Genomic DNA, 144,179 nt, shown 5'->3' with positions numbered 1-144,179 from the left:
AAAGGGCAGGGTTTTTCACAGACTCCCAGCAAGCCTGGCGTCAGTCGCTCCAGGGTTCATAGAGCAAGTATTTGTGGGTGATTGGGTCATTGAACCACTCAGAGGCCGAAGTGTAGGATACAGAGGCACATATAAATGCACATAAATGTACAAACCACACTCATTCTCTTCCTCATTGAACAGAGTAAAGTGAAAGTATTTCAGATTTTTTTTATTAAAATATTTTGGGACCTGTTGGAGGTCTTTTACTGGGAAGTCGAATTTATCACATAAAAATAAACTGTAAGACTGTAAAATACAGTGTAACTAAAAAAAAAAAACAATAAGAAACTTTAGACTGACACTAAATTCGGACCAATGGTCATGGCAGGGTAATCTCAAAAGGGAAACCTTACTGTGGCAACTTTTTCCTGCAACACAAAAGCATAACTTTCAGAATGTTTGCACCTCATTTCGGAGGATTCTGTCATAGGCTCGGCAATCTATGTTATTATCCAAAATGTGTTTAATCGCAATATGGGTAATTATTTTCATAAATAGATTTGTTTGGCTACATTGTACTATTATATAGATATTTTAGATCCCCTAACCTCATACCCAACCCTAAACCTAAACCCTTCTCAGCAATTTAAAATTAAAAGTCATATAAATCAACATAACTTGTAATAATTTGTACGAGATGGCGAAATCAGAATATACCTCATGACTTCACTCATTTGAAAAAGAATTAATTTTAGACCAATCAATCAACAAACATAATTTCAAATAAATACAGTACTGTCAGGGCTATAGCTAGGGAATTCTGCCCCTAATAGAATATTGATTTGGGCTCCCACCACCCACAACCCATACCCTATACCCCATGAAGAGTGCTATATAATCTACATACACTGGGGGCCAAAAGTTTATAATAATGAGCATATTTTGCTTTTATGGAAAGAAATTGGTACTTTTATTCACCAAAGTGGCATTCAACTGATCACAATATATAGTCAGGACATTAATAACATGAAAAATTACTATCACAATTAACTACTTTAAAGACTTCTCATAAACAAATCCTCCATGTGAAGCAATGACAGCTTTGCAGATACTTGGCATTCTAACTGTCAGTTTGTCCAGATTCTCAGGTGACATTTCACCCCACACTTCCTGTAGCACTTGTCATAGATGTGTCTGTCACTTCTGACGCACCTTACAGTCTAGCTGATCCCACAAAAGCTCAATGGGGTTAAGATCCACAACACTCTTTTCCAATTATCTGTTTTCCAATGTCTGTTTCTTTGCCAACTCTAACCTCTTCTCTTGTTTTTCTGTTTCATTTTCTTTGCAATTCTTCCCATAAGGCCTGCACCCCTGAGTCTTCTCTTTACTGTTGTACGTGAAACTGGTGTTGAGTGGGTAGAATTCAATTAAGCTGTCAGCTGAGGACATGTGAGGTGTCTATTTCTCTGTAGCCTTACACATCTCTTTCTGTCCTTGTTAGAGCCAGTTGTCCTATGCCTTTGAAGACTGTAGTGTACACCTTTGTATGAAATCTTCAGTTTTTTGGTCATTTCAAGCATTGTATAGACTTCATTCAAAACAATGATTGACTGATGAGTTTCTAGACAAAGCTGTTTATATTTTTGCAATTTTTTACCTACTAATGACCTTAAGACATGCAAGTCTATTGCATACTGTGGCACCTCAAAAACAAACACAAAGACAATGTTAAGCTTCATTTAATAAACCAAATAGCTTTCAACTGTGTTTTATATAATGACAAGTGATTTTCTAGTACCAAATTAGCAATTTAGCATGATTACTCAAGGATAAGGTGTTGGTGTAATGGCTGCTGGAAATGGGTCCTGTCTAGATTTGATCAAAATTGCCTTTTTTCAAATAGTGATGGTGCTGTTTTTTACATCAGTAATGTCCTGACTATACTTTGTGATCAGATGAATGCCACTTTGGTGAATTAAAGTACCAATTTCCTTCAGCAAAATCTGTACATTATTCCAAACTTGTTGACACCAGTATATATATATATATATATATATATATATATATATATATATATATATATATATATATATATATATATATAAGACTTTAATTCACCATTACACGCTGGTGGAATGACCTTCTGAACTCAACCCGAGCAGCTGATTCTCTAACTATCTTCAAGAAACATCTAAAGACGCATCTCTTTCGTGAGCACTTGAACCAATCGTATTAATGCATTATCTTCTTTCTTCATTAAAATATATATCACTCCATTCTGTACCACTGTCTCTCACCTTCCTCCCTACTTGCACTTATCTGAGCAATTTGAAACTTTGTAATGCAGCACACCTCATGTAATTGCTTCCTTATGATGAATCGCTTTTGCTTTATTCCTCATTTGTAAGTCGCTTTGAATAAAAGTGTCTAATAAATCAATAAATGTAAAATGTAAAATAGACTCCTACACAATGACTGCCATTTTCCAAGGGAATCAAAAAGGCTTGTGAAAGGAAAGCCACCTTCACCTTATTGACCATGTAAAAAGTAAGGGCCTAGTGCTTGTGACAGTCACCTTATGGTATTCTTGCAGTTGTATCCAATGGATTACAACATCAGAATTGCAGCCTTGTGAAAAAAACACCACTGGACACTCATTGTAAGTGGCACAGGACATCCTAAAATCAACTAGGTTATTGTACTAGGTCAACTAGGTTATTTATCACATTTGTTGTATTCTCAAGGCAATTTATCCAAAGGAGAGGACATGCATCTACATAGATCCATTCAGGGCCAAGTCGGAGGCAATACTGTAATGCAGAAATGTAACCCAGTGAGTACAGGTATTATCTGAATTTTATATGCATGAGTTCAAAACAATTAACTATTATGAATGCGATTAATAGAGCCTTCATGAGACAGTAAATAGTGATGCCACAGTATCAGCAGCTATTCTTATGTACTGGCAGCTGCTGGGTGCTGCAGAAAAGGTGTCCTGCTCCTGTGAAAATTAATCAGATGGCCAAACGATCAGAGCCCATCCAGCTTTACATCCCAACTCTGCACTCAATTTGTCTTGATAGACTGGGGTCCATCTGTTGTCTTGCTGCTCATTCTTTTCCACTTGTTTCTGGTACTTCTGATACTTTCTAATGTGCGTATTTCTCAGACTCCAGTCATTTCCATTACTTTATTTAACTTTGTGTCAGATTTCGCAATGCAGAATTGGGATAGTATAACCAAAATTGTTCTCAGAACAGCGTTGATGTTGAAAATGCTGATTGGTGCTGCTCACTGGTTGGGGCCAGTTTGTTAGGTCGCTCAGCTATTTTTCATCCTGAGGAAATGTACTGTGAATTAATGCAGTATAATTTACCATATTTTGAACACCTGTCTCTGCAAAGTTTTGCTAAATGCGGTTTATTATTATGTAATGTAGGACCTTTGATTCATTATTTAATAAAAGTGAATTTTAGGCATACAAGCTGTGTCTATATGATCATTTAATCATTGTGTAGGGGCCTATAGCTTAACTACTGGAGATTTTGTGGGCCCACCCTGGGCTGTGGATTGTCACCACCTTTCACCTCTGAATCAAATTTTACCTAGCCTCCAATCAAACAATTTATTTTAAAGGGGAATGTCTGTTTGGGAAACAAATGTGGTTACTCATTCCATATTTATTTATGCAATGTAAATGACTGATGTATGTCAATAACCGGGCTTATGCTACCATTGCCGAAATTCCAAACCCCAATGTTCATGGTTAGGTTTAGGTTGTAAGAAAAGTTGTAAGAACGTTCGTTTAAACCCCCAATCTTTCTCTTTCTAATGTAGCACACAATAGTGATTTCCCTATTAAAATCATGGTCATGTTTAAGGTTTGGGTAAAAGGTTAGACTTTATGGTTAGCTTTAGGTTTGTGATAGGATTTAAAGTTAGTAAATAATGTTTAGTTTGTTTATTTTTCTCTGTGGGAGTAATATAAATTTTGAGGATACGTTTTTGATGAGCCAACTCATATGATTTCTTATGATCTCTATTATTACGACTTGCCCAAGACTGGGTTGGACAAATTTACAGTCATAATACTTGTTGTTACATTACACTTTTTTAACTTGAGGACCAACTAAGGTTAATGTTTTGGTGGTATAGGCAAAAAGTTGCTAGTGTGATATTTCGCTATGAAAGTGTGTTTCTCATGGACATCTCAATATGGGCTCATTATTAAACAGAATTCATGCACTTCCTCTACCAAACCAAATTCATACTGAAATAATGAAAAGGCAGAAGCAAACAGCCAGTCAGAAAGTATAACAATCCTAAAAGTACTGATCTCACAAAGTATGTTGATCTTAGACAGAGAATAGTCAAAGTGCGGGAGAATAACTATCTGCACACATATTCTGAAGCTCTAAATAGAACAAACCCATTAGTGTTTTCACACTGGACATTTCCACACTGGGGTTTTCGAATGTAGACTTGACAAACACAGAAAGGAGATTCTTCCTGTGGAGTGCAGAGGTGAAGACATGCACGATTACAGAGGTGAAGAGGGCCATTGTGGGAGGAGACTCACAGGTGACCATTGCTGACAGACATTCTGTCACAACATCGTGATCTGTGTCCAGGAGAGAAGGTATATTTTTTTCAATTTGGAGTGCAATTGCTTAGCACCATATACTCTAATTCACTAAGGATATTGTGTAGCTTTTATTAATGATAGTCTGTGTTATGTTCAATCACATTATTTAAAATATAAGTAGTGTAGATTAAGACCAATATTGTTAACCCTGGTGTTCTCAAATGTGACTGTTTAAATTATGTATTGTTAAAAAAGTATGTGCAGTATATATGAATTGTGGATGTCTGTGTCTGAGGGTGCTCTGAGCAAAAATTAATTGTAATGGAAGTGGGATGGAATAGGCCCCAGATATCAGCTCAAAGAGAGAGCCATTTGTTCATTGATGGTTAAGTGACTGGCCAGGTAACTCAAGCTCCCACCTCACCCTCCCCTTCCCTCACTCAGTGTAACGGGCACTGATAAAACCTTGGATGTTCCCTCAAACATTTCAGGAAATGAAAGTTTGAAACGTGATCCGGCTGCGCCAACATCTCCTGAGACAAAAGAGGCTCACAAAACTGGCGGATACTGTTCACCTAACAGATGATGGAGGAAAGAGTGAGATGATGGAGTGAGAGGAAAGAGAGAGGAGAAGGATACCAGAGAGGTAAATTAGGGAGAGGGTGACAAAGTGGAGAAGAAAAAACGTCAACCATGCATATAAATCCTTTAATGTAAAAAAAAACAACAACTCACATATTTTAGCAGTCACACATCGCAAAACCAAGCACTCTCTCTCTCTCTCTCTCTCTCTCTCTCTCTCTCTCTCTCTCTCTCTCTCTCTCTCTCTCTCTCTCTCTCTCTGTGGTTTCTGTCAGCTCACAGCTTTTCTGTTGGAATGTTTAGTGCTGTTTGTTATTGCTCATTGCAGAGCTGGTAATGCTTCACTGAAGCCAACACGTTCTCATTCCCCAAGCGTCCTATTTTGATGCTTGGGCAGAAGCCGTCCACGTCTGCATGATGTCCTCTCACTGACGTGGTGAGAAACCCCATTCTCAATGAGAATTTTTTTTTTGTCAGTTATCACATTTTGAATATTATTTTGTATGCTTAACTTTAATGTTTTATAATACTTATAAATATATTAGTTTGATATTACATTATACTATCATATACAATATTTTAGATCCCCTAACCCAACCCCATTTCTAAACATAACCAATAATCAACAATATAAAACATGAAAGAGACACTTTGTTATACATAATTTTATATACGTTACACTATTTATAGATATTTTTTAGCACCCAACCACATATTTATGCCTAAACCTAACCAGTTCTCAACAATAGAGAAGACGTAACTGGCAGATAAAGTACAGTCATGATAATACAAATTTTAAAATGCACTATAATAATATTCCAAACCATTCGATGGCATTCACAGCAATTCCATTGGTGGAGTGACCTATTAATGTGTAGCATATTCACTGCCTGAGTAAAAATCCTTAAAAATATTTTTATGATGTATGTCGATATAACTTTGTAAATACGACATTTAATGACTTTTAAACCATAACTGAGGTAAAGACTGTGAAATTAAAGATGTGTCATTGTTTGTGTTTTTCAGTTAGCCTAGACTTCAATGACATGTTGTCACCATAACATGATAGGTTTTTGGCATCTCAAGCATTACATATGGTTACCCCTTAGGGAAGGGAATAAAAATTGAAGTAGAATGAAGCCCACATTGAAGGCTGATGTCAATTTGTGGAATTATTAATTCATTTTTGCGCTTGATAAAACAAAGTTTTCGGAGATTGCTGCAACCACAATTTAGTTGTAATTTCAGAGGCTTATGTATAAATCTCACGTTTATTTATTTATTAATTTTTTTCTTATTAGAATCAATTGTTTGAAAGTACTAATCAAGCTTTACAAAAATGAAAATGGTAATAACAATGAACACATCAGCTATAACTGTGTGACAAACAGATAGTTTAAGGTTGCTACAAGTATTATGTAGTAGTACTTAATTTCCATTATACATTAGAGTTGTGTGGGGGTGGGGTCGATGAAGCGCAATATGCTGTCACATCACAATCGAGTTGAATTGTGGCATATGGAGCTGCCTGTAGCATGCATCAGTGTAGGCTCGCTCCCTCTGTTAAAATCGAGTGGTTGTGGGCCTGTCACTAGAAAATTCCCCCGCTCACTGAACGAAGTGGAACGGACTTCCAAAATGGCGACGGGGATTCCTCCAAGGGGAAGAGCTTAGGGGAGTTAGCGAGTGGATGTTAAAAGTGAAATGGAACGCAGCCCAGCATGTCTCGTTTAAAAAAATGTATACAACCGAACTTGAGGCCATTGTAATTGGTCACAAGACACGCGAGAGCCAATTGCATTTCTGTTTGACGTCTCTAACGTCAAACTCGTGCCATTACATTTGAGGCTGCAAATTTTGAATGTATTATATTGGATGCAGGGTGACCATTATCGATGTCTAAAAACATACTTTTAGGTTTGTTCTTCACATAAAATTATTGTAAGACTCAGAATAAACCCGGTAGTGTTGGGTTCGAGTCCACCTTTTTCGAGTTCGAGTAAGTCAGAGTCTTTAAACTACCAAGTCAGAGTCCAAAAGGGGCCAAGTCAGACTCAAGACAGAGTCCATAACAGGCAGAGTCTGAGTTGAGTCTGTTCAAGAATCTGAATTCAAATTGTAACCGTAAACTCAGCATCAATATTTTAAGCTTATTTTAACCTGCACAACCAAGAAAAACTATTTGTCAATATAAAATGTAAAAAACAAATGATTAGTATCTTACTGAACAAATTTCAAAGTGGTTTAGGAATGAAAGCATATGCTTTAGGTGTATGAAGACAAAACTGTCGTTCAACACTGCGTTTTGTTGACATTTCTTGCTTTTTCCCTCCACTCAAACATAGACTAAAGAAAGTGGAAGTCATTACAACCAGAGTTATTATTATTTTGAATATTAATTTAGTTTTTATTTCTACTTCATTTTCAATTTGTCCATTCAATTTAGTTTATTTTTTATCTAAAATGATGGGTGAAATTAATTTAATGTAATTAATGAAATACATGTCATTAATACATTTAATAAATGGTAATATTAAAACATTTAATAATGCCCATAAAATTAAATACACAACATAATATAAAAACAGAAACGCTACACTTAAAAATATATTTATATACTACAGTACTACACTTCACATGTTTCAGTCCTCCTGCTGTGTCCAGGTGTAGCCTACTTCCCTGAAGTCAAGATAAAATTTTGGACAAACTCGACCTTGGGCTGATGTGTTGTTCTTTTCACATTATATTTAGGGTTGATAATAGGTGAGTAGAGACTTTTTTGCCATTCAAACGCATGTGCCAGCTTTACAGGTAAACCACAGAGCTTGCACTACAAATATGTGACGGATTGAGTTGTACAATGTTATGTAGTAACTTTTATTTGGTCTCGATATAGTGAACATTTTCAGTTAGAAATTACTTTGCATATAAGCTTGAATCTGATAAAACACGTGTTCTATTTAATTATTTGCAGAGTTGGGGAACGTAATTTTTGAAGTGTACATACTTTATTGATATTTCTGGATGAGAGTTGCAGAGCACGTCTGGTGAATGAAGTGTGTGGGGACCACAGACAAGGAGAGGGAAAAGTTGAAGATGTCCATAAAACACTAGCCAGTTGGTTCACGCACGCCCTATTGACGCGGCCCGGAATGCTGTCTGGACCCGTGGCTTTATGGATATTCACCTGTTGGAAGGTTCGGGTTACATCCGCTACAGAGACGGAGAGTGAACTAACCTCTGTAGCCTCAGCTGCGAGAGCTCTCTCCACGAGGACTGTGTTATTTCCCTCGAAACGAGCATAAAAAGTATTAAGCTCATCCGGGAGAGAGGCAGTAGTGTTCACTGCAGAGTTTTTATTCCCTTTGAAGTCTGTGATGATATTAATTCCCTTGCCACATGTTTCTAGAGTCAGTGTTGAACTTCCTTCAATCTTGTCCCTGTACTGGTGTTTGGCTGCTCTGATAGTTTTGCAGAGGGCATGACTGGTTTGTTTATGCTCCTGCATTAAGTGCTGCATGAACATCGCTATTAATCCACAGTTAGATCTGTATTATTTTGCTCAGCACTACATCATCTATGCACTTCTTGATGATACACATTACAGTTTCAGTGTAGACCTCTATGTCATCATCAGAGGAGGACCGGAACATCTCCCAGTCCACGTGATCAAAACAGTCCTGCAACATAGAATCTGACTGGTCCAACCAGCACTGGATCGTTCTGAGGGTGGGTGCTTCCTGTTTCAGTTTCTGCATGTAAGCGGGCAGAAGGAGAACAGAAGAGTGGTCTGATTTGCCAAATGGTGGGCAGGGGAGGGATTTGTAGCCAGGGAGAGTTGCAATGGTCCAAAACCCAGTCCCACTCGTGTGTTGCAACTGATGTGTTGGAAGTATTTCAGTGCGAATGACTTGAAGTTGGCTTTGCCAAAGCCCCCGGTCACAATGAATGCGGCCTCAGGGTGCGCGGTTTCCTGCTCACTTATACTCCCATACAGTTCTTTGAGTGCCCAGTCTGTGTCTGTTTGTGGGGGGATGTACACAGCTGTGATAATGAACTGTGAATTCCCTCGGTAGCCAGAATGGTCGACACAGAAGCATGAGAAATTCCAGTTCAGGAGAGCAGAAAGACTTGATAGAATGTACGTTCCTCTGATCACACCAGGATTTGTTGATCATAAAACATACACCACCTACTCTGCTTTTACCTGAGAGGTATTTCACTCTGTCCACTCAGTGTACTGAGAACCCCACGGGTTTGATGGCTGAGTCTGGAATCTCCACAGACATCCAAGTTTCTGTAAGGAAGATAATGCAGCAGTCCCTCGTCTCTCTTTTGAAAATCTGCTCTCTCAGGGGGTCGATTTGCGCGACGTCTTAGTCTGAGAACACCGACTCTCCTTGCCCTTTTCCGGCTACATTTCCGCAGCCTAGACAAAGGGCTCCGCTATTGTGTTTGAAAACAGCAGGTCGATATTGAGGAATGCAAAGTCCGGTTTTCGGTGTGCTATTGAAGAACCAATGTCCAAAGGTGTTTGTCTATTGTAGACAATAAGGCAGATGACATCCAAGACGAAAAACACAAGAATTGCAGACAAAACAAACAAAATTGCAATACTGGGTCAGAGCTCGCAGCGTAGCAGCCATACTTGGCTCCATCTTGAAGCATCTCCAAGTACCAGAGGGGACAGTGGGTGTTCCCCACTGAGGCAAATAGATCTATTTCTGCATTGCGGAACATTTACCAAATCCTCAATACAGTTTGAGGATGATGCCTCTTCTTACCCGGTATCACCCCTTGGCTCAGGGAGATGAGATAATGCTCACTCCATAGGAGGTAACGCATCATTCTCAACAGTGACGGTAAATAAATTCCGCCTTGGCGGTTTAAATCTGTCAAAACTGTCATGTTGTCTGAGTGAACCAGGATATGACAGTTCACTGTTTCTGACTGAAAAGCCTTTAAAGCTAGAAATACAGCCTATAGCCCTAGGCAGTTGATGTTCCACGCTTTCTTCGTCCCTGTCAAGGGGTCAGAAGTTGGGTGTCCATCGTACACCATCAGCAGCATTCTCGTAAAGGTACCATCTGCATAAATCTCAATGCTTTTTGAAACAGATTCAGTGGAAGTGTTCTCCCCAGTTTGAACTGAGATAGACACTGTAAAATGGCCTAAATGTGCTCGCTCATGAGGTGCGCCCGCTCGTAGAGTCAAGGCGGACTCCCAAAAAGGACATTTGTTGGATGGGAGAGAGCTGGCTCTTCACCCAGTACACATTAAGACCCAAGCTGTTAAGATGCTGAAGCAGTAAGTCTCTGTGCTGGCATAACAGAGCAGCTGAATTCGCCAGTAACAGCCAATCGTTGAGATTGTTCACGTCACGCAAGCCGCTCAGTCTCAGAGGGGCACGAACCGCATCGATGTGCTTTGTGAATGTGCGAGGAGCCAGAGACAGTCGGGAGGGTAGGACATTGAATTGAAATGCTGTTCCCTCAAACCCAAATCTCAAAAAACATCTGTGATGTTGTACAATTTGGATATGAAAGTATACATCCTTCAAATCTATCGACGCAAACCAATCATGAGGGAAGACATGCGATAAGATCTGTTTCTGAGTAATCATTTTAAACGGGCACTTTGTGAGTTTGCAATATAAATGGCTCAGATCGGCTGAAGCCTGAAAATTACATGGGCTTGACAATTTGGCACAATTTCTATCGAGCTTTTCATGAGGAGATTGTGTATTTCGGCTCTTAACACTGGCGCGTCTTCGGACGAATCCGTGGAAGACGGTTCAACGCCATGGAAGTAGCATGAAAATTGGATCATATAACCATGATCGATCATTTTAATTAGATCATTTTTGTACCCATTCTGAAATACCATTTAGGGCTTGCCATGCATCTGCGTAACGGGACAGAGGACAATTTGTTTTGTTTACCATATGATATAGGTAAGCCTCTGCAGGCATAGCAGTACCGTAAGCAACCGAGGCAGATCATGTACCAAGGCAAATGAGGGCCTGTCCAGGAACCTGTGGCTGCATGCCCATTGCAAACGGTGCCCCAGCCCAACATGGAGGCATCTGTCATGATGATGACTCGCCTGGAGACCTGCTCTAGGGGGACCCCTGCCCATAGAAAAGCCAGGTCTGTCCAAGGGCTGAACAAGTGGCAGCATATCGGCGTGATACAATGTGATGTGTGCTGCGGCACCATGCCCATCTCGGGACTCAAGTCTGAAGCCAGTGCTGAAGCAGTCTCATATGCATCAACCCAAGGGGCTTGACCGCCGCCGAGGATGCCATTTGCCCTAGAAGCCTCTGAAAATGTTTCAGTGGGACTGTTGTTCTCCCCTGAATAACATAAGGCAATTCAGCACCGACTGAGCGCATTTGTTTCTGAGATGAGCGGTCATAGCAATCGATTCCAACTCCATCCCGAGAAAAGAGCTTCTCTGCATGGGGCGAGCTTGTTCGGCAGCCCGGGAAAATATGGCCGTCAGTTTGGCGCCAGCCTCAGACTGGGTGGCCACATCCGAATGCGGCAGCCCAGCCGAGTCCTCCACATCGGACTGAAGCAGCCTGCTCTCTGACGCTGCTATCAATATCTCATCCTCCTCCTGAACCCCGAATGAGAGACCGGGCCGCCAGGCTCATCCCGGAAGTCAACCGGGGAACACGAGCGTGCTGGGGAATGGGAGGTCCATGGGGATTCACCCAGCGGAGTTACTTCCATTGAAAAATTCAGATTTTTTTTGTATTGGTTTCACACGTGCTCAATGTCCACTTATGCCTTCTTCACCAGAATTTTGCCATGCAAAGTTTACTGTGACCATGCTATAAGATTACAATTTTACTCCACTGATGGTTAGGTTTAGGTTTGAGGTTTGAGTTACGGTTAATAAAATATGCATTCCTCTTCACTGTATTGCATTCTTTACAGCTAAAAACAAATCACTTACATGCTGAGTGACTCCAGTCAGATTTCCTAAGTAACCAATTTGCTCGGTTGCTAGGGTGGGTAGAGTCACGATGGGCTAACCTTCTCGTGGTCACCATAATGTGGTTCTCGTGAGTTGTGCATGGATGCCACGGAGAATAGAGTGAGCCTCCACACGCGCTACGTCTCCACGGTAATGCACTCAACAAGCCACAGATGCATGGATTGACAGTCTCAGACATGGAGGAAACTGAGATCTGTCCTCTGCCACCCAGATTGAGGCGAGTCATTACACCACCTTGAGGAATCAGGCATGCCAAATCGGGGAGAAAAGGGGACAAAACAAATGTGCCCTTGCATTCAAAAACACTTCCCACTTCGGCCTCTGGGGGCAGTGCTTCGAAATTTGGAAAACATAGACCGAGTTTAGCTCAAGAAAGTCAACCTATTTTTTCAAAATTCACTGTGAGATCAGTCTGCTTGACACCTGGTCAGAACGGAAATTATTAGAAACTTTACGAGGATGCTGCTGCAGGTAAACAAGTTCAACTCAGTCCGCCTAGTCAGATTTTTATTTATCAGTGTATGAAAGGGAAACTTTGTCAGAGAAAGACATTTGTAATGGCATATTTATGAATAAAATGACATCCAGATTAGACTAATAAAAGTATAATAACTTCCACTCTTTGCACAGCTGAATTTGATCTGGCTGTCATCAAACCTCAACAAGCATGAAATGTAAGTAAGAGAGTGTCTGTGTAATATTTACGAGTGTCTCACACATTTCCTGGATTGTCTTTGAGCATGTAGAAATGGTTACAAAACTTGTGATTCTTTTTGAAGGATTCATAATTATTTGTATGCCTCAAAATTTGTACCTTTACATTTCAGATGCTTTCAGTACATAAATATTGTACGTTTAGCTGTCTATATATACTATCACTAAAGTGTGATAGTATGCATGTAGGTAGTTATATTATTTTGCATATATTTTGTATGATTTGTTTAAATTATTGCCAGCAGGCTGAGTCACTGACAGGTTTCCTCAGCTGAGGCTTTAGTTCCTCCCAATGTTTCCCATTATCTACTTCAACCTCTTATTTGATTGAATTTATGGTGGCTATTTCAGTATGATGTCAGAAGGGTGTGACAAAGCCCTAACATCCTTGTGAGTGTTCTTCATTCAGATCTCCACGGAAGTGGCTGCTTTAGCTGCTTTAGCCTCATTAACACCTGGTCTTATCTATAGGCCCGCCAGGGTTGTGTGTGGGACAGGGATAACAGAGTATAGGGATTCAACAGCTCAATCTGTATCCGGCGGTCCACAACCAGAATAACTAGGGTGCATAAGGATTTAACACACCCTTACTAGGGTCTGAATCACATTGCATGCTAAGCTTCAAATTTTGGAGGCAGGAAGACATTCAAATTAAATGTAATAGAGTATCATTTCATACTTTACAGAGACCAAAAAGAAAGTTTATTATTTTAACTAAAGCAGAGAAAATTTTATATCGAAACCTGTATTATTAGTCCTCACCACAATGCTAATTTGATCACAAACCCTAATTGTAGTTATTTTATTCAACTCACTTCATTTTTGAATATATTGAAAGTTAGAAAACAATATGGTATAGAAGAGATCTATTAAAATAAGTATTTTGATCTTTGATAAACCCAGAACAATGTACAGATCAGTGGGACCTCAGGCTTCTTTCATTTAACTTTCTGTTTTAAAAGAATGTTTTCTTGTCTAGGATGAATCTGAAGGCTTTCCGGGTACACCAGGACTTGTTATGGTTTACAGAGTGTCCTCAGAGATCTACAAGGAGCAGGAATTAACCATGGTGACAGCTGCAGAAACCAGAGACCAACGTTATTTATAAAACCTCTCCTGTAATATTTAAAATCCCTCCTCAGACAAGTGTACTTATTTATTGGTAGCATTAATCTCAAGAGGAATTTATTAATTTTTCTCGGAAACAAAAATCCATCTAATAGAGCAACTGTTGTGGGGTCAACTTTGTTTTCAGGACTTAGTCACTGAATCATTCATGTGTTGCCATACTAACAAAGAAACGCAAAAGCTATACACCATCTGGACTGCAGGCCCAAGGTAAGTCTCTATGGAAATAGGCAAGCGTTTGTCCTGGGTCATCAGTCTAAAAAGGACCAGAGTCATCTTACAGCTTTTCATTAAGTTTAAAGGGTCCCTGTGTATGTACATGCATTATTGTTTGCATGGGCGTCATATCATTTGACAACGTACATGTGAGTTGGCAGTGTTAATGTGTGTGAATGTGTTGTCTACATACGTCATTATAGTGAGAGAGAAAAAAAGCAGTTACATGTCAAACAGACTGAATTATCTATTCTCATTCGTGTATTCGTTTTTTAAATCATTGGTAGACCGCCATCTTTTGGTCATTACTGAGCATTACAAGATTGGGACCTTGTCAGAGTTGGAACATTCTATATATAATCAAAGAGACATGAATTAAGACAGTTTCAATAAATATAAAATCATGTAGTTTCTTAATTATTGTGATTGAGCAATAGTTTAAATATGTGAAAATGAAATAAGTGTAACCTTAGGAAAGAACCAGACTAATGAACGTTTGAGAAGAAACCGTGTTGTATTTAGTTATGTTTGCTGCCCTCTAGAGGACAGAGTGTACAACTCCAAGAACTTGCAAAACGAGGACCGCTTGCAGATGTAATCGTGAGAAGTGATGTTGGCTCTTCATCAGATTGTTAATCTCTGTTGTGTTGTTGTAAAACATTTAAATAATTTCAAGAGAATTAAAATGAGTGTAGAAAAAAAAAATCTCCTAATAGGCCTACATAATAATTTGATTAAAAAGACAAAATAATCTGGGATATTATGATTAAGAAATATGCTACTGTGTCAGAACATTCTAGTTAGAAAAAATAATCATTATATTTTGGTTTAATAAAGAGTATATATCTTGTAGCCAAAACTTAAATTCATAGATGTAGGGTAAAACAGGGAACGGAATGAAGGCACATCCTAAGGATTTGTTTTTTCATTATTATTTTAATGGTCACAAAGTGTAAAAAAATAAAAAAATACATACATATATATATATATATATATATATATATATATATATATATATATATATATATATATATATATATATATATATATGCTGATGTAGGACCATATCGCACCCTTGCTCGTGTGATATTGCTTAAATGTATATATATATATTTACACACAAAATATGTTGCTCTATCAAGTTTCTATATATATATATATATATATATATATATATATATATATATATATATATATATATATATATATATATATATATATATATATATATATATATATATATATATATATATCGAGCGAGAGAGAGAGAGAACATATTTTGTTTTAGAAGAAATAATAACTGAAGGTTTTTTTTGATTAAAATTAATTAATAATAATAAAATAAATAAGTTTGAGACACTTGGGGTAAAAGGCCAAAATAGTGATATTGTTAAATATAGGGACAATAGCTGTAGTGCATATTTTTTTCAGTTTAGGTAAATACTTTTGAGACAGCAAGATGCTTTTTTGATTAATAAATTAAAATAACATTCAAAATAACCACCTCAGAAAAGGGTTAACCATTTTCTGTTTATGCCAATCATATTTGACATTTTATAACATCGCAAGGATTCTTTAAACAAATGAATCTCCACTTTGTACATTTTTCATAACAAACCTATTCGACCCACTTAATAAAAACAATGCGTTTTATAGTGTCCCGGCAATAGCTAAGTATTTTGTCAAAAAATACATGTGATAATTTCAGAGATTCCCAGCTACAGACATTTGCAAAATTGTGAAATTGTGAAATACTGTATTAATCAAATTACCTTTATATTATATTTAGCGACGTTGGGGCTGAACCCCCAAAACTTGGATACCACCCTCCAAAATCAAATATAGCTCTTTTCGAAACGTAGTCACAACGCTTTGAGCGAACAACAGAAAATGCACGTTTTAACAGGCACTGGCCATGGTGCTGAAACACTGCAAGACTGCACACGAACTACTACAGTGGGAAAGCGATAGATATTTACAAGATAGCCTTATAAAGGAAATAATAAAGGAATTTTTTTTTTCTTTTTCCAGTAAACGCTACTTTTAAAGCTGAAGTGTGTTACTTTTACTTTGTTAAAATGACTTTCTCCTATTTCATCTTAATATGCAGAAACAGCTATAAGTGATCCGTTGATTTCCTCGATATAGAACAATGACTCTGTGGCGCTATAAACGTTTTTATCAGGCTGCTCTTATTGTTAATAAGACTAAATAACGACAATCTTATTATAGAGTGTTTTCTGCGAGCGATTATCTTTACCTATCAGATTCAGGCAAGTTGTCACATTGATATTAGAGCAAATTGTCTCGTTTTTATGTTGTAATTTTATATAGTTCAATAAAGACAAATGCATGTGTATTTTTGTATGTCACCTTTAGGTTGCTTTGTGTTTGAAAATCGTTTTACTGTCTAAATTTGGCTGAAAAGCCATAAGACTGCTAATACAATTTGAATGCAGAGATGTTGTGAAAGATGCCTTATACTGATAACAGCAGAGGGCGCTCAAATCTAACAAAGCCAAACATCATGAATTGTAAACATGGAATTTGCCCTTCTTAAAACGGATGGTAATGTATTTTTTCCACATTCGTAGGATAAAGCAAGCTTTAAATTTACAACATCAGCCCGAAAACGTATATATTTAGGACAATTATTGTATAGAGAATGTGGCATTGTTTTTCCTCAATAATACACTTGAGGGCACTTGAACTTCATCACGGTTCTCCAGTAAACATTTTAGGTTTCTTTTGTGCTACACCGAGAATGTGAGAAACGAGATTTCAATAATAGCAATATAAGAGCAGCAAACACGCCTAACAAACACAATGAGCCTGAATTCATTCAGCGCAAGAATATAAAGCAATATTTATTGTACTCTGGCTGAATCTATCATTTCTGTCAAAGAGGACGAAGAAGAACATCAAATGAAAATAGTTATATATAAAGAGTGTGACGCAATCTTTTAGAAATGTTGGTACATTTACCTGACAGAATTGTGCCTACTGTGCCATGTATTGGTTCATCAGTTAGGGTTGATCGTGTGTTTTGCCTCCCTGATTGAAGTATTTGATCCAGGCTTTTGGAGAAAGATCAGTAGGCTAATACAGTATTGTTGAGGCATTAATGAGATCAAATCTTATACAGTTTTACTTATTTTACTCATTTGGCATGATACACTGGGGATGTTTGTTTATCTCGCACAGTGTTATTAAGCCATTTCAGTATAGCTGCAGTTGACAGTTTATTGTTTAGGGTCTTTCAAAGGCCTCTAACGATCATTTTCGTTAGACTATTGCTTTTTTTTTTAAATTATATGATGTTGCGACACTCTCACGGTGAAATCGTCAGGATTCGTAGGACTTTTCTAAATTTGGGTAATTCTTATGATATCATGCGACTGCACTCGTTTGAATCCCTACGACTTTCACCACAGCCAATGATGTCGCTGGACATCGTTTCTATTTAATATGCGACAGTTACTTGCTTCTGTCACACACAAAAGCTTCCTATCATGTTCACACACTCTACTTACTGATCGGTTAAGTTTAGATAAGGGGTGAAGTCATACAAGTTTAACATCGTGCGAGACCATACGAAATAGCCAACATGTACGACTTTTCATGAAATCGGGTTGGATAAGATAAGATATGCCTTTGCTGTTACTAGCCTAATTTCACCAGCCATATATGCTATCAAATATGTGCCCTGACCTTGAGTAGGCTACCACAACTTTGCATTGTGGCATGTTCACAAAAGTCCTATGACAATTGTGAGGCACTGAGAGGTTCTGATTAGCAGGCAACTCATTAGGAGCCTTAAATACCTCATTTTGGTTTCAGTAGCCTAACTGACAAGTTTCTGTTTAATTTTAAAATTGGCTTCCATTTTTATTTTTTGTAAACGAAAAATACATTTATTTGTAGGCCTACATGTTTAGGCTACCTTTTATCGATGTTGTTATCTGCTTCTAATATCAGAAAAATGCTACTATAATGGCAGGCCTATTGGCATGCATTATTAGGCTACAGTGTTTTTTCAATATTATAATAAACATGCTTTGAACAAATAGCTGGAGTAGGTTGGGGAACGAGCTCCCCTCTTAACCCCAACTGAGCTTTGAAGAGCTCGCTATTGTTGCAGTTGTTTTGAGAACGGGTCATTACCGCTGATTAGCGCTGAGGAGTTTGACAACCATATTGACTGTCACAAACACTCTTTTCACCTAACCTTTCCGTTTTTTGTCCTTTTCTGGTCTGCTCTCTCACTATGCCCCATATATAACAATTAGTTAACCTAGTGTTGTGAGATGTGTCTTTAAAGTGTTCAGTTCGGGACAGCTCAGTGTGTGTGTGACCGAGAGTGCGCGAGTGCGCTTATCGAAGGCGCGCGCGCGCCCCTGTTTTGTTGTTCCCCGCGAAGCAGCGGATGGTGTGTGTGAGAGTGATACAGTGATCCGTGCAAGTAGCTAGCTATGTGCAGTGTATTTCAGTGCAGTCAGTCTAATAAAGCACCTAAACTCTTCTGCAAGACGGTCTCGTTGTCCTTTTATGTGCCGGCCCTGGAGAAGACGAATCTCCCCTGTGTCTCCCAACCACGAGACAGAAGCAGGAAAGGTTAACACTAGCATTATTAACAGACTTTAGGCTACAACTTGTTCTTCGCTCTCTTAACAGGGGTGTCATTAAAAGGATGAAAAAAGGAACAAAAAATAAATATATTGCAACAGTAGAGTGACACAGACGTTGCAACCAGATGAGTGTGTACAGCTAGCCTATAATTAGCATACTGCTAATAGTTGGCCTAGTAATAATAACATCAACAAACAACAAAGCCACGCAAAAAAATATTCTTAGCCTACTACAGACATAATTATGTCTACATTTTAAAACGCCTTTATGTATTTTATGAGTGAGAGTTATGTGCTTTTAGAGGCTTTCTATCTCTCTCTCTCAAGCTTCGATTTGAAAGCAAGGCGCTTTACGGCCTCTCGTTGACCTTCTCCTGTCAGAAAGCATTACGGAACGGCAAAGCCAATCACACGGGGCGGTTAACGCGTCTGGACACGCAGTAAGATATCAGGTTAAACACACCACTATAGCTTACATTTACCGATTACTGACTGTGCATGAACCTCGCATCATTATGACCAGGAATACAGAGGCAAAAGTTCACGTGGTTTTGCAGCCTAAATGAAGGGTGGCAGAAATAATGCATTCACGCATGGTAGGCCTAATGCTTATACACAAGCTAACTAAATAGGCTAGGGTAAATCTGGTGCATCCTAAAATAGCCTTTAAGATTACAAAATCAATTTGACAAAAAAATTATAATAAGTAGCTTAACAGTAGCCTAACCACTGCAACGATAACAGAACACGAATTTGAAAGATATCGGTAATTGATGAGAAGTAGCCTGTAGGGTTACTTTGATCACCAAACATTTTATTAGCGGTAAGTCGTTCATTAAACATCATAAAACATCTTCACTACCGACGCACATGCTGTAAAATCGACCGTTTTACACCAAAATTGGCAGATTTGAAATGACCAAGCAAATGAAAATCAGATTCTATAAGAGCAACAATTTAATGCATAAACACATTAGAAATCCTGGGAGGTAAAATTGTTCACCAAGTCTTTTTCAAAATGAATAAAGAGTGGGCATGGAGCACCTATTTGTTTGAGGCACCCGATTTTGCTTACAAAAGTAGTTTCAATACAGATAGGATTTGTTCTAATGTCATTGTTTTTGCCCCATTTTGCTCTGGAGGGAAAAAACGACTTGAATACATTTTCAAGATAAAGCATTCCGTGAATCCCAAGATTCCGGGCTGCTGTGACAGCCTTGAAAAAACGGCCTCTGATAAGTTAAGGCAGGCACTGATGTGCTTGTTTATCTTGATGATTGTCTGTCTCGATTTCCTTCGTAATGTGTTCATTTTCTCATAGTCTTCCCATATAGCCAGTGGGGCTGTTCGTGGTGCGATGTTAGATGTCACATTCACTGTCACTTGAAGTGATGGAGATAGCCGATGCAGCGGCTTTGCTCGACAGACTTGCTTCAGGGCTCGACGCGTTCCCCAGTCGGTCTACAGCACCATCCTCCCCAGTTAAGGACCGAACCGAGCCATTTGACAACACCTGCTGTTGTAACCTTAAAGAAAAAAAAATTTGTTGAAAATCAAGGGGTTTCTATTAAAACTATTTGATAGGCTTCAAAAATGAAATCGGTCGTCCACAAATGTAGCCTAAATGTTTTTATTTTTATTTGTTTATATAAACAAATATTTGTATTTGTTTATTTATTTGTTATATATATATATATATATATATATATATATATATATATATATATATATATATATATATATAATACAAATAAAAGAACCATATATATATATATATATATATATATATATATATATATATATATATATATATATGGTTCTTTTTATTTGTATTATATATATATATATATATATATATATATAATACAAATAAAAAGAACCATATATATATATATATATATATATATATATATATATATATATATATATATATATATATATATACACATATAATACAAATAAAAAATAACCATACGAATCAAATTTAAGCACATGATGACACTAGTTCCCAGTTCCTGGTTTAACCTACTACTAACGGAATGCCCCGGAAGAACACAAAATTGGAGCGCATCTGTAGCTACTGCCAAATAGCCTTATTGTCTGTGTTGTGCTGGCTATGCGTTAAATTAACACACTGGCTAAATTAACACACCGATTCCTGGTTTATTGAAAACATAAAACACACTTTATAATAAAACACTCTTTATCCAAGTATAGTCTTATTTAAAAATAGCCTTTCGAACAGTTTTAAATTGGTGTCATATTAAACTGTTTTTGCTTTTGAATTTAAATTTGCAAACGGTCTGAACAAAATTTTGGTGAATTATTAGCTGTTAAAAAACAGCCCCTTTTGCGTCAGTCCAACGAACAGCTTGCAAAACAAAAATAAATAGTAGCTAACCTACCGATAGAATTTCTCTCAATCAGGGTCAAACCGGTCAAAGCAAGAAATAGTAATTCTCGGTCTAAAATGACAATATTCATCGTTTCATCTTGTTGGTTGTTATTTCGCACATCGAAAAGGAATTTTGTTGTCCAGTGATGCGGACTAGGCCCAAACCATATTACACACACAAAAAAGCGGCGATTTATTTTCATTAAATGCGTGACGACATCTTTTTTGCTCTCTTATTTGTTTATTTATTTATTCCGAAATAAAAATAAAATAATATTAATAATAGATTTTCTATATCCTGGCAAATACCGACTTTAATCAGATATTTATTTAGTATTTTTTTGGAACACCTCGCTCAGGTTATAGCCTATAAGAAACCCCCGTCACATTGATGGCGGGGTCAGTTTAAATGCATTTTTTTAGATAGCCTATGCGTATAAACCGTTTGTATTTTTTCGTTTAAATACGATTTACTAGTTAACTTGACCTGGACGAATAACATTGACAAAATATTTGTTAATAGCATGCTTTAACCTATAGCATTTCCATTATTGTGTGTAGATTGTCCTACATTATCGACTAAGCCTATCATAGTCTATCGCCAAATTCTAATGTATAGCCTAATTTGAGTTTTTCCGATGTAGACTACTGCAGCTGGGATATGAAACATTTGCCCAATACTCCCCATGGTTGCAATCTGGAAAACACACCTGTTTTTAGCGGCCGCCGCTCTGTCCCTTTGTCTTCGATTTTTAAACCAATTCCCCACTTGAGTGGGAGTGAGTCCCGTAGCTTGTGCAAGCTCTCTCTTTTTACTTGGGTTCGGATATGGGTCCTGAAGATACCATTCTCGTAGTAAATGTCGGGTCCTTTCTTTAAAGCAGTGTGTCTTTTGTTCTCCATCCCAAATAGTTTCAGGCAGAGGGAACTTCTTTCGCACCCGGTATTTGTCCACTGGTCCTAGCGGGCGGCCTCGGAGCTTCTCTGCCTCCTGGTAGTGTGACTCCAGCCAAAGTGCTTGCAATTTGGAGTGGGACTCTTTGGTGAACTTGTGGTTCTCAAGAATGTGGTAAAGCTCCCGGAAATTCCCAGTGTGGAAGGCTACGATGGCCCGAGCCCGCAGCACAGACTCATTTCGGTTAAGCACCTCGCAGGCAGCGGGTGCGACGGGCAGCGACCAAAGGAAGCGGCCGAGACGCTCGATGTCTCCGCTCTCTTCCAGAGTCTCGCATACCCCCGCTACCTGCTGGGGACTAAAATTCAAGATTGGCAACTGAAACATGAAGGCTTCTGTTTCCCTTTCGGAGTCCTCTCTGCCTCTAGCACAGCGTCGTGCTTTATTAGGCTATCTCCCAGTCGAATCCAGACAAAAAGGCAATTCCAGATTCAGCTGATCGACGTTAAACGATGCAGAGAAATAAGAGTTGTCGCTGCAGCTAACCGCAGCTGCCTCGGTTGGAGGACACGAGATTGTGGCACAAGAATGAAGATATATTTCGAGGAGGGAAAAGACGTGCTGCCCGCTTCTGATTTTCTATTGGACTTGGCAGATTGGTTGTGTAGTTTCCACGGACGCCTGTCAATCACTGTCAATTGTGCCAATCACGCGGAATGGAGCACGAGTAGATTTCAGCACCTCCCAGACCTCGACAGCGCCTTTTAGAAACATGAGCGACCTCTGCTTTTACTGGAGCCCAACGAGTTAATTACGCTCAATTGCGTGTATGGGTCTGCACATTTGTCACTTACAGTTTTGTACATTTCTTGGATATGGGTAAAAATCTTCTTCTTAAGGCCCCCCTAAAATTTTTGATTTCAGTTGTCACTGGCAGCGTTTTAATAGTCGATTAGCTATTTTGTCATTGAAAATACGTGCGCAGGTACGTTTCCACAGAGCACTGCAAAGACAAAGGAATGGACTAAAACGTCAAATGACATTTCGTGTGTTCTGTGGATTTTCAGGGAACAAGTCAATGGTCAGCCCTGTAGACTTTCTCATGAAAAATAACGGCCAGTGACAGAAAAAAACTAAACAAATTAAGCAATAGTCGTTCAGTTACGTATTTAATGATATAAGCTCGTAGACATCTGACAGCTTAACGCAACAGTCATTGGACTAACAAATGTAATACAGTGCTGTTTAGAGTCTTTAATGGAAAGCCATTTCTCCTCAACAGCTGCACGTGGATATGATTCTGCTGATCTTTGGTTACCAGTAGGCTAAATACTCCATTAACAGCTTACATAAGCAGTTATAATCGACCATTTCAAATGTTATCCTTGACAACATATGCCTTTGCAATGCTTTTATTTTTGGCCACCATTTTTTATTATATAGGCCATAGTCTTTAAAGCTAAAGTGTTCTTATATCATCCATATTTTCAGTTCATTTGGGAGTTGATCAGTAGGCTATTTGCCGAGGGGTATCAATGGACAAACGTGTCACCCATGCAGTTTGTGGAGATGTGATAGAAAACGGTGGTGCTCTTAGTATCAACCACAGCTCGTTCTGTGATCCGACTTGGACTGTAAAGTAGAAGCCGGATGGATATCGCAGATGGTTTGAAGTGTCGGCTCAGATTATTTCACGGCTGACTACAGTGGTAAAGTTCATTCTGACGGAAAGCCCCAGATATTATTTTCACAGACCCACACAATTAATTTAAAGAAAACAATCTGGCCCTTTTTGCATTATGTATGAGCTGCACGTACAGTAGCTCCGATGGAGAACCGGGACTTTTCCCCGGTGCCGCGATAATATGAAGGGGGCCACTGGGGGCCACGGGAGACCCCCACCACCAGCGTGCTATGAACTGGAACTGAGAATGCCTGCAGTACGAGCATATGAAACACAAAAAACGTTGTTTTCGTGGCCTAACATGTTTCAGGCTTCAAACATTTAAAGGTTCGTTAATATTTCATATTATATCTTGTAGTTTGAAATAGCTTAACAATTGTGTTTGAGTCGCTGTGAGGAACGAGAATGACAACACCGCATGGCCTATAAGATGTGAAAAGAACAATTAGGCCTACAATAATTTATAATTTATGAAAACAAGAGCTATGTATTTTGATTGATCATATTTCTTATTAAGCAAAATGAACAACCTGTAAATTGTTGTCAAACGAATGACAAGCCACATTCATATGGAAAATCTCAAAAACGGCTTATAATTTCAAATATTAACTGCACCATTCCGGTCAATAGATGGAAAAATATAATATATTAGAATGTTGACATGCAATCATATGGCTGCATACATTCAGATGTAACAGAGTGAATACGCAGAGTGAAGCAAGATTGCTGGTCATTGGTAGCCTGCTTGAGGTTTGCATAAAGATGAACACAATCCCAAAAATATTTAAAGGAATATTCCGGGTTCAATACAAATTAAGCTCAGTCGACAGCATTTGTGGCATAATATTGATCACCACAAAACTTTACTTCGGCTACTCCGTCCTTTTCATTAAAAAAACAAAAATCGAGGTTACAGGAAGACACTTACAATAGAAGTGAACGGGGACAATAGAAGTGAATGGGGCCCAGTTTTGGAGGGTTGAAAGGTGGAAATGTGAAGCTCATCAATTTTATAAAATCACTTACGTTAATTCTGTTAAAACTAATGTATTATTTGAGGTATGAAGTTGTTTAAATAGTCATTTTTACAGTCATTTTAGGGTTTTAGGGTTTGTTGACATTACATTGTCATGGCAATGAAGCTGTAAAATTGGATATAACTTCAAACAGAAAAGGTTAGTAAGTGATATAATAACACTAAAATCATGTAAACATGCATATTGTTTACGTCTTGTGCTACACTATTAAAACAGTGAGTATTTTACTGTTTATGGTTTGGCCCCATTCACTTCCATTGTAAGTGCCTCACTGGAACACACATTTTGGATTTTTTATTTTTGTTTTAAAAAGGAGGGCGAAGTAATCAACATTATGCCACAAATGCTGTCAATTAAGCTTAACTTCACCCAGAATATTCCTTTAAATGTACATCTGCATTATTAAGCTATTTGTTTTTGGAAATGTAATTTATATGTAGAGGTTTTTTTGCTATTACATTTTTTACATGTTTAAGATTATTATTAAGATTGCAGTTGTAAATATGATTAAAAAAATTCAAAACCTTGATTATGATTCATAACAAAAGGTGACAATTATAATTATCATGGTTGTTGCTTTTTTTCTTTTTTTGAAAAAAATAAAGGTCTATGATTTGGTTTAAGAAGCAAGAGCATTTCCAAGAGAGTAAAAGCCATTTGCTGTGAAATCCAGATTCCCACGCTGCGGGGTCACAGCTTTCCCCTGAGCAAAAAAAAAAAAAGAGTGAGAGAGAGAAGGAGAGTGAGAGAGCAGGAATAGTGGGTGAGGGGCCATTAGTTGTCCCAGATTCCTCTGGATGAGCTGTGCAGTCTACACAGTAAATGTGAGAGCAGAGCACACTCATTCCTCTCCTATCATTCTCTCTCTCTCTCTCTCTCTCTCTCTCTCTCTCTCTCTCTCTCTCTCTCTCTCTCTCTCAATGTCTGTCCTTGTTCCCCTCTTTTTGTTTCTCTCTGTCTTAATCCATCCTAAATATGCTTTTCACTATCACTCTTTCATAGCCGATATGCCACCCTGCCTTTTTATGCCCCCAGGGATAGTGTCACAGTATCATGCTCTTGATGTTGAAATGGCCCAATATCCCTTCCTGGCTTTGTCTGTCTGTCAACATGTTGGATCATTAACCATTAGTCTGTGAATATTGAAATATCTATAAGTGAACAGATTGAGCAAACATAGGCCTAATTTCATCAGGGCACCACAGAATTTGCAGATGCCAAGCTACAATCTCAAAGAGGACAGAGAGCTATTGCTATGGTTGGATTATATTGTAATTAAGGTATCATGCCAACAGTCATATTAACAACCCCTTTGGTGGTCTAAATATGCAATGGTTAAGCCTTAAATGGGCATATAGAGTGACAGGGATCCCAGGATCATTTGAACAGTTGACGATAATGTAGTAGATAAATCTGTTGCTCTGGTTGGTGCCATCTAGTATTATAAGATCTGACTTCTGTCATAATCTGCGGATATACAGTAACAGAGAACATCCACAGGCCAGTAGACATACATTTATTATTCACTCAAATACACATATACAAACATTCATGGTCATCTTGCACACAATCCATTATATCTTTCTTGTTAATTCTTACAAACCTCTCATCACATCTTGAGTTCTCACAGAGTCACAGCAACAGATTTGATCAGTGTTCTGAATGAGTTCAAGACAAGTTAAGTTTAATTTTGTTGTCATGTGAACGCATGTGATCATCAGTATAATGACTGATTGGGGATCTGTAGGCTCCCAATCAGTCATTATACTGATGATCCCTCAGTATTTGCTTCATGAGAAAAGCAATATACTGATTTTTCAATAATATTACCCAACCTCGACCTAACCATTTGCTCCGCTTATTTGAATAGATCGAGTAAGTTAGTTTAACTCAATTAATTTAGGTTTTCGCTATACAAAGTATTTGAGTAGAGCCTACATTATAATTCCATATTAACAAAACGAATTAATTGTGTGGAACCAATGTCCACAGTTGAATGAAGTTAAACCAACAGATGTCTTTTTTTCATCAGTGCACAAATACTGTCGATTGAGCTTAACTTGTATGGATAGTACATAGAGACTTGCATCTAATATATATTTTTTCACCCCTTTTTCTTCCAATTTGGCATGCCCAATTCCCAATGTGCTTTATGTTCTCATGGTCGCATAGTGATTCACCTCAATCCGGGTGGTGGAGGACGAATACCAGCTGCCTCCGCGTCTGAGACCGTCAACCCGCTCATCTTATTACATGGCTTGTTGAGCGTGTTTCCACGGAGACATAGAGTGTGTGGAGGCTTCACACCATCCACCACACCATCCCCACCGAGAACGAACCACATTATTTTGACCACGAGGAGGTTACCCCATGTGACTCTACCCTCTATGCAACCGGGTCAATTTGGTTGCTTAGGAGACCTGGCTGGAGTCACTCAGCACAGACTTGCATCTATAATCTTAAAACAATATATGATTATCACAGAAAGTGAAACTATTCTAAAGTTTAGATTTTTTTGTCATAGTACAGTAAATATCCCTGCACAAAATGTAGAGTGGAGATTATGTTGCCTCCATTCATTCAAGCAGCACTAGACAATGCTACAGCAATCTTAGAATCATGTATTCCATTCATCTTTCTACATGAACACACGTAATCTTTAGATGCTTGCACAAACACACACACACACATTCATGTGCATCCCCAAGGTGACAGTGAGTGCACTTTCAGTCTTATGAGAAACAGGCAGCACTAGGAGGAGCCCAGAGGGTGGGGCTAAGGTGGTTAAGAAAGAATAAAGGCCCCAGCAATCTAAATGTGATGACACATTTACACAATCATGTTTAATGTTATGATACAAGAGACCCTCTGGCTAATCGGCTTATTGGGAACAAATGTAAATCGGCTCAAAATGCATGGTTGTAAATATGACTTGTTTAGCTGGAAGGTAAAGCCATCTTTCTGTGAGGCAGAGATATTGTGTTTCTTTTGTAAAGGTTCTGAAGAAGTGATGATTGGATGAATCAAGGCCAGAATAGTCTTTCACAGGAGGCTGACTTGCTTCTCTGTTTGTGACATTACCTGTTTTTCTTTTCCTCTATCACCTTCTCTCCCTTTCTATTTCTTGCTCTCATTGTGATGATTCATCTGAAAAGCTTGTTTTTATTATTTCTAGGTGTGCTTGGTTTGCATTGTTCAGAGGAGATACCTGTAGCGAACACACACACACAAGATGAGACAGTCACAATGTCGGATGAAACTGCTTTATTAATAGAAAGTAGGCAAAAGTACATAACAGGGTAAATCCAGAGGGAGAATCGTCGAGGGAAGCGTAGGGTCAAAAGCCGGGGAATCAAAGTATCGTAAGGGGCAAATCCGGGAGAGAGTGGTAAACGAGAGCGGGAGGTCGAAGCCGGGAAAACAGTTAACAATTAGGGCGAAGAACTAGACGGGACTAGCGGGATCAAAGACAGGGGAACAAGGGGAGCTGGCAAGCTAAGGGGTAAACAAGAGGAGGGCAGAACTAGACGAGACTAGCGGGGGGCAAAGATACGGGAAACTAAACACAATAACCAACACCCGTGAAACGGATGTGCTGTGGTATTTATAGGGGAAGGTGCAGGTGTAAACAATGAAAGGTGATGAGACGAGTGCAGGTGAAACTAATGTGCAGGAGGATTGGAAGCGCGTGAGAAACTCGAGGAAGGGAGATAACCTACGAGCATGTGAGCGAGTAGGAGCAAAGTGGGCGTGAGGGCTTGAGCGAGCAAAAAGAGCGTGAAAAGCTCGAGGGGGCGGAGCGAGGGAGTGAGTGTGTGTGCGACGAAGCGGGGATGGGGCAGAGGAGCGGGGTTCATGACAGTACTCCCCCCTCTGAATAGGACGGCTCCTGACGGCCGCGGGAGGCGGTGCAGGATGATCGGGGGACAGACAAAGGGAAGTGAGACAGTCCATGGGCAGTTCAAGGTAAGGTCAGGGGGAACATAGTGGACAGGCGTGTGGTCGGGAGATCTAGGGGGCAGCCATAGGGCAGAGACTGGGTCAGGGGGTCTGGAAGGCGACTGGAGGACAGGGACTGGGTCCGGGGGTCTGGAAGGTGACCACCGGACAGGAACAGGGTCAGGAGGCCAGGGAAGAGGCCACAGGACAGGGAGAGTGTCAGGGGGCCACCGGACAGGGTCAGGGGGCCAGGGAAGAGCCGTGAAAGGCGGAGCCGTGGAGGACTTGGGAGACGGAGCCTTGGAAGACGGAGCCGTGAGAGACTCGGCAGGCGGGGTACTGAGAGGCTGAGGAGGCGGCGCCATGGGGAGCCCAAGAGACAGGGCAGAGGGAGGTGGTGCTGCAGGAGGCTCTAGAGGCGGAGGCCTGGAAGGCTCTGGAGGTGGAGCCCAAGGAGGCTTTAGGGGTGAAGGCCTGGAAGGCTGAGGAGGTGGAGCCGATGACGGTGGCGCCGTGGGAGGCTCTAGCGAAGTAGGCCTGGAAGGCTCTGGAGGTGGAGCCAAGGGAGGTGGCGCCGTGGGAGGTCCCCGAGGCGACGACCTGGCAGGCTCTGTAGTCTCGGGGGGTAGAGCCGTAGGAGGCTCGAGAGGCGGAGCCCTAGGAAGCTCTGGAGTCTTTGGGATCAGAGCCGTGAGAGGCTCGGGATGTGGAGCCGTGGGAGGCTCTGGAGGGGGAGCCGTATGAGGCCCGAGAGGCGGAGCCGTAGAAAGCTCTGGAGTCTTTGCGAGCAGAGCCGTGAGAGGCTCGGGAGGTGGAGCCGTGGGAGGCTCTGGAGGGGGAGCCGTAGGAGGCTCTAGAGGCAGAGTCCTGGAAGGCTCGAGAGGCTTGGGGGACAGAGCCCTGAGAGGCTCGAGAGGAGGAGGAGCCCTAAGAGACTCGAGAGACGAAGCCGTGAGAGGCTTGAGGGGTGGAGCCATGAAAGGCTCGAGGGGAGGAGGAGCCTTGAGAAGCTCGAGGGGAGGAGGAGCCCTGAGAGGCTCGAGGGGAGGAGGAGCCCTGAGAGGCTCGAGAGGGGAAGCCCTGAGAGGCTCAAGAGGGGAAGCCCTGAGAGGCTTGAGAGGGGAGGAGCCCTGAGAGACTCGAGAGGCGAAGCCGTGAGAGGCTTGAGGGGTGGAGCCATGAAAGACTCGTGAGGAGAAGCCCTAGGAGGCTTGAGAGGTGGAGCCATGAAAGACTCGAGGGACGGAGCCCTGAGAGGCTCGAGGGGAGGAGGAGCCCTGAGAGGCTCGAGGGGAGGAGGAGCCCTGAGAGGCTCAAGAGGGGAAGCCCTGAGAGGCTTGAGAGGGGGAGGAGCCCTGAGAGACTCGAGAGACAAAGCCGTGAGAGGCTTGAGGGGTGGAGCCATGAAAGACTCGTGAGGAAAAGCCCTGGGAGGCTTGAGGGGTGGAGCCATGAAAGACTCGTGAGGAGAAGCCCTGGGAGGCTTGAGAGGCGGAGCCCGGGGGGGCTCAAGAGGAGGAGCCCGCGAGGGCTCTGAGGGGCGAGCAGAGGCTGGCAGAGCCGTGGAAGACTCTGGGGTGGAGCAGAACCCGGCAGAGCCGTGGAAGACTCTGGGGGCAGAGCAGAACCCGGCAGAGCCGTGGAAGACTCTGGGGGTGGAGCAGAACCCGGCAGAGCCGTGGAAGACTCTGAGGGAACCTCTGCGGTCTTGAGCACAAGACGAGACTGGGGAGAAGGGGCCCTCTTCCTTCTCTTACATCTTCGGCCAACAGGGGACGTGGCCATGGGGACGGTCGAGGCTACAGGCGCTGGCTCTGGGGCGGTCGAGGCTACAGGCGCTGGCTCGCTGACCTTGACGGGCATGGGCGCTGGCTCGTTGGCCATGGCGGGCATGGGCGCTGGCTCGTTGGCCATGGCGGGCATGGGCACTGGCTCGTGGGCCGTGGCAGGCATGGGCGTTGACTCGCTGGCCGTGCCAGGCTTCGGGACTGGGGCCGTGTCAGGCTTCAAGACGGGGGCCGTGTCTGGCTTCAAGACGGGGGCCGTGTCTGGCTTCAAGACGGGGGCCATGGTAGGCTTCAAGACGGGGGCCGTGGTAGGCTTCAAGACGGGGGCCGTGGTATGGAACGCTGGTTCAGTGTCTGCCTCCCCTACAGTAAACGAGGAACCAGCGTACAGTAGGGCGAGGTCAATAAACTGAGCCAGGTTAAGGGAGCAGCGACCACCAGGCATGAATGATGAGGCTGGCTCACTCAGTCCATGTTGAAAAATGGTTTTCAGAGCCACCTCATTAAAATTCACCTGGTTGGCCAGGGCACAAAAATCCACAACATAAACCTCCAAGGGTTGACTCCCCTGACGCAACCCCACGAGTTGGGCCGCTGGCTCCATAATGTCGAGGGCGGGGTTATGAGTTACACAACCACTGCCTCGCATAAAAAACCCTTGGTCAGCGTCCGAAGAGCCATAAAACCTCTCCGGGGGTGGAGAGTGCACGGCGCTCTGAAATGCACCAGAGGCATAAACGGGCTCAGGGGCAGACACAGGTGAAATAGGATGAAACAAATCAGAAATAGCGCATACCTGCTGCCCCTGGGCCGTGAGCGTGTGGTCATCTCTGCACACTGTAGCTCCTCGCGCCGAATGTGACGTGCTTCTCCGCTCTAGTGAGCTGCGCGAATCCTTAGCGCGGGGCATTGTGACTGTCAACGGTGAGGTTGGTTATTCTGTAGCGAACACACACACACAAGATGAGACAGTCACAATGTCGGATGAAACTGCTTTATTAATAGAAAGCAGGCAAAAGTACATAACAGGGTAAATCCAGAGGGAGAATCGTCGAGGGAAGCGTAGGGTCAAAAGCCGGGGAATCAAAGTATCGTAAGGGGCAAATCCGGGAGAGAGTGGTAAACGAGAGCGGGAGGTCGAAGCCGGGAAAACAGTTAACAATTAGGGCGAAGAACTAGACGGGACTAGCGGGATCAAAGACAGGGGAACAAGGGGAGCTGGCAAGCTAAGGGGTAAACAAGAGGAGGGCAGAACTAGACGAGACTAGCGGGGGGCAAAGATACAGGAAACTAAACACAATAACCAACACCCGTGAAACGGATGTGCAGTGGTATTTATAGGGGAAGGTGCAGGTGTAAACAATGAAAGGTGATGAGATGAGTGCAGGTGAAACTAATGTGCAGGAGGATTGGAAGCGCGTGAGAAACTCGAGGAAGGGAGATAACCTACGAGCATGTGAGTGAGTAGGAGCAAAGTGGGCGTGAGGGCTCGAGCGAGCAAAAAGAGCATGAAAAGCTCGAGGGGGCGGAGCGAGGGAGTGAGGTCGAGGGAGTGAGTGTGTGTGCGATGAAGCGGGGATGGGGCAGAGGAGCGGGGTTCGTGACAATACCGTAGTTGTCACATTCCATGGCAAATAAAAGATGAAAAGCACTAGGAGTGTGTGTTAGTTGCTTGTTGCCATGTTTGCATGACCCTGTGCTTTACTTCATTTCTTTAATTGTAGTGTATGGTCCAGAGCACCTCTACATGTGTACATCACATATTTTCAACCACATGTTGAGTAAAGAGTCATGTTGATGACGGAACATATTGGCAGACAAAATCTCACCTATTACATACCAGCAAATCTATTCACATTGCTCACAGATCAGCAATTAATTGAGGGTCTTATTGTAAAAGTCTAATACACTCAAGCTGTACAAAGCTGCCCTCAAGATTAATGACACGCTCGTTTGACCTTGAGCCTAGGACATTTACAGACCTTTGATATTCACATCCACCCAGACAGCTCAGTGTCATCCAGACTCCGCAAGCAGCCTGCTGATCCAACTGGATTCTTGGGCTGAGTCTGAGAAGTGTTCAACAAAGTAGATCATGTAATATTTTGAACTCCTAACGTGCATGTTCTGAATAGAGCAAAGAAAGCCGTGTTTACTGATCTGGGACTGTGCATGATGTGACTAGTAAATGCCAAGACAGATAGGATTAGGGGTTTCAGCAGCCCATGAGGATTCAATGAAATACATATTTATACCAAGATCAATGGAAACATGCAAAAAAAAAACAATTGGAGAATATTTCAGTTCTGTAGGTCCATACAACGTAAGTAAATGGTGACCAGAACTTTCAAGCTCCAAATATCACATAAAGGCAACATAAAAGTAATCCATTTGACAAATCTTTGTTTGTGTTCAATAGAAAAAGGAAAGTCATACACATCTGGGATGTCATGAAAGTGAGAAAAGATTTTCATTTTTGGGTGAGCTACTGTATACCTTAAATGCCAACTTGATTCTTAGTAAACAGTGTAAAATTTGACTTGTGATTGGAGGAGCTTTTGATTGTCAGAACATAATTTTTTACACTAAAATATTTGCCACAGAAATATTTAATATGGAATATTGTAAATGAACAGTAATGTAGCACTGCTATTAACAGAACACCACCATTTCCAAGTATAGGTCAGGTTTTAAGGGCCTAAGCCAGTCAGATTTAAGTAGTCCATTTTAGGAGGAAATGACTTGTCTACACCAAATTTAGAACTCAACATAACACTTTAAACCAACTGAGGTGAAGTTTTTTCACACTACATTGACAAGGGATGCATGGCATTGTGTAATAAATGTAAATCAATGCAGTGTATTATCTTTAAATTGCATTAGCTTAAAAAAAATCTACACAATACTGTGGATATTAGATCCTCCGAAGCTATCACTTTAGACTAGAGAATTGTCCTGTTATAGTCTCAGCTCACATCTCTACCCACACAGTGATCTAGTGTGCATGTTTAATAAAAAAAGAAAGTGCTGTCACCAAGGTGCCATGTGTGGATATGAAGCTCCTGAATAATGAAGAGGGCCAATGGCACCCATGAAAGTTTCATGATGCCCAGGGAGCATCGAGAGCACCTCGTAGGGTGTCAGCTTGTCAGACAGAGAGCATAACTGAAATTTCATTTCTGCCTAAGTGAGCAACTCTTTCTCTCTGTGCCCCCACAGAATTACACACACAAATGCGCGCGCATGCACGCACGCGCGCACACACACACACACACACACACACACACACACACAAACACACGTGTTGTGTTTCCATGTTTTATGGGGACTTTCCATAGACATAATGTTTTTTATACTGTACAAACTTTATATTCTATCCCCTAAACCTAACCCTACCCCTAAACCTAACCCTCACAGAAAACTTTCTGCATTTTTACATTTTCAAAAAACATAATTTAGTATGATTTATAAGCTGTTTTCCTCATGGGGACCGACAAAATGTCCCCACAAGGTCAAAAATTTCGGGTTTTACTATCCTTATGGGGACATTTGGTCCCCACAAAGTGATAAATACACGCTCACACACACACACACACCCACACACACACACACCAGATGCACATACACAAATACACTACCTGTTTTCAAATTAGAAATGTGCTTGGTTGAATCTTTTTCTGCATTACAATACTTTATTTAATATAAATGAGATAGGTGAGTATAATGTATGAGTTTGGAAACATATACTAGATAAAGTCTATATATAGGAAGGTTTTAGCTTTTATTAGATCATTCAAGTGTTAAACGTTCAAATCAATTAAATGACACTGTTTGACATAACAGTGTTACAGCAGATCTGGACATCCCCTCAACCCTGACACTGAGTGAAATGTCTCCCTCTGAAAGTATGCCAAGCCTGGATACACACCGGATCTATTAGCCCTGTTTATGTTGACCTAAACGTATAAAAAGAGAACTGTATTGAAACGTACTGTATATAATCAACACAAACCTTCCTCTAAAAATAATTGAGTTGTCCCTGCATGGTTGGCAACATTTCATGCATGACTTCCACATCAAGAATACAGACAACAGCATGTTAAACAATATTGACCTTATACCTATAAGTCCACTTGTCAGGTTGTTTTAACTTTGTTTTACTTACATGAGTAATCCACAGCTGATCCGCAAAATCCGTACTGTATACCCAGGTGTTTTAGGAGTAAGACATGTAATCTTAAATCTCTCATGGAAATACCAAATGTAAAGTAACCGTGTTTATACAAATGTTTGAAGTCTCAGGCTACTCTGAGCCAAAGAGAAAAATCCTGGTGTCCAAGTATGTGAAAGCCATAGGCCCTGAAAACTCATTGCTATAGATAAAGGGAATAACCACATCACAAAGGTGTTAAATGTGCAAGTGTATGACAATTGCAGAGCACTCTAGATGTAGCTATCATGATGTGACCCAGAAAATGGAGAAACAGAAATTACGCTCAACATAAACAAACAGTATATGTAACCCACTCCAAAAAATAAAACTCAATATGCATTTCACTTGTATGACACATTTCCATCAAATTTAAATGAGTAACTTTAAATGGTGTTCATTTTATGAATTATTTTATTAAAATTAACGAGTATGAACTTTTAAAAAGCTTTAGAATTAACTGAACTATTTTTTTTTTTATTTAGCAAAGTTAAGCGTATTTAAATAAATCTAATTTAAACCATTTGTTTAAATCTTACTAAGTGCATACATATTTTCCAACATCTCTGGGATCTGCGGAGGCAAAGGGTTTCAAATGTAACTTTACTTTCACATGTTACATGCTAAATCTATAATACCAACAAATCAAAATCCCCACCTCATTGCAAAAGTTGACCAAGTGTTTAATCATTTGTATGAGTGACTGGCTTCCCTTCCATTAACACTGCAAAGGCTGACCTCATGTGTGACACATGTCCAGGCGGCCTTGAGTAATGCCATCTTAGTACTGCTGAGCCTCTTATGAACTCATAAAGTTCAAGCCAATGGGGAGATGGGAATCAGAAAGGTACCCACTAATCCAAACCAGCTAAAATGACCATTTGAAAATGTGGTTAAACCCCTTGACATGGTCATTCCCTTTAAACAACTCCATGTATAATGAGATACCAATGTTGCCATTGGAGCATCATACTCACACACCACACACACACACAAACATATGCTGTTACACACATACATATAAATATACATTTTTTCATTCACTTAAATACAACTGTCTGGAATCAAACTGTAACAAAGAGGAGACAATAAAAGTTTTTTTTTTTTTTTTTTTTTTGTCATTAACAATTTTATTGATTCCAAATTCAAACTAAAACAAACAGCACATGAATACACGGAATCAACTGTAATTCAAATTCAAAAAGGAATGCAAAAAATAAACACTAAAAAAATACAAAAATCTCTCATCGTTTAGTCACCCTGATGCCATCCTGGATGTGTATGACTTTCTTATTCAGAACACAAGTTAAGATTTTTAGAAGAATATTTCATCTCTTTTGGCCTATACGATGCAAATGAATGGGTGCCAAAATTTTGAAGCAACAAAAATCACATAAATCAACATAAAAGTATCCTAATCCATGTGACTCCAGTAGTTTAATCCATGTTGTCAGAAGAGATATGATAGGTTGGGTGAGAAATGTCAATATTTAAGTCAATTTTTACAATAAATTCTCCTCCCTGCTCAGTCAATCTCAGGTTAACTTTCACTTTCTTCTTCTTGTGTTTTTGGTGATTCACATTCTTCATGCATATCGCCATCTACTAGGCAGAAAGAAGAATTTCTAGCAAAAATAGACTTAAATATTGATCTTTGTCTCACTAAACACCTATCATGTCACTTCTTATGTCATGGATTAAAACACTGGAGTCTCATGGATTAAAACACTGGAGTCTTATGGATTACTTTTGTGCTGCCTTTATGTGCTTTTTGGAGCGTTGAGTTTGTGACATTCACTTTAGACCAAACCGACTGCATTTACATTAATGCCTCAACAAGATGGGCATTAGCAGAATTATACAGTAAAGTGTATTTGATCATTTAGCGCTCTCGGAGCACATGCGTATGTAAAGCGTACAAACATTAGCCGCTTGTAAATCAAACAGCACACAGCTACAGATGTCAGGAAATAAAAAAATCAATCTTTAATATTTCATCTAGATCAACCAACCATTGGTTGTCTTGCAATCTCGATCGATGTAATGAACACCCCTGGTCTAGATGTAGAACATAGGCTAAGTATAGAAAGCATTGAAAAATATTCAAAAGTTTATCATCGTTATCGAGGACTTATTTATTTATTTATTTTTCAGATAAACATCCAGATGTTTTATCGCCCAACCCTGTTGATAACGTTACCTTAATCTCTCATATCAACCCAATAATCTCAGTGATAGAAAGCTCATTTACAGGCTACATTATAGGCACACAGAATCTAGTAAGCAGAAATATGAAATTGACCTTGATATGTTTCTTCAAATTAGAGGCAGGATTAATGCTGATATCTGGCTTGAGCAAGTTAAACTCACATGACACAGTCAAGCAATTGGCCTTTTTCACTGCAAAACGCCCTTTCAGGTGCAGCCGAGATGTTCAGGTGTTGAACTGTGCTTGAGGCATCTTCCACATCCATAACAATTGTCGCCAGATCTACTGCTGCCATTCAAGTTTTTTATGTGTGATTTGATTTGATGGGAGTCACGAGACTCTCCCTCGCCAATCATGTTGATAGATAAAAATAAAATCAGGACAGGGAAGTAGTGAACACAGACGGTGGGAAAATAGTGCATTAGAAGTTAATATATTTATACATATATACATATAAACATAATACAGTTATAATTAAAATGTAATAGCACTTAAAATGTACTCAAGTAAAAAAATGTACTCAAAAAATATAAAATTCCTGGGAAAAAGTACTTACATTAACGTGAGTATTTGTAATTCATTACTTTAATGTCTGCCGCTTTAGGGGGCTGCGCATTACACCCAGAGGTTGTACAGTGTAGATGGTGCAATGGTAAGTATCTGATGAATTGAGATCTGGGAATCCCTAAACACTGTATTATATTTTCAAAGTATCTCAACACTATCTTCATACAGGTCACCCAGCAAAGAAACACCCTTTTCAAGGGGACTTGTTAACCAAATACTTGTGGCAATGTTCAGGTAAATGTCCAAATTGAACATGCAGAAAACTTTTGTCCACACTAAATGTATGTGCGAGATAACTGGATGTGTTTTTACTTCTCTAGGCAGCTTGGTAGAAAGACTTTGCAATGGCAAGACAGGGGCAAGGACCTCCTGATCAATAAAGTCACTCTGTTGACTCTTTTAAAAAAGATCTGAAGACTTGTTTATTTAAGAAGGCTTTTGGTTGATGGGTTTTAACTAGTGTCACTTTGATTTTACATATGTATTGTATATATTTTTATATTGTTTATATAAGATTTTGCTTTTACCTTTCTCGTGTACAGCACTTTGTGATTTTATCTGTGAAAAGCGCTTTAGAAATAAACTTTACTTACTTACTTACTAAAGAGCCAGGGAGGGGCTCTCTCAGGTTGAAGCGACCTATGTGCCAATGTCTGAGACCAAAAGCATAATAGTAAAACAAAATCTTGAGGAGACCTAACCCACCTTTGTCAATTGGCCTATGTAACTTACTGGAACGCAACTGAGGGCGTTTACCATTCCAAATAAAGGACTTAGCTGTACTATCAAATTATATCAAATAAAAGGGTAATGTCAATGAGGAGAGACTGTACAATTATTTTCAATAACATTAAACAAAATGTAGTGAAGCCCACCTGTCCATATCACTTGAAAACCTTTTTATTAAAGGGTCAAATTGAACAATGAAATAATTAACTAATTCACTCAAATTTGCTGGAAATAAAATGCCCAAATACTTAATGCCCTGTATGGACCACTGGAAGGTGCCCGGTTGAAAAGCTGTTACAGGGCAGTACGCTGTCAGAGCCAAAGCTTTGGATTTAGAACTATTCACACTGTATCTTGATAACTTAGAAAAGGAATTAATAATTCTACAGAGGCAAGGCATAGAGTAGGTCTGGAGATTAATAATAAAATATCATCTGTGTAAAGCAAAGGCTTTTGCGCCACACCTCCCACCACCACCCCTGCAAAATCGCGGCTGCTAATTGTTCCAGGGCAAGACAGAACAATAAGGGGGAAAGAGGGAAACCCTGCCAGGTGTCCCTATACAGAATAAATCATCTGAAATTAATCCATTAGTTTGAACTGCCGCTACCGGGTGTCTGTAAAGTAACTTAATCCACCCAATAAAAGTATAACCCGTACATTTCCAACATCTTAAAAAGATAATCCCATTCTACCATATCAAATGTCTTTTTAGCATCAAGTAAGATGGCAGCGACCGGAGTCTGATCATTCGCCACTGACCACATGATACTGATGAAACACCAAATGTATCAGAAGAGCTACGGCCCTGAATAAACCTCACCTGATCTATATGTATAAGAGATGTCATAACTTTACTTAATTGGTTAGCCAACATTTTTTACAATATTTTAACATCTAGCTGGATCAGGAAATTGGACGTTAACTCTTGCACTCACTTGGATCTTTGTCCTTTTTAAGACTCTGGCCTTGTGTCATGGTTGGTGGAGGCTTACCATTCTTTAATGATTCTGTATAAACTTCTAGCAAAAGTCAAACTAGTTCTGTAATATAAGATCAAAAAAAATTCTGCAGCAAAGCCATCTGGCCCTGGAGCCTTGCCTGAAGGAAGGGCATAATTACCTCGCCAAGCTCCTCCAAGGTTATCTCAGAATCAAGAGAATTGTATTGCTTAGTTGTCAGGAAGTTCTAATGTTTCCACAAAGTTTCTAATATCCTCATCAGTAGACGAAGACATGGAACTATAGAGATCAAGATAGAATTCTTACAAGCATTATTAATATCATTGGCTGAGTTAAATATGTCACCACCAGCAGATTTCACTGAGTGAATGGTAGAAAAAGACTCTCTGTTTTATATATTTAGCCAGAGGTTTTTCTGCCTTGTCCCCTGACTCAAAGTATGGGCGAGTCCGTGGGGATTCACCCAGCGGAAATGCTCCCATTAATGCCCCGAAATCGCCTCCAGCACTATCCGCCGCAGCCTTGTGCATGTAAGCAGAAGGACCAGGACGGGGAGCGACTAGAGTGGCTTTCTCTCTATAAAAGAAAGAAACCTGTGATCGCAACGTTGCCATTGCGAGAACATGAGCCCCCCACAAACGTTGTCTCAGCGTGTCTACGGCCAGTACACGTGAGACAGAGATCATGGCCATCAGAGGATGAAAGACACCGAACACAACCAGGAACTGCACATAGACGAAAAGGCATCTTTAAAAAGATGCTCACCATCAGTTCTTACTCTTTTAGAGAAAATATACTCTTTTATTTCTCTCAAGTGTGGCTGCTGAAGTGCCCAGGGTCGTTCTTTGCACTTATCTGTGCGAGAAAGGGAGAACCCTCTGTAATGCACTGTATATCCAACAGCCATTTTTACACTTTTGCTTTCAGTGGTGAATGGAACGCTAATGGATTTCTCTACACTGCTCGGCTCTGAAGAACAAATCTGAACGAGTGGTTGCAAACTATCTCCTTTTATACCTGTATGTCCGGGGAAGTGGCACGCAAATTCCACTCAACAATTTATTTTCTCAAATATCAGAGGTATTTGGGGCTCCCAATTTCAACCCCTAGTGTCACTACATTGACACAACATCAAGTGAGTGACAGATAGGGAACAAACTCTATCCCAAAAAAAAAAAAAAAAAAAAATTCCTTGAAGAGTCAAATGAATGTTCAGTGAGCCGGCCCACTTGGCTGCAACATGAGTGCAACAAATGACCTAATCACTCCAACGTCTTGCAAGAAATACTCTAGTCGCTAGGAGAAACCAGCACAAAAAGAAAAAAAAAGGTGCTCAGTTTCCTCGAACAGTCAAGTGGATGTTCAGTGAGTCAGTCCACTCGACAACGTGAGTACCACAAGTTAACTTACTCCATTGATTTTACGAAGGACATCGCATCAATTCTCAATTTGACGGGGAATATCAGTACAAAAGCGACTTTACGTTGATGTAAAAGTTTCTTGCATTCCCTGAATCTATCATATTTTTCTATTGTCAAAATCGCAAAGTCTAGGAACAACAAAATGTTGTGGTTTTTCCAAGAAAGACTTCCTTTACTCATTGCCTCGCATAAGACAAGATCTTTATCTGATGATCTCAGAAATTTGTCCAGAATTGATTGGGGCCTGCCTCCCTCTGCAGCTCACCGAGAAGAAACCCTGTGAGGTTGCTCAATTTCCAGCTTATGGCCTGTTATGTCAAGCAGATTCAGAAAGATCCCATCCAGGAATTTCACCATATCCTGACCCTCTTTGGGCTCAGGAATTCTGAAAATATGGATGTTATTCCACTGGCTACGGTTCTCTATGTCCTCCAACTTCTCACAGACATGCTCCAAATCCACCTTGGTCACTAGCGGATTAGCAGATAATTCCCTCTCCAATGACTCCAGATAATCTATCCATTTCTCGACATCCCCCACTCTTGTAACCACCTCAGAGATTTTCGTCTCCATGGCAGTGATCGATCAACGTATAACAACAAGATAATCCAAGTCAGCAACGACCTTTGTCAGCATTGCCGACATGTTCAACATCTCAAACCACACCTTCCTCATCTCTCAGACCAAACCGAATCCCTGACTCGGGGACTTCTCAGGGGTGTCATCTTGAGCACATAAGTGTCTTTTAATGCCCCCAGAGCCCAATGATTTTGAATTTATTTGACATATTGTCTGAACAGTTATAGAACAGTATATCGAATCTCACCGGTTTATGTCATTAAAAGGGTTCAAACTAGCAAAGTGTGCAGAGCTCGCCGTTCATGCGATCCTCGCATGGTGTCACGTGACTCACATAAAAGTAATCATTAGATAAAAAACATATCTATCTTGTTCTTAGGTCATGTAATTGGCTAATGGATTGCATCCAGAAAATGAACCCTGCCATTTCTTCATTGTCAATGGGATACAATCACTTCACCAGAACAGGGGAACTGGAGCATTAGAGACAGAACTACAGAATGTGGACATGGGAAACATGGCTTAAGAAGGATTGTAGGGAGGGAGTTAGGACTTTGCTTGCTAATATGATCAGTGCTTCTTAAGTAGATGCATCAGTGGCTCGAGGCATAAGCCCATAAATAGGGCATTATTGCCTAATCACTTTTGCAGATACCTGAGTAAGGAGACTAAAAGCATGTCACCCACAACCCTCAAGATCATGGGAGGCATCAGAAGTTTTGATTGTTTTGGGTGTTTTCTCCTAAAACAGTTGCATCTCGATAGGACATAGTTAGCCTTGTACAGTATTAACATGTATGTTAGGCTTAAAAAATGGTGAGTGACTAACCATCACTGGCAGACCCAACATGCAACAAGTTTTTATTCTGCAATGAGAGAGGGGTGAGTTAAGGAGCAACAATGTAAACAAATGCCTTTGAAGTTAAAGATTTGGAGGCAAAAAATATCTTCAAAATGAATTCTTCTGCTTTTTTATTTATAACATAGTTCTTAAAAGAATAGTTCACCCAAAAGTTAATCAATGTTTAAGTCCTTTTTAACATAAATCTATGGGGGAAAATAGGAATTAAGTATTGATCTGTTTCTCAGCCACACTTATCATATTGCTTCTGAAGATATTAATTTAACCACTTGAGTCTTATGGATTACTTTTATGCTGCCTTTATATGAATTTCGGAGCTTTATAGTTCTGGTCACCATTCACTTCAGAGCTGAAATGCTCTTCTAAAAATCCTCTTTTGTGTTTTGCAGATGAAAGAAAGTCATTCACATCTGGCATGAGGGTGAGTAAATTATGAGATAACTTTCCTTTTATGTGAACGATCCATTTAATATTTTATTATAGTTCTAGTAATTAATATTATTTCATAAATTATGAGCTGATGTTGAATTATTTCTGGGTAAGATTAAATAAAATCAAAATCTTAAGAAAATGGTATTAATGAATGACATATTTGACATAATCAGATGAGAGATGTTTTAAATGGTTAGGGAAAATGACCTCCTAAAGAAAGAAAAAAAAGCCCCTTAAAATAAAAGTTCATTTCTGACACTGGCTGAGTCGGACTTTTACTGGTTGTGATCATGTTCTCTTAGATATATATACCTACAATGTACGTATATCTAGGAGTTTGTAATGCACTTTTAATTGGGATAGCTTGTCTAATTATTTGCAGCAGAGTTAGTCAGAGACTCACAATGTGGCTGGCATTCCATCTAAGGCCATTTTGTTTATTATTTATGTTTGTTTGCATGTTTATAGTTTTAGTTTGTTGGATTGTGGAAAGTAATACAACACTGTGTGTAAGCATACTTGGCAATAAAGCTCATTCTGATTCAGATTCAGATTCAGATTCTGGTATTGTTTAGATTCACTTCACATTATTCTGCATGCAATTCTTATTTTATTGCAACAAACTATACCTCATTAGAAAGTCATAATCTCTAGATTTGATATTTCACCACTGTTTTAAGATATACATTTTACAGTCAGAGTAATTCCTTAAGTTATATAAGGAGTACACATTTGACATGCAATATCAAAATGAGAGTTACGGACATAAACATGTATTAAAGACACACACACGTCCATTCAGAAGGGTCCTTTTTGAGACCCTAGGATCACCTCTGGGTTTTCAAAATCAATGTAGTTCTCCCTATGGCCAGTCCGCCCCTGGCAGTAAGGGTTAAAGGTTTTTCAGTGTTTTTAGATGAAAGCTTTGGCTTAGGTAATGTTGTTGCTATTGAATTCATGGTAATTAATTTTCAATCATTTTATGATCATTTTATGTTGATTTTATGGTCATTAATATCCATAATGCTACTATTGTTTAATGCACTGAAAGTTAACTTAATGTCACAGTGTTCTGAATTATAAACTTTGGCCATGCACTGTCATTGCTTTTAGATTTAACGTTTATTTCAATCATGTAATGTTTAATGCACTTTTTAAAAATGTTGTTACATCCTGTCCCTGTCTAGTGTTGGGGAGGAGTAACAAAAAAGTTAAAAGTGGAGAGATCAGAAGATCTACAGTCTCCAGCCCCAGCACTACAAGACCATAATCCAACATTTAGATTAACTGATTTATTATAACAATTTGGGAGTAATAGGAAAAGTCTTCAGGAGAGGGCTAGGCCAAAATAACAAACAAAAAGAGTCTTCTCTTGAGGGGGAACTAAATTACCTGTAAAAGAAAAGAACAAAACCAATAACAGAAAATTTCCCTAACTCCCTGTCCAATAACATGAGACAGAAATCTATTACACAAACAAAACTGGCACACAAAACTGACAAAGTAAAGCAAAAAGTCAATGAGGCACACTGCACAACATTAACGGCACACAGCAAATGATAATCCATGTGGTACACAGCAACACCATTCACCACATAATGGCACAGCAGCAACGAGAAAGGAAACACTACTTTGGAGGCAAATCTCTCTTGGTCTTTCTCCTTAAGTATGAGGTCTGTTGGGCCTTTAACCTGTCACCCTCCTCCCACTGGCAGGTAAAAGGTAAGGCTTCCGATATGGCAATGAGAAACAGGAGGCAGTCATCTGTACCTGTTAGAGGAGACAACATACACCAAAGCAGTGGCAAACAACACACAGACAAAACATCCACAGATGTAATATAAAATAAAACTAAAATACGCCCTGGGACATGCAATGCCATAAGGAGCTCTTTTTGTTAGTAATAAAGAATGGAAAACATTTTCTTCCTCTTTGTACTTTTATGTTAAAATGATTATCCTACTCAAATGCATGTGACATAAAATAAAATAGAACTAGGTTGAAAGAAATCCAAAAGTAATCCTAAAGTAATAATATTAGATCAATGAGATTAGGTTACTGATTGCATTTATTGTTCAAAAGTAATCTGCCCAGCACTGTATCTAGCATACATATACAGCATTTATGTATTTATTTTTTGTTTGCTTGTTATTTATGTATTTATTTTAAAATAATTTATTAATTTGTTGTTTGTAGAATATTAGGTCATTCTAACATTCTTAGCTCTTTTTTTGTTGTTGGAAGTTTGAAGTACCAAGGAGGTCAAGGATGTCAATGTTCTATAAGATTTAACATTAGAAGCTTTACAATGAAAGATAATTATTATGCATGTTTTAAAATGCCTCTAATAGTGATAGGTAACGTGGTAGAGATTGTAAGGGCATGGCAAGGACAGATGTCACAGAAGCCTACATCATATCAGGTCACTTATAGGCACTGGTCCAGTCTTGTGTTGCTGACTGGCACGTCAAGGTTGATTTAGCTGGTCAGATGCTTGCTGTCATCAGACTGGGTGTAAAAGCTTAGAGTCCCTCTGGAGCCTGTCTTAACATGGATGTGTAACATTAAGTGAAGCCTGTGGGAAGCACTGCTGTCTACAGTACATATAGAGGCTTGAAGACAGTGATATGTGAGACCTGAGGGTGCAAAGAAATCATTCTGACCTCTGTGATCATCCATGCCCTGCATTCTGAATCAGTAATCCCTCAGTCTTTATTACACTTTATGCTACAGTATTGTCTCAAAATGATGTCTGATTTATGCACTGGGTGGACTGGGGAGAATCAATGCTCTGTGCACTGGTACTGAGATCTCAAACAATGCCAGTCTTAAGATTCTAAAGATGCCATGAGCTCAGAGACGGCTCCAGACTAAGGACTGTGATGTCATACAACTTGAGACAACAGAAGCCATTTTTATTCAGGGGAAGAAGAGATGACTGATAATCATATGTCAAAAATCACGTACAGCCAAATGCAGCAGAAAACTAAAGTGGGTACTCCAAGCATTTGACCTTTAATCAGAACTCAACACATTTGCAGTCAGAGCATGCAAATAAATAGAATTCATGATTGCAACTCATGTAGAGAATTTACAGAGCTTCGAACTCTGGTTTAACCTGACAGTATTAAACATTGGTATTGCAATAAAAATAAATAAATACAAGTTAAAGGGATATTCTGGGATCAATACAAGTTAAGCTCAATTGACAGCATTTGTGGCATCATGTCGATTATCACAAAAAAAGATTTCAACTCATCCCTTTTTATAATAAAAAAGGGGGCAAAAATATGGGTTCCAGTGAGGCACTTTACAATGGAAGTGAATGGGGCCAATCCATAAACATTAAAATACTCACTGTTTTAGAAGTATAGCCACAAGACGTAAACAAAATGCATGTTAACATGATTTTAGTGTTATTAAATCGCTCACTAACCTTTTCTGTGTGTTATATCCAATTTTACAACCTTATTGTCATGACGGCGTAACACCGTAAACATTAAAACCCTAAAATGACTGTAAAAATGATGATTTACAGCTCAAATAATACACAAGTTTTAACAGAAGAATTAATGTAGGTGCTTTTATAAAATTATATGCTTCACGTTTCTGCCTTTAAACCCTCTAAAATTTACCCCATTCACTTCTATTGTAAGTGCCTCACTGTAACCTCCAATTTTGCTTTTTTTTATAGAAATCATGCAACAAATAGCTGTTGATTGAGCTTATCTTGTATCGAACCAGGTTAAAAAAACCCGAATAACAAAGGCTAACAATTCTATAAAGGTTATAATGACTATGAAGCAAACAACTAGGGGACATTTTCACATGAGACAAGACAAATACAGAATGAGAAAGATGATAGTTGGAGAACTGTGTAGTTACTTCCAGTATTTGGTGCTGTAGTGTGCCAAAATATAGTGTTCTATTAGTTAGCTTTATAGACAGAGTTTTTGGTCAAAATCTTACTAAGAATTGGGCGCAGAATAGCGCACAGAGGGTTAAAGAAAATGTGTCCCTCTCTGGGAACTCTTTATTTGAGAGTAAGTGGCATAGTATTAGGACAGGATATGCAGAGAAGAAAAAACAACATTCTGACTATCTGGGAGCAGAACGGAGAATTGAACAGTGCATAAAGGAAAAGAAAAAGACAGACACACAGTGGTTGTTAGTCACCTAGCAACAAGTCTTCCATCAACACCCCCCTCATTCCCTAAGCCTCTCTTCCAAAGTCTCCCCACTGTGCTCCTTAATTCAGCAAATGTGCTACGGATGTACTCCACCTCCTCCCCAGCCCCCCTGTTTCCCCTTACCCTGACAAAGTACGTTCCGAGTTGCACTGAAGAACACGAGCCTCCACCTCACACACAACCACTCAGCCACCCCATTGACCGCTGAGGCCTTTCTCCCAGTGCACAAAGGGCCAAAGCACAAAGCCCTGAAAAGAGGGGCAGGCCCAACAGGGAAAACATTTGCTTCTAATTGTGATTGACTGCATAATTAAAATGATGTTCTTTTTTGTAGCGGAGGTGCACTAGATGCTGAGGAGGGGCAGAAAGATTCATGTTAAAGGCTGCACTTTGTCACCAAGTAATGAGGAGAAAGCATTCCTGCTGGGTAGAGTGGGCAAATATTGAGACTGTGCATGGAACAACTCAGAGCGCCTCTTCAAGTGTTTGCACAATGAGAACAGAAATGCGTTGGGTCTAACACATGTGCACACTATTAGACCCGTATTTAAGTAGGCAGTTGTATAGAAATATGAGCACACACATAGGCAATTCTGAATTGAAACATAAACACACACAGACATCAACAATATCAGCTCTGCAACATTTTCAAGATCTTTACACAGGAATACAACTGAAAGTGTAAATATGAATACAGAATGTGTAGTTTGTGTGTGTTGTTAGCAAGGCAAATACAAGACCATCAGAAAGCCAAACTGCAATTCAAACTTCCACACGGGCAAATTGGAGGGCAATTGTCATAATAAGTCCCACCCGGGGTGCCACAATAGAGACATTCAAACACCCCCCAAAGGTCAACTTGTTTTCACTGCTTTTGAATGTCAGAATCACCTTGGTGACCATTCTCCCCTCACCTCGATCCGTGGGTTGTCTGTGCTGTCTCTTCCCTTTGTCTCGTACCTCAGGGTTATACAATGCAAAAAGAAACAGATACGAGGGTGCCAGACGTGTAGGAAACAAATAGGGAAATACACTGAAATTGCACAGAATTAAACAGATGTTTGTTGAGTTCCTAAGTTTCCATCATTGTCATTTAAAAATTAAAAATCAGGTTGTTGTGAATACATATCACTTGCTAAGGGTGGCCTTAGGCAGAAAGAAAATGCACAGGAAACCTAAATTGCTATGGCTGTACCACCATAGACAATGGGGGACCACCACTGGGGGACACCTACTCAAAATATACTTCAAATTAGTGGTTAACACCTATGCGGTTTTCCATGACTGATTCACAAACGGTTACATTTGCTTTGAACCGTGTAAAGTACCAATAGTTCTTCTAACACTACGCTTAACCATAAAAGCGCTTCATCATTTTAACCCTGTATTAGTAAGCGTTCAATTAATTTTCATAAAATAGATATTTGAGTAAATTCTCATGTATTGTTGTGTATTGTATTGAATGGCATATTAAAATTGAAAGCAATATTAAAGGAATATTCCAGGTTCAATGCAAGTTAAGCTCAATCGACAGCATTTGTGGCATTATATTGATTACCACCAAAATTAATTTTGTATCATACCTCCTTTTCTTTAAGAAAAAATGAAGGTTACTGTGAGGAACTTACAATGGAAGTGAATGGAGCCAATTTTTTTGGAGGGTTTAAAGGCAGAAATGTGAAGCTTATAATTTTATAAAAGCACTTAAATTAATTCTTCTGTTCAAACATGTGTATTATTTGAGCTGCAAAGTTGCAATCATAATTTTTACAGTCTTTTTTAGGGATTTATTGTTTATTGTAAAATTGGCCAAAGCTTTACACAGAAAAGGTTAGTAAGCAATTTTATCTCACTAAAATCATGCTAACATGCATATTGTTTACATTTTGTAGCTTTACTTTTGAAACAGTGAGTATTTTAGCATTTACGGGTTCACTTCCATTGTAAGTGCCTCACTGTTACCCACATTTTTGCTTTTTGTTAAAGAAAACGAGTGACGAGTCGAAATACATTTTTGTAGTTGTCAACATTATGCCACAAATACTGTGGACTGAGCGTAAGTAATCTATATTTCTTTAATAACCCATGACATTTCTCTTTCAAAACATGTTTTGAGTGCAGCCCTGTCACATTCAAAATGTTTTAGGGTTGAAAGTTAGAGTTGAAAGGTTGAAGCAAAAATATCTAAAAAGCAAAAATGCCATAGCAAACAAATATAATCAACATGATCACATGTGAAGTTGGCATGATGTTTCCGATAGTTTCAGTACCCTAGGATCGGTGACAGAATGCCGACGCGCTGACATGCAGCATTCTTATCAGACATGTTTGCAGTGGTTTCAATATGTTTACATTTCCATCTGGCACCTGTGGCAATTGGCAGCACATTACATCAGCAGTGTGGGAGACTCATGTTCAAAGTCAGGCTGTAACCACGTTTGAGTTATCAATGACGAGGTTTCACTTTCCCCCCCCAACATTACTTTTTTACTCCACTAATGGTTAAGGTAAGGTTTGGGTTGGGGGATAAAATCTACTAATATATACTTTTCAAGTCAATATTATTGTGCTTTTTACAAAGAACAATATTTTTGACAAGGTCAACATAAGTGTAATCATAACTAAATACTGATTTTAATTAACTTTAAATATAATGTCAGAAAGATCAAACCATTACTTTTTAAAGGGGGAAATGTCAAAGGGTTGCATAGAAAATAAGGGGCAAAAACAAATCCTGCAATGTCAAATCACCCAAGAAAGTACTGAGTAATAATGGATAACTACATGTACTTAATATGGGTTAAGATTAGGGTTAGTAATTACTATAGTTGTTGTAATTATATAATATGTAAATGTAGAACAGTACTGTAAAATGCTACCCAAGATTTTTGTAATTTAAATAAGAGCAACAACAAAAAAAAGGGTATTCTATATAACCTTTTGAAATATATTAGTGATGAATAGGGGTATGCATAAATGATTTGTTTGCTATTATTATTTTGAACTATGCATTAAACAGAGGTAAATATATCATCTAAATTAATCTTAATTATGAGAACTAAGTCATGTCACACAAATGGCACTGATTGTTTTTGATATAAGCTATTTTAGTGCTGATAGCTTATTTTTTTAGATAAAAAAAGCAATTGTTTATATTATTATATTAAGAGAATATGAGAATATCAACACCATAATACATTGGATAAGAAAATAATGCATTTTTTTACTTTGGAGCTGTTGCTTTAAATTATCTGTCTTGAAATAAGGAGCTTGAGTCTGAGTTTAAATGTGCTTTCCAATCCAGGATACAACTTTTATGTTTCAGGCCCTTATATCTCCTATAACCTTCTCATAATCCAAGGCAAATTCAAACAAGAAATGCCCAGTCACAAGGCACACTCATCATAGTAATAATGGTTTGAAAAAAGGTCATGAGCACTGGCTGTCATCTCAGAGCTCCTCGATGTGTCTCTCAGCTCCAGAGACTTTTAACTGACGCCAATTAAAGAGATTACATCTCAGTTTAAAAGGAGAGCTGAAGTCCTCCATGCTGGTGATCTTATCTGACAAGGTTACCAGATGCCAGGCAAGGAGGGCATGACCTCCAAGGCTTTCAAGTGGCCTCTTAAGAGTGGTGTTTTCACCACTCCAAACGTCAGTGCCCACAAGCTTCTGTTTGAATTACTTCTTAGACACTGAAAATTTTGCATGTGTGAATTTTGCTCATGGTGACAGTCGGTAAAATATGCATTTTTTTTTTTTATTCTGTCACATGAAACCAGCCTCAAAATACGTTTTAGGTTTGTGCTGGTAAACACTGTAAAAGAGGCTTTGAAATGAAGAAATTACACAATCCTGTAATTTACAATGCTGAGGCCAACTTCCATCAAAATGTTTTTTTATGAATAGTGCTTGATATGAATGGAAGTAAAGAATTCTTGTAAAAAGAAAATGGACTATGTGATCACATCTAAGCATTATATCAGCATAAAGCATCACTAGGATTTTAAAAAAGGTGACAAATTGAGTGCAACCATTCTTGCAGACCACAAACACAAAATATGGGTATAAAAAGCCTTAAAAGACCCTTATATTTGTGCTAAATTACAAATCTTAAAGTGAATTATCTCATAGTGTATTTGTTATATTCTGTTCTTTGTGACCATATTATCTGACAATTGTGTCGCGCAACTTTTTATTACAGAAAAATAATTATGCAGTTTGTATATGTACTTATTTTGTTCCACCCTCCTATACAAGCAATTAAGTGTTATGAAGTGCTCTTGATTGTTGCACCTTTATTCTCAGCTAGTGATCTCTGTAGCTCCTTAAGAGTGATTCTTGGCCTCCCTGTACATGTGGCACCTCTCAGAAGACCTCTTGAGAGAGTCCTTTTTTAGGCAGTGTCTAAATGGTATGATGGAGCTTCCGCTTCCTTATAACTGAACCATCATCGCTAAACTGGTACAGGCAAACTATTTGTGTATTTATTTTTCATATATTTTGGGTATTTTTTGTACACTTTTTAAATATTTATCCCATTGCATTTCATTCAAACTGTAGTTAAAATGTAAGGATACTAGAGTATACTGTTTTGCATCTTTAAAATGCTTTTAGTCTTCAACTTCCATCCTTCTGTGTTCACAACCTTATTAATGATCCCTTAACTGTGGAAAAACATTTACAAGGCCAAGCATTTATTTTGTCTGTCAAAACTGTAAAGCCTAACAGTATGTGCGCTTCAGTATATGTCATATATGTATTTTGAACAGTGTTCATGTTCAGAGAAATCACTGCTGTAAAGTATTATTAAAGGCTTTTTAAAAAAACACAATTCTGGAGCATTTTGTCACAAATTGATTTCATTGCATTTCTATCCAATTAAATTTAAATTAGCTGAATCCATTTGAGTTGGGACTGCATGAATACTTTTTGTAGCATTGATGAAACTGGGAAGGGAATTTCCATTTCTCAACATTCTTTGCATGGGACTGGATAGGGTGAACAAATATTGAAATAAAGGCTTATTTTATGCATTTTGAGCAAAATGAGAATTGGAGGAGATTTTGTAATGTACTGTTGTCTGTTGGAGTTTTGTGGGTTACCATTGTGGTAAAGAATTGTGCTTAGGTTGAGGATGGACTTTCACTTTCAAGTGATGTTTGATTTGAAAGCTAGTGGCTAACCCCTTTTTATAATGTGTTAACGGCAAGAGTTTTGTGAAAAGAATGCCATCCACCACCATGATTTGAAATAGGAAGTCAGAAAGTTCCTATAATCAGTAACTGGGGGTGGATACAATGGTCAGTGGAAAAGCCTGTAGAAATAGCAAAGATGACCCTTCGTCTGTATTGTCCTATATGAGAATGCAGAGGACACAGTGTATGCTGTTGATTTGTTTGTGTGTTTTGAGACAGCTTGATTCTTTGTGTATCTGCTTCCTGCCCTTCACTGAAGAGTTGCCCTTCACTGAACTTACCAGCTGGAGAAGTCAACCCCCACAACTCTCTTTCCTAATCATAAAGTAAAGACTTTTTCTGCTGTATCTCCGGAAGCATCATGATGCCCAGTGCATAGTAGAAGCAGGTGCAGAGGAGGTTTGTTTGTATGTGTGTGTGTGTGTGTGTGTGTGTGTATGTGTGAGCGTGTATTTATCACTTTGTGGGGACCAAATGTCCCCATAAGGATAGTAAAACCCGAAATTTTTGACCTTGTGGGGACATTTTGTCGGTCCCCATGAGGAAAACAGCTTATAAATCATACTAAATTATATTTTTTGAAAAGGTAAAAATGCAGAAAGTTTTCTGTGAGGGTTAGGTTTAGGGGTAGAGTTAGGTTTAGGGGATAGAATATAAAGTTTGTACAGTATAAAAACCATTATGTCTATGGAAAGTCCCCATAAAACATGGAAACACAACATGTGTGTGTGTGTGTGTGTGTGTGTGTGTGTGTGTATGTGTTTGTGTGGAGAACAGGTGCAGAGAAACCTGGGGGTATTGATATCTTCATAAAAATAGGTTGACATCATTCTCTGCTATGTGTGATTTGTGCAGGGTTGAAAAATAGTTTTGATGGTAAAGAATTTCGTAATTAAAATGGTGAAAGTATCTGAGAATTATTTATTTTCCTGTAAGGAATCAAAGGAAGGCATAAGATGACTAAAACAGTCCTATTACAAAAACCAACTCTGCCGTGCTGGAAAAAATGAGCAACCGACAATAGTTGTTTTGCGTCAAACAGAATCGAGTCGCACACAACGGTTCCATTCAGATTGTTGAAATGGAAAACAAAGCCAAAAGAAAAGAAAACGTTTCATTCATACTTTTCAGTGACATAAAGAATGATTATCATTAGGTTTATTAATGCTTTTGAACCTCATGTTACTGATTTGCGGTGGCCACTTGCTTATTACTCACACCATTATGGGATTGGGCATTTCCCAAGGATATTAAGATCAATATTACGCTTACTTCATATGACTTGAACAATATTAGGCTATTTGTGGATTAACAAAACACAGCAAGGTCAGTGCACTCTTTTGCTTCCGATTTTTTCTCACACACCAAACCTGGCCTAGAATTTTGTTTACAATATGTAGCCTAGAATCATTTGGATTAGCCTAATTGTAAAAATGTCATTTTAGTTTAGGTCTTAGTTTGCAAATGTATTATAAGACTAGAAAAATAAAATAAATGTAGGCCTACTTAAAAAAAAAATAATAATAATATAAATCTTAATTTAATATAGCCTAGGCCTACTTACGAAAAAATTAATAAAATAATTTAGCGAAAAGTATACACTCTTGATGTTCGGACCTTTTTAAAACATTGATGGCACACTAGCATTTAACAGTAAAAAAAAAAAAAAAAAACGCATTTAAAGTTGATTTATTAAAAACATAAAGTCCAGTTCAACATTGCATTTATTAGAGTTCATTAGTTTTGATTAAAAACGGAAATAGGCCTAACAAATATTTTACATTATATGAATATTGTTTATTTATTTTTTTATTTGTTTAGCCAATTCCATCAATGTTGCTTAATTTCTTCCAACCTCTGAATAGCTAAAATATTTCGAATACTCTAGCTATTCAAAGGAAGAAAGAAAGAAAGACCGAACGAATACTATTTCTACACATAGGCGGTAGTCAAGGTGAGGACACAATTACCGTCTTTACATTCTATCTCCCAACAATCATTGTCTATTAAATAAGATCGTGGCAATTTTGTTAATGTATACATTCAAGATCATTGAGTTAGAATCATAATTGAGGACCAGGCAAACATTTGAGTTCCTTCCAGCATATATTTCTGAAAAATCAAAGGTTAACTGTTGCTCGCCTTGTCTCAGTTCACATTACTCACATTGTTGCACAAAAATGAAAGAAATCGCATCACGTTAATTTAATTTAGCTGCTTTTTTTAATCATCAATGAAAGGTGATTAAAAAAAATAGGTTATGCCAATTTTTTGACGTTTTACCTTTCTTATAATGAATCTCATTAATGCCTTTACTAATCATTTTCAGAACAGCAGTGCTATGCCACAAATACAGCAAGAATCTGTCCAATCAGCCGGTCACTAGTCCTCCCATTGTGGATTGAAATGGAACATGGCTTTGCTTTCAAATACTATATGTTTTTTAGAATAACATTGAATGGGAACATGCTCTTGAACAGCTGGGTCCCCTTTTCTGTTAGTGTATGTGTGTATATTTGTGGCTGGGTGGGTGAATGAGTGAATGTGTTTATATATAAAGACTATGTATGTGTGTGTTTTATGATGATTTTTTTTTAGGTTGTAAAACAAGGGTATTATGCTATAAATATGGTATATTAGGACATTTCTTGTGTCCCCATAATTCAAATCACTTAAAAACATATTAATTTATGTTTTATTGAAAATGTAAAAATGCAGAAAGTGTTTTATGAGGGTTAGGTTTAGGGTTTATAGTTTATAGTTTATAGTTTGTACAGTATAAAAATAATTATGTCTATGGAGAGTCCTCATAAGGATAGCCGCACCAGCACTTGTGTGTGTGCGTGTGTGTGTGTGTTTGAGATTTGAGCTAAAGAAACACAATTTATGATACCACTGATATCTGATATATGCCGGATTATGGGACGGATTATGACTGGCCCTGGGGCCATTTATCTCCAAGGGCCCCCATCTACCCAAAACTTTTGGGTTATGCCCAAAAGTTGTGGAGCGGCAGGGTGTTCGTTGTTCATGGCCAAAAGTGTTTTCGAGCAGGGGGGTTCACCAAACTATATTGCACAACTTTAAATTCCAGGGCCCCCGGGCAGTCAAGGGCCCCCTGGGAGTCAAGGGCCCTGGGCACTGGCCCCATTGGCCTGGTTAGAGGGACTTTGGGTATGCGTTTTCAGAAAAGTGATTGTTACCCAGTATAGTAATTTTTTTGATTGGGGTCAAACTTACCCTGGCTAATTGCAACATTTGTTGCTCATCTGCAGCACTTTATTGTGCTCAATAAATCAGCCTTTAACCCCTCTGTAACTTGTCAGTCACAGAGTGCATAAAGCGGGCCCATGCGGGCAGAGCAGACAATGCCAGCCCAGCCCCAGATGGACCGCAGCTGTGGTTCAGTGGAGCGTGGGCAAACTGCCCTCGTCAGCTGCCTGCATTGCAGCTCTGCAGCATGTCACGCAAGCCGCTCTCTCTCTCTCTCTCTCTTACATGAGGAGGGCTCTTAATGACATTCTGGTGACTCGGGGGTTGGAGCAAGCTTATTTGCCTCTATAGGGTCTTCCGTCATCTTCAGATAGCAAGAAAGTGGTGATGAGCAGCAAGCACAAACCTCAAGCGTTTGAATAATTTTTCCACTGACACAGTGAGCACTGATGATCATTGAAAACATTTAATCACTTAATCTATTCAATTAATACATTACTTTTACACACTACACATAGTATATACATATTATTATACTATTACTATTATATGTAAATTTAATGTAAAGCCAGAGGAGGATGCGCCCCTGAGTTTTTTCCCTCCACTAACAAAACATCCTTGCCTCAGTCACCTTTTGCTTGCTCAGACATTAGTGCATGATTTTCTGTAAAGCTGCTTTCAAAGTAAGTATATTTTGAAAAGCACAAAAAAAAAAAAAATGTGTTGCCCTGTCAGGATATCCTTTGAATTTGGAATATTTAATCTAATAGAAGAGACAAATAATTGAAGTTGCTTAAATTACTTCATTAAATTAAATATTTGTTTAAATGACTGAATGTCACGTGACTATCAGTCTTTCAGGGGTGAGTTGAGTCATTATATATATATATATATATATATATATATATATATATATATATATATATATATATATATATATATATATATATATATATATATATTTCTTCAAATGTCCTAACATCTTTAACCCTCTGATATATAATGTCTACTACAGTGAACATTTTTCAATTCATGGTTTGATGTTACATCCAAAGTACTATGGGGTTTGGCCCTTTGACCCTAACTCACAATTCTATACTCAAATCAGTTCAGTATTATTTGTATAGTTCTTTTTACAATACATATTGTTCCAAAGCAGCTTCAAAGAAAACATAAAACAGAAAAAATTGCATTACAAACCCCTCAAAGGACAAATCAATGGTACCAGTGGCAAGGAAAAACTCAATAATAATAATTAAAACAGCTTAATGGAAAATGTATAATATATTCTGTCAAAAGATGGACAAATATGTGCTTTTGATTTTTTTTTTTCCTTTTGTGATAAAATAATTTACGAGTTCCCATGTCGACCTAGTTCTTGAAGTGGAAATGCTAAACAGATTTTTATAGAAATAGTTCACCTAAAAATGAAAATTCTCTCATCATTTACTCACCCTCATGCCACTGCATGTGGACGACTTTCTTCTGCTGAACACACACAAAAAAGATTTTTAGAAGAATATCTCAGCTCTGTAGGTCCATACAATGCAAATGAATGGTGGACAGAACTTTGAAGTTCCAAAAAGCATAAAAAAGGCATAAAATGAGTCCATAATAGGCCTACTCCAGTGGTTAAATGTACGTCTTCAGAAGTGATATGATAGTTCAATAGTCCTTACTATAAATCGCCACTTTTACTTTCACTTTCTTCTCCACCTACTGGCCAGGGATGAGAATCGTTAGTAAAAAAAGGACTTAAATATTGATCTTTTTCTCACCACTGGAGTCGTATGGATTACATTTATGGAGCCTTTATGTGCATTTTGGACCTTCAAAACTCCAGTTCTGTTGTTTGGACCTAAAGATCTAGAGTGGTGGTGGTGTAGTGGCTAAAGCACAGGGCTGTTAATCAGAAGGTCACAGGTTCTAACCCCACAGCCACCACCATTGTGTCCTTGAGCAAGGCACTTAACTCCAGGTTGTTCCGGGGGGATTGTCCCTGTAATAATTGTAAGTCGCTTTGGATAAAAGCGTCTGCCAAATGCAAAAATGTAAATGTAAAGATCTGAGATATTCTTCTAAAAATCTTTGTTTGTGTTCAGCAGAAGAAATAAATAAACATCTGGGATGGCTTGAGGGTGAGTAAATGATGAGAGAATTATTGTTTTGAGAGAACTATTCCTTTAAAGTGGAAACAATGTGCTAAACTTCATTCAGCCACATGAAAGATGGTCCATCATCCGGAACAGAAGTTGCTGCTAGCCTACAGTCAAATTCTAAAGAGAGGTATCATGAGTGGAGGAAACCAAATTAAATATAAATGATCAAAGCGAAGCCACAGTGCTAGACTGAAAGAACTCAAAATCTACGGTAACTCAGATAACCACTCTGTACAATTGTGCTGGGAAGAATAGCATCTCAGAATGCTTTTGGTGGCACATGGGTGACCTACACAATATTAAGCAGGTGGTTTTAATGTTGTGGCTGATCGGAGTAGAAATAAGCAAGCAATACATGAAAATGGATGTACTGTCTACCGTACATAAATGCTATTCTTAGTGGTGAAAACTTGCAATGCAAGTCAACTGGTCAGCACTGAATAAAAGGTCATATTTGGGTAAAGCCATACAATGTTCATGTAGTAAGAGTTTTTGACCTTGGATTTGACCTTGATGGCATTTGCCCTGAGGGCAGGGTGCCTGTTCACTGTGAATCAATAGGCAGTGGACACAAGCACATAAATGCACATATATACACAGGCAATACACACTGCAACATACACACACAACAAGCATACCCAATTATCCTGTCCTCCATTAAAAAATTATATAATGTATCCCAAGACTGGAAGTAAACTGCAAGAGAGAGCGCTGACATCAGATCCCTAAGCCTCAGGGTGGAGTAGGCTAACTGCTGCACTGCGTTAGTCACACATAATGGGCTCAGTGAGATAAACAGAGCATGATGACATGGGCTAAATAACACAGGCAGCCCCAGCTAGGCCAAAACTCTGCTAATTCGGCTGGTTTTAAAGAGTGTAGTGCAGGGGAGGATCACATCACCCCATCCAGTTAAGACTTCTCTGAGCAGCAGTCTAAATGCTTGAAAATACAAGTAATTGGCTTTGATTTACGTGAAAAGGAAATAAAGATGTACTTGATTTCATCTGATGCAAAATTCTTGGAAATGAATGCCTGATATCTTAAAGGAATAGGTCATCTGGCAAAAGACACACGATGGCACCGAAATTGCAAAGCATGCCAGTGAACACGTTTCTAAGCACCCTAATGTGCACTAACAAAAAATATTTTTGTGGTGCAGTAAATATAGCATAGCAGTACTTTCTACATTGAGTAAGTTCAAATATGAACTTGAAAAAAGTTAATTCTACATTCAAACATAATGAGTAAATTTTGTCCTCATTAAAATAGTTTAACTCCTAAAGATGTTAATTGAAATCTTGCAATATATGTAGAAAATCATGCCCACGCACATTAAAATGAAGACTCCAGTCATATCAGTAACATTATAAAAGATGCTTTATTCTACATGGAGTGGGTCCGCACATGGGGGCTGCCATGTTAGAATCACATGACAAGCCGAATATTACTCATTAATCACAGTAACCATCCTATTTTTTGACACTTTCACTGACTGATTAAAGTAATCATGGCTGACTGTGAAAACTACATTTCTACAATGGCATTTGAAACTAAAAACTATTGATATTCAAGCCGCTAGCCAGGTATCAGCATGACACAAAGACACAAGTTACTGACACAAGTTCAAAATTAACTACTACCATACTACTCTTACAATTCATGCCACAGACAAATATGGCAAAATTAGAGTAGTATGGGTAGTATGCGATTCCAAAGTTAGCTTGAGTGCACATTCAACTTTTCGAAGCTAGTGTTCCCAGCATGCACTGGGCTTCAATAAAGAATGAGCTTGCATGGTTTCACTGTTTGAAAGTTTATTTACATTGTTTGTATGAGCATTACAGCTTATGAAAGACAGTTGAAAGAACAGTTTGAATTAACAACAACAGTGTCCAAGTAAACGCCAATTATAACGCATTAGCCTCTCTCACCCACTCACTTTAACAGCCGTTCAGCGTAATGAGAATTGTGGCCTAATCTAATTTGTGTCTCTCCCTCTCAATCCCGATATTACCTCCAGGCGGGGAAAAACAGCCATGTAAAATGTTGATTTATTTTTGTGTGTGTATTTGTGCATTACGTAAATGGAACATACTTTCACTGAGGTTGTAGTGTACAGGTGAACCGTGTAAATCGAAGAATATAAGAAGGCAAATAATAGTTTAACGTACTTGGGTCAGCTTTATAGCCAGGGACAAAGAATGGGTAGTCCAAGGATGGAAGAATCTCTGGCGCCCTCTAGTCACAGTATTTAATGGTGCATTAGCAATTTCGCCCTAGCAATATGTACAACACTCATACTAAACATTTAAGAATCACAGTTTTTTTTCTTTTTTTCTTCCATGAATAAACTTATACATCATATACAGACATGAATAAATATATATATTTTTTAAATATAGAAGGTATTCAAACAAAACTAGATTCCTATGCTGCAACTAATAAACAACCTCTCCATGAGCAAATAAATAAAGGGCAATGCAGTAATAAAACATCAAGGCCCGCTGACATACTTCAAGGCCACCACATGTGTTTGTGTGCGATTGTTTTCTCTGTTACATGTGCTCTCTTGCTCTCTCTCTCCCACTCTATGCTCTCCAGGGCAATGCCAAGTTGAACTAACCGCCTGCACTTGGTCGCCATATGGCTGCATAGGAGCTGAGAACTTCAGATAGCACTGCGTATTATGCATGAGCAGTCAGTGATGCTGCTAATGCTGTAATTAAACAGACACGGCCGGGTCAGCTGACCCGCATGGTTGGTACTCCTGATGATCCAATCCTCATTAGTGATACTGAAAACAAAAGGGTCCACAGAAAACCGCACTACACATATATTAACCCAGGGGCCCTATTTACATCTTCTAGACAACAGGAGTAAGGTCATCTGGGGCTGGGCATCTTCCAATGCAACTTAAAAATGAGTTAAACAGTTGCATTGTTTTTCTCGGTTCAGTGAAAGTATTAGTTTAGATTGCCAGTTGGTTCTGGGTTGATAAAACATGAAACACCAGGCAGAGGTGAAAGATCTGTTTCAAACAATATAACAGGTAAAATTGTGCATATGCTTCTGAGGATAGCTGGCATGGGAAAAAGGTTTGTGAACATTGATAAAAAAAAATATCAAGATAACAGCAAACACTATAGCTAAAAAATAAATAAATACATTTAAATAGATAGATAGATAACAGTAAAAGCAGGACATTCTGCATTCTGCATTTTCTGTTAATATATTGTGAATTTTTGAGAACACCACATACAGTGTGAAAGTATTACATTTTTATTTCAATTAAAGCACAATTGTATTCTATATTTTTATTCTATATTGTATTTATTACATTTTTCTAATTTGAATGGCATCTGCATTACACAATAAACAGTTAAATTATCAAATAATGTGACCAATTCATTAGCATACAAATGATACGGTTTCCTGAGAATGACCCATATACAGTTGTGTGGGTATTATTTACATATTGAGTATTGTGCATTGCCTTGAAAAGAATAATTAAAAGATGACCAACCAGTTAAAGCTCCAAAATCACATAAAGACAGCATAAAATAATCAATAAGACACCAGAGGTTAATTCCATATCTTCAGAATTGATAAGTGTGGGTGAGAAACAGATCAATATTGAAGTCCTTTTTTACTAGAAATCTCCACTTTCACTTTTTTCGTATTTTGTTTTTGGCGATTTTCAATCTTTGTGCATATCAAATATATGGGCACAGAGGAGAATTTATAAATAGTAAAAAAAACTTAAATATTGATCTGTTTCTCACCTACAGAGCTGAAATATTTTTCAGAAAAAAAGTGATACACATCTGGGATGGCTTGAGAGTGAGTAAATGATGAGATCCTTTTTATTTTTGCGTGAACTATCCCTTTAAGTAAAATATGATATTATTTTTTGATCCAAGCACAAGATCCATCACTCCTAAATGGTCCACAGCTGACTGACTGATACTTGTTCCTAAGTGTCAGGCTCTAAAATACAGTCTCATTACATGTCTGTTCCCTCTGGGATCGAAACAAAAAAAAAAAAAAAAAAAAAAAAAGAGTATGTAGACTGTATATACTACACTGACAGCCAAATCAGGGCCAAAGCCTGGCAAAACAATCTTTGGTCTGCAATTGAGGCCATGCCAAATACTGTTGATTACTGCAGTTTAGGCGGTGCACCTGCAGTTCATTAATTTTAAACTCTCTCTCTCTCTCTCTCTCTATCACTCACTCACTCACTCACTCACTCACTCTCACACACACACACACACACACACACACACACACACACGATTGTGTTTACATACAATATTGCCAAAGCATTAATACATAAAACAGATACACTCTTCTCTCACACACACAATCACAAACTCTCTCTCACTCTCTCTCTCACACATGCATACACTCACTCTCTCTCTCTCTCTCACACACACACACACACCCACCCACCCACACACACTCTCTCTCTCTCTCTCTCACACACACACACATACGCTCTAAATGGTTCCTCTACTTTTCCACATATACTTGTACAAGCTAGTATACAGTACAGAGCTTTATTCCAGCTACTGTTAGTGGCTTGAAGTGTATTTTAAAATGTGTAAAATTGTATGTTTTGCAATGGTGTGCTCAACGTGTGATATGAACAGAAGTACAGGAAATAATTCTGGTAATTTTTAGGCTTTAAAAAATATATATTATACACCACAAATTTTATTTTAACAACAGTTCAGAACATACAAATAGTAGAAAAATTAAACAGATTTACATGTTGATCATTAATATATATATATTTAATAATAAAAATAAGTCAAATCATAAAATTGTCTATATGAATAGATCTAGTTCTTACTGTGTAATGTTTTAACTAAAAGATGTATCCAGTCATAAGCCTCAAACGGGGGTGTCACCACTGGCGCACATTCAAAGCAAAGTAGTTTCTATTTTATGCTCTCTGTGCCATGGTCCCCTTCTTTGATCCTCAAAGCAAAGGGTCAGCAAACAGATGCGGTGTGATTCCTATGACGTTCTGAACTGACCAACACTCAATACTCCTGCAGAATTAATAGCAATAACAGCAAAGAGCCAGCCAACATTTCCAGCTCAGTTACTGATCAATATGAATATAACTGAGAACATATAAACATTTGTTAGAGTGCAAGTAAATAATGACAGATTATTATTATAAAAAAAAAAAATTGTGAACTATCCCTTTAGAGAAACTTACCTTACAGATGAGAATTGAAGGATATAAACTGTTCAGTAGTCTAACCTTGATATGTCCACATTTTTATATGTGGAAATATCATATATTTAACATTTCTTTGAATATTCACACAGCACAAAGCCATTGAAGACCTATTCATAATGAGTGAAATTGTATAGAAAGGGCATCAGCAAGACTGAGACAGGCATGACTATTATGATGTTCTGTCTAGAGACAAATATGACTACGTTAAACGCATAAAAGAGAGAAGGGTGAAAAATGTAAATGATTTTGCCAGTAACAATGTACAGTATTGCATTAAGTAACAACAGCTGCTCAAGGTTTCAGCCTGAATAGGCAGGTCTAAATGTATAGAGTCATTAATTTAGTATTCAGTTACGGGTTATAAATTACTGAATAAATTGGTCTCTGGAAGGTCAGACAACAAGAGCATTGCCAGAAGTTCATCTGCGCTTTCTTTTCTTGCCCACTTTTGCCTTTATCTTAACACAAACAGTGCTGAATGTAGATTGTTTGTTCTATCCAAGGACAACAGAGGACATTCAAGCGGTTTAATCCTCTCCTTAATTTTCTCTTCCTTGCAAACAGAGGGTAAAATTATCCCATTACAGAAAACTGAGAATAATTAATACACACTGATAATAGACTGAATGAGATATTCAGAAGAATGCTAGCAATGAAGATAAGTTAATTAATTTTGTCACAAATCATGTCATCTTCCTTTTATCAATGCATGTTTCAATTTTCTGTTTCAGACTGTAGTTTGGAGTATTGGACCCTCTGCGGAACAGAAATATCTAAAATGTCTTCTTGCCAAAATAATGCTTGACCTCTCGAGCAGTGAGCATGAATTATTTACTTTTATGGTTGTAAAGAGGTGTTCTCATTAGGTTGGGCAAGGGAAAATGGGATAATATTTTAAAATGTATGTAATAAAGCTGCAATTGAAGGGGAGGTGAATGAATCAGAATAACAAAAGCTTTGTTAATTGCAAATCCCAGTTATACATAATCAGCCTTTAAAAAGAGCATCAAATTCCCTTTGAAGATTCATTGATCGTGACCTTTTTAGTAAGTGACTGACTCACAGTGAGGCCATGCTCAGTTTGTATTATCCCACAGTTGATTGGAAAAGACAGCAAGAGGTAAGAATACAGTACATTGGAATACCCGTCATTACTTTGATCAATCTGTTCTATCAGTGCCCCTAATTTGATGATTCTGATCAAAGGGAAGGTGAAATTGGCCATGAATGAACAATTTGAACATGTACAGGTACAGACTATTCAGAGTGGTATTTGTAAAAATAAACGTTGTTTTTAAACAGCTTTCCAAATACGCCCCCATCGGTCATTGATCTAACAAACAGCCCCACCCAAAACTAATGCCATTGGTCATGTCAATGTTGTTGTGTCGGGCTGGACGGGACTTTAATTTTCAAAGTGTCACAGACACACAGTGTTTACAGTTTATGAGAAAATTAATCTACGAATGGCTTACTTATAGTTGTCCCTGCATATTAAGCTGGGATAAGACAAAGTCATTTCACACTGAAAAAGCTACACACTTCAGATTAAAAAAAAATGTTCCAGGTTCAATTCAAGTTAAGCTCAATCGATAACATTTGTGGCATAATATTGATTACCACAAATTAATTTGGACTTGCCCCTCCTTTTCTTTAAAAAAAGCAAATGTCTATAGTAATTATATAGTAGTGGTATATAACAAGAAAATAAAGGGACATTTAGGATACAACACAATCGTAATTAATATCTCTCTCTCCCTCTCATATATATATATATATATATATATATATATATATATATATATATATATATATATCACACACACACACACAACGATCAGACAACATTAAAACCACCTCCCTAATATTGTGTAGGTCCCCCTCGTTCTGCCAAAATGGCACCAACCTGCATAATATTATTATCACCACAATTGAAAAGAGCGGTTATCTGAGTCCCAGGAGATCAGCAGTAACAGAAATACTCAAACCAGCCCATCTGGCATCAACAATCATGCCACGGTCCAAATCACTGAGATCACATTTTGTTTCCCCATTCTGATGGTTGATATGAACATTAACTTTAGCTCCTGACCCGTATCTGCATAATTTTATGCACTGAAGCCACACGATTGGCTGATTAGATAATCACATGGATGATGATTTGGCACCAGATTAGCAAGTTTGATTATTTCTGTAACTGCTGATCTCCAGGGATTTCCACACAAAACAGTCCCTAGAATTTACTCAGAATGGTGCCAAAAATAAAAAACATCCAGTGAGCAGCAGTTCTGTGAATGGAAATGCCTTATTGATGAGAGAGGTCAACAGAGAATGGCCAGACAGGTTTTAACTGACTAAGTCTACGGTAACTCAGATAACCACTCTGTACAATTCTGATGAGAAGAATAGAATGCAGGTTGGCACCGTTTTGGTGGCACTAGGGGGCCTACACAATATTACCGGTAGGCAGGTGGTTTTAATGTTGTGGCTGATCGGTATATATATATATGTAAGAGAGAGATTTTAATTACGATTTTGTGTTCCATCCTAAATATCCCTTTTTTCCCTCAAATGTCCTATTATTTATCACTACTATTTGCTTTAAGTTTCATCATTTACTTCAACACATGTATTTTCTACACTGCCCATTTTAGTAGTTCAAGAACTGTATAGGTTTGACAACACCGTAACTCTTAACCTTCAAGCTAATAAAGCTCTGTTGACTCAGAGTGAAGAGCAGAAATATATATGCTAATATATAATAAGAGAAAATATTTACATTCAATGGCATGAGTGTGAGTAAATGAGAATTTTCATTTTTGGCTGAACTCTCCCTTAAACAGACAGTAGTTTATTTATCAACAGCAGTGCTCAATCCACTACACTTAAAATGGAGACTTTCCTTAAGCAGTCTCTTATATAGAAATACATTTAAATAAACTATGACAGGAGAGACAGAGACATACTGAATGGTTTAATAATGGTGGGCAATGAGTTACTGCTTAATCATGGAAGGTAGACTTTAATGGTTGTCCCCTGTGATTCACACTGCCTTGAATAAAGGATATTTTTCGATCAGATTTCGTTGGTCTTTGAATATATGGATGATTTTTTTAAATACTGATTTTGACTGAGTGACAGACTATTGTGAGAATGGCAATACCCATTTCTACAGTCTTCATTTAAAGCAATATTTAAGACAAATTCACAGAAAAGCTGGTTACTATGATTTAATTTTCCCTGGAGCAAATCATAAATTAAATGGACAAATATCCAGGCTTTTGTATCCTGGAGGGGGTCTCCAGGGGGTCCCTGCAAATGCTGAGTGACATTGTACTGTATTTAAACTCTGTCATCAAACCACAATCTTTATCTAAAAGTAAAAAGGCAGCATTTTTTGAGAAGGCAGCTGACCTCGAGGCATATTTTCTTGTCTTTTCAATGTTATTTTTGTGATTTAAATAAAAGCAATGTGTAAAAATGGAAATGTATTATGTGGGCCCTAATGCGGTGGAAAATAGCAAGGTTTCATTTTCAGAGGTATCTTTACAGGCTTGCCCTATTTAGGGCTAAATTAAAAAAGCTCACAAATTCAGTGTTTCCTTAAATAGTTTTATTTGAATCATCTTTGACAGCCCAGAATGACAAGATCACAGTTTGTCTACATTGCTAATACCCGGGTACTAATGTACAAAAATAAAACCTAAAGAAATAAAATACTGGGTGCTCACCCTTTAATACTGAAATACTTTTCTATGAAATAGCATTGGAAAAATCTTTCAAAACGAGCTTTATAAAACAGTTACCTTCTGAGAGGTAAATTTGAACAAATACAGACACAAACAGTCTGCTGGATTAAGAAAGGACCATAGATTGCAACCAATACATCATCATCAACCTTGGACCAATCTACTCTGATAGAACAGTGAAAAGCATTTAACATGTAAATGTTATGTGAAGAAACTAGATGAAACCCAATACATCATGACATTTTAACTCTTATAACTTTGTTCACATGGACTATAACTCACAAATAACAATAAATACAAGGAAAAGGGAATATAAGCTGTTAGTTGCATTAGTAGTGCTTATTTGGCTAAATAAAATGGAATGCATGGACAGTGTCATTTAAGAGGTAAAATACTATTGAGACAATAAATAATTTAAATAAATAGTGTCCTCTGTTGCTTGTCAGTTTGGACCTGAGAGGTAAAGACAAAAATAACACAAAGGGACCAACAGCACAACACAGCGCAATTATTCAACAATAAAAGGGTCTATTTGCCCTAGATTAATACTCCAGAAGATACAATTTGAGGTTATCTTATGTTTATAAGGCCTACTTTATTTGTACTTGGATGCCTCTTTGAAAAGCTAATGAGTAATGATTTGGTTGAAGGACAGATTTGTTGTCATGTTCTTTATCTTTACCCTAAAGAGAGCTTGTCCCAATTTGGTGGTGCAACAGTGTTTCCAGGCAACTGCGCAACTCCCCAGAAATCAAGGCAACCGATACGATACTTTATGGCCCAGATAAGTCCTGACTTGTTTTTAATTAAGGCAAGACTCCCACCCCATATATTATTAACTGGGGTTTGAGTTGTGCTTTGTTAGGTGAACAGTTTAAAGCAATTTCCTCACCTAATGCACAAGCAAAATAATATTGTGCATGTGTGGAATAATGTTTATGCCATTTAAAGAATGACTATGCTAAACAAACAAAACTCACCTTAAATGACTTGTTACATTGAATGCTACAACTGGCCATAGATTAACAATCATAGGCACAAATAAAGGCTCTCCCAGAAGGACCTAATAATCACATGTTATGTCTCGTCAAAACATAAAAAATCTTGCGTTATTATGGAAGAAAATAATTAAGGCTGAGTTAATACACAGTGGATTATCTTATGTTGTTTCAAGCTAAATGTGTAAAATAGTGAGGAGACTAAACAGCAAGCCCAACCAAAATTTCAACCATAATTGATTTGGTAAAGGAGTGACCTACAATCATTTTAATCTCTCTTAGAGCAGGCACACATTTGATTTTTTTCCCCATTCAGTTAAGCATCTTAAAGGGATAGCTCACTCCAAAATGAAAATTCTCTCATCATTTACTCTCCCTCATGCCATCCCAGATGTGTATGACTTTCTTTCTTCAGCAGAACACAAAGAGTTTTAGAAGAACATTTCAGCTCTTTAGGTCCATACAATGTAAGTGAATGGTGATCAGACCTTTGTAGCTCCAAATTTCAAATAAAGGAAACATAAAAGTAATCCATATGACTCCAGTGGTTAATTCTATATCTTCTGAAGTGATATGATAGGTGTTGGTGAGAAACCTAAATCTTAAAATGTAAGTCTTTTTTTTTTACTCTAAATCTCCATGTTCACTTTCACATGTGAATATGTGTATATTTGTATCTCTTTCTCACCCACATCTATCATATAATTTAAGAATACATGGATTTAACCACTCGAGTAGTATGGATTACTTTTATGTTTCTTTTGTGAATTTTGGGGCTACAAATGTCTGGCCACCATTCACTTGCATTGTATGGACCTACAGTGCTGAGATATTCTTCTAAAAATCTTCATTTGTGTTCTGTAGAAGATAGAAAACATAAACATCTGGGATGACACGGGGGAGGGTAAATAATGAGAGAATTTTCATTTTGGGGTGAAATATTCCTTTATAGTAAAAATATATCTTCTGGCAAAATACATAGACAGGCTAAAAACTTGTTGGAGAATTTAATTGAAAGAGAAATTTTTGATAAAAGGGAAAATTTTGACAAAAAAAAAGAAAGTCCCCACCTTTTAACAATGCAGGCAAAAGCATCAGTTTCTATTCTTGCATTACAAATTAAGTCCAAGAGGTGCAGAAATATGAAAATCAAGGAAACTGAAAGGAGAAAAGATAAAAATAAACAATGCTTTCATGGTCTTAGATATGGAAGCTTTGCTAAAACTTGTCAGGATTTACCACTCCAGACTCATAAGTCATTGAAATTGGTACAATGCAACAAAATCGTACAAGCAAAAGTTGGCTTGTACAAAAAGAGACGACTTTTACTCCCATAGAGAAAAAAACAAACCAATGATCTATGCTATTGAGATTTTTTTCCTAACCCAAATTTAAAGGTAACCATAAAGTTCAATCCCTTACCCAATCCCTAAATCTAACCAAAGTCTTTCTAGCAAGTCAGTCCTCTGGCAGCCATCTTTGGAATGCTTTCGGGCAGCTATTTGTCTATTATATGTAAAAAAGCGGCATTCAAGAGCAGCTCCTATCTACTTGAATGGGGAAAGATCAAAACGTTTGGTCAAGGTTATTCATTTACGATTTTGCAGTCTCCCTGGGATAGTTCACCCAAAAATGAAAATTCTCTCATAACGAACTCACCCTCATGCCATCCCAGAAGTGTATGACTTTCTTCTGCTGAACACAAACAAAGAGCAAAAAGCACAAAAGCCACATAAAGGTAATCTATAAATCTCGAGTGCTTTAATGCATGTCCTCTTAAGCGGTCCAATCGATTTTGGATGAGAACAGAACTCTTTTTTTTTCTTTACTCTCTTCACTGTAAATCTTGGTGATAATTATTTCAATCTTGATCACATTCCTAGCCATCTAGAGCTTGAAATCATGATTGTGCCCAGAGACTGCTTTTTTGGTCTGTTCCCACACAAAACCAATTAGATATCTTAAGACGACATGGATAAACCACATGAGTCCTATGTATTGCTTTTATGCTGTATTTATGTGCTTTTTGGAGAATCCAAATTTTGGTCATCATTCACTTGCATTGTATGGACCTACAGAGCCGAGATCTAAAAATCTTAATTTGTGCTCTGCAGAAGAATGAAAGTCATACACATCTGGAATGGCAAGAGGGTGAATAAATGGTGAGATAATTATTTTTTGGATTAATTTTAGGTGAACTATCCCTTTAAGAATTATTACGAGTTGGTATGATCTATATTAGGTTTTAAAAGACATAACATGAGGTACAATGTACCATCAATGTTACATCATTGTAGCGAAAACAAATTCTAAATCTCATAAAAAGTGCTGACTGATTGGATCCCACTCTGTGCCAACAATTTCCTAACTTAGTTTTTTCTCTAGTTATATCCACAAACCAGAGAATTTACAAAATGTCAGTTTGAGGCAACAAACAGTAAACAACTTGGAGAGCATTGAGAAACATCAACACAATCTTTCAGATACTGTGTTCAGTTCAGACGAAAGCTATTCCGCAGGAGTTAGACATGTACACTGTGCAAATTATCGACAGAGTATAAAACGTCTGTCAGACTAACTTAACACAAGTTAACTCTGATTAGGAGCTATCCCTGTTTTTTTCTTAATGTAGCGTACATGCAGGTTATCGTGCTATCAGTACGGTGCATGCTTGAGTACCAAGTCTCCATTGGATTTAAATGTACTCTTCGAAGCAGTTGGGGTGGGTGCTAATTCTAACCTATCAATTCTAATCAAGGTAGTCGCTGTAAATTAGGAATAAGGCAACAATGTTCCATTTTACAGTTACAGAACAGGAATCATGCAGAATAAAATCCTCATGGCAACAGCTACTGCATGTTGTGTACAGTAAACACAGTTTCAGCTACAATTTCAGGTAATCAGCAGTGGAGCCCTGACAATCACGCTCATTTATAATGACTGCAACATTACAGAAAGGTGCAAATGAAACCCATGCTTGTACGAGTGGATGAATATTTCAGCTATTTCAAATATCCGAAGCCATTGAGGACAAGTTGACACAAATGGAACGCTACACTACACTTTATATCCATTCTGTTTGAACACAAACATTTTGTATTCTAACTGAGATCTCAAATTTGGTCTCTCTTTTTATTAATAAAAGATGCTTCTAAGTATAGCAGCTTTTAATGAGAAAGTGCAGAACCAAGTGTTGGGTTTTCGGCATTCCATTGTCCTAATCTAAAATTGCACTTACCATAAATTAGTAGCTAATAATAATACGTTAACAGACGTATAGTAAGCTCTAGAGTGAATGCACTGAAATAAAACCTCTGGTAAAGCTACAGCCTATATCTAAACTGTGTAAGTGCTTTGCAATATTGGCAATAAATAATCAAAGGCCTCTAACTGTCACACTGTTGTTATTTCTTCAGACTCTGGAAAAATGTATCCTGAATGGTCCTATCTGTGCTAATACAGTACAGCGAGTCTTTCCTCTCCAATATGGGGATTCGTTAATTGGAAACTTTATGTTAACTGCAACGTATACTTATTTGTGCAAGTGTAAACTGCCATCTAACAAACTCACCAAATTAAGTAAGAATGCTCACCTTCTCTAACTCCCTCTTTCATTATGTTAGATTCTATTTATTTGTCTTTTTACAACCTCCACCTTCTCTGTTCTGCAGGTACTTATCTAGCTCTGCCTCTCTCTTCACTGCTTCTGGGTTGATTTTCGGGGCACCAGGAAAACATACCAGCACCACACTCATGTTGTCACGACTACCCTGTTAATACACAGAGAAAGACAGGAGTAAAAGGGCAAGTTAGAGAGTGAGAGACAAAGAAAAATATCATCCAAAGTCTTCTAAAATCAATTTAAAAGGTGCACTCACTGATATTTCTTACTATTATGATGGGGGAAAACACATGACATTCATATACATCATGGACTTTTAGCATCCTACTCAAGCTGCTAAAAGGAACAGTTCACCCAAAAATAATAATTCTCTCTGCACTTACTCTTGAAGTGTGTTATAATGCCGTCTCAAACACATATGTCTTTCTTCTATGGAACACAAATTAAGATAATTTGATATGAGGTGTTTTTGTCCATCCAATGGATAACATTCATGGTGCCATGACTTTTTTTTTAAGCTTGAAAGTGTTGGACCACACTTACTTGCACTGTATAAACAAAAACACCTCATACCTCCATCAAAATATCTTGGTTTGTGTTCTGCAGAAGAAAGTCATACAAGTTTGAGATGGCATGAATTAAATTTTTTGGGTGAACTATCCCTTTAAGACAATCTCCAAGGCCAAAAATGGCTTATCTGACTGACCTTACCTTGTACAAACAGGTGTCGACGATCTCATTACACACTCGTTCCAGATCATCGGTCACCTCCAAACGTGCACGAACAAAATCACACAGTTCATCATTGGCCATGACGTCCCATATGCCATCGCAGGCCAGTACCACAAATTCATCCTCTGCCTCGGAGCGTTCAATCTCATACACTTCTGGTTCTGGGGACACCAGCTGCTCAGTGGGGCTTTTCCCATGCACACACTTATAGTCAAAGTCGCCAAGAGCACGGGAGACAGCAAGAGAGCCGTTGACCCGCTGGATCATAACCGAACCACCTGCATTCTGGATCCGCTCCTTTTCCAGGGGGTTACTGGGTTTGTGGTCCTGGGTGAAGAAGTGAACGCGTCCCTTGCGGCTCAGCAAGGCCCTGGAGTCACCACAGTTGATGAAATAGAAATGATGAGGGGAGATCATGACACCTACTGCAGTGGAACCGCTGCGGTCCGCCCCATGCTTGCGTTCCGACATGGCCCGCATGTGCTCGTCGATCTGCAGGAAGCCTGTACGGATTCCGCATTTCACACTCTCCACTGAGGGCTCAAAACCTCCTAATTCTGCACCTGCTACTGCTGCGCAGCCTCCCCTGAAGTCCCGGTTGCTGGTTATGTGTTCCAGCAGGTGCTCACAACAATATCGGGCAACCTGAGAGCCTGCATGCCCATCGTAGACAGCAAAAAAGGACCAGAGGCTGAGGCCGTGGGGCAGGCCCATCACAGCTGTGTGTGCGTCCTCCATCTCCACACGCCAGCCTTGCATGCTGCTGAGTCCATAGCGCAGACCGTTCCCCTCCCCTTGAGAATTATGCTTCTCCATCTTTGGCTTGTCTAAGAACGCACCCATTCTTCTTATTTCGCTCTATGTTCAACATGACCGGAAGACAATGTGAGAAAAATTTGGTTAATCAGAAAGTTGTTTCATTCTAACACTGCTAACTACCTGGGTTAAACTTCACACTGACAACATTACAAATTCATGCATGTGATGGACACGGCATGTTGGTTTATTTGATGATTAGCCACAGGTTCTGGAAGCTCTTCCAAGTATCCAGTAGCAAGTAAACAGAATTTAGGAAACTGGTCAGGCTAGTTTTATCACATCCCTGCAGCAGAGTTTAGCTTGCCTCTAACGCCACTACTGTACAGCAAAATAAACAGACCAGTGTGATGTTAAAGCAACTGTGATGTGTTTACTGATAAAGCCACTGCCCTGATCAGCACATGCAAACTGATGCAAACACAGATAGCACAGAGAGCCGAACACTCCCCATCTAATATACTCCAGAGTGTCATATAATCACTTACCCAGCTTCGTAGTGTTATTTGCTGAATGAAAAAAAACGCCGAGGCACAAAAGCCGCGGACAGCAGCCTTGCTTTCAGTATTCTGGGCCAGATCAAACAGTATAAAGCAGCGCTGAGCTGACAGCCACAGCACACATCAATCGATGGCTAGCCAATTAGCCAGCTAACCAACGACGAAACGGACTACTGTATGCTTGTTATGAACCAAAAAAATTGATAACCGTGTGCATTGTTTGAGAAGCATCACGTGAGCCCGTTTAGGCAGTCCGCAGCTGGGCTGTGGGGCTCCGGTGTATTTGTTTTCCCGAGGGGGGGCTACCGGACCTTCAGAACACCGGCGCGGATAGGCTTGTTTGGGACCCGGATGCTGCACAGGAAAGTGCGCGTTCCGTTCCCACTTACATCATCAGTGCCACCCACGCAAGTGAGGGGCTAGAAATAGATTCATTGATGAGAATGGGGCCGACTGTTGTGTTAGAGACAGCATTTACACGCTTGCTGTTTATCCTTAACCATGCACACTACTTTTGGTGTGGTCTCTGCGGTTTATCGTCTTCAAAGTTTCACAAAAGCGCACATTTTTGTGTAAGTCAATGCAACATTGTTACATATTTATTTATTAATGTGCTGTTTTTAGCTGCAACACTTCCACATGATTCCAGTAGTTTAATCCATATCTTCCGAAGCTACATGATAGGTGTGGGTGAGAAACATCAATATTTAAATCCTTTTTTTCTTTTTTTTCTTTTTTTCTTTTTTTACTATAAACCACTTTCACATTCTCCTTCTTTTGTTTTTGGCCATTTGCATTTGTTTTGTGCATATCGCCATCTACTGGGCAGTGAGGAGAATTTATAGTTAAAAAACGGACTTTAATATTGATCTGTTTCTTACCCACACCTGTCATTTTCCTTCTGAATATATGGATTTTGGGTTACTTTTATGCTGCCTTTATGTGCTTTTTGAACCTTCAAAGTTCTGCCCATAATTCACTTGTATTGTATGGTCCTACAGAGCTGAGATATTCTCTAAAAATATTTGTTTGTGTTCAGCAGAAGAAAGAAAGTCATACACATCTGGGATGACGTGAGGGTGAGTAAATGATGAGAGAATTCAAACTTTTGGTTGAACTAACCCTTTAATTAAACATAACTTGTAATTACAATTTTGGGCTCATATCTCAAATATCTATGTTCCTTGAACTTATTTTTCTTAAAAATCAGTAGACTTTAGATTTTAGGTAATAATAACTTAAGCTATCAAGTACAAATTTGGGATTTCCACATTGCCTTGTACTTTAATTATTTAATTATATTTCAAAAGTGGGGGCATTTACTGTAAATAGTTGTTATTATGAATGCAAAGAGGTTTTAGGTCTTATGTAGTATTTTTAGGTTGTTTTGTTGCAAATAGTGTGATGTCACCATTAGGGTGATCAGCGTACCTTTTGGTCAAGTTGGACCTGTTAACACTATCTCAGCTCTTTGTGTACATGTGCAACTAAGGTACAGGTGTCTATGCATTTCTGTGGAGAAATAAGTTTATTTAATGACTGACCAATAATCAGATAAAATCTTCTTTATTGAAGCTGTGTTAGTGTATGACCTAAATTTGAGCCCATTAAATTCAAATTATTAAGTAGAAACAACAATATTTATATAGCAAATCAAAGTTAAGTCTATTTGCATCAAGTTACCTTAATTTAGATAGTTAAGCGAACTTAATCACACAAGTTTTAGAGAAGCTGTTACTCAATTCAATTGAGGGAACGAGTTTACTCAATAATTTGAGTAAAGTAAAATTATTAGGCTTTTCATTGTAGGCAGAATTTTATGTATGGCTTTTTTCGAGCTGTTAAACAATGTAATTTTAGTCAGTAGATGTTTCCACAGTGCCATATACAGTCAGTGTATACACATACAATATTCTGAACAGAAATGAAATTGCACTTTGGCTGTTCAGATTATCAAAGTTAATATTGCATTGAGTGTGCATAACACACCATCCCGGGAGCAACAGAAAAGGCAATGTTGAGGTTATTTTATCATGTCATTTACGTATGGCCACCCATGAGCATAAAATAGGATTCATCCATTGAATGTGTAGTGTCTGTAGTTGCAGAATTCAGTATATGACTCTGTGGTCAGAGAAATGTTGCTATGTTTTTGTGTCATCAAAGATACAAGGCATCAGTGTAATGCTAAAGACCGGTGGTAAATAATTCATCTGTGGCTGGAAGTCCAAATTAAAAGCATCTTACATTAAAGATATGCTGCCCTCGGCATGACTTAAGTGTGTAGCTCATAATGCAGTGTGCACTGTGCACTTAGGATGAGTAGCTTCCTGCTCTAAAGACCAAATGCATTAGGCCATAACGAGGGAATCTCCAGCTAAATTTCTATTGTGATTCTTAATTGCACTGTTTCTACATACGTAGCCCTATATCAAAACAAATAAGACCCTAAAGCTATTGCTAGCCCTTTCCACAGATTTCTGTGAGCTATTATATAGAAATTTTGCACAGCTAATAACCAATAGAAAACCCACTCTTCTTGATTCTCGTACCATTTGAAGCATGCCAGTATGAAGGTTATAGTACAGAAAGGTAGCATGTTGTTGATTTGAATGAAACATGGATGAAAGATGGAGGAAGGGATAAATGCACACAAGCCACTGAACAGTCAGTCTCCCTGCCAGGTTGCCAGTCACAAGTAAGGCCTCTAAAATGTCCAGAGCAAAGTGCCACAACAATAATGCCCTCTACCCAAACCCCAGACAGTGTATTTGGACTCTGTTGTCTAAAGCAAAGTGGTAATGTACGAGTCACATCACTGTTACCACTCTTCAAAAGCATCTTCTGTCTCAGGAGATTATACAAAGAGGGAAAACCGGAAAAAAGAAATGTCAAAGCAAAATGGAGAAAACCCAGTCTCAATCAGCTGATATGTAAAGAAAAAAAGAGATGTAATCTTTACAGTTTCATTTGGACCATTCTTACATACCATGCTCCCTCAGCAGCTATGTAATAAATGATAACAGAGAAAAGAAAGACAAGAGTTTTTTTCTCTGGGTCTATGACACTATTTTGTAGCCTTAGGGTAGTTTGTTATTTTTTTGCATGATTCAAAAAGGTCATTTGGGGTGGATTTGCAACATGCTAGCCCCCTTTTAAGCAATAAAACACAGCATGATCCCACAGCAGAGAAACCAGAGAATTTTGCATGAGTTCATAATGTTAAAACCATTTCTACAAAGTGTTGTGTGTGTGTGTGTGTGTGTGTGTGTGTGTGTGTGTGTGTGTGTGTGTGTGTGTGTGTGTGTGTGTGTGTGTGTGTGTGTGTGTGTGTGTGTAGCTAAATGAAATAAGAGTTCCGATAAGAGAGAAATATATGTGCTGCCCATTCAACTCAGCATTAATCAATAAATGCATGATTTGTTACACAAGCATGATACAAAGTTATCGTGTCCAGCAAGATTTCCATGCTCTGCTTTAATTTTAAAACCCTTTAAGCTCGGATTAGCCTGCTGGCGGGCCCGAGAATTAGATTTTTTTTCTCGAAATATTAATAACTACAGTCTTGACCAACATAAAATAGGCTTTGTTTTAATGCTTATAAGTTGTACTTCACAATGCATGTAGGTATTATGACCAAAACTGAACAAATTTGCAGACAAATCAGAAGTGTTCTGTTTTGATCATTTATTAATAATTTTGCACTGTGCATATTATTGTATTCGGTAAAAACATCAAACTGATATGTCATATGTCATTGGAAAGTCCTCCAAGAGAAAAATACAACCAGTCTATTTGTTTTACTCACAAACAAAATATAGAGGAAGTTCCCTGTGACAGGGTGGATTTTACACACCCGGGCTAATTCAGGCTAATTAAGCTTCCGAGTGGGATAAAGGCCGACTGCGGATGGTGGTGCGAGAGAGAGAGAAAGTTTACGGGCAGCTGACCGTCATGTGTGTGTTTGTGTCTTTTAAGTTTTTCATAAAAATATGATTTATATTGCCTTCTTTCCATTGATCCCTTTACACTGGTGCCATTGAGTTCTCGCCGCTACCATCCACCCCAACGGAGCAGCCGCGGCCGTCTTAGGGGGAGGGAGGAGCTCGGCTGCATGGAAGCGGAGGAAATGGCCGCCAACCACGAGGGGAGAAGGGGCTCCTAGCGACCGCCTGGAGCAGTCAGGGCCGCTGCCGGGTTTGGAGGAGACCCCTACCAGCCTCTGAAACGCAGCGGGGTCTGAGACCGCCGACTGCGAGCGGGGAGGGGCTCACTGCCGACCGTCTGGAGTGGGAGAACTGCTGCCGGGGATGGGGGAGACCCCTTCTGTTCCCGGGGAGCCGCAGCAGTCGTCCACTAGAGGGTGGAGTAGTGGCCGAGGACCAAGCTATGGCGTATCTGAGAACCGGCAAGTACGTGTTTTTTTTTACTCTCTCTCTCTCCCACTGCTACTCCACGTTTGCCTTTTCCCTCTCTTTAAAACTACACTGTTACAGGAAGTACCCACCCCATATTTTAATTATTTTTGTTTGCCTCCCCCTGTCCCCTCCCAGATTCAAGAAGGCAGGGATGACCAGCCGACAGACGGGGCTTAGGGCATGCCCTCCCCCCAGGGAAAGAGGGGGGGATGTACATCATGCTGGGGGCTCCTCGGTCTGAAAGAACGAGAGAGGAATTTGACAGGGCGGGGGGCGGGGCCAGTCATGATTTTACACACCCGGTCCCTTATCAGGCTAATTAAGCCTCCGAGAGTGATAAGGGTCGACTACGGACGGTGGTGCGACAGAGAGAGAGAACGTTTACGGGCAGCTGACCGTCATTTGTGTGTTTGTGTATTTTGTATATTGTAAATATTATTTATATTGTCAAGCCGGTTCTCACCACCTCCTTTCCATTAATCCCTTTACACTCTCGTTCAAAGGAAACCACACAAAAGTAATAGGATGTATAGATCATTAGATAATCCACAGGTAGCCGCATGTGCAACCAGCACATAATGTGCTATCTGGCTAAAAACACTTTAGCTTTCCTGGATCAGATATCTTAATGGGAAATAATGTAGTACGTTGTCCAGCATCATGCAACCAATCATATCAGGATTCAGATCGCTGCAACCAGAGGTGGAAGTCATCCAAATATGGGCAGAGAGGATCGTTCACTGTAATTACATATGACCACCTGGAGATGGCGTCAAGTACATGACTCAGACTCAATGATGGCTCAAATGACACAGAATGGAACTGAACGAGAGCTTGTTACTCATGCCTGCATGCTTTAGAGAGAGAGAATAACTTTAGTCATTGTTGTATTTGCATGTGTAATTAGTTCTTACATTTTAAATTACAATTATTATGTTTTGTTTGTACAGGATAAGCGGTTGACGATGGATGGATGGATGGATGGATGGATGGATGGATGGATGGATGTTTTATTTGTTTGGAGAGGCTTTTGGAAACTTGAAGACATTTTTGGACACTAGGATAAAATATTTTTGTAATGCTATAACTTTGTTCCCCTTCTGTCTCTCTCTCCATGTTGTGTCAGAGAAGCGACACTAGGGGTCTCTCTTGAGCGCCGATATTCACCTCTGAACTATGAAAAAAGGCCAATGAGAGTTGGCAACCAGTATTTGCATGTCCCGCCCCCAGACATACGGGTATTTAAGCGGCGCAAATACGGGAGTTCATTCAGAAAATTTCTTCTGAGCCGATCGTCGTGTCTGCAACTGCTGCGTGTACACACCGAGTTCCTGCTATCCCTCTGCTGCATGCTGTTGGATTCTACGGTGCACAACAGCGGCTTTCTCCTGTTGCATGGCTGTGCACTTCCTGCCCCTGGGGCTTCGACAGCGCAGATTATAAAACTCTCACGAGTTTTTTTCCTAAAAGAGTGATTTTATTTAAAAGAGTAATTTCCTCTAAAATAGCAAAACACAGAGGCTGCGTTTGTGGATGGTTCATGTTCTCACTGCGAGAACATGACCATGACAACGTTGATCGCTTGCTTACAACGTGAGCAAGCCACTCCAGCTGCCCGTGTTGCTCCTTCTTCCCACGGATTGAGGCGATCGGCTGGCGATGGAGGCGATTTGGGGATGGCAGCGGGTGCAGTTCCGCCGGGTACGCCCCCTCGGACCACCCGCACTCGTTGATTCCCGTCCGTGCTCGAGGCAGTGGCGACTCGCATCACAGCCAGTCTGCCGACCCTCTTGCGATGGAAGCAGATGAGCTCGCCGCGGCATCGGAGGGCGTGGTATCTGATGCTGAGGACTCCCCTGGGCTGCCGCTTTCGGGCCTGCATGCCCAGGCTGAGGCCGACGCACAGATGACCGACATGCTTTCCCGGGCAGCCAACAGCGTGGGCTTGGATTGGAACCCTCCATCCTCCCCACAACCATCACGGCTGGACGACTGGTTCCTGGGGTCTGGGCGCCGCTCACAGCCTCGCCCCCCCCGGTTCCGTTTTTCCCGGAAGTGCATGACGAGCTGACGTCTTCGTGAAGAGCACCCCTCTCTACACGTCACATGTACCTGTAGAGCAACCTCCTCGCTGACAGCGAAGGCCTACAGCGCCACCGGATGCACCGCTTCCGCCCTGCATGCCATGGCTCTCCTGCAGGTCCACCAAGCCAAGGGACTACACGACATGCACGGGGATGGCCCTGATCCCGACACGCTGCAGGAACTGTGCTCAGCGACCGACCTCGCCCTGAGAGCGACGAAGGTCACAGCGCAAGCGCTCGGGCAGGCGATGGCCACGCTAGTGGTCCAGGAACGTCAACTTCACCAAGGAACGTCAACTGAGTCCTCTGGACTCAGACGAGTCCAGAGGACGCCAGCATCAGACCTCCTCCTCAGTCACGAACCCGCCCCCTGCCGGATGCGCGGAGCAAGGTAAGTGCTTTGAGTTTATTCTCAGCACCAGAGCCTCGGGATGCCACGTTGCCTCCCGACGCCATGTTACCTGTTCCGCATCGCTGCGAAGCCCCGCCGGGTTCGTCCAAAAAACTCGTCCCCTTGGTGCCCCTAGCACGGAGTTTAGAGGCATGGCTTTCACTGCCCAACCCGTCACGCTGGCTGCACGGACCATTCGACTTCGGTTACGCAATTCAGTTTGCCAGGTCTCCGCCCCCCTTCGTGGGCATACATTTTTCCGCAGTACACGGCCAACATGCCCATTCCCTGCGTGAAGAAATCGCCTCCCTTCTATTAAAGGACGCGATAGAGCCTGTCCGTCCAACCGAAACGAAGAAGGGTTTCTACAGCCCTTACTTCATTGTACCCAAGAAAGGCAGCGGCTTACGACCGATCTTGGACCTGCAAGTTTTCAATCGGACCTTGTCCAAACTCCCGTTCAAAATGCTCACCCAGAAACAAATTCTATCTGGCGTCCGGCATCTAGATTGGTTTGCAGCGGTAGAACTGAAGGACGCGTACTTCCACGTCTCAATTCGCCCTCGACATCGACCCTTCCTAAGGTTCGCGTTCGACGTCCAGGCGTATCGGTACAAAGTTCTCCCCTTCGGCCTGTCTCTGTCCCCTCGCGTCTTCACGAAAGTCGCAGAGGCAGCTCTTGCTCCGCTCCGAGAAGCCGGCATACGCATACTCAATTACCTCGATGACTGGCTCATACTGGCCCACTCCCGAGAGTTACTATGCGCACACAGAGACCAGGTGCTCAGCCACCTCAGCCGTTTGGGGCTTCAGGTCAACTGGGAAAGAGCAAGCTCTCCCCGGTCCAGAGCATCTCTTTTCTCGGTCTGGAGTTAGACTCAGTCCAACGAGCGTGCTCAGTCAGTGCTGAAATGCCTCGCTTCCTTCAAGCCAGGCGCCGTGGTCCCGCTAAAACGTTTCCAACAGCTCCTGGGGCATATGGCATCGTCTGCGGCGGCTGCGCCGCTGGGGTTGATGCATATGAGACCACTTCAGCACTGGCTCCGGACTCGAGTCCCGAGACGAGCATGGCGCCGCGGCACGCACTAACGTAAAGTTACCTCTGCCTGCCGCCAAACCTTCAAACCCTGGACAGACCTCTGCTTTCTAAGGGCAGGAGTACCCTTGCAGCAGGTGTCCCAACGCGTTCTGGTCACAACCGACGCCTCCAAATTGGGTTGGGGTGCCGTATGCAATGGGCGCGCAGCCGCAGGCCGGTGGAACCGAGGCCCGCTGCACTGGCACATCAACTGCCTAGAGCTGCTGGCTGTTTTCTGGCCCTGCAGAAGTTTCTCCCGTTAATTCGGAACAAACACGTCCTAGTCAGGACAGACAGCACCACGGTCGTAGCCTACATAAACCGCCAAGGTGGAGTACGCTCCCTCCACATGTCACAGCTCGCCCGTCGTCTCCTCCTTTGGAGTCAGCAGCGACTCAAGTCACTGCGCACCACTCACATCCCGGCAACCTCAATGTGATAGCGGACGGCTGTCAAGACAAAGCTTGCCTGGCGGAGAGTGGAGGCTCCACCCCAGTCGGTCCAGCTGATTTGGGACCGGTTCGGCAAGGCTCAGGTAGACCTGTTTGCCTCCCAAGAAACCTCCCACTGCTCGGCTCTGGTATGCCCGGACAGAGGCTCCCCTCGGGGCAGACGCGTTGGCACACAGCTGGCCGGCGAGGGCTGCGCTAAGTACGCATTTCCCCAGTGAGCCTTCTTGCACAGGTGCTATGCAAGGTCAGGGAGGACGAGGAGCAAGTCATTCTGGTAGCCCCTTACTGGCCCACCCGGACTTGGTTTTCAGACCTCACGCTCCTCACGACAGCCCCTCCCTGGCGAATTCCCCTGAGGAAGGACCTTCTTTCTCAGGGACGCGGCACGCTCTGGCACCCGCACCCAGACCTCTGGAACCTCCACGTCTGGCCCTTGGACGGGATGCGGAAGATCTAGCTGGCCTACCACCGACCGTCATAGATACAATCAATCAAGCCAGAGCCTCCTCTACCAGGCATCTCTACGCTCTAAAGTGGCATCTGTTCGCTGACTGGTGTTCTTCCCGAGCCGAAGACCCGCAGAAGTGCGCAGTTAGGTCAGTGCTCGTGTTTCTTCAGGAGAGGCTGGAGAGGAGGCTGTCCCCCTCCACCCTCAAGGTGTATGTCGCCGCTATCACGGCCCACCACGACACGGTAGACGGCAAGTCTCTTGGTAAGCACAACTTAATCGTCAAGTTCCTAAAAGGTGCCCGGAGGATAACTCCCTCCCGGCCTAACCTGTTCCCCTCCTGGGATCTCTCGGTCGTCCTTACGGGACTCCAGAGACCCCCCTTCGAGCCGCTTGACTTGACTTGTTGGACTGACCAGGTGAATCGCTTGCACCTAGCGCCCTTCCCCCTAACCAGGGGAAACAGTGCCCCTTCATTCCCAGGAGATCTCAGGTTTGGGACACTGGTTGATTCCTCCCTAGCCCTCGTGGGTCACAGTTCAGCGGAGGAACTCGCCGACCCAAGCCACTGCAGGTACCGCAAGCTACCCTGTACTGGTATAGGTCCTCCACAGGTAAGGCCTCCTTCGGACTCCCCCTGTGTGTAACACCACGGTTCTGTCCCCTCTGGCGAGCGGACTCCCGTGTTTCCCTTAGGCAGTCATGGCTGCCTCGGTTGCCGTGCTGTATGTTCCCCCTCTATGAGGCTGGATCCACCACCACACCAACTTTTCCACATAGGCCCTAAGTCAGGCCTCTGATGGTTTTGCCACTTAAACTTGCCTCCCATCTCGGGTAGGCGTGACCTCCGCAGGGTCTTCTCCGCCCTGAATAAGGGCTAAGACCCCCTTCCCTCAATGCGTGTAAGGGCCCCGGCCTTAGTTGCTCTATGCGAAAAACATAGAGAGAAAAGAGGCCCGGCCAGGCTTGGCCTGTTCCCAGGTTGGCGGCCAGCACCTTGTTCCCACCTCCAGGGTAACGATAAGGAATCCTGATGGCTTAAATGGGGCATTGGGGAAGGTTACGTGCAGCCTGATACAGTTGGTCGTCCTGCACGTAAGAATACCTGCTCCCTCCTGTATCAGCAGTTCACGTACACGGCTCAGCGCATGGCACTTTTATAAGTGGACCCCTAGTGTCGCTTCTCTGACACAACGTGGAGAGATGCGACAGAAGGGGAACGTCTAGGTTATGTATGTAACCTCCGTTCCCCGATGGAGGGAGGAGACGTTGTGTCTCCCCTGCCACGTCGCTTAGCCGAGCCACTGTTTTGGCCGGACCATTTCCGGCTCCTCAGAAAAATCCTGAATGAACTCCCGTATTTGCGCCGCTTAAATACCCGTATGTCCGTGGGCGGGACATGCAAATACTGGTTGCCAACTCACATTGGCCTATTTTTCATAGTTCAGAGGTGAATATCGGTGCTCAAGAGAGACCCCTAGTGTCGCTTCTCTGACACAACGTCTCGTTCCCTCCATCGGGGAACGGAGGTTACATACGTAACCTAGACGATTGCTTTGTCCTATTAACACAACATTTTACTAATTTACAGTGTTTTCCGGAGCTACCTTATTTACACCCCAAGATATGTACTGTCAAATCAGAAAAATAAATTTTTTGGCTACATTTTGGGGGGGTTATGTTTATGTGGTTTACGAGGAAAAAATTTAGGTTACAAACTGGTAATTACAAGGGTATTATGCTATACATGTGGTTTATGAGGACATTTCTAGTGTCCCCATAATTTAAATAGCTTAAAAAACATATTAAACAATGATTTATTGAAAGTTTTCTGTGAGGGTAAGGTTTAGGGGATAGATTATATAGTTTGTACAGTATAAAAATCATTATGGCTATGGAAAGCCCTCATAATGATAGGTAGACCAACATTATGTGTGTGTGTTCGCGTGTGCGTGTGCGTGTGCACGTGTGTGTGTGTGATTTTTAGCAGTTTCTTAGGCTGAGAGTCTCATAATGGATCATAATATATATAATTAAAAATTGAAATCAAACAATTGATCCTATTTGTTTTTTTTTCTTTTTTTTCTTTTTTTTTTTATAAACCTTTAATTTTTGGCATGCCACTGAAACAGGAAATCTTTAAAAACACCTTCAGATCTTACAGGGCTAAATCATGGACACTGCACCTATTATTGACTTTTGCCATGTTTTTACCATGCAGTGATTTGAAAATGTTATTGTCAGCCTTTCATAACACTATTTCTCAAGGACAAAAGAGTTACATTTCTGCCTGTTTACTCCATGGAAATGCTCTCAATCAAGATGCTGTTATTTTTGTTTAACAAACAATACACATGACACACTTAGTTTATCTCCCAAATGCCTCAGACAACTGGCAATGCTTTTGCATAGTAGACATTAACATTTATTGTTATTGTCGTTACAGATAAGAAATGAGTTGTGTGTCCCTTCAAACAACTCAATCTGTATTTAGGATCAACATTAGCATGAAATAAAATGCTTTATTTTATTAAAAACCCAGATGATCAGTGTTATAAAAAAGCAATTACTTTAAAGTGTGTTGTTAATATTGCAAAACTCTCTTAAAAATCTCTTAAGATTAGAGATTAACGTTCCATATTCAATCTTCACATGTCTCTGTTGCTTCATTAGTGCAATGTATGTCATTAAAAGTAAAAAACAAATAGAGACATCTAAGCTCTTTTTTTTTGCCCCATGGCAAAACCAACCAAATGAACATCAGCCAAATGAACAACTAGAATATTATATCTAGTCGACTTATTGACATAAGATTGTCTTTTTACAATGTAAGAGTGCTTTCCAGTGTCCTTAATTCCAACAAGGGATTACAATCTAAAGATGCTGTGGATTATCTGAGCTCCTCTGTAATATGGTACAAGTAATATTGTGCAAACAAATCTATGGCCTAATTTTTACACTTGCTTATTTGCTGTTTGTTTAATCTGACATTTAACAGAGAGTTCTGATGGTTTGTCCTTTTTGTCCCTGCATGTACCTCAATTTATATTTGTGGTTGACCTTGATGTTGACAGCAGCCGAGTTTGATATGATAACAACAGAATGAAACATTCTGTGGATTAATGTTCTTTGTTTCTTTGTTCCTGTTTTTCATTACCTGTTTCTTTCATGAATCACACATCACCTTAATTTCACTACACTTTAAATTAGTTAAGATACCGCACAGTATGTACATTTTATTATTCTTTTTATTTAATTTAATTATTCTTTAATTATGTATATGTGTCTGAAATCGGTCTCTAGAGAAAACATATCAAACGTATCTTTTTTTTAGAGGATTACATAGTTAATTGGAATTTTGAGAATGTTTCTTTTATTATGACATACTGTACTAAGTGATACTAATTTGAAAATGTTCATTATAATATTTGGTGACACTTTACAATAAGGTTCCATTTGTTAACATTTATAAACATCATTAGTGAATGTGAAATAACAATGAACAATACTTTCACTTCTTTTATTAATCTATAGTTAATGTTAATTTCAACATCCTACACTTTTTAAATCAAAAGTTGTATATGTTAACATTAATGCACTATGAACTAACATGAACTAACAATGAGCAATTGTATTTGTATTAACTAACATTAACTAAGATTAATAAATGCTGTAATAAGGTATTGTGAATTGTTTGTTCATGATACCAAATGCATTAACAAATGTTAACCAATGGAACCTTTTTGTAAAGCGTTACCTAATATCTAAGATATTAAGAATGTTTGGATACCGTGGTGAAATGACAACTGAAGATACCACCTTAGAATCATGCATAAAGGGGTTCCCTATCGAGAGGTCTCTCCTATTGCGTAAGTAGCTTACGCTATGGGAAAACTCCGCTTCTCGAGAAATATTGAAGTCTTTATGTAAAACGCATTGCAGCTGCACAGCAGACAGCAATGAGCGAGGCAGCTCGGTCATTGGCTGTGCTGCGGCAACTTGCTTCGAACCAATGACGGGCGACTCTGAACGGCGACCAATGAGCCTGGCGCGGCTCAGCGCCAGCGCACTCAGACCAGCCAAGATAGCATGCTAAGGCTATATATTAGGCGCCCGTCATGAGAGTTCTTTAGATTTAATCTCCTTCAGCAAAGACCTTCTCTTCGCTGGATCCTCCGGATTGTTGGAGTCTTTCGCCGCCGTCGAAAAGCCTACAGCAGGACCGCTAAGAGGACGCCGGCGCCTTCAGCCGCCTTCGAAGCCTTCTGCTACGCCATCCGGCGCGCATCGCTATATCCTTTTACTGCAAGTGCTCGCCTCTGCGACGCTTTTTGATTGAGTAAAAGAGTAATTTTTCAAGGCGTTGTTGCAAATGCCTTCAGGCTGCGCCTCGTGCAGAGGCCTCTTCCTGACGGGGATCGTCACATCATTTGCACTCGCTGCCTGGGACCTGACCATGCAGAAGCTGCTCTCACTTGAGGCGGATGCCCCGAATGTGACTCCCTGGGCCTCACCGAGCTGCGCGCTCGCTTTGCCGCCTTCGCCGCGAACGAGCCTGCTACCACCCTGCTGCCGTCCCCTCTGTTCGAGCAGCGCAAGAAAAGCGGCTCACGGAGGCCGCCAGACGCGGACTTCAGTGACGTCCGCCGGGCCAGTCCAGCGTGCTTCACCACTACCGAGAACTCCCGCCGCCAGTCCATTTCAACGCAGGCGGACCAGCACCCTCCAACAGAGCGGTGGGTCTCGTCTCGTTCGGCGCGTCAGGGGACGACGGTGAAAAGGATGACAGCCTTTCCATTGACGCTGCATCCGACGACTGGCCGGGCTCGGCCTTCGCCAGAGCACTTCGGACTTCAGTGACGTCACGCCGGGCCAGTCCCGCGTGCTTCACCACTACCCGAGAACTCCCGCCGCCAGTCCATTTCAACGCAGGCAGACCAGCACCCCTCCTACAGAGCGGTGGGTCTCGTCTTGTTCGGCGCGTCAGGGGACGACGGTGAAAAGGATGACAGCCTTTCCATTGACGCTGCATCCGACGACTGGCCGGGCTCGGCCTTCGACCCCGCGCCGTCGACATTAGCGGACACGAGCACGGGCACCAGCATGGACTCAGAGATCGTCCGCATCCTGTCTAAAACGGTAAGAGAGTTCACTGAATGCTTCACTGAAGCTCGGAAGGATTCGCAGGCTATGCGTCACTTCCTGCCCAAGCGCTCCAGCTCGTCACAGAGCCGACAGAGACCGCCTCAGCAGCAGCAGCGAGCCAGGGCGGCGCCTCCCATCTCCAAAACGTGTAAAACATTACCCAGTCCCCTTACAGGCGGCTGGAAATGTCTGTACAGCAGTCAATGGGCCAGTCACAGAACTCGCTCACCTGCAATCAAACGCCGTTTTAACGGCAACACACAGAAATCACATTTTCTGCCTGTGTCACTAAGGGGTCACGTGTCCACACTAAAGTGCGCATTCCCACATGTCAATACTGTCCAAACAGTGCCGAATACTTCCCCAGCTCAGCTGGACGCTCCATAAATGTAGATCGTGTGCCTATTGTCATGTATGCACCACTACACACAAGCACTGTTCCCACAGTTATAAACACTTCCCCAGTAAAAGCGGGAAATACTATAAAAGTAGCGCACGTGCCTGCTGCCATGCATGCACCCCTACACACAAACACTGTATGCATAGCCAAAAAAAACCCCGCCGCGAGCGGAAGACTTTATGAAAGTGGCGCGCGTGCCTACTACAGTATATGCACCCCCACCCATAAGCGCTGCCCATACAGTTTCAAACAGTTCTCTGTCTCATGCCGCAAACATCACAGATGTGATGCGCGAGCCAAGAGACTCCCCGCTAAGAGCGGGAAGCTTTATGAATGTGGCGCGCGTGCCTATTACGATGTATGCACCCCCACCCGAAAACTCTGTCCATACAGTTTCAAGCATTTCTCCGACTCATGCTGCAAGCATTTCGGAGATAGCGCGCGTGCCTGTACTCTCACACGCACCCCTGCACTCGGCACTCAACACGGCTGCTCAGCGCGCACCTGCGCCTCTGAGAGCTGTAAACTCAGTGTTAGCACAAGGCAATTTGCCGGTGGGGCCCATACGTCAATGCGACACGCCCCCAGCCAGCATTCAGCCCATATCTGTGTGAGCAAAAGCCTGGGAAAAAATCCCTGACATGCCGAAATGGGTTTTAAACATAATAAAACACGGTTACTCACTTCAATTCGCTCACAGACCACCCCGCTTTTCAGCGGTGGTCGAGACGAAAGTGAGGAAAGATGTGTCACATGTTCTACGCACCGAGGTGCTCAAACTGATAGAGAAGGGCTATAGAAACTGTTCCTCCCTCTATGAGCAAGGCGGGTTTTTACAGCCGCTATTTTCTCGTCCGAAAAGGACGGTGGCCTCCGCCCCATCCTAGATCTCAGACATCTGAACAAAGCTTTAATGATTCAGCTCGTTCAGAATGTTAACAACCAAACATATCCTCGCGCAAGTTCAGCCCGGGGATTGGTTTCTATCAGTGGATTTGAAAGACGCTTACTTTCACATTCGATAGCGCCTCATCACAGGCCTTTTCTGAGATTCAGCTTCGAGGGACAGTCATACCAGTACACAGTACTACCATTCGACCTATCATTGGCCCCCGTACATTCACGAAATGCATGGACGCGGCACTTTCCCCCCTGAGACAGCGGGGAGTGCGAATACTGAATTACCTCGACGATTGGCTAATCATAGCACAATCAGAGGGTCAGTTAACGATGCACAGATCTTGGATTATCAGCCATCTAGAATGCCTGGGTCTGAGAATCAATTTTGCAAAGAGCGTGCAAAATTGATTCCCCCAGCCAGAATATCTCTTTTCTGGGAATAGTGCTACACTCAGTGCAGATGACAGCGCGCCTCTCATCAGAGCGCGCGCTCTCTATTCGACGCCTTGCAACATCATTCAGAACGGGTGCACACGCCCCCGTCAAACGATTTCAAAGAATGCTCAGTCTCATGGCCTCGGCATCGGCGGTACTCCAGCTAGGATTGTTGCACATGCGTCCTCTCCAGCACTGGCTCAAGAGCCGTGTCCCCACTCACGCGTGGCGCTCGGGCCACTTTTTGATCAGAGCGAATCACGGCTGTATAAAAGCCCTGACGCCCTGGAAAGCCGTCAACTGGTATCAAACCGGCGTGAGTCTGGGCGTAAATACGCGGAGAAAAATGATCACGACAGATGCCTCCAAAATAGGATGGACGGCCCTTTACGAGGGCAGGCCTGTCTCCGGCTTTTGGTCAAACCCGGAAAAGCGCCTACATATAAACTGTCTGGAAATGAAAGCGGTCGCCTTGGCTCTCAGAGCCCTGCTTCCATACCTGAAAAACGAACACGTCCTGGTCCGAACGGACAACATGACGGTAGTTTCGTATATAAATCGCCAGGGTGGACTCAGGTCGAGCTCCCTGCACTCTATGGCCAGGGAGCTCATCTTATGGTCACAACACCACCTGCGCTCGCTGAGAGCAGCGCATGTGCCAGGCGCCCTGAACCAGGGAGCGGACATGCTGTCCAGAGACAAGGTTCTCCCAGGAGAATGGTCTCTCCACCCCCTGACGGTTCAGTGGTTATGGCAAACCTTTGGCGAGGCAGAGGTCGACCTCTTCGCCTCCAGAGAAAACGTGCACTGCCCCCTTTTCTTCTCAAAGAGCACGGAAATCCACTGGATAGTGGATGCTTGCTGGCGCTCGCCTCAGTCAAGAGAGTGGGCAACCTGCATGCGCTGTCATCAAGCGCTGCTTTCCTGGAATTTGGACCTAAAAAAAAAAAAAGAAAAAAAAAAGAAAATGCATTCCAACATTCTATCAGCCTGACTGTAGAATGGACTGGAGTATGTATATGCTGAGCATTATCTCCTCCCTTACAAGGTCCGTCTCTGACTGACTTAGAGGATTTTTTATGCATATCAGTACATAGAAAACTCAGTACATAAGATATGTGCTTGTGTTTGTACTATGAGCGCCCCACCATGGACCACCTTGTAGCTCGCCGTTGGCCGGCTCGTGGAATAATCACTTTGCTTTAAGACTCAGGCATCTGCCTCTGGCTTTATAGAGCGAAGTCAGCACGCACGGCGTTTTACATGGTGTTCCCATAGCGTAAGCTACTTACGCAATAGGAGAGACCTCTCGATAGGGAACGACTCGGTTACTAACGTAACCTCGGTTCCCTGAGAGGAGGGAACGAGTATTGCGTAAGCTGCCGTGCTTGTGCTTGGTCAGTTCGCTTCAGTCGATTGAACCTAAAGAACTCTCATGACGGGGCGCCTAATATATAGCCTTAGCCACGCTAATCTTGGCTGGCTCTGAGCGCGCGGGCGCGAAGCGCGCGCTCATTGGTCGCGCGTTCAGAGTCGCCCCGTCATTGGTTCGAGCAAGTTGCCGCAGCACAGCCAATGACCGAGCTGCCTCGCTCATTGCTGTCTGCTGTGCAGCTGCAATGCGTTTTACATAAAGACTTCAATATTTCTCGAGAAACGGAGTTTTCCCATAGCGTAAGCTACTTACGCAATACTCGTTCCCTCCTCTCAGGGAACCGAGGTTACGTTAGTAACCGAGTCGATATTGTGGCCCATGCAGATATCCACTGTAACATAAGTGTAGGTTTTATGCACTTTAAATGGTATGAGAGGTTTATTTAATTTTTTCAAATACACCAGAGTTCTAACATATAAACACTCTATTCTGTCTTCACATTTGCAAGGAGAACCTCTGAAACACCACATAAATGAACAGTTATTTTATTGCTTGTAGCAAAGATTTAGTTGAACACAAATACCAATTTCTTCACTCATACATTCAGAGACCAACAGCACCTAATTTCTCATCAGATCTGCTATATGCTTTATGCAATATCCTCCACGCGTAAAGTCTATATATCAAGAATGACTGTATATGTGAGAATTAAACATTGCTGAGAATTTATCTGCTCATGTTTTCCCTCTATGGCCTCTGATAAACAGTTGATGCAAACATAACACATCACATTTTATCCCATTAAATAGATCATGATCCATTTACTGAAAAGAGATGTGAGAGAATAGAATAACGGAGGGGAGGAAAGAATCATGTATGCAGAGCCAGAGAAATGTGGATCGCTAGAGAGCCCCTGATGATCTATTCATGCAGTTTAATTTAAATGAGTGAAAAACTGTAGCTCAGTGACATACACATACTGTATTGTCAGCTTGTGACTACATATGTGCAGGCATGCATATGTGAATAAATTTAGGACTCTCTCACTTGATTGGCCATCTGCTCTGACTGCTGTGATCCTGCATAATGAGAATGGTGAAAAAATCAGAAGGCTTGTTTAATCTGACTGCTGATTCCACTGGCAGCTCATTAATGCAGGAAAATGAAAGTGCACTCAGTCATCAAGCTTGGTTAGTGCAAGGGTTTTAAATGCAAATTGATTTGTGTATGTGTGGGTGAGTGTATGTGTGGATGCACATGAACCATAATGCCCATGTACATGAACAGCTGCTTATCTGTGATCAGAATCTCAAATAATTATTACTGATGCATATGAATAACCTTCTTACTGATCTTGAATGATGAATAAAAGGAAAGCACATTGGATTTAAATTGCTTCAAAAAGTCCCCATACAGTATTCAGTGATTTATGAGTTTATTAATATTGACAAATGATGTAAATGTTTTATTAATGAATGTGTTAATAAATAACTACACAGCACATTAGTACAATTTTACAATACATGTATATCATAATATAAGATTGTCTCTTTTCATGAATTATTATTGTGACTTCACACTTACAGGCTGGATACTGTCTGATACCTTGTCTGTTTTTATTGCAAGGGTAAAATAAGACGCTGAGGTCACCAAGTGGCACTGTGCAATTACTACATACAATGCCTCTAAACAGCCTTTAGTCTGTTTATAATTGAAGTGACTGTTGTATGCACTGACTTATCAAAGCTCAAACTAAGATGAAAATAACATCAACACATTAACAACACTGAGTTATACCTATATGAATGAAATCTTTATTTCGAACAATTAAAATAAATTAATAATGAAATAAATAAATGAAGACAGCAATACGTATGAAAGTTCCATACAAATAAATAAACACAAAAACAATAATCAACCTGTTCGAAAAGGGATAGGTAGAAGCCCTAGGCTTATCAAGACCTACCCCCAGTAACTACCCAAACCAATTCACAATCAAAGAAGATAAATCTAACATAACGTTTTACATAATACAAAAAAAAAAAACCTGCTAAATTACAATAATGCTTTATCTTAGTATTAAGATAATGAAAACAATAAAATCATAAACAAAAAAAAAAACATAATCAAACTGCATTTACAATCATAATGAATTATCATTCACCCTCTTCACTTCTGTACTTATCAAAAATAAAACTTTTATACCTTTTTTTAAATTGCAACATATTAACACTTTGTTTGATCGAACTGCTCAGACCATTCCACAAAAGCACCCCACAAATCGAAATACACATGCTTTTGAGTTTTGTCCGAATCCTATGTTGACTCAAATTTAAATCCCTCTCAAGTTATAACCCCCAACCCTATATGTAAATAACTGTTGTATGTTTCCAGGCAGCTGTTTATTTATTGCTTTATAAATTAATTGAGCGGTCTTAAATTTAATCGAGATCATTAAACTTTAGAGTGTGCCATTTTAAATATAGTAAATTAGTATGCTCATGATATCCTACCTTATTTACTATCCTAATTGCTCTTTTTGTATTGTGCTTAATGTTTGTAAGGTGGTTTTGTAGGTGTTGCCCCATACTTCAACACAATAATTTAAATAAGGCAACACAAGGGAACAATACAAAATAAAAAGTGATTTTTTACTCAATACATGCCTTGCTTTCCCCATTACTCCAATACTCTGCGCTACTTTTGTTCTAACATATTTGATATGGGGTTTCCAACAAATTTTATGGTCAAGAATCACACCCAAAAATTTATTTTCATACACTCTTTCTATTTTAACATTATCAATCATAACTTTTACTTGTATATCGGTTTTACGATTACCAAACAGTATAAATTTGGTTTTATCTAAATTTAACGATAATTTATTTAAGTCAAACCAAATTTTTAACTTATTAATTTCTGATGTGACCACCTCCAAAAGCTGCTTCAAATTTTCCCTGAACAAAAAATATTGGTATCATCCACTAAAAATCACAAATTTTAAGAGGTCAGTCACCCTACATATGTCATTTATGTACATAATAAATAATTTCGGACCCAATATTGACCCCTGTGGTACTCCACAGGTGATACCCAAGCACTCCGATCTGTACTCACCCATTTGAACAAATTGAAGTCTGTTACTTATATAACTTTTCATCCAATCTAATGCAACTCCTCTGATACCATACTTTTCCAGTTTATTGATTAACAAACGATGATCTATTGTATCGAAAGCTTTTTTAAATCAATAAATACTCCCACTGCATACTGTTTGTTATCTATAGCACTGGTAATGTCTTCAATTAACTCCATTAGTGCCATTGATGTAGATCTGTTTGTCCTAAATCCATACTGACTGTCAACCAATAATTCATGCTTCTCAATAAAATTGTCCAATCTAATTACATACAATTTTTCTAATATTTTAGAGAACTGAGAGAGTAAAGACAATGGCCTATAATTCGTGAATTGATTTCTCTCTCCAGATTTATATAGTGGAATGATTTTTGCAATCTTCATTTTGCTTGGGAATACACCTGTTTTTAAAGACAAATTATAAATATGAGTTAACAGTTTAACGATTGCACCAATGACATCCTTAATTAAGACCATATCAATATCATTCACGTCTGTTGACTTTTTATTCTTAAAATTATTAACAATTTCAATAATCTCAATTTCCTCCGCTGGTTTCAAAAACATAGAGTTAGGGTTACTATATAAATAATCGACTGCCTTCGCCTCACTTTCAATCTGAGGACTTTTAATAACATCAGCCAGCTTTGCTCCCACACTTACAAAGAAATTGTTAAACCCATTGACCACATCTTCCATGTTGCTTAATGTCCTCTCTTTTTCTATAAAATGCTGAGGGTATTTTTTATTCATTGGTCCATTCCTTATAACATTATATATATCAGTTAGTTCAAATAACAGTTACACAATAATAATAGTAGAATCAGATGGGCTCAGAGGACTGAGAAACTGTCAACAAAGAGTTGATTTAAAGAACAGTGCTTCTATTTTATTACAAAGCTTAACTAATTCTACCAAGTTTTAATTATTAACCATTTGCTATGTGATGTGAAATAGACTATTTCTAATTAAGTAATTGACACTGCTCTCAATAATCACTCTTATAAGTAAAAACACTACTTTATTATTTCATACACTGTAACTGTATATTCAGTACATTCATATATTTGTTACTCTGTCATAGGTCAGTTGGGATCAATACTTTATTTTAAGAATGTGCAATGCCAGAATAATAGTAGAGAGAATGATTTCTTTTTTCAAACGTTTTATAGCCTTCCACAAGCTTCTAAGTCCATAAGTTGCTGGAAATTTGGCCCATTCCTCCAGACAGAACTGGTGTAACTCAGTCAGGTTTGAAGGCCTCCTTGCTCGCACACGCTTTTTCAGTTCTGCCCACAAATTATCTATCGGATTGAGGTCAGGGCTTTGTGATGGCCACTCCAATACCTTGACTTTGTTGTCCTTAAGCCATTTTGAAACAACTTTGGAGGTATGCTTGAGGGCATTGTCCATTTGGAAGACTCATTTGCTTTAACTTCATGGCTGATGTCTTGAGATGTTGCTTCAATATATCCACATAATTTCCGTTCCTCATGATGCCATCAATTTTGTGAATTGCACCAGTCCCTCCTGCAGCAAAGCACCCCCACAACATAATGTTGCCACTCCCATGCTTCACGGTTGGGATGGTGTTCTTTGGCTTGCAAGCCTCACCCTTTTTCCTGCAAATATAACGATGACAGACCAGATTAAATTTCTACAAAAAGTAAGATCTTTGTCACCATGTGCACTTGCAAACTGTAGTCTGGCTTTTTTTTATGGCAGTTTTGGAGCTTCCTTGCTGAGCAGCCTTTCAGGTTATGTCAATATAGGACTCATTTTACTGTGGATATAGATACTTGTCTATCTGTTATCTCCAGCATCTCAATTAAATGCGAAACAATCTGTCTGTTAACAATTTGTGGGAAAATGACATGTGTCATGCACAAAGTAGATGTCCTAAACGACTTGCCAAAAGTTTGCTAATATGAAATCTGTGGAGTGGTTAAAAAATTAGTTTTAATGACTTCAACTGTATCATTTTCCATTTTGTTCAATGTGATTAAATCAAAAGTTTGTTAATAACTGTCCAATAAGTGAAACTATAGTATTTGGGGTTAAAGGCCCCCCTTTTGCACAGGCTAAAACGCATTGTTTTTATTAAGTGGGAATAATTGATTTGTTATGAAACATTTTCAAAGTTAGCTCAAATTAACTGATCCAATCCTAATGGAGATTAATTTGTTTAAAGAATAGGCTACTCGAGATGTTATAAAATGCCAAATGTGGTTGTCATAAACAGAAAATGGTCAACCGTTTTCTGAAGTGGTTATTTTAAATAAGTATTATCTGAATTTGTTACAAAAAATAATAATCTTGCTGTCTCAAAAGTATTTGCCCAAATTGACAAATTCTGTCCTATAATTATTGAACCTATATTTACTCAATATCACTATAACCCTCCTGCGGGCCTTTTACCCAAAGTGTGGCCAGCACCTTAAAAAATTTTTTAAATAATAATAATCAAAACCTTCCGCTATTGTTTCTTTTCACACAAATTATGTTGCACAGAGAAGCATTCGCTTCAGGTAGGATCTAGCGGCCACTGCAGCCCAGAGGTCCGGCATCTTTCTCCTGCTGCTCGATACCTCACGCCAGCGGTGTGCGAGCATGGCGGCCGCGTAAATTCAGTCAGTGGCACGATTGGTCCTGACTCCTGTTGACAACGTTGCATTACCGGCTCCCTTCCTGGACACGTAGCACTGTGCCCATTTGGGGAGGGATGCGCTCTGCATTAAACTGCAGCAGAAACGGTGTCTTTTGTGCAGGCCTCATAGTCTGTAAACCTCTATAGTTCATGGGTTGCTCTCACGTGTCAACTGTCCAATGGCATTTTTAAACTCGATTGTCAAATGGATAAAAAGCCACTGGCAAATAGGTGAAGAAAAGCAAATGGCAAATTCATATATATAACCTAATATACGATATATATATATTATATAATATTAATTTTATTAATCGATCATCGCAAAAATATTGATTCTAAATAATTTTTTAATAGGCCTATATATTTTTTTTAACTATGGGTGTTATTATTTGGTTACCACGAACAATAATCATATGGATTAGGCTATATTAGCAAATACTTGTGCAGGTTGGGAACTGTTTCTTCTACTCATCGTAACTTCATAAATGCTGAAAAACACAAGCAGACAAGTAGCCTACTTGCAATGTCACAAGACTCGTTTAAACAAGAGGGATCAGCGCCTTGTAGAGGTAATGAAAGAAAATCAGAGAAGCAGCTTCTGGTGTGTAGTCTATAAATCGTATGTCCTCCTATCAGTTTTAGGATTTTGCGTATGCTCACATGAAATAGGCCTAACTGATGATTCGTGTGTCCGCCAGAACAACGAGCATTTGACACTGAACATTTTCAATCTAATAACGCGATGCTGCAGCTCAGTTGAGTGAATTATGTTTTATTATTATTATTAAAAATGTACAGAGATTCTCTCTAAATGCGTAAGGAGATGCACTGGGGAGCACTGGCAAGACAGACAGTCGGACTGAGCTGATCCACCAATCAGAACGTTCTTTTCAGACGCGATTGGATATTTGTTAACCAATCATATTTTCCGTTTTAGTAAAGGGCGGGACATTTCCAGCGTCTTTAACACAATCGTTCCTGGAGAAACGATAATTTGCACTGCATAGTTATTTCCCTGATAAACGTAAATATATGTAGGCCTATATACATTTATATGTATCTTATTCAATTAAAATATTTGAAAATATTGCATGTTATTGCACCCCTGAAAAAAAATTTTTTTCTTCTTTTTTTTGCGCTTTACTGCTGTCAGTGGTGCCTTTTTCTCTTGATATCAAATAATTTATATTTCTAAGTAGGAAAACAATTTCAATCTACACAGACAAGCACATAATATTACACAAATAAATAAAAAAAAACATTAATTTATATGTAGGCTATGGTAATTCAGGTTATCGTGAACATTACTACACTCATATTAATAACAGTATATTGCGTATTATGAATTAGTTTATTAGTTAGAATTATATTCAAGTATTAACAATTTTCATAGTAGCATAATAAAAGGAACAATAATGACAAGTATTAATTCAAATACATATTTAACATGAAGTTACTATACCACTGAACCCATTGATTTACTACAGTAATATAACCATGGTTAATTGTGTGGTACCTAAATACCATGGTTAAACTATACTGTGTTACTGTAGTGAAATTGTAAATTTTTTGTAAGGGTAAACAAATCAGAAGTCTAATAATTTTCTGGCAAAAATTATAATAATAATAATGACTTGAATAATGACTAAAATTATTATTTTAAATTACCCATTTTATCCCAAGTAATCGCAAAAAAAGTAATTTAACAGAAGTATCGGTATTGACGATATTGAAAATATTGGTATCAGATCGAAAAGAAAATGTAGTATCGCCCATCCCTACATTTTGAATTATCCAAATAAAGACTGTAGTTATTTCTGAAGACACAAGATGACGCTATTTCCTAAAAAAAAAAAAATGCAAGACCAAAGACCACACAGTAATATTCAAGTGTATTTTTCAAGATAATAAATCAAATCAATTTCTTGCAAGTCATGGTTAGGCTACTTCAGAGTATTTGTCTTAATTTTGCTTTCTTGGTGAGTGTGCTTATAGACTCCAACGATAGCTATTTTAATTGGTTATTAAATGTAGAAAGTCTTATTTTAGCCTATATGTGTAATTCAGCTCTAGCCAAGTTTATGCGGTTTGTTTATGCTGCGTGTCCACTATATGAGCCCGAGACACGGTGACGTCAGCGCCGAAACACTCAACTAAACAAGCCATTTTCACCTTCCTGAGCGAGGCGAGGCTCTGTCGGAGAGCTCGGCCTGCCCAACCCATCCCATTTTGATAGCTACAGCCTCTGATTAACACAGTTAGTTTTCTGTCGGCTTTTCTTCTGTCTGTGACCAAATCTCTTTGGAAAGCATCGCACATGGACGAGCCCTCAACAATGTCGGTGAAGCCGGATGAGGAGACAGGATCGGAGGGTGGCTGGTATGGGGACGATTTTGAGGAGATTGGTCGCTTTGAGAGTACCACGGACCGGCGTGATGACTTGGAAGAGAAGCTGCAGACGAGAGACTGGAACGACGTGTCAAGACAAGAGAAACACTTCTCCAGCCATCCCGAAAGCGACCGGCAACCGCTCCCTGTTGTCATGGAAACTGCTTCCACAGGTAATGCGGGCATCGTGATTTGCACTGTCATACATGCAGTGATTTGTAAGACCCTGGGGTTGTTAACTTCTCTCTAGACCGGGTCCTTGTTATCCAGGTAGCCATTACCTTGCCTGGCTCACTATTTCTGCAGTTAGGCTACCGTTAAAAAGTGCATTATTTTTGTTAAGGTAAAGAGTGGCTGTAGGTTTCAACCAGTCCATTTCTACTGTATATTCGTATATTCACGCTACCAGGTTTGTTGATGTGTGTAAATATTGTAGTTATAGATAATAGAGCAGTAAAACGCACAAGTAGGCAATGTAAAAACAAACAGTACGTGTAACATACTGTTAAAGGGACTACAGCAAATGGGATGCGATTGTAGCATCCTAGTTCATCTCTATATTATGGGCACTGCACTGTGAGTGGTAGGACCTTTTTATGTAATGCATGTGGTTTTGGCACAAGCTGTCCTTTGGTGGGGATGGCAAATTTCCTCTGAATTGGATGTGGAAAACTTCTTCTCTTTTATGTTTGAAGTCCTTAGCAGTTGTAACTGTCAACCATAGCAGAGAAGCTTTTTTTTAGTTTAAAAACCAAATAAGATTAAAGGGATTGTTCAGCAAAAATGAAAATTCTCTCATCTTTTACTCGCCATCATGACATCCCAGATGTGTATGACCTTCTCTCTTCTGCCAAACTCAATCAAAGATTTTTAGAAGAATATCTCAATGGTGGCCAGAACTTTGAAGGCCCAAAAAGCACATAAAGGCAGCATAAAGGGGGTCGCACACTGGATGACATTTCACATTCTAAAATTAAAAACAGTTGTTTTCTATGAATGTACGCACATAGCCGCCGCCACTCGGCATCTGTCGGCGGCGCCCATCTATGACTCTGGAGGCTGCTCAAATTTCAACTTGCATATTTTCCATTAAATTCGACCCAAATCATTATCAAAGGACAAATATGATTTACTCTAGCCTTATTCATTTTTGAAGAAGGGCAAACCCTTGTTAGGTTTTGTGTGTACTGTCTGGAAACTGAACCACCCTGTGTTTGAGACATGTGCCTTGTCGCCTCTCGTCCAGTGTGCGACCGCCTTAAAATTAATCCATATGACTCTAGTGGTTAAAATCCATGTCTTCAGAAGTGATATGATAAGTGTGGGTGAGAAATACAAGTCCTTTTTTTACCATTAATTCTCCTCCCTGCCCAGTAGGTGGTGATATGCACAAAGAATGAAAATCGACAAAAACAAAAGAAGAATGTGAAAGTAAAAATGGAGATTTATAGTAACAAATGAAATAAATATTGATCTGTTTCTCACCCACAAGCTTTTTACAGCCGATACGATTACTGATTTTTATGTCAATTGAATGGCCGACACGATCCCTATCCCTATCATTAACCTTTTGATTTGCGCTGCGCACCCAGGTCGCAAGCTGTCTTCACGCTGGTCACTTCGGTCTGAGGTTTTGGGTTTGTGTGTTGCCAAACTCTCACACAAGTGTCCTGTCTTGTTTTTGTCAGCTATTGTGTGCATCGCGTGGGGTTTGCCTCAGGTGTTTTGTTGTCTTGTGAGAGCACGTGGCTTTGTTATGTTTCAGTTCATCTTGTGTCTTGTGTGTAGGTTTGGCGAAAAAATCCTTTCAGCAATGCATTGCGATTCATACTCAAACGATTCTGAGTTCAGTTTAAATCACGGCAGAGCAGTGGCACGCGCCAAAGACAGAAACACGAGAGTGCATACACTAAAGTCAAGTGCGCAAACACGACTGTATGCAGACCAGCTGTATCAAACACATAACCTTTTGTGCCCAAATTAATCTACAATCCCAAATTCTTTCACAAACCCACACACATAGCAACGGGAGGGTTTATACGTGATAAGAAGCCAACAAACAACATGAGCTTGCACTCATAATTGCACTGATTTGCACACAACGGGGGATAACACTATGAAGAAGAAAACAATGACGATGCAGCGGTTCGGGAGATGTTGGTGATGTTTTCATTTAATAATTTTTTTTTTTTCCCCTGATGCCGTTCTCTACTCTTGCACGCTCTCCATCTCATTTGCTTTTGCTTTATGGCTGGTCATTGCCGGTCACTCTGTTGTCAGGAATTGCGCACACCTGATAATAAAGGTTTAAAATCCATCGTAGCTTTTGCGACAGGGTCGTGCAATGTTCTACTCGCAGAGCAAACAAATAGAACAGCCAGCACATACGAGATGATTGATACGTTTCTGAAGCAACAACTGAGCTATTTAAACCGTTTTACTATCACCTGTGCCGATGAGGAGAGGAGAAGCTGACAGCTGGACCCACATAGAAGCAGATATATCTCTCATCCTGGACCAGCAACTTCCAGTTGTGGTAAAAATGTATATTGACGCTGACTACCACCCATGGAGTCGTGAGTTTGAATCCAGGTTGTGCTGAGTAACTCCAGCCAAGTCTACTAAGCAATGGTTAGAGTTGCTATGGAGGGTAGAGTCACAAGGTGTAATCTCCTTGTGGTCTTGATTAAGTGGTTCTTGCTCTCAATGGGGCGCATGGTAAGTTGTGCATGGATTATGGCGAATAGCATGAGCCTCCACATGCTGCGAGTCTCCGCTGTGTCATGCACAGCGAGCCATGTGATAAGATGCATGGACTGACTATCTCTGAAGCGGAGGCAACTGAGACTTGTCCTCTGCCACCCGGATTGAGGTGAGTAACCGTGCCACCATGAGGACCTAGTAAGTAGTGGGAAATGGAGCATTACAATTGGGTGCTGAGCCTCTCTATTCCTGAGAAAAATCTCTAATAATCTTTCGGAAATACGCTGTTTCTTCATTGTTTAAGCATTTTCAACTTAATTTGAGTGAAGTGCCCATAGACATCAGTTATTTTCTCAACTACAAAAATAACCTGGAATTGTCGGAGCGGAGCGTTTGTTTGTAAACAATAACTTAGTTATTATTATTATTACAATCTTTTTAGTTTTTGTATATTTGCTGTTATTATTCTATAATATTATATTATATTCTGTTTTTATCACCATTATATCAACTGTGTTTCAGAACATCACATGACAGTAACCTTTACAGATCCTTTACTGCAGTGATCAAAACTTGACATTGCCATTGGAACATCTCACGGGCGCGGATTTAAATTAGTAATTTGATAGTATAATGGTATAGAAACCCAAGGAAAAAGGCAGAGAAATTCAGCCTATACAAAAATAATTTCGTTTTAGATAAGACTGTCTATCTCTTTTTCATTTATTTTTAAATGCCGAAGACTGATGAGCGTGAGAGTTAAATTGTGCAAATGCAGCCAGCGGAATTATGTAATAGTCTTTCATGTGGGGTATCACACAGAGAGAGGGACAAATTACCATAAGAAACCCAATAGTAAGACAGCAAAATAATGTGAAAACGGTATTAGGAGGTAATGGCAAAACAAATAAAATCACCACATAATGTATGAGTAAAACATTAATAAAATATGCTGCTACTGCAATCTGAAAGCTCTTTGTGTTTATTAAACCACACAATCAGATACTAAATAATTAGACCTAGCCTGCATGCCGTGGATGCAGTGTAAAATAAGATAATACTTAGCTACTGTGGCAAAAGAACCTCAGTACATTTCTGAGGGGGCTTTCACACTTGGTTCGATTGCCTGTTCCGAACCCGAGTTCGATTGCTCCCCCCTGCCCCCGATGGACTGTGTTCACATTATATATTTGTATCCGAACCGCGGTACGCTTGCGTCATCAAGCTGCAGCTGGTGCGTAATCGTGTTGCTTGATAACCGCGAAATGAAAAGGCGTCAAAATTCAATGAATAGACTTGCTCGGTTCACATTTGTTCTTCTTTTTTTTAACCTTTGGTTTTGTTTTCAACATCAAGATACAGAAACACACTTGCGTCTGTCTGCCGCAAAAATACTGAAATCGTTCAAAAGACAGCGGGCTGTCCGCCGAAGACAATTTTTGCGAAGGCAAGCAGAAATCATCTCTCTGCTTGCAGTGCGTGTGCGTGTGCGTGAATCCCGCTTTTCGTCAAGGTAAGTGTATACACACACACGCACGAAAGTAAACTCTTTCCGCTCATTTTGAAAGTGACGCGTGTGAGACTGACGACCACATTATACGTCATCAATAGCGGTTCACTTCCGCGGTTTGGTTCGATTGCGTTCATATCAGCAGCGAACCGTACTGGAGTTCACATGAACCGTACCCCAGACCACCTTTTTAAGCGGACCCGAGTGCGGTTCGCGGGTGCGCACCCGAGTTCGGAAGACAGCGTTCACATCATCCAAACGAACCGAACTCTGACGTCATTCGAACCGGAGTGCTAGTGTGAAAGCCCCCTGAATCTCTGCAAGAACATCTTTAACCTTTAAAAAGGGTATTAACAAATTACAGTATCTTTGTCTCAGGACTTGCATGCCTGTTAGTCTGATATTTTTTCAATTTTCTATTTACCTTCTCTTCCCTCATCTCTAAAAGTTGAATAAATTTCAAGATTGGAACGATGCAAATATGTTGTAATGTTCCAATGATAACATTATATTTTTTTAAGATAGCACACTTCATATGTCCTGAAAACCATGACAACACGTATCATATGCTAGAGCTCTGCTAAATGAAAACAAATCAAATTAGGATCTTTAACATAGTGAGATGCATCTCAGAGTCAAAATGTTCCGTCTGTGTCTGAATCATCAGACTGACATTGGCAAGTGGATGAAAATCAGAGTCCTGAGGACAAATCCTTTTAGCAGACCTAATCTGTCTCAGTAGCAAAATAATAGCCTTAAGGCTGCTACCATTGAACACGTTCTTATTGAACCACTGATTCTCAAAGGCTGGGCCAGGCCTGTTGATAACCAGTCATTAGATCGCATTTAAGGGCACACTTTAACTTATTTTGTAACGTTGACTTTAATATAAAATCATCCTGATTCTTGGGGTAATCTCACATAGTGATAACTTAATTTATCTTTTATTTTTTGGGGTTATTTTAGGTTCAGGTTCAGCACAAAGCTTGCTACATTTTTAATTAACTGTAAACAATTATCCAAGTTAACAAATTGTCAATTTTAGCAGAATTTACACTTGACATTACCCCTACAAATGCAACAATTGATTTTCCTTTGCCTGCCATGGGCAAAAATTAGAAATTAACTGCTTCTCTCTGCTAAAACTTTCCATTATGACTCAATGCATTTAGTGGTGCTGTGGATGCATGATGTTGTTAAAGAAACAGTTCACCCAAAAATAGAATTCTGTCCTAATTTAAAGTGTTTGTTTTGCTTCAGAAGACTTGTACAGAAAGACCAGTAATAACAAAAAAAAACAATAATTAACATTGGTTTTCTTTTTAATATGGTAGCATGCAAGGTCTAATGCTCAGATCCGATATTTTGGCACATTCCTGATTGTTTTTGTTCCACCTGTTTGCAATCATTTGACTGTTTTTACATTAAGGCCAAATCTGAATTTACCACGAGATGCCATGTCTCTTCTGATCGCTTCTCTGACATGACACAGTCATCTGCTACATTTCATGCTTTTGCAATCATTGTCTGTATGTTGATTAATGCTAGTGGAAACGTTTAAAGGAATATTCCGGGTTCAATACAAGTTGAGCTCAATCAACAGCATTTCTAGCATAATATTGATTACCACAATAGGTTGACTTGCTGCTTCTTTTCTTTAAAAAAAGCAAAAATCTGGTGTGGCAGGGTGGAGGGCGGGGCCGGGTCGTGATCCTACACACCCGGTCCCGTATTAGGCTAATCAAGCCTCCCAAGAGGGATAAAGGTCAACTGCAGAGGATTGTGCGGGAGAGAGAGATAGTTTACGGACATGTCCGTCATGTGTGTTTCCTGCCACATCTGGGTTACAGTGAGACACTTACTATGGAAGCTAATGGTGCCTATCAGTAAACATTAAAATACTCATTGTTCCAAAAGTATAGCCACAAGGCATAAACAATATGTGTGTTAACATGATTTTAGTGCAATAAAATCACTTTTTAACTTTTTAATGTAAAGTTATATCCAATTTTACAACTTAATTGCCATGACGATGTGATGTCAATAAACCCTAAAAGCCTAAAATGACTCTAAAATTCACAATTTAAACAACTTTAATGCTCAAATAATAAAATTATTAGAAGCTTCACATTTTAGCCTTTAAACCCTCAAAAAATTGGCCCTATTCACTTCCATTGTAAGTGCCTCACTGCAACCAAAATGTTTGCTTTTTTTTTTTTTTTTTTTTTAAGAAAAGGACGGACGAGTAAAAATGATTAGTTGTGGTAATCAACATTATGTCACTGATGCTGTGAATTGAGCTTAACTTGTATTGAACCCGGAATATTCTTTTAACTATATCTGACAGTATTTCTTAATTTTATATAATGCTAAAGAGGTACTGTTAAATCGTTTTTAATTTCGATTCGACTTGGTACCGAAGTACTGGTACATTTGACATCCTTAGTACAATGTATAGTACTTTAAATACACTATTTCATTACAATTCCTGCATGCTTGACTGGGCCAGCTGGGTTACAGGTATAAGAGGAGTTATGTTATGTTTTGGGTGCTGGTCCCCCATCATGGGATGCTTGTGTGCTGGTGTCCCCACCATGATTTTAAACTAGCTTAAACCGCTTCATCAGAAAGATCATGCTGATCAACCAGCTTTACCTGCTTGGTTTTGCTGGTGGAAAGCATGGCTATGCTGGTCCACCTGCTAGACCAGCACCAAACCAGCACTAGCCAGCATAAACAGCATAGACTAGCATTGGAATTGCATGCTGGTTAAGCTGGTCTGTTTAGCAGGGCCATTAACCCATATGCCATTTTCAAACTTTGGGCCTCCAACAGCTGTTTCTGGCTCACCTAAACCATCTGCAAGTGTTTCTGTTCTAATAAAGAAGTGCATGGAAAGCACACTTACACAAAGTAATCTATGTTAAAAAGGACACGTGTCCTATGAATGACTTGAAGTTGACACCAACTCCTTCACATGTGCCACAACCCTCTCAGAAACATAATACCCAGTCTTGCTCTTCTATTAAACTTATTTGACATATTCTTCAAAAGTACCAATAAAAATAATTATTAATAATAAAATAATAATACAAATAATAAAATAATTACTTAGTGCATCTGTAGGTGTATTGTTATCCAGAGATATGCGCTGCACAGTTGTCTAAATTGAAGCCCATCTTAATTGGCACCTTTTTCTCTTAGAAATACATGTAAAGTTGTGGAGGATGACCTTGTTGCCATGGCACTCTGCTTATCTCTCTATCTCCCCTCACACTTTTTTTGTGGGATGTTTGTACTTAAGGTGTCACTTCATCAGTGTTTTCCTGTGAAGATAGACCTAGCGCTGATCAGAAATAACACAAACTGTGGGAAGGAAGTCCTTACAATGCACTGATCTTTCTGAAGGGAATGAGCTCAGTGAAGTTTACTCCTTTACCGAAACTAGACACTTATCCATTGTGTATCAAAGGTTCAACATAATCAGAAAATTGTACTTACAGAGTAGATGCAAAACAGTGAATGTGCAGTGTAAGACAGATTTAACCTGCATTTATTGGTGTGTGTGCCCAATGGAATAACTGTATTTTTCTCTGTTCATTGTTTTTTCAACATTGTTTTTGTGATCTCATCTTCATCAAAGTCACAAGTATAGGTAAACACAATGTGCTTAAGCTAACAACACACAAATAATTATTATCTTTTATGTCTTTATTGAACATGTCCCATTAAACATTCACAGTGCTATGGAAAAAATAAGTGAACACTTGGATTTAATAACTGGTCGATCCTCCTTTGGCAGCAATAACCTCAACCAAGAGTTTCCGGTAGCTACGGATTAGACCTGCACAATGTTCGGAAGGAATTTTGCACCATTCTTCCTTACAGAACTGCTTCAGCTTAGCCATATTCTTAGGATGTCTGGTGTGAACGGCTCTCTTGATGTCATTCCACAGCATCTCTATTGGACTAAAGTCTGAGCTCTGACTGGCCCACTCCAAAAGGAACATTTTATTTTTTTGAAGCTACTCTGTAGTGGATTTACTTTGATTTGTAGGGTCATTGTCCTGCGACATCACCCAACTTCTACTGAGCTTCAGCTGGCACACAGCCACCCTGACATTATCCTGTAAGATATGTTGGGAATTCATTTTTCCCTTAATGATGGTATGCAGTCAAGGTCCCAAAGCAGCAAAGCAACCCCAATTTATGATGCTCCCTTCACCGTACTTCACCAATGAGATGATGTTTTCATTTTGGTATGCAGTATGCAGCCTTTTTTTTGCCATACTTAGTGATGCAGGTTCTTCCTAAACAATTCAACACTAGTTTCATCAGTCCACAAAATGTATTCCAAGTAGCATTTTGGATTGCCAAGGTGGTCTTTGGCAAACTTGTTTTTGTTGCAAAGCAACGGCTTCCTTTACAGTGTACTGCTATAGACACCATGCCTGTTTAATATTTTTCATATAGACTCATGAATAGATATGTTAACCTGTTCCAGTGATTCCTTCAAGTCTTTAGCTGTCCGAGCTTTCTGCTCTGTGTCCTTTGGGACGGCCAATTCTAGGGAGAGTATCCACAGTAATAAATCCTCTCCATTTATAGACAATATGTCTAACTGTGGACAGATGAATATATAAGACCTTCGTGATAACTTTGTAACCTTTTCCTGCTTTATGAAAAACAACAATTCTGAGATCTCTTTTTTGCAAGGCGTGATCCCCATCAGCAGATACTTCTTGTGAAATGCAAACTCAGAATGTTTGAGTGCATGTCAAAGTAGCTGTAACCCACACCTCCAATCGTGTTTCATTAATTGGATACCAGGTTTTCAAACTCTTGACTCTAATTAGCTTTTGTTGACCTCATTTGCCTTGGGGTTCACATCCTTTTTTCAACCTACAATGTAAATGTAATGTAAATGGTTTATTCAATGTTATTCAAGAACAATACAATATTGTGCCTGTTATGAGTTAAAACAGATTGTGTTTGTTCTTTATTTAGATAAAGATGAAGATTTTTTAGACTTAGATGAAGATCAAACAAGATTTTAAGACAAATTTATACATAACGGCAGGTCATTCTAAAGGGTTCAAATACTTTTTCTTGCCACTGTATGCCTAAATTGTGACACACTCCATCATTTGAGTCAGCGCTTATCATATGCACACTGCACGCACACACTTCTAGTGACAATTGCACCCAGTCTATTCTCTGCATCACCTTTAAAATTATGTATTATATTAATTGCGTTATTGCGATGTGCATTTCACAATATGTACATTTTCGATATTTCAATAAAATGTTCTTGTCTAAATTTAAGATTTACAATGTGGGTTGTTTCTTTGTTTGTTTTTTGCAACAGTGAGAATTGCAACCAATTGTGTGCATGAATACAATCAGATTGTTTAGATTGTCAGTTGGGTCCCAGACAGAATCTGACTTTTTTGGCATGTTCTGTGCTAATTCTGATGTAAAATTTCAATTTTGCAGGAATGGATTTAAAGATGGTAAAATGTGTTAAACTTGAGAGCGCTACAGTCTGAATGGCTGCTGAAGGTATTATCAAATTAGCTAAAATATTTTATAATCAAACACAAGCGACAAGGAAATTTGTGAATGATGTGTCACAATTCTGCAGAAATCTAAACAAAATACTTTTTAGAATGTAAATTCTATTCATCTAAATTAATAAACAGGATTAATGTATCAAGGGAAATAATCGACAATTATGATTTTTGTCGTCATGCAGCCCTAATTCTCACAGACAAATCTGTAACTTTATTGTGTTCTATTCATTTATTTAGGCCTTAACCTATTAATTACTGTTTAAGTAGAAGAGTGATTAGCTTTAGAGCATTGATGTAAGCACCATCTGAGCTTTTCTCTGAGCTGCAGCACCTGTGCCAACATACAGCAAAGGCCCTAACACACAGCTACAAACTGTCACACAAACACACATCCACCCACACTACTTAGAGCCTGTATGCATCTATGAGTGTAGACCTTAGCAATATGTAAATTTTGGAGTGGCAAAGAGAGACAAAACAGTATGGCCAGGATTCTTCATATCATTCAATCACTGTAGGGTTATGCTGTAAAATGGTATTGTTAATTTTCTGGCCATCTGAGATGTTTGCTGACACCAGGTCACTGCCCAAGGAGAGCTCTCAAACAAAGATAGTTTTATCAGGTAGGACTGGCTCTCCCTGTGCTTCAGGTGTGATTTTCCATATCTTCCATATTTTGTACAGAGCTACAAGAGTTTTGCCTGCTACTCTTGGTTGTTGGTCCTCATGTGTGCCTTGTCTTGGTTTATTAATGAACCTATGAAATGGTTTGACAAACTTAGCTCTCTTTCCTGTGTTGACATATTTCCTATTAAAACAGCAAGTTGGTTCAGGATATATAGGCTAGAAAAGCTTTTTTAAATATCCAATAGCCTTTAGTTTAAGTTGTATACTAGTTGGTCTCTGGCAAAAATAAAAAAATCTAAAAGTTACTGTAACTTTTGCAAACAGACTTTTACGTAGCCCGTTCTACATTTCGCAGCAGTTTCTTGTTGAAATGAACACTAGAGACGCTACAACAACTGTATGTTTTATACACCGTACAATGTACAATGGCTGATTATGACTTTATGAATACTTATTTTTCACTTTATGCTATGTTATGATGTCAAAACACTTTTACTATAATGCATCATTTGAAAAACTACACATTGTAATGCTTATATTACACACCCACCTACATTTACACATATTCCAAAGTCATTAGTTTCCGCAGTAGCTAATGAGTCTCGAGCACAGCCAAGTACGCAAGCTGCCATGTAAGCTGAAAGTGTCATTCTTCAGAAGCAAAACAAAATGATGTGGTTGCTTCAGAATGTTTTTTTTTTCATTTCACATTTTATTTTTGGACACTATCGGTTAGGTTCAGGTGTTTGTTTATGGTAAGGATGTCTGTGTTGTTTACCTCTTATTTGCTTTTTTAGATCACTATTGGTTAGATTTAGGTTAATGTTTTAGATTAGTGAGGTATGTTTTACTCATTCATCTAATATTCACCTTAAAATCCCCTTGTGATTACGACACTATTTCACTCACATTTGCCAAAAAATGTTGCCATGGACCACGGTCACGTAATGTTCATGAAATCAGGCTGAAGTTTCAGTTTCAGGGATGCAAATTGACTGGTGATTATAAGCCACCATGTGCTCTCTCTCTCTCTCTCTCTCTCTCTCTCTCTCTCTCTCTCTCTCTCTGTTTTGGAGAGGATGACTCATGGTTTGCACACTGGGTAAATGTTGAGGGTGAGGTGTGGGCTGGAAATCATGTGGTGTGAGAATGAGGACTATTGCAGGATCATCCCTCACATGCAAAAAACTTGTCACATTCTTACAGAGTTTCTGAGGTTATCCAATCAGGTTCGGATCTAGGGTGCTGCTGGGGTGGGCTTTGGCCACCTAAATTATCCCTACGCCCACCCCCAAAGTGCACGTGAAGCAAAGGGTCGAATGATATTGTCATGGTGCTAACCCTAACGAAAAGTGCTGGTATGTCATCACCTCGCTACTGTAATCTTTCTAGATCCGGGCCTGGATCAAAATCACTGTAGCACTAACAACTAACATGGAGACAAATGTGAATTAGCGCCATCAACATCACACTTTTCACGCTATATCAACTGAAAGTAGTTCTATGAATACTCCAATGGTCGTTAATAGTAGTAGCTTCTCTTTTTCTTTCAGATTCACATAGGAATTCCCTATTAATTTGTCCGACTGCATCCTAACTATGATGGCCTGAATTTGGGAACAGGTAAAGGGATTTTCATGCCAAAGATAACTGAAGTTGTTATTTGATGTGTATGAGGCAGTTATGGTTACATTATTAGTTCAGTTGGTGTGTTGTTTAGAAATTAATGGGATTTTGATAACAATGAGTGTGTTTGGTGTTGGTTGTTAGTATCCCTAAGAGGGGGTAAGTTGTGTTGGCCCAGCATGGAGTTTTGTTATTGAAGTATCAGTGGCTCTTTTCTCTCTCTGCACTATTTTTCTATAGATTTACAAACTTCTAAGCTACTGATGGTTAAAAATAGAGTCCCAATGGAGCAAGTTTGCCCAGAGAATGTAGGGCAGCAAAGAGAGGAACGGGCTCTTGGATGGAGTGGGGTCAAGTTGGCAAGGAAATAAACAAAGTAATTTACAGAAATCATGTAATTATCTACAGTTACAGACCTGTAATATGGAGGGTAGGGCTGAAATGATTAATCGATGTTATCGACAATGTCAACAGTGAAAAATGTTCATTGTCAAATAGTCGTTTGATCTCATTTAACGTAACATGAGATCACATTAAACTCGAATGACTACGTGTGAGAGCAGCACTGCAAAACGGGAGAGATTGAAACTGTACCTGGCTGAGGAACACTCTGTCTCAGAGATGCTCATCCCTTGAGCACGCAAGCCTAATGCAGCTGGATTTTAACATGATCTGGTTAAGCGATATTGCTGCTAATGTAAAGGTTATGATAGAAATTCAGCTGATTTAAGGTAATACAATATAAATCATCTGATATTATTCCAAAAAAAATTATGGTTAATTATTTGTATCATTAAGTTGAAATCAAATTGATGTATTTATTTTTTAACAAATTGCAAATATTGAGTGATACACAAATATCAGCACCAAACGGATATGCAAAAATAAACATAGTCATTGTCATTTTGTTGTCATTATTTGATTCTATAGCACTGCGTGAGATATATTAGTGCATGTGTGAGTGGAAGTGTGTGTTTATGCTCACCGGGCCCATATGTGCTACACCACTGTAGTCGACCTGCGGATAAACACTGAACTTAAAATCTGGTATCAGCCAAAAATAGCCACAATATTAGAGAAAGACAGTAAGAGAGAGATTATGTGTTGGAGCTCTGGTTTACAGTAAAGCTTACAGACGGGATGCGATATAAACACATTCTGTCACTAAGTACACCACCTAATATAGACATAGATCTGTTATTTATACATATTTAAGAAATTTTCCCTTGGATGTCCTGATATTTAGACTGTTGAAATTTTCATTCAGTGACAAAAACAATTTCTTAATATTTTTATCTGGTTTCAGTTACAAAGGTGTTTTAACACCTTTCTATCGGGGTGCTATATCATGAAATAAGTTTACACTTAAATCGTTAAAGTCCTCGGGAATATGATGCATCATTTGAAAGCATAGAATCTGAACTTTTCAAAGAATACCATACATTTTGGATTTATATTAAATAAAATAACAAAATAAGGGCTGAAAGCTTCCATGTCGCAGATAAGCACCATCAAGAGGTAATATGGTTGAAATATGTTAATGTACATTTATTTCGCATAGAACTTAAATCATTTTCAGGAATGCAACTATATATTTTTATTTTGTTTCCCTAATACATTAGTTCAAAGGATTTTAAAAGGAATCACAAAGTATCTTCTTTAACTTTAAGGAAGAGTATGCTAAAAAAAATTATTGCAAAAAATATGGTATCAACTATTGTTGTTAAAATTATTTAGATTATTGGAAAGGGGAAAATCTCAGATTTCATGACATCTAGATTGAGCTTCTAGTCCACTCAGAGGTCAAGATATTTGATGAAACAATGGGAGTGGTGGATGAATATATATATATATAGATATATATGTCTTATTTTCTGAAAAATCTAGAAAACATTGAGTAAGATTCATACTTAAAACAAGAAAAAACTGTTTGCCAATGAATTAAGTTTATTTTCGAGTGTTCAGTCAGGATAACCACACTCATTTTTAGAGGATACTCATAGCGTAATGACTGTTGAAGTTTAAAATATTCAAATAATGTTCAAATAATTTAGTTAAACATCTTGTTCCTCTCCTCTCCTTTCTTGCAGTTGAATCTGATTCAAACTTCCAAAAGAAATCCACTAATGACAGAGATGACCTGTACACCTCTCTCATGTCCAGTCAAACCTATGCCTCACAAGAAGATACCTCCTACTTTTCTGGCAACCTGTGCAAAGCTGGAGAAAAACAAACACCACGTACGGATGACTTCATCTCTGGATCCCCTTCCCTGATGTTGACCTCGGATTCAGGTATTGAGATGACCTCCAGTGGAGACCTGAGTGAATGCTCCCACAAGATACATGACTCTGAAAAAGCTTTTGACTCTTCTTACAACTACATGGACATCAGTCGCAGAGACGACTCCGGTAGCTCGCAGTGCCCCCTGGAGGACTGGAGGATGAGCGTTCTCTCAGAGCCCAACCAGAGCACCAACTTCGAGAAGAGTCCATCACCCGTAGAAGTAGATGTGGAGGACCTTGGCTCTGATGGACTTCTGGATTCTCAGACCTTCCCATATGTGGAGGAACCATCTGATGAAGAACTGTCTGACTACCAGCCCTACCGGTCTCCAGGTAGCAGTGCCAGTCCAGTGAAGATCACCCTGACAGAAACGCCACCTACATCTGTATCACCTACCACAGTCCAGCACAGCCCAACAGTTACAGTGTCAGAGAAAGAGAGCATCCTGAGTTTGGGGCTAGAGGGAGTGCCAACTGTCACACTCTCAGAACCAGAGGACGATAGTCTTGAGTCATCTACACCCCCTCTCACAGGTAGGCATCACACCCATATGAGCACCATACCTGTCAACACTCCTGTTTTTCCTGGGAGTCTCCCAAATTTCACACCCATCTCCTGCCCCCCTCCCATTTTGTTATTTCTCCCGGGAAACTCCCGTAATTTTTATGGCCCAAACCTCGTTATATGAATAATCACATCATTATATTATTCCAAGGATGTCCAGTTGCCAGATCTTGTATGAAATACATCTTACTCACACAATCGACATATCACACACATTTCAACCCATGACCTCAACCTGGTTGATATATGTTGATATCTGCACAGGTAGGAGATGCGGGAAGTTGAATCAAGCATCACTGGTAGATGTGAGAAGAAGACTGAGGTGGTGCTCTGGTAAAAAAAAATTAATATACATGTAAATTTAACAACAGCTGGATGGAAGAATTTAATTTCATATCTCGAAGCCATATCGACAATTGCCATGACTTTTGCAAAGTGTGTCGTACTGATTTTAATATCAGACACGGTGGGAAAAATAACGTTACTCAGCACATTAAATCACAATGGCACAATTTGTCTTCAACGTTTAACTAAACAGTAAATAAATAAACAACATTGGTGTTGATATTATAGTTATTGTGTTCAGTCAGTAGCTGTATTGCATTCATTGCTGTCTTGTTTGGTACACAACAATATTAAATTAACCTTCGTCGACAAATATCTATACCTTTTTATCGCCCAGCCCTAAATGACACCGTGAGTGCTCATGTTGAAGGGAGTAAAGCTGTATGTATGACTCCACACAATGTCTGATTGTCACAACTCACATTACATCACATATATTGAGATTTGTATTTGCATGTTTATTTGTTGTTTTATTCGTTTTAATACCCATTTGCAGTATCTTTATACTCTCTTTGCTCTCACTGTGCAGTTAATCAGAATTACTATCATAATCTAGAAAAAGGGCCAGTTCAAATTCACACAACTCACCCTCCAGAGGCCACACTGTCATGCTGGCAGGGCTGAGCAAGTGCTCATTTATTAGAGTAGCAGTGTATGTGCTGCAAAAAATATCTGCTCTGAATCTAGGCATGATCGATTGATTGCCGATCACAAATCTTAGAAGAAAATCTGCCAATTTAGATCGGTGGCCAATCAATCGGTGCACCCCTAGCTTACACTGTGGCATGCCTTGGAAGAGAAGATGGCCACTTTACACCTTATCCTCATCAAAAACCTCTCTCTTGCCCTCCCCTCTTTTTGTTTCTCTATTTCTTTGTAGAAGAAGAGTCTGACTCTCCATCAGATCCAAATGTCCAGGCTCCTGAAGCAAATATAATGAGCTCCACCAAGGACAAAACTCAAGTGTCACTCACCTCACCCTCTACGCCTGCCTCCAAACAAGACAGTTCTCCAGTTGAGATGAAGACATCCTCCCCAAAACCCTCCAGCTCCCCTGCCTTCCCTCCTTCCTCCCAGGACATCGAGGGTAGTGGTGCAGAATCTGGTGACTCAGAGATTGAGCTAGTGTCTGAGGACATTAGTCCACAAGCTCCCAGTTCTGGGTACTTGAGCTTCAGTAAGAGTCCCAACACCACTCAAAAAGCCACATCACCACCCAAACTGCCCATCCAGTCTGCTGCGACTGTGTCTGCTACTACTTCTGGCTCTAGCCCTGCCATGCAGTATAGCATCTTGAGGGAGGAACGTGAGGCAGAGCTTGACAGTGAACTGGCACTGGAGTCCTATGGAGAGGAAAGTCCCAAAAGACTGAGCCACGACTTCATCTCCAGCACTGCAAAGGGCCTCAAAGAGGACTCGCAGACAGTAAAAACACCTACAGCACCCACTCCTGCAACTACAGCACCCCTTGTGACTCCCACACCTTCTCCTGTTGCTGCTGCCCCTACCAGTGCTTCTAAACAGAAGGCATTCAGCATGGAGGAGAAGCCCAAGCCCAGCACAATGACCCCTGTCCCAAGCCTGAGCCTGCCAGAGCTGAAGGTGGAGCATCCTCTTGGGGAGGTGCACAAAGGAGAGGGGAGACGGTCCAGTCAAGCCCGCAGGGGATCGGACAGACAGACTGCACCACCTGCCATCTTCCAGGGTTTAATCAGAGAGAAAGGTAAATGTGTGTCACCACAGCAATTACAACTTTCACTATCCTGAACTACAGTATATGATCAAAGGTTTGCATTCTTTACATGATAGTCCATTTAACTGTAACTACTAAAGTTACTCTTAAAATTTTTGTCTCTTAGTAATGGAAGCCTAAGCGATAATTCTCACAGAGGACATGTAGTTGCATTACTCGTTAGCATTCATTCATTCAATTACGGCATCTCATCCAATCATGATCTAGCCTCTGCCTTATAAGGTCACACAGCTGTCTCATTGCTTGTTACGCCACATTGCTTCACCCACCGCCACAACAACACCACTAGGTTAGGCCCCGTCCTTCTGTGGAGGGTAAGCTCCTCTCCCCTGTCGTCATCACCTTCCAGGTTCTGATGGTTTGAGCGAGAATCCTGACGCTGAACCGTAGAACAGGGATTAAACCAAGGAAACTATTCTATCTCTAACTCAGTTTTTCCATACTATTGAGATCTATGTGAAAAATGTAAATTCTAGTCTAACTATCATGAAACACTTCTCTCAAGGCCAGATGCCTGTGATACACTTAAATTAAAATTAATAACGGACTTACACTTAATGGCCTCACCCTGTTTGGGAACTCCCTTTGGCTTTAACTGCAGGAAAAACCCATTTCAATGCTGTAGTTCCTTGAGAACCAGCCCATCCAGTTATAAAACTGGACATGCACAGGCCAGCCCACATTAGTCATTTGATACATTGATACATTCCTAATATTAAATATGGGAAAGATATATGGGGTTTATACATGAGAAAAAAATATGGAGAGTGGGTGTGAGTGAAGTTCAGATGAGGATTGTTTTTGTATAAAGCTAATTATACCCACACTATAACCTTGCCTCTAGAAGAAAACTCAAAGAAAACATTACTTATTAATCGTTTTTCCCAGAAAATCATTCATATGAAGTAACAGGTCTTTGTATTATTTAAACTATTAAGGCATAGTCACATATCATTTCACACAGCAAATAGTGTCATCTCACACTGCATTTCCACTGGCGCGGAAGAAATCCGCTCAAAGTCGCTCACAACACTAGGGAATAGCTTGCTCTGCATACATGTCAAACCCACAATCCACCTCGCGAGCATGGCGCTCGGCTTCATATATGAATGAATTGAAGACATTCGCTCACCTTCACTTACAACATGCCAGTGGAAAGGGACAGTCAATGGGAATCTGCACGATTGTGAATTTCGTGTGGAGTTCAAGTTTGGTGAACTTTGACATGTGAATTTGCCGCATTGACCAATAGGAAGTTGCTTGGTTTGGCAGTAACCTCTGTGTGGGTGCTGCTTTGTACTGAATTGCTAAACTGAATATTCATGATGATATAATTTTAGGATATAATTTTAGTTTTTTTTAAAACTTCTATATAGTGCAGAGTATAAAGTGCTGTACTAAAAAAGGCTGCTCAACAATAATATTTTTATAATTCATATTTTATAATTCATATGCTCTCAACGTCCGTCCACACCATCTTAACCTGCAGACTTTTGCCGTGCAAAGGTATGTGACCGCGCCTTTATGAGCCATATGCTACCTACGTGTATCAGAAATTGTTAACGGATACAGTGGGGTCCAAATGTCTGAGGTCACATTAAAAATCAGGTATTTTTCCTTCATTTAAACTGCACTATTTCAAGGTCACTTCTCAAATGTATGCAAATTTGTGATATTGATAAAAGCAATAACAAAAATACAATAACCATAAAACTAAGATTCATGTTAATCTTCCAATTTCATTTTTCACTCAAATTGTTATGCTGATAATATAATTTGTAAAACGTTTTCACCAGTGGTTTAGAGTTTTGGACCCCACTGTATTTTTTAATTATGCTTTTCAACTTGACAAGATTTCTCACATAATCCCCTGTTCCCTTAGATGTGTGCTGCTTATGTTTTAAGTGAAAGTTTTTATTTCACACCTGGCTGCTCCCTGCATCTGCCGTTTCTGTCTTCAATACTCAACAGACCTCAATGGGACTATATTGTGTGAAACTGAGAAAAATAATTATTGAAAAGATGTGGCTGACTTTGCATTATAAAACATGCTGATTTATAGAAGACCTTTCCAGTGGTGAGTGAACTATAAAAAGTGAGAATGAAAAACCTGGCTATGTTGCTGTGTTGACTCTCTTTATGTTGCCTTAAACTTTATTTGGCTAATGTAGGATGGCAGGAGTAGAGGAATTTATATTGACAAGGAAAGTGATACCTGATTGGTCAGAGAAACTATAACCCAACCCTAACCTTAACAAACCCCTCATGCCATTCCAGATGTGTTTGACTTTCTTTTTTCTGCAGAACACAAAGAAAGATTTTTAGATGAATATTTAAACTTTGTAGGTTCTTACAATGCAAGTGAATGGTGACCAGAACTTTGAAGGTCCAACATAAAAATAATCCATAAGACTCCAGTGGTTAAATCCATAACTTCTGAATCGATATAATAGGTGTGGGAGAGAAACATAACAATATTTAAGGCTTTTTTTACTTAAAATTTCCACTTTAAATTTCAGATGTGTAAGTGAAACTAAACAGACACCATATGTGACTTTCAGATGTAAAAGTGAAAGTGAAGATTTAGGGTAAAAAAGGACTTAAATTTGTATCTGTTTCTCACCAACCCTTATCATATCACTTCTGAAGACATAGATTTGACCACTGGAGTCGTATGGATTACTTTATATGCTTTTTGGACCTTCAAAGTTCTGGCCACCGTGCACTTGCATTGTAAGGACCTAGATATTATTCTAAAAATTTTCTTTTAGGAATAATAAGAAATAAATAATTTTGTTCTGCTGAAGAAAGAAAGTCATACACATCTGGAATGGCATGAGGGTGAGTAAATTATGAAAGGATTTTTGTGCAAACTATCCCTTTACAAATATGGATGACTCCTCAGTTGTCATCTTACGTTTTAGAAACCCACAACAAGGCCAACACAGCAACATTGGCTCCACCAATGTTGTGAGTTTGGGTGGTTCTAACAGATTGTCCAACCAATAAAAGATAGGAGAAACTTGTGTTCGAGTAAAAAAAAAATGTTTTCATTAATTCCGTTTGTTGATGCTACTACCTACTGTATAAATACATAATATATGACATCAGTCATATATTATGATATACGTATTAGTGGATAGGTACGTCATTTGTTTTTGATATTTCCACAGTACACAAGGCACTTACTGTATTTAATTAGTGCCTTAGCTTTGGGCAGGGCTGCCATTTGGAGAGTTCAGAACAATAATCATCCCCAGTTGGTTCAGGTTCATATCTGTCTGTTAAGTTTACCCTGGATGGCCAACGAGTGCTGCTATCTTGTGTTAACATAGTCATGATGCAGTGGGAAGAAAAGGAATTGCACAGCTATAAACCCCGTAATGTAGCACTAATATAATTATAATTTCAACAGTCAATTTCATGTTACATTGTGTTTTTGTCTCACTAGTGTCAGATGACGAACCAATACAAAAATCTGATATATGGTCATGTATGAATATATATATATATATATATATATATATATAATATATATAATGGGGGATATATGTATATATTTAAATTCAACTATTATAAACCATAGATAATGTATGTATCTGTGGTAGTCTGCAAATTAAATATGGTGCCACAGCCTGTGTCTGACTGCACACCCTCTACCCCCTCCTCTTTTAAAAGCAGTGTCTCACAGAAGCCTCTAGAAATAAGATGACTCTTGTAACAGCATGTACACATACTGCTTTTTTCCTCCAGCAGAGGGCTCAGTTTACCATGTACAGTCTTTGTCTGAGTTTCACCTTGTGTTATCCTATTGTCTGAAGAGGGGATGTAATGCATTACTGTTTTAATGTGTGTTTGAATAAAACTAGAGCATGGAAATATAAATACAGTACATGTTTAGGACTAGAAAATGATTTACATGGCTGTTGCTGATTCCATGTAAGCACTTTTCCATTCAACTTCAGCTTCAATATGCTCAAATTATTTATTTTTTCATTCACAGTTAAATGAGCTTAGTCTAAAGAATTGTGGATGAGTGGATGCTGGTTTACACGTGGGATTTTGCTAATTGTATTTAAATAATATATTCCCTTTACTGATTTCCCTCTCCAAATTTCTGAATGTTTGTCATGTTATTTGAGTCAGACAGGAGCTACAGGGTTATATTTTGATGGCACCGCACAGCAATGCTTAGTCATTCTTAGAAAAGGGAGGGGGTGTACACGTCTTTCAAATTGTCCTCATATCCTCGTTCAAGAAAGCCATTTGAAGTCTTATTTTACTGAAGCTGCTTCTTTTGCTTTAGTCAAACCTACTGACATCAAATCCCTCACAGACACAAACAAAAAACACTTCTCATGAAATGATAAAGTTAAAGGCATAGTTCAACCAAAATGAAAATGATTTATTATTATGATAAACTTATTTCATTCCAAACCTGTATGACTTTTATTCTTTGGTTAATACAAAAAGAGAAATTTGGAATAATCTAATGGTATATATTTTACTTGCAATTAGAATGAATAGGCCTGGAGCTTTCAAGCTTCTAAAAAATCACCATAAAGATATTATAAAAGTAGTCATTTTTTGCACTATATTCCAAGTCTTCTGTAGGCATATGGCAGCTTTGTTTGAGAAACAGATTGAAATTTAAGTCATTTTCATACAGAATCTTCCCCTCTAGTTAGCTGTCAATTTAAGAACTTCTGCAACCAGTCAGTGAGTCAAAGACTTGATCGTTTCAGTCCAATTTGTGAATGAATCATTCAGACTGGTTTTGCAAACCAGTGCTTTCTTGCCCTTTTGTAGCTTGATAGCCTCTGTTCTACATATTGAATAGAAGAGTGTAGCTTGGACATTCTGCTAAACTTTTTCTTTAGTGTTCCATGGAAGACAGATATATAGGCTTGAAATGACATGAGGGTGAGTAAATGATGACAGAATTTTCCATTTTAGAACAACTATCCCTTTAAATTCTGTAAATGACCTTTATTATTATAATCTTGTGCAACTATGTGCAACTATGAACTCTAAATTCAAGCAAGGTCATTTTTAGAGGTAAACCGGTGATTAATCATTAGATTTGGAATAGGAAAAACAAACAGTTATTCATGTGAGCCTGTCTAGTTTCTTTTTTGCTTCATTCTGTCTTTATCAATTGTTTACTTTTTTAAACCTCTTGGCTTTCCATGTGTAATGACTGTAACCTCAGGCTCCGACGTCATGCATTTGTATTTGCTGCAGACCATTTAGAAGTTCATACTGCTTTTTTTATTTATTTATTTTATTTTTTTTTTGGTTTGTTTGATTTGTTTGTTAGGCCAAATCCACACTAATACATTTTCATTTGAAATTTAGCTTTTTGAAAACTCTCTCCCAAGTGAATACATTTAAAAACGCTGTCTTTACGATGTAGTGTTGACAGGGAAATCAGAGATTTAAAAAAAATTATGAAATATTTGTTGTCATGTGATGCAGTCATGTGATCCATTCAATCCAAAACATTCAAGATGGCGGCCCATGATGTAGCAGCATTGCTGTGCCTAATATTCACTTTGATAGTACTGTTAATGATAAATGTTACTTTGTACAACCTTCACATTGCATTACTTCAAAGGCAACAGGAAGTTTACTTGAAATTGCTGTTCGGTGACGGAACATGAGAACAATTGCATTTCAGACCGCATGGAATGACAATTTTTCACATATGCACTAAGGGGATTTAAGAGTTATCATGTGTTTCAGTGTGGACGAGAAACTTTCTGAAAATTCTTGAAAACACCTGTGTGGACAGAGAGCATTTCGAAAACGAAAAACAAAAATTAAAATGTATCCAGATTAATGTAGACGTTGCCTTAGAGATCAGTTGCATAATTCATAGCCATGTGCAGTTCTTTTGCATGATAAATTGATCAGGTACAGTTACTGTTATCTATTACATGGCACATATGACCATGGCGTGAGTTCTGTGCACTGAAGTGTCTCATTACAATCTGTCAAATAGAGCTGAAACGATTAGTTGACATTATCAACAACATCGACCATAAAAACTGTCAACAAAAACTTTTGTTGCCGAATAGTCGTTTGATCTCATTTAACGTAACGAGATCACATTAAACTCTAGTGATGACGCTCGAGAGCAGCACTGCAGTTCGCACCTGACTGAGGAGAGGACGAATTACACCGCTCACAGTCCAGATGCACTCTAAATGAGTTGCGCAAATGTCCTGATCTATTGGGGAGAGATTGAAACCCGGCTGATGCACACTCTATCGCAGGGACGGTCGTCTCATGAGTGCACATGCAGCTAGATTATAACATGATGGTTCACAACATATTGAATCATAATATATGTGTCACTTCTCCCCATTTTTCACTGCAACAAAATAACTTTTTGATTTATTTTTGGCTTGTTTTCCCATATAAATATCTAAAACTCCTTTAAAACAATGTACATTTTCTTTAGCAGCTATACTGCAGAAGAAAAAAATGTTACAGCTTTTAGCTTTGGAGTGCAATCAAGCTTATGGTGCATTACTGCCACCTACTGAGCTGGAGTGAGGAGCGTCACAAGAAAGTCTTGCAGTGGAGTCAAACGTCAGCTGAAAATGATGAAATTGGCTACATTTAATCAAAAAGAGGTCACACACCTTATGTAGGATTCAATCCTAAACTGAGTGTACTTTAAAGTTAGCTTACCCTCTGTTATGTTTATCATAAGATATGTATAATTTTTGAGGTCAAACAAACGTGGAATGCAGTTCCGCCCCCAGAATGGCCGTATCGCCAAGTCCTACCGTAGCTTTTCTGTCAGCACAAACAAGTCTGGACATTCTCCGTTGACCTCTCTCATCACTAAGGTGTTTCCATCTACAGAACTTCCCCTCACTGGATGTTTTTGGCACCATTTTGAGTAAACTCTAGACACTGTTGTATGTGAAAATCCCAGAAAATCAGCAGTTACAGAAATACTCAAACCCGTCTGGCACCAACAATCATGCCACGGTCCAAATCACTGCCCCGTAACTGCATGATTTTATGCATTGCTGATTAGGTAAGCGCATGAGTATGTGTTCCTAATAAAGTGTTCAGTGAGTGTATGTTTTGGAGATATAGGCATTTCAAATTGACAGATTTATCTTCTGAGAAAATGGAACTAAAATATTGATGACTCCTGCTGCACTACAGAAATTAGTGTCTAATAAAATGCTCTCTAGAATGAGTATGTACCTCCCCTTGCAACCGAAAAGCAAGTAGCAAATCATGGTTCATAGCTTGGACATAACTAAAGCCTATTGGCTATTTTTTGACATGCGATTTCATGGGGTCTTTAACAGCCTGAGATTTTTAAATGAAAATGTGGAGTTTCTGGATAATAGTGAAAATCTTATGATTCCATGGTGTAGTAGTAAAGAAGGGGTCTTTATTTATTGTTTATGGTTTTTATTTATGGTGTTTTGTTTATCAGGCATTATGCATTAGCATGTGGTTAGGTGTGGCAAATCATTCATAATGTTTATCATTTGGTACATTTGCATATCTGAATACATTTTCATTGTGGTTGTAGTGGAACGTAATGCACCACTGTATAATAGTGTATAAGAGTTTATATACAGAACCACTAGAGCTAACAAGAACAGAGGACTGGTGGCTTGCCTGTGAGCTCTCCCTGTTCTTTTAAACAAGAGCGCTGAGTCATTCTCCAAGCCTCATGATGTATTCCTCCACACACACACACACACACACACGTATTGCAGCAGGCTAGAGTGACATTTTTCAGAGATGATACAGCGAGTGAGGATTTAGCTATTGCTGTACAGTCTCTGAATAAGCTAAATAACTCCTGGAAAAAACTGGCAATGTTTACCACCAGATTTAAACCTCCCAAGAGGATTAGCTAGGATTTGTCCCCATCTACGTAAAAAGAAAGTAAAAAACAACAGTGAGATAGAAAAACAAATTTTTCATCATCCTTCCTTTTTAGTGTCTGTCTGCAAGGTCTTAATACAACAAAAGAAAGTTAAATGTTTATTAGATGCCCTACCTTCATTATCAGCTGTGAAACAGCATTTTATGGTAGAGATGGCTGAATTTTGTTCTGCAGCATTTATCAGCCTCAAGGATTTGCTTTAATACACCATAAAGTTGCTTCCTGTGTGTGTATTTCCCATTATAACAGGAAGTTTGAGCAGGACATTTCAAAGGGCTGTTTTCTTTTTTATATAGCCAGAAGACTTTTGTTAACGTCACAGCCAAGAAGGATGATTTGCTACTTGCTAGTCGGTTGCAGGTGGTATTAAGGGGAGGGACAATCTAATTTTGGACAGATTTAATTGGACGAACATCTGTTTAGTGCAAGATAAGTCATCGATATTTTTGGCTTTGTTTTCCCAGAAAATATAGACTGTAAGTTGAAAATGACTGTAAATCTTTGAATCTACAAAAGGTTCATATTTCTCATTTTTTATGAGTACACTAACATATGGATGGCTTTAAAGGAATGTGCTGTTGAAGTTTTATTTACTCACACACACAGTTGTTCCCAATGGAATATCAAGAGATTAATAGCCATGTACTGTATAGTCACAAATGACAAGTAAGCAATAAGAAATAGGAGTGCAAAAATTGATAAGGTATATGTCCCAGGGAGAGTAACACAACATAACTCATGGGCCCCAGGAGCAAGATTAAGAAACACAATTATGAAATTCTAAAAATTACAAACCACAACAAACTAAACATTTTATACAAATTTCCACACAGTCTTTTTGTACTCTTTGCATTTAAAATCTGTACTTAAAGGAATATTCTGGGTTAAATAAGTTAAGCTTAATAGACATCATGTGTGGCATAATATTTAATACCACAAAAACATCATAATAACATGCATTGTGTGTGTGTGTGTGTGTGTGTGTGTGTGTGTGTGTGTGTGTGTGTGTGTGTGTGTGTGTGTGTGTGTGTGTGTGTGTGTGTGTGTGTGTGTGTGTGTGTGTGTGAGCGTGTATTTATCACTTTGTGGGGACCAAATGTCCCCATAAGGATAGTAAAACCCGAAATTTTTGACCTTGTGGGGACATTTTGTCGGTTCCCATGAGGAAAACAGCTTATAAATCATACTAAATTATGTTTTTTGAAAATGTAAAAATGCAGAATGTTTTCTGTGAGGGTTAGGTTTAGGGGTAGGGTTAGGTTTAGGGGATAGAATATAAAGTTTGTACAGTATAAAAACCATTATGTCTATGGAAAGTCCCCATAAAACATGGAAACACAACTGTGTGTGTGTGTGCGTGTGTGTGTGCGTGTGCGTGTGCGTGTGCGTGTGCGTGTGTGTGTGTGTGTGTGTGAAACAGAGCTCTCACTGAAGAGAACAAGACCTCAAGCACAACATTCGTTAGGTGTGTGACACCTTCCGCCAAAATCAAGCTGTTCTGGACCGGCTAGTTAGATGTCGGCTGTAATATACTGTAATAAAGAATAACTTTAGATCCATTTGTTGACTGTCCAGCCTGGCGCAACGTCGCAGAAATATAAACCATTTCAAAAATAGAATGCCCTGTTGCTCGTCGTGTGTCATGGCTGGTTAGGACAAAAACTCTGATTAACATGGAAAAGATACCTTTTATCGAGTGTCGTGGCATCGCGTCTGATTAGGACCCAGTGTAACTGCTTTTATACAGTTATAAGCTTCAAAATGCTGCCTTTTAAACCCTCCAAAAATTGGCACCATTTTGCTGTCTTTTTTTAAAGAAAAGGAGGAACAAGTTGAAATTATTTTATGATAGTAATCAACATTATACCACAAAAGCTGTCAATTGAGCTTAACTTGTATTGAACCCAGAACATTCCTTTAATAATGTATTTCATGTCCACAGCATTCTTAAAAGAGTATGAGATACAAAGAATACATATTCTCTCATGGGAAGTGAAAGTTACCTTGATATTTTATATTCTCTTATATAGTATTTGGCATGCATTTCAACCATGGTAAAACCATACTAACACCATATTAATGTAGTAACACCATGGTAAATTGCATCACACAGCACATGACGAGTGCCAAAAAATGTGGTTACTATTACTAATGTAAAACAATAATTACATTTGAAAAGGGTTTGTTTTCCAATATTTTCTCATTATTTTTAGGCTTTCATTAAACCCGCAAGCCCTTATTTCTCATGAAGGAAGACCTTTGAGATTCTGTTTCTTCATATTATCATCTTAACAGAAATAGGGTAAGCGGGCGTTCCTCTGGCAGGTGATACAGAGCACTCAGAGTTAGGACAACCAGGCAAAAGATCAGTTTTTACCCTCAGGTCATATACCACATGAACAATTAAACTGCCTTCAGGATTCACATAGTCCAATAATGTAAATAAATATATCATGTACATATGTCAATTCACTCATATTTAATTAAATAACTGTACATACTCCTACCTTGCACATAGATTACAACTTGCACAAGCACACTCTTACCTTGTTTTGTATTCTGTGTTTCACTGTAATGTTCTGTGTGCACTTGCGTGTTTCTCCTATCACCTAAAAAAATTCTGTTTCTGATTCTGAAATACTGTAAATTGAGCTAAAATAGTTTATAACCCTAAACATTAATTTAAAGCTAATACACATACTAAAAGCTACAAACTCTTTTTGTGTTGTCTGTGCCAACAATTTTGATTTAATGATGTCTTTATCAATCTTAATTTTCCTCTCTCCCCATTTCATTGTCTCTCTTCAATGAAAGCATCTTTCTCATCTTATCCACCAGTGGGCAGCACCATCATCAAATTTCCCTTTCCTTCTCTCCTCCATTCCTGCCGCCCCTCCCATCTCTGTCTCCTCCTCCTATGGATTATTCATGCACTGGTGTGAACCGGTGAGCAAGCGCGAGAAAGAGACAGAGCGAGCAACGGCGAGGCAGTAACAGTAGCATTAACAGAAAGCGATTCTCAGTCTTTATCCTCACCCAGACTAGCATGCAGGCCAGCACCATGGCAGCCGCAGACTCGACCAAGACGGAAAGCTTCTGGAGCAGCTGGAAGTGCCAGGGTACTGTGAGTGTGTGTGGAAGGAGGGGGTCTGGGAGGGATGCAAGATTGGGTTGATCGCGATGGGATGGAGAAATGATGGAGAGGGTTAGGATGCATGTACGTGTCTGGTTTGGGAGAGACAGAAATGAGGAGAAAGAAGCATATGGGGTTGATTTATTGGGGCTGTTGGATTTTAAGGGGAGGAGAGGGAGGAGAAGGCTTGTAAGGGAGGTGCAGGTACAAGTGGAATTTTGGAGGATGCTCAGACACACACCCGCATTTTTTCTGCATCGAGGTTGCCGCCATCATGGGCAAACGAGCAGTAGACTGGGGGGGGGGGGGTCTGAGACAGCTGGGCACACCCTTCCTCTCTCCCCCTCCTCCCTTTACTTAGGGGATCCATCCTGAATTCACAGATTCTGGGTGTATCACAATGACATGCATGACTTCCTAATTGTCAGGTCAGTTGATCATTGGGATGCGGATAGGTCTATAACGATCTGTCGAATGCTAACCCCTCCTCTCTGTCTTTGTATATTGCTGATCATGTCTAACACAAAGGCCTTTTGGCAACAGAAGGAATAGAAAGTAAATGAAAGAAAAGAAGGGAGAGAGAGGTGTAGGGTGTGGCTAGCTATAGTCAGCTCTTGAGAACATCTGCCCTTACTGAAAAGACCAGCATTGTTGTGTGTTTTACATGTATGCATTTTTGGGTGCTGGTCCCCCAGCATTGGATACTAGTGTGCTGGTTTCCCCTAGCTTAACTAGCTTCATCAGTAAGACTATGCTGGCCAGCCAGCTTCACCAGTTAGGTTTGCTGGTGAACAACATGGCTACGCTGGTCCACCAGCTAGAACAGCATGGGAATTGTATGCTGATTAAGCTGGTCTTTTTACCAGGGGAGGTGGTTCCTTAAACTGTTGGCCCTTTTTTCATTAGCTTCCAGTCAAAATGGCTTCTACAGAATCATGTATTCTTTGTAAGGATGGATGTGATATGTTTAGGGTGGGGTGGGGAGTGTATAGTCATAGTGAATTATCCATCTAGTGGAAGACACCAGGTAAATGTCCCTTCTTTAACTCCAATATCTAGAGTATAAGGTTAAAAAGACTGGTGCAGAAGGAAGGAAAATCTAGAGAATTGTATTGTGTGCATTCTAAGTATTTACTGCATACAGTCAGTTTCTTTTATCTTTAAAAGTTTTAAGACTGATGACATAGGTCAATTTGTATATGTGTTTTAAGCAGTGGGTAAGAAGTGGGTTTAAAGGAATATTCTGGATTCAATACAAGTTAAGCACAAACGACACCATTTGTGGTATAATATTGATTACCACAAAAACTAATTTCGATTTGCCCCTTCTCTTCTTTAAAAAAACAAAAATCTTAGTTACAGTGAAGCACTTACAATGGAAGGGAATGGGGACAATCCGTAAACGTCAAAATACTCACTTTTTTAAAGTATAGCCAAAAGACATAAACAATATGAATGTTAACATGATTTTAGTATGATACAATTGCTTACTAACCTTTTGTGTGTAAAGTTATATCCAATTTACAACTTCGTTGCATTACGATGTAATGTCAACAAACCCTAAAATGGCTGTAAACATGATGATTTAAACAACTTTACAGCTCAAATAACACGTGAGTTTTAACAGAAGAATTAATGTAAGTGCTTTATAAAATGATAAGCTTCACATTTTTACCTTTAAACCCTCCAAAAATTGGCCCCATTCACTTCCATTGTAAGTGACTCACTGTAACCTTTTTTTTTTTTAAGAAAAGGAGGGACGAGTGAAAATTAATTTCTGTGGTAATCAACATTATGCCACAAATGCTGTTTATTGAGCTTAACTTGTATTGAACCCTTCAACTCCTTCTAGGAGTGACTTCCTAGATTGGGGAAAACTCTTATATGTGGTTTCTGATAAAGTGATTTGTTGGATCTACAACATCAAGCTATTAAAAAATGTAAAAACAAAAGGCACATTTCCACCTTTTTTCATTAGAATGTAGCTGTGTCAACAGAGTTGTGCAGTAGTCAGTTGATATATATTTCTGTAGTCATGCCTGTTGGCTTGAGGTTGGTACTATCTGCGTTCTAGGTATTGATTTAGTGTGCTATAATGTCAAACTGCAGCAAAGGTGTTGGCATCTCTAAAGTCAGCATTTTCTGTTTCTCCTTATTTTATTCTCTCAGCTATGCAGTTCAGTCAAGCAGTGGCATGAGTCGCCAAATTGGCTCTGTCATTGTCTTGATGGTCAACTAGTACCAGTCCAGATGAACTGTGCTAGTTCTTCCATTAAGTACAAAACATAAAACAGATTTTGATCACATTTCACACTGACAAATGTGTTAGTAAAATCTCCATTAGTTTGAATAAAAACAGGGACAGTTGAGCCAAAAAGATTGGGGGATCAAACATACAGTACATTTCCAAATTCACAGAATCAAACATATGTCTAAAGCAGTTATTCAGCATAAGCTAAAAAATTTAAAGTAGTTTCATACTTAGATCTCCAATGTAGAATATAGTCCTACTCTGGAAATATCTAACCTAGAATTCAAGATATAAAAACTAGTGATTTTATTAGTAGGATGTGCCAATTGTCAGAAAGGCTTAGCATAGTTTCATATGGCTAAGATCATTAAGATCAAGGCGCTATCTTTGAGTATTCATCCCCTTTTCACCCACTTTTACTATCTAAACTTACAAGGCACATCTCTTTCATAGTAGTTAAATTTGTATAAGAAGTGTATTGTTGTATCTGCAGTTTTGATTTGTGGCGGTCATTGTGGGCTGGGGGTCAGAATATCCACACCAACAATTCTGTCATGTATGGCAAATTCCATAAAAGCTCATTTGTTCAAGACATATTTGGACACTAGGATAAATAATTTTTTTATACTATAATTTTTGATTGCTTTGTTGTAGTAACACAAAACATTGGTTAGTTACATGATTGGGAACAAAACAAATATTTGACCAAATGTTTGAGAGTTTGGCCATGACAACTTCCTCTCCTTGGTCTGTGAAAATGGATTGAAATGTACCACAGTTCAATTCAGCACATCAAATACGATATTAATAAAATATTATTTTTTCAATATGTATTTTATGCACCAAACACTGTATTGACATTTTAATTAGGGAAATTGTAAAAACATTTTCACTAGGTGTAAGACAGAGACAGGTGGTAAGTCATAACTCATAATAGCTTGTTATGTAAAATAATGAGATCTTTATAATGACAGAGCAGGTTGCATATATGAAAATAAACAGAAATATTAGTTCACACTTTAAATATATCTTGACATATACTTAAATATAAGTATATGTCAGAATATTCAATGCTCTTTTTAAAACGCATCTCTTAACACACTTTAAAAAAATGTTAACCTAAAAAATAAGCTTCATGTGGTAAAATCTAAATTAGCTGGTTTTATTCTAGTATAAAATATTATTTAACATTACCGAATCAACCTGAATACAGGTTTCACCAATAAAACAACTTTTAAGGGTTAGATCAGTCATAACTCCTGAAGGTAAGAATCACAGGTTACCACTTTTTTGTGCATGCATGTTCTTATATGAAGTCTGCTAAGTGTTGGATCATACTTAATCTATACAGTGGGGGTTTATCATGCTAGCCAGCAGATGCTTGAGTAAGAATATATTGCACCTCACATATTTTGCATTCTTAGCATCTTTGAGCTCAGATACACATATTCCCAATAATCGTATTCAGTCCCATATATGGCATTAAGCTATACCAGTCAAGAGGAGTGATTAAACAGAGCCATTAATTACTGATGACATGTGAATGTCTAATTTTCTCTCCGTCTCGTTGTGGCATCTATTATTTTTTCCCTTTAACACTGTACCGACCCAGTCAACAGTTGTTTATTTTGTTTATCTGGAGTCTACTCTTTTGTTTTTTCATCAGTTTGTGATGTCATAGCATGTGACACATTTCTTTGAAAGGGCTTTCATTATTACCAGCTGAGAAATGCTGTTTTCCTTGTGTCTTTCTGGAGTCACCTTGTCTCATGCCAAGAATATCATCATCCAGATTAGATGTGTGTAATTATGTTTGTCGTAGGCTGACTGAAGTGTTCTCTTTGTTTTAAGAGTATGACCCGCTGATGTCAAGAGCAGGCTGCTATGCATATATAATGGGGCAACACAATACCAGAGCTGTATAATCTGCATTCAGTCTATAGTTTTGCAATATATTCCCTCAAAAACATAAACTGTAATTCACTTTGGATAAAAAGTGACTGCTAAATGGAGCCTGATCTCATGAAATTTACGTGACAATAGCAACATTTTTGCAAACCAAAATGACGTGCTTCATTATACGTTTGACTGCAGTTTCCTAGTGAAATGTCCAGCAGGGGGTGCCAAAAATGAGTGAAATTATGTTACAATCATAATTTGGTTATGGTTTTTAAGGTGAATATTAGATGGATGTTTTAATTAGTACCTCCCTAATTTAAAACTTTAGCCTAAACTTACATGAATGAAAGGTGAACAAACATACATCCTTACCCCAGTGTTTCCCACAGGATTTTGTGAGACTATGGGGGTGGACCTCTGACCCTTTATGGGGGTCTGTGGGCATGCTCCCCCTTAAGAAAATGTTGTACATTTTAAAGTTAAATACTTCTATCTGGTGCACATTGAGAGCAAAATTAAGAGGCTAGCGATGTGCTCTTTTAAACAATTTTGTGCTCTTAAAGCTGCAGTAGGCAACATTGAAATAAATTGAATTGTGAGAAACAGCGCCCTCAATTCTTCCCCATATACATGATGCTCTTCACCCCCAGCCAGGGTTTAATTGACAGAGCCAAGGCCTGCCTCACCAAAAGCGATTGGCTAAAATCTCATCTGGGGTTTGACGTCTCTTAAAATATTTTTGTATGCTCATTCTGAAAAGCAGTGTACAAATGATGGATGTCAGTTTCAGCTTTTTATCTTTTAATGTTACCTCTGACTGCTAACGATAGCTAGCTAGTGAAGCCGTAACCAGTGTAATGTTATGACAATTAACCTAGTAATGCTAACGTTAATTTATGTTAATCACCATGATTCTAACTTCAGCAGTAATATCATCTGTTTCCTCTTGTACACTGATGATGAACTTGTGTGAGGAGTAATGTATAAATTAGAGCTGCCCTCTGATAGTCGACCAAAGGTTAGTCGATGAGAAGAGTCTTGGTCGACCAAGTTTTGATTGGAAAAAACTCCACATTCGAAAAGACAAACACCGGTAGTACCTCTGGTTGGATGCTAGGTGGTACTATTGGGTAATTTTCATTAAACTGGGTTAGGGTTAAGCCTACACAAGACACCTTGATTTCAAACTTAGAACTTTATTTTTTATTTATATGAATTAAAAATTCAAATGAAAATGTGTTTTGTTAAACCTTTTGAAAGATGGTTTTACAACAGTTGTCAACAACTCACTGGCAAATTACCTACTTCATCAGTGCATTCTCAACTGGTCGGGTGTTTCGTTGTCCATGAAAATACATCATGTGTGTGAATACATTTGTTTTGTTCCCTCCTTCACAATATATATATATATATATATATATATATATATATATATATATGCAATATCCAATTACATGCAACCTCTGGGCTGAGGGATCAGTGAATATTCTTGCTTTAGTGATTTTGCATTGAAAATTAAATTTAAAGTTAAAATGTATAAAATAAATCAAATAAAATAAAGAGTTAAAATTAAATCAGGCAAGATTTCGTCTTAACATCATGGTGGAAAATTACACAAATGAAGACTTAAAAACAATTATAAATGTAAAAATAATAATTATAATGATGATAATAATCACTGAAATATCAATCATGGTTCGAGGTGAACGTGTTTTTGTATTATTTTATGTTTTACTCACAGATGTATAGGCTGAGTTGGTCACAATAAACTGCTCTGTGGAAATAAAGTGAGCTAAACTCAAAACACCTCCTGAGTTGAGATGTCTGAGGTCAATTGCAGCATTCATAGATGATAAAGTTTTTGCAACAAAAAAAAACAAAGACAGAAACAAAGAGTGAGAACCTTTTAGATGCGCGTGTTCCACAAGACTGCACGCCTCCGTACAAACAGCGTGTCATACATGCACATAGATTCTTTCCTGTCATCTGTTCTTAATAATATAAAAAAGCCTTTCTTCAAGCGCGTGTCTGTGTGCCACGGAGCAAATTATTTGTAATGTTAATTTGATAATAATAGCCTAATAATAATTTAATACATGGGAAAATGAGCTAAATATCGCCTTGACATCGTCAAAAGCATCAGCTATTGGTAATCACTCTGACCTATCCCTGAAATCATCGTCTGTCAGCACAACCCTAATGTCCATTTCCCTCTATAAATGAACCAAATGATCAGACAGTCTCCTCGCTGGTTTTTCCGACCAGTCCTTCGTGTGTGCGCTTGTAAAATGTATATTTACATTTTATAAAAATTTATATTTTGATAAAAATGTATATTTATACTGTCAATCAAATTCTTAATCAAATTAATTACATGGTATGCCAAATAATAAATCTAATTAATCGCATATAAAGGTATTTACTAAGAAATCCCCTCAAATAACAATAATTAAATAATATTGAAATTTATTTAAATAATTATTAATACAATATATATATTTATATATTATAAAAAAATTATAATTTAATATAATGCTGTGGCAGACGAGTACAAAATTATAAGACAATAGAATCAAATATATTTATTTATTTCCTTATTATTTAACTTTAAGTTGCACTCTGTAATAAAAAAGTTTAACTCCTAAAGACGTCAATTGTAATTTTGCAATATATGTAGGAAATCATGATCACTCACATTAAAATGAAGACTCCAGTCATGTCAGTAACCTTATAAAAGCTGTTTTATTCTACATGGAGAGGGTCAGCACATGGAGTCTGCAATGTTAGAATCACATGACCAGCTGAATACTATCCGCTTAATCTCAGTAACCATCCTGTTATTCGACACTTTTACTCATTGATGAAATTAATCATGACTGACTGTGAATATTAAATTTCTACAATGGCATCTGAAACTGAAAACTATTGATTTTAAATTATTTTGCATCCAAGTCACTAGGTGTCCATGTAAGTCCACAATGACACAAAGAAACAAAGTGCAACTTTAAGCCAATAATTGGCCTACAGTTCACACAATCCATTTTGCAACTGAATTCATCAATCAGTCTGAAATGTAGTATGGGTGCATGTCACATCACTTTTGTTGTGTCATAAACATATAGTTTTTAGGTTGCTGTGTCAAGTTTAACGTAGTTTGAAACTTAGAAAAACACGTCTTGAGATCCTTTGAGATTCGGGTGTGCTTTCCATCAAGTGTTTGAATGCAAGAACATGTTCTCATCTTGTGTTTTCTGCTCTCGGTAAGTGTGGTTTGTTCTCTGTACAGCTGGAGATTTGCTTACTGCCCCCTGGAGAAAACAGGTAGTACTTCAATCTTGAATTACTTCGATGGTAGGAATATTCCTTATTGCAGTCCGGGGACATGATTAATTGCGTTTTTTTAACGTGCTATTTTTATATGTGCGTTAAATCGACTAAATCGACCTAATAATAAAATACAGTGTCAGGTTATGAGTAAACAGAGTGAAAAATAAGTGATCAGTAAAAATCAGCCATAGTACCCATTATTTTTGTGAAAGTGAATAAAACGCAGTTTTTGTAGCACCTCTAGTGTTAATTTCACTAGGAATCTGTAGCAAAACATAGAAAGCTGTACGTAAAACTCGTAATTATATATTATATTTTTATATAGTCCCATATAAAAACTTTGTTATTATATGGGACTAGGTTGGCTAAATAAGTAAACGCACACAAGTGGTGACGTCATGCACAAGTGCTGTTTTGGTCGTTTTAGCCCTCTCTTGAATACACCTCTCATTATTTATAATTTTATTTGCGGAAATATTTTCTGGTTACCTTTCTATTTCTATCATTAGGAAAGTGTAAATCTGGTGGGCTATACCAAGTATGGTTATAAGTGCTTGAGATAAAAAAATTTAACCAATCACTGAACATTTAAACATGACATGAGAGAGAAGTGTTTCCTCTTTTCTATAATAGAACTCTGTTCTAAAAACAAAATAAAGAGCAGTATGAATCAGTGTTTGAATCACCATGAAGGTGTTTGAATCCCATTGAGATCAGATAGATTTAAAGAACTATCTTGCTACATCTCATTTGATGGTGTTTCTCATGTTTGTACCTATTTTGGTTCTGCAGGTTTCCATGTGACGGGTCGCAACTACCAGTCTCACAGCAATTGTAGCTATCTTTAGCAATTCTTGCCCTAAGGACCGGACTGTTGTTAGCTGTTGTCTACCCTTTGAATAAGGGGCATGGTGATGTCAGTATTACAGTCTTAGCAAGAGGGTCTTTGATTGCATGTCTGTCACAACACTGTTACCTCCTGTTCCCCCTTCCCCCATCATTTCATCAGCACCGTATTACTCTGTCTGGCAGTCAGCGTGCTCTGTGAGGGAGGGTGATGGGGAACGGAGATGGGGGGGGCAAGCTCCATCGCTATGGCAACTGCATCACTGCTCACTCCACTGCACCCATCTCGCCAGTTTCCTTGGCGACCGCGCTCCCTTCAGCTCAGAGCTCCTCAGAGAACCTCATAAACAAGCTTGTGTAGGTGCATGGTGTGAAAGAATTTGAGCAAATAACATTGTGTGTTAATTGGGTGGGGCTGTTTTATTTCACCTGAAAATGAATAGAAATTCAGTGTTTAGTGTAAGCCTCTGTTTGTTATTCCACTCCGTAGAAAAGGTGTCTGAATATTGTTTATTGATTAATTTGAGGTCAAGTATTATGGTGCCTATGAATAATACATGATACTCCTCTGTTTTAAAAGTGCTGTTTATTGCATAATGAGGTCACAAACATGCCTTCATAGCACACACACAAAGAATCCAAGTGAGCACGTACATGATTCTGTTGTGAGGATCTAAAATGCTTTCTTCCTGAACTAGCTGCATTAGCCTCTAGCTTAGAACAGCCCCAAATAATGATCTAGTTTTCAGCCCCTTTATGCCACTGAGACAGGCGCACATGTGAGAAAATTATCACAGGACTCTGTGTAGACAGACTTGCATGCCTGTGTTAAGAGCAAACTGCAGCCCATTTTCAGTGTATTATTATAAACTAGTTAAGATGCTTAATGTTTAATATCTATAGACTCCAGTCGCTACATTGCAACATTTTAAAGGGGTCATGACTTGCTCTCTATTTTATATAATTTTATCATCTTCCCTGAGGTTCACTTATAATGTTAGTAACATTTTATTGCACCAAAACACCAAATAATTAAGTAATTAATGATCATTTTCCTCTCTGTCTCTGAAACTGTATATATATATATATATATGTAAAACTGAAACGATCAGTTTTGACCTCAGTGTCTCCTTAAAACTTAAATGTAAACGCCCACTGTTATGATTGGCTTACATCGAATACAGCCATATATATATATATATATATATATATATATATATATATATATACACACACATGACACACATGAAACACATGAAACACATTGCATCCGACACAGCAACACCATTAACTACATATCAAACATTCATGAATGGAACTTTGTTTTGCAGTCGGGTCCAGTAGTGTTTTTCACTGCCCCTGTTAAGGGTGCTGGAAGCAGGAGAAGGCAGACGGGTGGTTAGGATCCAAAAGTGGTTTATTGAAAGTAAAAAGAGCAAAAACACAAAGAAAAGTCCACGATGGGAAAAAGTTAACTCAAACACAAAAGAACACACAGCGGGTAGAACAGACAGTGAACATAAACGAAGGGCAGGGTAAACCTTGAACGAACCAGGGGAACAGCAAGAGAACAACGGCATGAACACGAAACATAACATGCAACGATAACGAACCACAAAGGAAAGGGAAAACAACAGGGTTTAAATAGACAGACACAATGAAGACTAAACGAGACACAGGTGAGAACAATGATGAGTGCAGGCAGTGAGGGAGGTCGGGAATTGTGGGAAATGTAGTTTATACAAGGACAGTGAAACACGGGGCGGACAACAAGGAAAACGTGACATGGAATGTGATCAGTGGAGAGTGAAACAGAAAACACGGGGCAGACAACACGGGATCGTAACAGCCCCATCCTTCAAAAATAGTGCCTTTGCAAAGCTTGAATAATTTTGTGATTGGTTCACAAGCAATCCACGCTGATATGAGCCAAAAACACACATAAACGTAACTGTTTATTACGCACATACATTCCACATGACGCACACACACATAATATAGTCCACTTTGAAATATGAAGCACACACATATCCTGTACTGATGCGATCAGGTACTTTGTTAAATTTCAGTCATTATTTCCTGATGTTGGGTTGCTTCAACAGAGGCCAAAGCAGAGACGCTGGGCCTCACAGGCATGACATCTCACACCTTCTGTCATCTTTTTACTCTGGAAGAGACACAGTTCTCCCAGCCAGTGGCACCAATTGAAAGTTGAGCTTGTACCACTCTTAAAACCGAAATCGCATCAGAATGGTCAAAGACATCTATCTAATGCATGTTTTCATAATTAAAATAGCAGGGTTGGGTGCAAAAATGCATCCAGGTTGCCTTTATATTCAAAACAGGAAGACAGAATGGGGGTCTCCTTTTAAGACTTGTAACTTGACATCACTTCTTTAAAGGTGGCACGAGATGTATGATAACTATCAAAGCAGTTTGTCTACTGCATGTTGATATAGAAAAACTTTTTAAATTTAGTCCAGGTGGGCACACAAAGTTGTCCTGTGTAAGTCCCCTTTGATGAAGAGGAATGGAAGGCCAGTCCTTTTCTGAATGAGTATCATGGGTGGGACAAGGGTGTGATGAATTAAAAGTAGGGGTTGATGTCTTGCTGTAGAGACAGTCATGTCTGTGATGTCACAAAGAATGGAAATGCCAAACGAGCCTTTTTTGCATCTTGGTTTAAATAAAGGCTCTTTTTGTATTAAAGAGGAAGTTTTGAGTTCTGAAACTTACATGTTTTATAGTACAATTAAATCTGAAAAATCAAGGAAAATTTTATTGGTGGAAAATAAAGACCAGAAGGAAGAGCTTTGGAATGGATAAATATTTGCAACAATTTAAAAAGCAGTTTGTTTACACTGCTGTGCAAAGGCAGAACACAGTAACTACACATTTTGTCAAAACTGAGTAATGATGACAGATATCAAGCTTAGACAATGAGCAGCTTTATGATAGATATGTTTGGCTAAACTGTGATTCAGATTCAGGAGTGATTCAGTAGTGTGAAAATTTATATCAAATCACTCAAAATTAAATAAAAATTATAATTAAAAAACTATGATTGTGTAGTTTTACATTTGTAGGTCTGTATAGAATTCTTGGCTCACTTTTTCAGATTTCATTGGTGTTTGAGTCATTTTAATTAAATTATTCCAGTTCATTGGCCTCAGTAAAGCCCTGCTATTTAATGTTGTATACCATTATGGACACCATTCATAGATCAAGCTTCAGACACAATTATAGCATTACATGTTTGGTCTGGGAGATTAAAGATGGACATCACATTATATCAAATTTGATAAGGCACCAAAAGCTGCAAGATTTGTGCAACTGGTTCCAGTCTGTTGCCATGGCCACCATGTTGTCATTTGGCCAGAATTTAGTGTTTCAGAGAATTTAAGGACACAGGGACAGAGCTGGGAAGAGAAAGGCTCTGACAGCAGATAAAAAAAAAAAAAAGATTGAACCCAGGCATGATTTTGTTGGTTCTGCTTATCACTGTTTGTGTAATAACTTGTAATTGTCCTATCTCTGACTCACTAGTCGTTAGATCACTGTTAGATTCACACAGCATTTAGTGAATGCAGATTTAAGGGATAGTAAAAACAATCAAAAACAGACAGCGGTGGGTAGTACCAAAATTTCATATCACAGTATGAGTCATTTTATAGAGTATAAATGTCATGTTATATATTGCAATATAATTAGAATAGCTGAAAATTCATTGAATAAATGGTTTATATTTTAAAAGCCATGTGGTGATGCCTATTTTGGATGCTATTTATAACTTTATGAATGCAAAACAAAGGACACATTTATTCATAACAAATGAATAAGTTTAGCATCTGTTCAAAAACAGCTTCATGTTATGCAACAATTTAGTTAAAAAGCAAAAAACTCAAAACAATAAAACTAATATTATGAAAACAGATAGTTCCGACTTTAAATTCTGATTGGATGAGCTACATTCGAAGCCATTGTTAAATAGGCAAAATTTAGGCAATACACACACCTATTCGCTGTCATACCGCCTTACCTTCTCGTGTGCATGATAAAGACCAAACCTCTCTCTATCTCTCTCTCTATATATATCTCTCTCTTTCTCCCTAACCAGTAATGGATTTGCTGTACTGGCGGGACCTGAAGCAGAGTGGGCTGGTGTTTGGCAGTATACTGCTGCTGCTGTTCTCTCTTACGCAGTTCAGTGTGGTCAGTGTGGTGGCCTATCTGGCCCTGGCTGCCCTATCTGCCACCATCAGCTTCAGAGTCTACAAGTCTGTGCTACAGGCTGTGCAGAAGACAGATGAAGGACATCCCTTCAAGTGAGACAGCTCTGTGTTTTAGTGTGTGTGCAGATGTATCAACTGATGCAAGAACAACCAGTTACTATGATATTACTTTGCTATTACTATGTTACAATTATGTTACTAACAATGTTCTCTATTACCTGGATACAGGGCATATCTGGATGTGGAAATGTCACTGTCACATGATCAGATGCAGAGGTATGCAGAAAACGCCCAATACTATATCAATAGCACACTGAAAGAACTGCGCAGACTGTTCTTGGTTCAGGATCTGGTGGACACACTAAAGGTAATGCTACATTTTTTTATCGATAAACAATAATGCTTAAAGTTAGTCATTAACCAAATACAGGACATTTGAGTAGCTTAACACTTTATGGAACCTAATGGCTCATTCTTGTTATATAGTTTTATATAAATATTTGATATATAAAGTGTTATAGACAGTATATGCACTTTTACATTTCCATCCAGTTTTCTGCTTTAGCTCACCTTATTAAATTACATCACTTGTGCAAATATACATAATAAATATTTATTTCCCCATATAAATGGTTGGTGTGCGCTAACTGCTTGATGTGTTTGTTCGACTAAAGTTTGCAGTGCTGATGTGGTTGCTGACCTATGTGGGAGCCATCTTCAATGGTCTCACTCTTTTTATAATGGGTGAGATTATTTGTTAGATGTTTACAATGTATATGTATCTTTAATTAGAAGAGCTTAATTAATTAGAGCTTAATACTGTTATGAATGGCAAACCTACTGCATTTTCTGATAATGCATTCCTCTTTCTTATTTTTTTTCTACATACGTTGCATCTTTCTTTAGTGGTGGTGTCCATGTTCTCCATGCCTGTTGTCTACAAGAAATACCAGGTCAGAGTGGAACCTTTGTTACTATGACCACTGCGTTATACAGTACAGTATATAATTCATAGACACTATGACAATGTCTTCTGCATTTGTTTTTCACATACTCTCTCTCTCTCTCTAGGCACAGATTGACCAGTATCTGGACCTAATAAGAACCCAAGTCAACTCTGTGGTGGGAAAGTAAGTCCTTCATCTAAGCATTTTTTTATTAGTAGAATAAGAGATGTGAATGTGTGTATCTGAATGCATAAATATGCATCTAATATGTGGAAATTGAATTGTGCTTGCATTTGAATGTACAGGATTCAGGAGAAGATTCCTGGGGCCAAACGAAAGGCTGAGTAGGGTCAACACTGCCCCTGGAAGAGGTAGTGAGCCCCTGACAACCCTACTACAAAGAGAGCTGAGAGATGTTCAAGGGTTCCTCTTTTTACACACACACTCAGACACTAGACACACATAAACATCACTGAAAACATTGTTCTACTCTGTATAGATTGTGACGTCTTGAGCAACGGCCAAGCTGTGCAGGAGAAGTCCCATCCTCGCCTTGTAACCATATAAAAAAATAAAGCAAAGCGTGCTATGTCTCAAATCAGGCTCTAGTTAGAAGTACAACTTATTGATGAATTGTAGAAGTAATGTTGACACATATTATTCAAAACTGGTTAAAGACTAGATGTAATTTTTCTGTTGTGTTGCTCATAAAGTGCATGAAGTCAAGAGTCTTAAGTGCTGATGAATTCTCTTTTTCTCTTATTTTCTGTGCTTTCTCAGCTGTGCTGAAAATGTTTTTTCTCTGTAGTATGTGAAGGATCTCTCCAGCTTTATTGCTCTCCTGTGACACTCTCTTCTTGGAAAAAAAAAAGATTTTTGTTTCCTAGGCGCTGGGTGGGGCTTTTCCTTTTTCATCACTATTCCTGTAAACATGATTAACATAATCGTCATTGTCAGCTAGACGCTTGGATTTGCTGCGTTTTCTGGTATTTGTAACATTGGGCACAAACGCAACTATTTAGCATTGCTCTGATTAGATATGGTCAGCTCACGCATAGCATTTGGTTTCTTTTCTTGTAGGACTTATTAAAGGAGCTACAGAGATGTTTTGAGTGCTGTCATTGATCTTCTTTTTGAAAATGATACAAAACAAAAGAGAGAGAGGAGAAGAAAGCTGAAGTGAGTGATTGCCAGCTAGAATCTGTCAATCTTTGTACAATGTTAAGTATTGTTCATTCTCTTAGCCATTGACTCTTAACTATTTGCACTTAAGATGTACTCAATAATGAATGCGAAAATAAATGTTCTTAAATGTACTTGGCTAAAGAGTTTCATTTGAATGGAACAGTGGCATGCACAGAAAGGGGGCAGCTTGGTCAATGGGGCAATAAAATAATAGAATAATAAGATAAATCTCTTAATAATCTCACAATAATAGCAATTATGTGTAATTATGAGATTTCGTTGTAAATCACAGAACCATCACAGAAAAACAGCACGCACTACAGCACATTAGGGCAAATTCCAATCTCAAGTAATACACCCTATGCCTTACCGTGCGTTCAGATGTGAGCATCAAAATTCGCTCTGGCTGTCCTGCCAACAACGCTATTGAAGATACTTGGACGCTCTGACGTAGTTGAAATAGGCGGCAACGTGAGTTCGGAATGCTTGGTTTTGTGAACTATATTTAAAAGGGCCGCAAAACATCCAGACATGTCGACCTGTATCTTTTTGCTGACATATCACAAGTAGCGTATATCCTCATGAAATCTTTTAAATATGAAAGTAAGAAATGGTGGTTTGCTACCAAAATAAACAAAATAAAATGTGGTCCTGGTTGTTTAGTGCAATGGGTCAAATCAGTGTTTTGAGCAAATGAATAGCATTCCCGCTTAAAAACAAGTGTTCTAGAGGGAAAATGGTTCCTATAAATAGTGTTGCGCTTATTATCAAATTCATGTCACTATGGATCATTGAGAGGTTGTTGCATTTGCTGCTGCTCTGGTTCACAAGATTCTTCTAGGCCATGCATTTTTGTCTTCAGAGCTATTTTTTGGTGGGAACCAAAGTTTACACTTTTGTGTTCTCTAGACTTCTATATTCCAATATGTTGCTGCCGAACTGTGTTAAAGATCATTACCATAATGTTGCCCGCGCTTGAATTTTCCTCTGATCAATTCCCAAGACTTTCCGGCTAAGGACGCTTCTCGATGCCAAGAGACGCTGGCTGCCATAGAAAATGAATGTCTTCAAGTCGATTTGATGCTCTCGACACCTCTGGTCTGAGCCCTTATAGTGGGTACTCTGAAGGGAACATTGTATTACTGGATCCCTGTTCCCTTCGCTATAGTTCTTGTAACATGTCAGATAAAAAGTCCAATCAATGTATTGTAAAGTAATTTCATCAAAAGTGATACAGCATTTCCGACATTTTCATAAATTTTATCGGGAGCTTTTGCATCACGTTCAGTGTAGAAAGAAATTCAATACATCTTTTATATAATACTTTCATAAACTGAAGGAGTTGTCTTATTCAGACAAAGCAAGTTTGCTTTTGTTAAAACTAAGCTATTAGACTTATCACTTTTAAAAAAGTACCATGGTATTACCATTTTTTGGTTGTACTATATGGTTATGCCACATTATTGGTGTATGGTAAATATTAATGCCAGAAAATAGTAAAATAACATATTAATCTGAAAAGAAATGAAGAGAAAATATAAGAAGAGTCTGTTCTATAAAGAGGATGATGAGGTCAGAGTGAAAGCAACAGAGATTAAATTATAAAGTGAGGGAGCAGAGATGAGAGAAAGAGAAGAGTTTTGAGATAAGAAAAACATTAGAGCCCTAAAAAAACAACAACACTGTGCCGTGTGTACTGAATGATTGCTATATTCATATTTCATAATATTGTCATAGTATTCCAAGGTAAAAAACACAAAATGGTTTTACTATATGGCAAGTCAAAAACATGGCATTACCACAAACCTAAAAAAACATTGTAATATTGTGGTGCTTTTTGTGAGAAATAAAACGGAATAGGCTATTATATACAGTATACTGTATATACACTCACTTATCACTTTATTAGGTACACCTGTACACCTTCTTATTCATGTAATTAACTAATCAGCCAATCGTGTGGCAGTATTGCAGTGCAAAACATCCTCAAAGATACAGGTCAGGACAATGTTCATATCAACATTCAGAATGAGGAAAAAAATGTATTGACATGATTGTTGGTGCCAGACGGGCTGGTATGAGTATTTCTGTAACTGATGATCTCCTGGTATTTTAACAGACAACAGTATCTAGAGTTTACTCAGAAAATGGTGCCAATAACAAAAACATCCACAGAGCGGCAGTTCTGCGGACGGAAACGCCTTATTTATGAGAGAGCTCAACAGAGAATAACTAGACTAGTTCAAGCTGACAGAAAGGCTATGATAACTCAGATAACCAAACAGTACAATAGTTGTCAGCAAAATAGCATCTCAGAATCCACAACATGTGAAACCTTGAGGCGGATGGGCTACAACAGCAGAAGACCCACTTTTTCAGTCAAGGTTGGCTGCAGTGGGCCTATCAGTGTACCTGAGATTCATCCAATCAGGCTATGTTTTTCAAGTCTTTAACTTGGGACAGGGTGACTGCACTGTATTAAGGAGAGGATGACCGGGCCATGTATTGCGAGATTTTGGGGAACAACCTCCTTCCCTCAGTTAGAGCATTGAAGATGGGTCGAGGCTGGGTCTTCCAACATGACAATGACCCGAAGCACACAGCCAGGATAACCAAGGAGTGGCTCTGTAAGAAGCATATCAAGGTTCTGGCGTGGCCTAGCCAGTCTCCAGACCTATACCCAATAGAGAATCTTTGGAGGGAGCTCAAACTCCGTGTTTCTCAGCGACAGCCCAGAAACCTGACTGATCTAGAGAAGATCTGTGTGGAGGAGTGGGCCAAAATCCCTCCTGCAGTGTGTGCAAACCTGGTGAAAAACTACAGGAAACGTTTGACCTCTGTAATTGCAAACAAAGGCTACTGTACCAAATATTAACATTGATTTTCTCAGGTGTTCAAATACTTATTTGCAGCTGTATCATACAAATAAATAGTTAAAAAATCATACATTGTGATTTCTGGATTTTTTTTTTAGATTATGTCTCTCACAGTGGACATGCACCTACGATGACAATTTCAGACTCCTCCATGATTTCTAAGTGGGAGAACTTGCAAAATAGCAGGGTGTTCAAATACTTATTTTCCTCACTGTATATAGAGGGAATAAAAGAAAAACTCTGAGTATCAGCAGTTCAGGCATAATGGTATTGGCAAAATCT

The 144,179-nt window shown here is 39.2% G+C and overlaps 3 protein-coding genes across 4 annotated transcripts; 1 reads left to right on the top strand and 2 right to left on the bottom strand.

The window, feature by feature from the left end:
- Nucleotides 1-19,783: 19,783 nt before the first annotated feature.
- six6b (SIX homeobox 6b) lies at nt 19,784-22,847 on the bottom strand. Its single transcript, XM_052095577.1, has 2 exons — nt 21,949-22,847; nt 19,784-20,369 (listed from the first exon to the last, which is right to left on the bottom strand). The coding sequence occupies exons 1-2, from the start codon at nt 22,518-22,520 to the stop codon at nt 20,204-20,206; spliced, it is 738 nt and encodes a 245-aa protein (XP_051951537.1). The 5' UTR covers nt 22,521-22,847; the 3' UTR covers nt 19,784-20,203.
- A 45,286-nt stretch (nt 22,848-68,133) lies between these two features.
- ppm1ab (protein phosphatase, Mg2+/Mn2+ dependent, 1Ab) lies at nt 68,134-73,318 on the bottom strand. Its single transcript, XM_052095575.1, has 3 exons — nt 72,974-73,318; nt 71,649-72,527; nt 68,134-71,085 (listed from the first exon to the last, which is right to left on the bottom strand). The coding sequence occupies exons 2-3, from the start codon at nt 72,510-72,512 to the stop codon at nt 70,942-70,944; spliced, it is 1,008 nt and encodes a 335-aa protein (XP_051951535.1). The 5' UTR covers nt 72,513-72,527; nt 72,974-73,318; the 3' UTR covers nt 68,134-70,941.
- Nucleotides 73,319-97,995: 24,677 nt separating this feature from the next.
- On the top strand, nt 97,996-141,152 carry rtn1b (reticulon 1b). Of its 2 annotated transcripts, XM_052095567.1 has the most exons (9): nt 97,996-98,457; nt 112,414-113,142; nt 114,399-115,241; nt 138,775-138,982; nt 139,118-139,256; nt 139,564-139,633; nt 139,796-139,842; nt 139,961-140,019; nt 140,142-141,152. In XM_052095567.1, the coding sequence occupies exons 1-9, from the start codon at nt 98,214-98,216 to the stop codon at nt 140,182-140,184; spliced, it is 2,382 nt and encodes a 793-aa protein (XP_051951527.1). In that variant the 5' UTR covers nt 97,996-98,213; the 3' UTR covers nt 140,185-141,152. The 2 variants fall into 2 exon arrangements, with proteins under 2 accessions (XP_051951527.1, XP_051951528.1); XM_052095568.1 differs by lacking the exons at nt 97,996-98,457; nt 112,414-113,142; nt 114,399-115,241 and adding an exon at nt 126,151-126,320.
- The last annotated feature ends 3,027 nt before the right edge of the window (nt 141,153-144,179 follow it).

The sequence above is a fragment of the Xyrauchen texanus genome, chromosome 28 (genome assembly GCF_025860055.1).
Source record: "Xyrauchen texanus isolate HMW12.3.18 chromosome 28, RBS_HiC_50CHRs, whole genome shotgun sequence".
Taxonomy (NCBI): domain Eukaryota; kingdom Metazoa; phylum Chordata; class Actinopteri; order Cypriniformes; family Catostomidae; genus Xyrauchen; species Xyrauchen texanus.
Note: the sequence above shows the minus strand (reverse complement) of the source record. Positions and strands in the feature narration are given on the sequence as shown.

Bases quoted from the DNA above. Each gene is read 5' to 3' on its own strand.
- six6b (XM_052095577.1), bottom strand. From the start codon at position 22,520: ATGTTTCAGTTGCCAATCTTGAATTTTAGTCCCCAGCAGGTAGCGGGG. The intron at 20,370-21,948 runs GTGTGTTTTCCA...TTTTTCTTTAAG, and splicing joins GCGGCGGCCGCTAAAAACAG to GTTACAACAGCAGGTGTTGT.
- rtn1b (XM_052095567.1), top strand. From the start codon at position 98,214: ATGGACGAGCCCTCAACAATGTCGGTGAAGCCGGATGAGGAGACAGGA. The intron at 98,458-112,413 runs GTAATGCGGGCA...CCTTTCTTGCAG, and splicing joins CATGGAAACTGCTTCCACAG to TTGAATCTGATTCAAACTTC. The intron at 139,257-139,563 runs GTAATGCTACAT...GTTCGACTAAAG, and splicing joins ATCTGGTGGACACACTAAAG to TTTGCAGTGCTGATGTGGTT.
- ppm1ab (XM_052095575.1), bottom strand. From the start codon at position 72,512: ATGGGTGCGTTCTTAGACAAGCCAAAGATGGAGAAGCATAATTCTCAA. The intron at 71,086-71,648 runs GTAAGGTCAGTC...GTGTATTAACAG, and splicing joins TCGACACCTGTTTGTACAAG to GGTAGTCGTGACAACATGAG.